At 45.8% G+C, this 142,624-nt stretch overlaps 4 protein-coding genes across 10 annotated transcripts in view; 2 read left to right on the forward strand and 2 right to left on the reverse strand.

Annotated features, from left to right (window-relative positions):
- Positions 1–5,047: 5,047 nt before the first annotated feature.
- On the forward strand, positions 5,048–111,105 carry EBF4 (EBF family member 4). The gene is given in 19 exon segments (XM_078148632.1): positions 5,048–5,282; positions 5,285–5,388; positions 6,293–6,411; positions 28,981–29,137; positions 29,386–29,449; positions 29,862–29,917; positions 34,048–34,121; positions 37,848–37,916; positions 90,799–90,880; positions 92,565–92,682; positions 92,985–93,118; positions 93,355–93,481; positions 95,378–95,466; positions 95,685–95,750; positions 96,154–96,331; positions 96,507–96,692; positions 106,630–106,827; positions 109,282–109,357; positions 109,732–111,105. Coding segments are annotated over 18 exon segments (2,127 nt in total). The 3' UTR covers positions 109,353–109,357; positions 109,732–111,105.
- A 609-nt stretch (positions 111,106–111,714) lies between these two features.
- On the reverse strand, positions 111,715–120,501 carry LOC110221068 (putative N-acetyltransferase camello). 7 transcript variants are annotated; one of them, XR_002328027.2, is made up of 5 exons: positions 120,414–120,501; positions 116,219–116,413; positions 114,054–115,986; positions 113,796–113,846; positions 111,715–113,106 (listed from the first exon to the last, which is right to left on the reverse strand). XR_002328027.2 is itself a non-coding variant. In XM_021005452.2 (3 exons), the coding sequence occupies exons 2-3, from the start codon at positions 116,259–116,261 to the stop codon at positions 115,244–115,246; spliced, it is 786 nt and encodes a 261-aa protein (XP_020861111.1). In that variant the 5' UTR covers positions 116,262–116,413; positions 120,414–120,501; the 3' UTR covers positions 111,715–115,243. The 7 variants fall into 7 exon arrangements, 1 of the variants encoding a protein (XP_020861111.1); XR_002328023.2 differs by having other exon boundaries at positions 111,715–114,996; positions 115,111–115,986; XR_002328025.2 differs by having other exon boundaries at positions 111,715–114,483; positions 114,791–115,986.
- A 10,178-nt stretch (positions 120,502–130,679) lies between these two features.
- Positions 130,680–141,328, reverse strand: CPXM1 (carboxypeptidase X, M14 family member 1). The gene is made up of 16 exons (XM_021005506.2): positions 141,258–141,328; positions 140,509–140,558; positions 139,707–139,850; positions 138,484–138,612; positions 138,151–138,260; positions 137,766–137,905; positions 137,242–137,332; positions 136,644–136,794; positions 136,364–136,452; positions 136,147–136,270; positions 133,687–133,883; positions 132,937–133,116; positions 132,482–132,779; positions 132,043–132,182; positions 131,730–131,832; positions 130,680–130,991 (listed from the first exon to the last, which is right to left on the reverse strand). The coding sequence occupies exons 1-16, from the start codon at positions 141,287–141,289 to the stop codon at positions 130,729–130,731; spliced, it is 2,241 nt and encodes a 746-aa protein (XP_020861165.1). The 5' UTR covers positions 141,290–141,328; the 3' UTR covers positions 130,680–130,728.
- LOC110221113 (uncharacterized) overlaps positions 139,844–142,624 on the forward strand; it is a 3,508-nt gene continuing 727 nt past the window's right edge. Inside the window, exons 1-3 of the mRNA XM_021005507.2 lie at positions 139,844–141,647; positions 141,916–142,077; positions 142,534–142,624. The exon at positions 142,534–142,624 is cut by the window's right edge and continues 727 nt beyond it. Of these exons, the coding sequence (XP_020861166.1) occupies positions 141,992–142,077; positions 142,534–142,624 (177 nt within the window). The 5' untranslated portion in view covers positions 139,844–141,647; positions 141,916–141,991. The remainder of the gene's footprint in view (positions 141,648–141,915; positions 142,078–142,533) is intronic.

Below are 142,624 nucleotides of genomic sequence, written 5' to 3' on the forward strand. Positions count from 1 at the left end.
TTGACTGATAGTAACTGGCTCCGGAATTCCTTTGGATATGAGAGATGTTGTGAATGAAGCACCAGTGGGAATTAGTGATTGACTGGAGATAGGGAATGAGGGAGAGGGAGGAGTCCCAGCTTGCACTCAGGTGACTGTGAGCATGATGGGGCTGCTGCTAGAGACAGCCAATAAGAAGGGACAGAGCCTACCTCTTTCTCTAAGGCTGGTATAAAAGGAAAAAAAAAGAATGAGGAATCATGTAAAAGCATTAGAGGAGCTTTGAGATACATGGTAGGGAAGGATAAGGAGCTCTTGGCTGTTGGCCTCAATTTTCTTAGTAAATTAGAAGGCAGAACTCCTCTACACGGAAGGATAGGATGGAAAATGGTGCAGCAGGCTTGAGGGGAGAAGAGTAACTTTGGAACCACTCTTTCAGAGGCTGTAATAGTCAGTTGGGGGGAAAAAAAGGATTACCAGACAGTATTTATGGCACAGTTGAGATTAGACAACATAAATTTGTAACGGATTCAGTCAACATGGTTGTGTGCCTTTCTCCAGCAGCATTCAGGGGCACTTGAGTAGGAAAAGAGAAGGTAGATAGTGAAGGTATTCCAGGGTTTTGCAAGGCCTGGGTTTTGAAAGGACAAGGGGGCTGTAGACTAAAGGGTGGAGGACAATGGATCAATCAACAATTAATCAAAAACATTTATTAAGTGCCTATAATGTGCTAGGCACTGGAGAGATGAAGAAAAAAATTTAACGGTCCCTACGTTTAAGGAGCCTTACCCCTTTGCAACTGTACAGTTGGAAAAACATCCATAGACAAACCCACTTGTGGTAGTATTCATGGAAATGGTTCGCCTTGCTCTTTTACTGATTGTTGATCCAATGGGTTTCCTGTTACAAATACCCCTTCTCTACTCTGGAAGTAGTGTGTGTGTGTGTGTGTGTGTGTGTGTGTGTGTGTGTGTGTGTGTGTGTGTGTGTGTGCTAGCTTTGAGCCCCCAGCTAGAGATGGTAGTCCTGGCAAAACATCTCAGTACTAGAAATGTTTTGGTTCTACAGCTTAGGCTTCTTTCAGCTCCTTTGTCTCCAGCTCCACTCACCTCCTCCATCCAACAGAGGCTGGGCTCCTCTTTGAGTCTGCGTCCTAGATACAGCGAAGTGACTGAGGCGTGGTCTATTATTCTTTACCCTATTTCTTTGTGATTTGTTCCTTTCTAAAATTCATACAACTACTTTGCACCCCATCAAAGTGTCACCTGGCCGTCTTTGGCAGCTAGTCTTTTGGCTCCTTTTCCATGAAAGACCTGTCTATGTTCTCGTAGCATGCATGTTATTTTTGTAGCTAGATGGTGCAGTGGATAGGGTGCTGGGCCTGGAGTCAGCTGTGTGACCCTGGCCAAATCACTTAAGCCTGTTTTCCTTGGTTTCCTCATCTGTAAAATAAGCTGGAGAAGGAAAAGGCAAACTCTGACAAGAAAACTCCAAATGTGGTCATGAAGAATTAGACGTGACTGAATGGCAACATGCTATCTTTGGATGGAATGTATAAATTCTAGAATTTGCTGCTCTGAGAGGTAGTATTTAGATTGAAAAATATAACTGAGTACAAGAAGACCTTAGATAAAATCATGCGTTATAATGAATTATTAAAGCAAACTGGAATGTTTGGGGCACATGGTCCATTAAAAGCAAACATCTTGAGTGCACCATTTTATAGGCAGCGTGGAAGGGACATTGGACTTGGAGTTTTAAGATCAGGTTCCGCCACTTATTAACTATGTCACCATGAACAAGTCATTGAGACTCAGGTCCCTCATCTGAGAAATACGTGAACTAACTACCTATACTAACTAATATGTACATTATGGAAAAGCACTTTCTCTTTGACCCAGCAATAGCACTTCTAGGGCTATATCCCAAAGAGATCATTCAAATGGGAAAAGGACCCACATGTGCAAAAATATTTATAGCAGCTCTTTTTGTGGTGGCAAATAATTGGAAATTGAGAGGATGCCCATCAATTGGGGAATGGCTGAGCAAGTTGTGGCATATGAATGTAATGGAATACTATTATGCTGTAAGAAATGATGAATAGGCAAACTTCAGAAAAACCTGGAAAGACTTGTATGGTCTGATGCTGAGTGAAGAGAGCAGAACCAGAAGTGCATTGTACACAGTAACAGCAACATTGTGCCATGACCAATATTGATAGACTTAACCCTTCTCAGCAATACAAGGATCTAAGACATCTCCAAAGGCCTCATGATGGAAAATGCTATCCACATCCAAAGAAAGAACTATGGAGTTTGAATGCAGAGGGAAGCATACTATTTGCTATTTTTTTTCTTCTGTTGTGTTTTGTTTCTTCTTTCTGGTGGCTCCTCCTATTGATTCTAATTCTTACAACATCACTAATGTGAAAATATGTTTAATAGGAATGTATATGTATGACCTATATCAGACTGTGCGCTGTCTTGGGGAGGGGGGTAGGGAGGGAAGGCGAGAAAAAACTCAAAAGCTTATAGAAGTAATTGTTGATAAATCAAAATAAATTAATTAAAAAAGAATTACAAAAAAAAAGAAAGAGCACTTTCTCAGATTTAAAGGACTATATAAATGGGAGTTATTAAAACTATTTGACAGGATGGTATTTCTGTTATTCTCATATTTCTAATCACTCTGGGTATGCAATTCTTTGAAGAAATAAAGACATGATTGAGAAGAGATAATTGGCAGTGGAACTGTGAACTGATCCAACCATTTTGGAGAGAAATCTAGAATTATGTTCAAAGAGTTATATAAAACGGTGTATATCCTTTGACCCAGAAATACCACTATTAGGTCTGTTTCCCAAGGTGATCAGGAAAAAAGGTAAAGAACTTATATATTCTAAAATATTTATAGCATCTGTCTTTGTGGTGACAAAGAACTGGAAGCTGAGGGGATGCTCAAGTTGTTGTATATGACTGTGATGGAAAACTACTATGCTGTAAGAAATGATGAGCAGGTTGATTTAGAAAAAACCTTGAAAGACTTGCATGAAATAAATGAAGAGTGAAATGAGCAAAATCAAGAGAACGTTGTATTGCAGTAACATGCTTTGTTCTAAGAACAATTTTGAATGACTAAGTTATTCTGAGTATTATAAATACTCAAATCAATTACAAAGGACCTTTGAAGGAAATTGCTGTGTGCCTCCAGAGAAAGAACTAATAAACAGAAGTATGTACAATATGGTTTTACATATGTCTACATCTATATTTGTGTCAAATGGTGGCCTTCTATAGTACAAAGTGGGAAGGGAGAGTGACAGTTCAGAGCTTAAAATGTAACAATAAATTAATTTAATTTAATTTAAAAAAAGAGATACTTGGCTCCTTGGTTGAATTTTGCATGTATTAGATAGGGCTTTGCCTAAATTCCACAGAACTGAGGTTCAGTTAATTGGGTGAGAGGTATGTGGCCGAACTCTTCCATTGGGTTAAAGAGCTATGTATAACTGATCTCCATCCCATTAGGTTGAGAGGGTTGTGTATGTAACTGGCCTTCATTCCGAAGGGTATGTGTGTATAAGTGAGCTCCTGAGGTGGGTATGACTAAGCTGGTTCATTGAGAGGTATGTGTCACTGAGCTTCCATCTCATTGAGTAAGAAGTGGGTGTGACTGAATTCTATTCCATTGGGTGAGAGAACTGTGTTTATACCTGAGCTCCATTCCATTGGGTGAGAGGGTGTGTGTGTGACTAAGTTCCATTCCTTTGTCCCAATGGTGTATGACTGAACTCGATTCCACTAGGCTCAACTGAAATGCATACCTTTGGGTTGAGAGGATTGTGTGTGACTGACTTCTGTCCCAAAGAGTGCCCGTATGTATGTATAACTGACCTCCATTCCATTGAGAATGAGATGGGCATGACTAATCCATCCCCTTGGGTGGAAAGATTGTGTATAACTGAGCTATCTTATTGGGAGGTGAGTGAGATTAAACTCCTTTTCATTGGGTGAGAGGTGGGTTGACTAAGCTCTATACCATTGGATGAATTGGGTGATGGTATAACTGAACTCCATTCTGACTGGGAGGGAAGAGGGTGGTAAATGAACTCCATTCTTACTGGTTGAAAGAGGGGTGTGTGTGACTGACCATTGCTATTGGACAAGAGTGGGGGGTGTGTGTTGTATGTATGTATGTATATGGAGGTGTGTGAGAATGAGCTCCATTCCATTGGGTAATAAGAAGGTTATGATTTAGCTCCATCTTACTGGGTGGGGACAGGGGGAAAATTACTGAGGTTGCTTTCCCTGGATTCACTGGGGGCAAAGTTTTGTCCATTTCCCAACCCATGGGTTCAGGCTGAACCTATTCCCAAGCTAATTTCTGCTTTCTTTAGGCCACCATGAGTTTATCTGCAGATCAGCCCTTCCTTTCATTCTTGCCCTTATGGTCCCCAACTAGGTGTTTTCTTCTGTTTTCAGTGGGACCCTTGTCTGATACTTGTCCTTTGTTCTTAAACACCCCCCTCCATTCATCCTCTGTCTAGTGTCTTCCTTCTCCGGTTCCAGTCCCTCTTCTTTTGCTTTGCTACCAGCTATGTGTCTCCTTTGCCCCCCTCCCATCCCCCAACTTTTCTCCTGCTGTAAAACTGGTTCCTTTCTACCCTCTTTCCCCCCATTCTGCGCGGTCCCTCTATTCGCCTTCTCCATCCCTCTATCCTTTCTCCCCTTTCCATCACTGGCTTATGCTCCCACCTCCCAGACTGTTCCCCAAGGGCCTGATCTCCTCTCCCGTGGCCAAAGGCAGCTGGTGGGCTGGCTCCTTCCCCAGGGCCCCCCCCACCCCGGCCTGGCCCGGGCTCTGGCCCAAGCCCCAGGCCCCAAGCCCCATCTCCCGCCCCTGGCCCTCCCGCTCCTCCCCCAATGATGTCACGTCCCCGGCCGCCCCTCGGCCCGGCCGCCCCGCCCCCGCCCCCCTCCCACCCCCCAGTCCCCTGGGCCCGACGCTCCCTCTCCCTCCCTCCTCCCTCCTCCCTCCCTGCTCCCCAGGGAGCGGCGGCGGCGGCGGGATGGCCCGGGCCCGCGGCCAGGCCCCCGGGAGCGGCGGGCGGCGGCCGCGGAGGGGGGTCGGCCCGGGGCCCGCGGGAGGCGCCGGGGCCGGGGCCGGGGCCGGGGCCCGGGGCGAGCCGGCCGGACTGCTGCTGCTGCTGCTCCAGGTGTTCCCGAGCGGGGTTGAGGGGCCCGGACGACGGGGCGGGCGGGGCCCGGGCAGCGGCGGCGGCATCGGCGGGCTTGACTCCCCCCCCCGCTCCCCCGGGACGCGCGGCTGCTGCTGCTCCTGCCGCCGCCGCCGCCGCCGCCGCCGCCGCCGCCGCCGAGCTCCGCTCCCGCTGCCTCCGCCTTCCGGATGGTAATCAGCGCTCCGCACTCGGCGCGCCAGGCAGCCCTGCGAGGCGGGCCGCTCTGTCCTCCCTTGCCCTGCCCTGCCCTGCCCTGCCCTGCTTTGCCCCCTTCTCCCCTCTGCCTTCTCCCCTCTGCCTCCCTAGCGCGCTGCTTCCTTCTCTCGCATCCCTCTCCTCCTCCCAAACCGCTGCAAACCTCCCTGCTGGGCTCCCCTTTCCGCACCTCAACTCAGCCAGCCCTACTTTGCATCACTCCTGAGAGCCCCACTTTGCGTCACCCGCGGATTTCCCACTTTGCTTCGAGTTTTCGGGGTTCCCCACTTTGTATCAGTTCGAGTGTCCCCACTTTGCCCCACGCCCAGAGCCCTCTTTGGCCGTTACATTCAGGGTCCCCTCTGCGCCCCAGCACTGAGATTGCTACTTTGCACCTCAGCGGCGTCTCTCCCCTATCCCTGACTCCTGTGCCTTCGCATCCTTGCCCTGTGAGGTCCTCTCTGCTGCTTCTCCCCCCCCTTCAGTTCCCCACTGCTTCCCCTGCTCCGGGCCCCCCTCGCGGCGAGTGGCCGCGGGGGAATCCCTCTGTCTCCCCGCCCCCCCAGTACAGGGGGAGGAGGCTGCGCTGCTGTTAGCGGGTCGGCTTTCTCCGAGGGAGCGGCCGGGAAAGCCAAGCTCTCGCTGAGCTGGGGCCAGTAGAGAAGCCGTCGCGAGTCGGGCGCGTCCCACTGCTGTCCCCTTGCCCGGCCCGGCCCGGCCCTGCCCTGCCCTGCCCCGGCCTGGCCTGGTCCAGCCTATACTCAGCTATACTGGGTGGGGGTGGGGACTATCCCCCAACTTCGTCGGAGCTCGGTGTGCGGGCCGTCGGGGCGCCAGGCAGAGCGGCGCCTGCAGCGCAGTCCCATGTTCTCTATGCAGGACTCCTTGCCCCGAGGAGGGCTCAGCCTGAAAGAGGAGCCGCTCCCTGCCGGCCTCGGCTCGGTGCGCTCCTGGATGCAGGGCACTGGAATCTTGGACGCCACCACCGCAGCGCAGAGGTGAGTCGTCCTGAATGACGGGAGTCTATCCCGGAGGGGCAGCGAAGAGCAGAGAGGAGGACTGGACTGGACCGTTACTGGGATGGGGAGGAACTTCCGAGTCCACAAGAACGCCACCAGAGCCTTGCTTTCCTCACCCTTCACTCTCCTATGTCCCCCTGTTCTCTCTTGCTCGTCTCCAACTCCTCTTCCTCCCTCTTTCCTTCTCTGCTGCCTTTCCGTCGCTTGTTTTCTTTCCCTGTAGCCCTGTTCCCCTAATTCTTTCTGCTCTTGAAGTTGTGCAGGAATCTGGCTGGGTCTGGGCACCAACCTAGATTAACCCTCCCGCCTGACGCTTGTGTTTGGGGCAGTAGCCTGGGGGTTGGACGTGAAAGGCAGGAAGAGAAGTCAGTTTTCCCTAGCCCGTGCCTTTCTGGTCCATGACCCCTTAGTTCCAGTAGTGATAATGGACAGGGTCCCAGAGGATTCCCGAATTAAGCTTCTGACAGTTCTTCCTTCACTCTCCGCTCTGCTCCTATGCTGTCCATCCTTATAGGGGTGGGGGGTTTGGAGGAGCCTGTTAGGACACACTACCTGTTCTTCCTTTGCCAGTTTCTGCCTTCTCTTTTGGAGCTCTTCTTCCCAATGGCCTTTCCAATGTTTCCCCGAGTTGGTTGGGGTGGGGAAGAGAGGTGTTGGTGCCGGGGCAGGGAGGATGGGAGGGTGTCAGGGAGCTGGAGCTGCTGGGCTCATAGCCAATGAGAACCCCTCCAGGAATGTTGATACCCATTTACCACCTGCTTAGGAGACTCAAGGATGGTAGACTCAAGGAGAGTGGGAAGGAAAGAAGGAAGGAAGGAAGGAAGGAAGGAAGGAAGGAAGGAAGGAAGGAAGGCAGGCAGGCAGACTTAGGGGAGATGGAGACTGAGGAACAGGAGGGAGGGGATGAAACTGGACAGATATCATTTTTCACATGGATGCTTTTTACAGCTGGAGAAAGGGCTTGGGATTTGCAGCAAGCAGCACAGGTTTTCAGGGCCTCTTCTGTGCTGTTTGTGCTGCCTGCACTTAGGAGAACTGCATCTGTGTAAGACTTAGCCCTGTGGCTCCTTGGCTCAACAGGGATGCACCTCCTCTTCATCACTCCCTATCCAAGCCTGATTCTAGCTTCTTGCTTGGGTCAACTGCTCTCCTCTCTGGTTGGGGGTTTTACCTGAGCTCTGGGGGCTAGAGAAGGGAAGCAAATGCTCTCTTGCAGTCAGTGAGTATGGAAGCTGGATGTTGTGCAGTGAAGTGCAGAGAGTGACTGGTAGGAAGAGGCATAGGGATACTGATAGGAACTGGTGGCAGGTTTGGATTTGAGGGTGGGGCAGTGGGTGGGGAATGGATGATGATTTGGGGCTAGATCCTTAATGCTCTTTGAAGACTGGTTGGAGCTTCCCTGCCTTTCCCTCCTGGCTTGGCTGGCTGGCTGTGCCCACTGTCACCCAGATCCATGGACATACTTGCATACAGGTATATCAGTTTTCCCCCACATGTGGGCCTCTACCCTCACATAGCATACATTCAGTTCTCTCCCTTTCTTCCCGGTTCATCCTGCCACAGTTACCCCCTTACACTCATATAGATTCATGGCCACTCAGCCTCACCGAAGTCACACCATCGTATACATGCATGCTAGGTGTCACATATACAAACAAGTGCATGCCTACTTGGTTTCACATTAAAGCTAACTCCCTGCTCCCTCCTTTTTGCTCTCCCCCCTCTCCACTCCCCCCCATTCATCCCAGGTTTAGGTATCCTAGAGAGCTGATGGGGAAGAGAGAGGATCTGCCTATGTGCATGGTATAGGTGGTGATAGGGAGAACCTATGAGCAAACTTGGACCCGTCTCTTCAGGACCAGAGAAGCTTTTTTTGTGAAAATGTGTGTCTGGTCATGTTTGTGATTCTCTCTTAGCAAGACTGCCTTTCATAGGCTGGTCTTGAAAGGATAAGGGAGACTTTTTCTTTTTCCTTGATGTTGTCCAGGGCTGGCAGGATGAGTTGGGTGAGGGAAGGGAGCACTTGGGGGGGGGAGGCGAGGGATGCTAACATTTGGATTTTTCATCTCTCCCCTTTCTATCCCACCCCCAAATACCCAAGACTCAATATCTATTTGGAGCCCTCAATACTGGGCCCAGCTGCCTGAGTTCCCTGATCCTAGCTAGCCAGCTGCCTCCCCCAGCATCTCCTGAGAAATCTATTCCCTCTTATGGAGTATTCTTCCCCTTCAACACCCTATCCCACCCACCCCCATTTCCCACATACAACTTTTTTGCTTATCCTAGGCACCTTTAGAGGATGGGGGAAAGGGAGGGGTGGGAATTCAGCTTAGCTGTGGGGTATTCAAGGATAGTTCACGTATTTCTGTTCTCATTACACACAGTTGTGGGTATCTGCTACCATGTCTCTCACATGCATGTCTGCATCTCCACTCAAATTGTATATATCTGTTGTTGAACTATAGGGATGAATGTGACCTAGGGCAATAGAGATAAAGAGATGGGAAGGAAGAGGAAGGGGTGGAATCCATCTTTTTGTGGGAACATTCCATTGGCAAAAGAAACCTGTGAAAGGGTTGGTAGGCTGATTTGGGGCATTGCCTCCAATCTGCTGAGGCTTGTCCTCCACGAGGTACACTGGACTTGGAGGAATTTAATGCATCATGGAAGAATGAGGCCATATGCTAGAGTGGAAAAAAATCTGAATCTGAACTCCAAAGCTGTGGCTTTACTAGCAGATTAACCTGGGGACAGTTAGGTTCTCTGAGACTTTGTTTCCTCTTTTGTAAAGTAAAAATAGCAATGTTTGCACTGCCTCCCCCCCATGGTTTTTGTGAGGATCAAATGAGAAAATGTGTTGTGGGCAGGTACTTTGCAAACTTTTACATGATACACAAATAGGAGTGTTTTATATATATATATATGTGTGTGTGTGTGTGTGTGTGTGTGTGTGTGTGTGTGTGTGTGTGTGTGTGTGTAAGTAGAGGCAGCTGCCTCCTAAGGAGGCTCTGTGAGGCTGGGCTGGCTGCCACATCCAAAGACCCTCCCAGCACATGGAGAAGGTTCAAGTCTTGCCCTTCCCCCTATGTTCTCATCACCTCTGGGATGCCCCACAGTATCTGTCCTCCTTCCCTAAGGGGATCAGAACCCAATCTTCTCCAGGTCATTGCCTCCTTCAAGTATCTCTTCTCCCTTAAAGACCTTACCCTTCCCGATGGCTCCTTCCTATTTGCTTACCAATATGCTCAGGTCTCTTTGAATTGAAAAAGAAATCCTCCCCTCAACCTGGCTACTCCCTCAAGTGAGATTGGCCTTGCTCACTCCTTTGTTTTACCACCACATTTCTGGAGAGAGCTGTCTCTCTTCCCTGCCTCCACTTTTTGACCACTCACTAACTGACGTTGACTTGGCCATTTACAGTCTGACTTTCTTCCCCATCACTCCAGAGACAGTTGAAAGGAGGAACAGAAATGTCGACTATAGTGCCCATAAGCTCTCGCCAGCATCCTGACCAGGGAAGAGAGGCCATCCTAATTTTGGGAAAAGGTCCTGTCAACTCATAGAGAATTTTGTAATTTTTTTGGTTCTGTTTTGTTCCCCCCTTCCATAAATTCTTTTTGGAAGTACTTCAGCTTTGTTACAGCTTCAAAAAAAAAAAGCTGTTTCTATCTTGGCCAAAATAGCTGGATAATTCAGAAGAACCCAGGCTCGGTAGTAGCAGCACTACCCTGGTAGAAATAGCTAATATTTATGTATTGCTTTAAGGTGTACAAAGAGGTGACATATGTTATCTCATCTGACCCTCACAACAACCCTGGGAGGTTGGTGCTACCCCATTTTACAGATGAAGAAACTGAGGGTGAGAAAGGTTAAGGGACTTTTCTCGGGTAAGTATCTCATGAAGGATTCAAACTCAGGTCTTCCTTACTCCAAATCCATTACTTTGACCACTGTGCCACCTGGCTGCCTCATTAACAGGGAAGGGATGGGAGAGCCATAGGTAGAAATAGATACTTCTCATGCTCCCAAATCCATATTCCCAGTCCTGACCTAAGCTACAGATTCATCTTTCTGACTGCCTCCTGTAAATTTCCACCAGAGTGGCCCCTTGACTCTTCATACTGAACACATCACTCCCCGAGGTCCCACATCTGCTTTTCTTCCTGGCCCATTTCTGTCCATGGCACCAACGTCCTCCCTATCACTCAGGCTCAAAACCTTTCTCTCTACATTCCCTGCTACCTGCCTCAGATAGGCCTTTGTGATCTTTCCTGGAGCTGTTCTCCTTGCTTCAGTCTCTCTCTACTCCAAACCATCGGCACATGGAACTAGAGGAATATTTCTTGACACTTAAGATCTGATAGACTCACTCATAACCTTCAATGGCTTGTCACTGCCTAAAAGATGGGTCCAAACGCTTCGCATTTAAAGACCTTCAAGATGTGGTCCCAGCCTGTCTTTCTTAACTGCTTCCCTTCACATCATGGTACAGCAGAAAGAATTACTGGCTCTGGTGTCAGAGAATCTGAGTTCAAACCTACCTTTGTTACCTGTGACCGGTGTAACTTTGATAGACCTCGGTTTCCTTGTATGTAAATCCAAATCTAAGATGTGATATTCTTATCCTACATTCCAACCGAACTGGACTATTGCCATTTCCCAGATAAATTGTACCCCTTCCTGTCCCCTCTGCCGAAAATATCCCTTCCATACTCAAAATTTCTCCCTTTTTTCAAGGCCAAATGTGATTTCTTTCAGGAAGTCTTCCTGGATTTCTCACCCCTACTAGAAGTGATCTCTTGTTCCTCTGAACTACCATAACCCTTTGCTTTTGTCTCGTGGTACCTCCCACATTCTGCCTGGGAATCTAGTTTTTTTTTTTCATTCCTTATTGTTATACCAAAAGCTCCAGGAGGGCATGAAACTATCAACTCTTTGAGCTGGAAGTGAGTTTAGGAGTTCACCCTCAGCTAAAGCATGGCGCCATGCTACATCCGCAACTGACAACTGCCAGTAAGTGGGATCTCCCTGCCTGACCCAAACAGCTCCTGTAATTAGACGTTCTTTCTTATGTCAAGCCAAATTTGCCTCTCTGGAACTTCTACCTATTGGTGGTTGTTCTGTGCTCTGGGGCCAAGCAGAGCAAACATGACAATAAAGACAATGATCACATGCCCAATTGTCCTCTGCTTCAGTCTAAAGCTTCCCACTTCCTTCAGTGCATCTCCACATCATCTTTGTTTCCCCAATGAGTACCAAGCATGAGACTTTGAGAGCAGCTGGCATTGCATGGAGTAACCGGATGAATTTTATTGGAAGAATTCAAAAAGGAAAAGGAATTCCTGCCAAAGGAATCCACTCATCTTGAAGGGATCCTTCCTACCATGGTTCTAATCGTGTGGTGACCTCAGTGTCCTGAGTCTGGAATGCTCTCCTACTGCCTGTCTTCTCCTGGGTCAAAGGAAAGAGAGCCATTTTGGACTTCCATCATTGTGTGTGGAACAGGGAATGGTGCCCTTCCCCGCACCCAAGCTGTTGACAGTCTTTAGATCTTAGTTACACAAATAGGGCTGCCCTACAGTCCAGCCCAGCCCAATGGCCCCAAACTTCTCCATGTGTTGGGTGGGTGCAGAAGAGGGGCATATTTGAGCCAGAGTGGAAGACTCTCAAAGGAGAACAGATGAGCTGGTTGGCAGGGGAGGAATAGTGTAAAGCAGTCTCTCTGTGAGTTTGGGAATAACAATGGAACTGTGAGAACCCCAGAGAGGGTGTGCCTTAGCTAGATGTGAGGCTAGAGTAGGGTTCTCAGTCTTGATATGCAGTAAGAGGGAGGTATAGACATAAGTCCCTAAGTGGTGACTCTGCTTTGGAAGCTAGGGCCACTTCTGGAGCATATTTGGGGGAAGGTTCTTTTCCTTCCCTCTCCTTCTTCCTCCCTACTTTCCCTATCCCACGTTCTGCCTCAGAGACTCACCCATCTTCCGTCCCCTCTCCCTAACTCAGGGAAGATCTCTCCCTCAATGAGATCATTGCACCTTGGATGACTGTGACTGGCACCCCGCTGACTCCCCTCCCCTCCCCCATGGACTTGTTATCTGCCCTCCTTCATCACTTTTTAGCCACCTCAACCTCCCAACACAAACGCACTCTGGCTACTAGAAGACCTGAGACCCTAGGAAGGAGTTTGCAAGACCATTTCAGAGTCCCAAGTCTGGAACCCTCTCCTTTGGCAAAGTCCCAGGCCTCTTTCCTTTTTGGTCAGAGGAAAGACAGCCACCGTGGACTTCCAAGATCACGTATGGGGCAGGGATGTGTGTACTAGGGGCTGGGAGGGGCACAGGGAGGCTACTTAGAGCTGAGAGTAGCTCAGGGAGCTGACTTTCCTGTAAGCAGCTTTGGTCCAGCCCCTCTGCTAGGAAACGCTCCCATTTACTTTAATAATTAATAGCAGTGCCTCAGTGAACCTCCCTTCCCTACCCCCTCCCCAGCCAAATGGGTGTTTCCACTGGCTTTTCCTCCCTCCCAGAGACAACTTACCTTTGTCCATCTCCCTCAGCCACCCTCTCTTTTCTCCTCCCAGCCCCTTCCCAGCAAACCACAACTCAGGATTTCCTCAGTCACTGGCCCTGGCCCTAAGTACCAAGGAATAGTGGGTGGGAACCCAGGAGTCCTGTTTAGGGGAAGCTCACAGCCCAACTCCAATGATTTCCATTGCTTCCTAATGAGAACAGGGGCTCCCAACCTTTTGCCTTCCTGCCACCCCCCAACACCTCCTGGTTTTGTTCTCTTCTCTTCAGATCTCACTCTCTGCCTCCTCCCTGTCTCTCCCTCCCCCACCCTTCTCTGCAATATCTTTCCCCTGAGTCTTGTTCTTCCCCTACATCTCTCTTCTTTCCCTCTGAGTGTTAATGGCCCCTTATTCTAATGAACTATGGATTTCCATAGTGAAACACCTCAGCCTCCTGACTTCCTATCACTGGCTTTGGTTCGGGGAATATGTGTGGGGTGGGGGAGGTGGGAAGCTTGGTCATTTTTCCTATGTTGTGGGGGGGGGGGAAGCTGATGCACTGGAGCTTGCTGGACCAAACCTGGAGGTCATTAAGAGTGAGTTAGTTAGTAGCAAAGCTGGAGTTTGGGCTGAAGGATCCTGGCTATCAGCCTAGGGGATGGAGGGGGAAGGAGCGTTGGATGGAGTTGGAGGAGAGAGATGAATACTTGTTGAATGACAAGGCATGGGATGAGGAAGGAGGATTTGGGAGTGTGAAGGAGGAAGGAATGGAGAGTGGTCTGTAGTGATGAGGATGCAAGGAAGAGGGTAGAGGAGGGGGAGATATTTGGAAGAAAGGAAGGGAAATGGGAAGAATTTAGGAAGAAGGATTTAGGATAGAAGATATGGAGGGGGAAATGAACGGGAAGATTTTAGGAGGAAACTCAAAGGGAAACAGGAGAGGTGGAGCAGGAGACATGAAAGGGAATGAAGAGAAGTCATAGGTGGCTTTTTAATCAACTCTGATAATCCCCAAGCCTGGGGCTAGTGACTCTGGACTCCTTGTTTTCCTCTCCAGTTCATACACGGGTTCCTCCACACCAGTGGCTATGCCTCAGTTGCTCCACAGATGATACTGAAGGCAGGGGAATTACATTAAGGCAGAATGAATGCCTCTCATGTTTCCCAGTGTGGGACATTGAGAAGCCTGGAGGCTGTGGCTTAGGAGAGAAATAGGTGAGAAAGGAGAACAGCAAAGAACCAGTGATAGGAGTTGGATAGGGGAGATAGAAATGGTAAGAGGAGGGAGAGAAACACAATGAGAGAGAGAGACAGAGACAAAGAGACAATGAGAGGGAGAGACAGAAGAGAGAGAGAGAGAGAGAGAGAGAGAGAGAGAGAGAGAGAGAGAGAGAGAGAGAGAGAGAGAGAGAGAAAGAGACAGGGATAGGGAGAGAGACAGAGACAGAAGCAGAGAGACAGAGACAGGAGACTGACAATGAGAGAGAAAAGATAGAGAGACAGAAACAAGAAGGCAGGGAAGAGCAGCTTTGAAGGGAACCTAAAGCCAAGTGTCTTGGTGTGTTTGTCTCTGGGGAAGGGGGGTGGGGAGTAGGATTAGGAGTAGGGAGCCAGAGTCTCGCCTGTTGGGAGAGGTGCTCTCTGGTGTGATTGCTCTAGAGAGGCTGTTAGAAGCGGGTTTTTTTTTTTGTTAAATTGCTGTTATTTATAATAACGGTTTAGTCAAGAATGTAAAGAGCTGTGGAGCCGCCTCCCAGGGAACGCTCAAAGACAAATACTGGCTCTATTTCGAGACAATTGTAGCAGGCGGATGCTGTGCAGCTATCCTCCCCTCCCTCTCTTTCTGCCCACCTCCTGGGCCTCAAGTGAGGGGGACCACTAGTCCACAGCTGGGGGGGGGGTGTAGGAGATGTGGATTGATTGCATGGTCTTTTTGTCACTGCCCCTGCTTGTAACTTCAACATTTGGACACGCTGTGGTGTCTTGGAGACAAGAAGGGAGGTCCATTTCTCTGTCTCCTCACTGTATCTCCCCTCCCCCATTCCCCAAAGGTGCTGCGAGTCAGGTACTTGTGGTCTCAGCTCTGGGGCTTAGCACTGGTGGAGAGGGTAATAGGCACACTGGCTTCCTGTATGTGTGACTGTCCTGGAGACAGTGGGGTACTGAGGGTGGAAGAGACAGACACACACAGAGCATTACATTTTCCCTTTCTCCTCCCCCCTGTCTCCGAGGTCTAGCAGGAGGTGATAAAGGGTCTGTAGCCATGCAGTTGCTACAGGGAAGGATCCAGAGGGGGTGAGGCCACCAGAATGAAGGGTCAGCCTCTGAACCCTGGGCAGAGTATATGGGATGAGCGTGCCAGAATAAATTAAGTCTCAAGACCAGACCTCTGGCTTGTAAGAAACACAATGGGAAAAGACTGAAGTGAGCCCTTTGTCCCCACCATACCTCCACATGGACCTACAGGACCTGGAGTTGTGCTTTATTGTTATGGAGAACTCCCAGATGAGGAAATTCCCTCCACCAATGCTAGTCAGAATTTTCTATGCAGTTCATATAGTCTTAAAGAGTTGCCTAGGGCAGAGGTGTCAAATAAGTAGCCAGAACCAGATTAAAATGTCATTGGGGAACATTTAACAAAATAAATAAAAATACGATAAAACAGAAATAGCATTAATATGTGGTTTTCTAAGTCAACATGTACCCACAGGGAGGCTTATATACAGTTTAGTGGTCCCTGGTTCTATCTGACACCCCTGGTCCAGACCACTGACTTGCTCAGGGTCACAGTTATACTTGCCCAGCCAAGGATTTGAACCCAGGTTTTTCTAGTTCCAAATGCTTCCTTGTTTCCCTTGCAGGAGCACCGGGCTACTTTCTCCTGACAGTAGGGTTCTGGTCATCTGCTAAACCTCCTGGTCTCTCCTAGTCTGTCATCCAAAATTCTTTCTAAACATATTTTGAATCTACAGGAACACCTGGACTTCTAGCAGTCTTGACCCTTGGAACATGAGACCCATGCACAGCAGGCACCTGGAGCTATCCTCTTTTTAAACCAGTCAATTTAATTTGCCCCCAGAATGATTCTCCCTAGGATGGTAGATTAGAATTTGAGGAGGGAGAGGGTGGAGGTGCTCCTTTAGGGGTCACTGAGAAATTACAGAGAAGCCTTGTAGAGGAGGTGGGAAATGCTGTGGATACTGACCTTAAGTCATCAAGACAGCTGGATAAAATGTTGGATTTAGAGGCAGGAAGACTTGAGTTCAAGTCCTACTCAGACAGTTATGACCCTGTGAACCAGCCACTTGAATCTCTCTCAGGAGCTTTCTGTTTCCTGATCTGCAAATGGGGATAATAATAGTATCTATCTCACAGGGTCATAATGAGGATTAAATGAGATAGTATTTGTAGCAAGGGAACAACTCCAAGAGGCAGCTAGGTGGCACAGTGAATAGGGCACTGGATCTGGAATCAGGAAGATCTGAGTTCAAAGCCTGACTCAAACACTTACTAGCTGTATGGCCCTAGGCAAGTCATTTAACCCCTGTCTCTCAGTTTCCTCATCTGTAAAATAGTAATGGTGCCACTAGCACCTACCTTCTAGGGCTGTTGTGAAGATTAAATGAGATAATGTTTGTAAAGTGTTTTATAAATGCTAGCTTTTATTATAATTATGATTATCAAGAGCAGCTGAAATTAATTTTCAGTAGGTTTTCCAAGAGGATGGGGCAGGGAGGGTATTGTATATTTTAGATTTTAATGAAAAGTAGTTAATTTTTTAAAAAATCATGTTATTTAAAGAGTCAAATTCAGTTATCTAGAAAATGGTTATTTATGGAAGACTTCATGCCCTGAGGAAATAAACCAGAGATGTGAGGTAGAATTTCTTTTCTCTCTTTTGCTTCTCTTGAGGTCATCAATTTCCTAAGTTTCCTAGGGGCTGCATGATGTAGGACCTCTTTTGATCTGTCCTCAGCCTCCTTCTCTTCAGCATGAAGGGGGCCTCCTCTATTCTAGCACTAGGACCATGACAGGGGCATCCATTCTGTATAGCCCCTTCAGTATGTGATCCTTCTCTCAGCATTCATCTGTCTAGACTGAAGGACCTCATCTTCTCAGTCCTCCCACAAACACTGGCTCTTTCTCCCCTGGGTTGTCTTAGTTGTTCTTCTCTGGGCCTTTTGAATCAAATTAACTTCAGCCCACACTTTAGAACCAACAGTGTGGCACTGTGGACAGAGAAGATGTATGACCTTCTCCGAAGGGGCTTCCAGTTAAATGGGATGTGTGTGTCTGTGTGTATGTTTGTGTCATATCTGTGAGTTTGTGTTTATCTCTGTGTGTGTGTGTGTGTGTGTGTGTGTGTTTCCACACAGACCCAGATAGTGGTAAGGATAACAACATATACAAACAATTAGGTCACAAGGGAAGATGTAATCATTGCAGAGGAGAGGTCTAGGCAAATGCTCTGAGAAATCTGAGGAGGGCAGCTTTACTTTCCCCTGTTGTTTCAGAGAAAGCTTTATGGAAGAGTTGATATTTGGGTTGGATCTTGAAGGAAAAGAAGGTCTTCAGTGGGGGATCTGAGGGGGAGAGGATGAAGAAACTGAGATCAAAATAGAATTTATTCTCTTTTCCCCAAAATCCTTCCTTCTTCCTAACTTCTCTATTACTGCCCAGGGCACCACCATTAAAACTCTGTGGCATCCTCAATCTCTCACTCTCTCTCACCCCTCATAGCCAATCTTTTGCTAAGTCTTGTTTCTACCTTCACAATATCTCTTGTATAGTTACCCTTTTCTTTCCTCCACTCTCATGGCTGGCTGCCATGCTGGTGCAGGTTCTTATCACCTCATGGCTAGATTATTTCAATAGCCCATGGGTGGGTCTCTCTGCCTCAAGCTTCTCTCCATTCCAATCCATCCTCCACTCAGCTGCCAAAGTGATTTTCCTAAAGCATAGGTTTATGTCACGTCCTACTTAATAATCTCCAATCGCTCCCTATTACCTCCAGGATCAAATATAAAATCTCAGTTTGGGATTTAAAGCCCTTCACACCCAGCCTCTTCTTGACTCTTCCAGACTTCCCATAGTTTACTCCACTTCACTTGCTCTGAGATCCAGCCACAATGGCTCCTCTACTAGGCTCCTCTATCTCTCAGTTCTGTGCTTTTTCACTGACTGTCATGCCCTGTGCTTGGAATGCTTTCACTTCTTACCTCCGTATCTCAGTTTTCCTGGCTTCCTTCAAGACTCAGCTAGCTCTCACTTTCTGCAGAAGGCTTCTTCCTTTACCCCCTGCTAGAGCCTTCCCCACCCCCACCCCCAGTATACCATCTTCCCTCCCATGTATACCATCTATCTCTCTCTCTATCTCTATCTCTGTCTCTGTGTCTATCTGTATCTCTATGTCTACTTCTACATTTATATATCTCTATCTCTATCTGTATCTATCTTGTATGCACACAATTGTTAACATGTTATCTCCCCTATTAGAATGTGAGCTCCCTGTGGGCAAGGATCATTTTTTTCTTTCCTTTGTATTCCTAGCATAGTACCTGGCACCTAGTAACCAGCTCATAAATGCTTGTTGATTGATTAGACTGGCCCAGAAAGATTACTTGGCCTGTTTAAGGACACATAGGTAGTCAATAGCAGAGCTAGGATTTGAGTGCCAGGTCTTCTAATACCAAGTTTGGTGCTCTTACAAATCTACTGCAATGCCTCTTGCATGAAATATGGGGCCTAGAATGCCAGGATCATCTAGCATTCCTACTTAATCTGGTAAACAGTGAAGAGCTTCTTCAGGTTTTTGTCTGAGCAGAGCATGAAGAGAAAGACTATTAGGTGGTAGGACAATAATGGATTGGGTGGGGCATGTGTGTGTTTGTGTGTGTGTGTGTGTGTGTGTGTGTGTGTGTGTGTGTGCATTCCCCCCCCCCAAAAAAAAAAGAGATCTGAGAAGGCCCTCCTTTCATTTCAGAGGTAGGGGATTATGCTGCATATCATGTCGGATTTTTTTTCAGTGTGTTAGTTTGCTGAACTGTTTTTTTTTGTCTTTTTTTTTAAGAGATAGGTCTTTGGAAGGGGTAAGAAGGGGCATTGGGAAATGAAGGTGATGTAGAAGCAAAAGCTCTCAATAAAAATGTTTGAAAGAATGGATGAGGGAATTGAAGGGAATATGGGAGAAAGACCAGTTAAGGTCTAGGTGAGAAGAGATGAGGGCCTAAGGCAGGTGAGGATGGCAGGACTGGCCCAGGGGATGGATTTAAGAAATATTGTAGAGGCCAAAGGGCTTGGTGACTGATTATCTGAGCCAGTAAGAGAGGCAGGAGCCAAAGGGGACTCAGGTTGTGGGGCTCAGTGATTGGGGTAGTGATAGTGTCAGTAGACTGGAGAAGGGAGTGGAAGGGGCAGATGGAGGGAGAAGAAGATGAGGAATTTTGTTTTGGAGTTAGTTGTTCAATCTGTAGCAGAGACGTTTGGTAGGTAGTTGTACATGAGGCCCAGGAGCTTAGGAGAGAGGATGGAGATAAACGTTGGGGAGTCATCCGTGTAGAAATGGCACTTGATGCGTGGGAGTGAACGGAAACATCAAGAGGGAATGTGGAGAGAGAGCAGAGAAGAAAGAGCTGAGTAGAGAACCATGGCGAACATGTCACCTTAGGATGCTGTGGAAAAGAAGCACTTCAAGAAATAAAGAGTCACTCGAAGATGAGAAACCATAAGAGGGGAGTGTCACAGAAAAGGCCATGGGGAGGGGAAGGGAGAGAAATGGGAAAAGGCCATTAGATTTAGTGATAGGAAGTTCATTAGGGACCTTTGAGAGAGCGGGTTCAGTAGGGTAGTAGGGAATCGAAGCCACATCAGAAACTCCAGAAGAGGCAGTTTGGTGTTGTGGATAGAGTTCTGGATCTGGAGTTGGGAAGACCTGGGTTCAATCTCAGGTCTGACATATATTAGCTGTGTGAAACCGGGCAGGTTAATTAACCTTGCAGCCTCAGTTTCTTCACCTATTAAATGGGGATGATAAGAGAACCTACCTCCCATGGTTGTTATATCAAATGAGATAATGCATGTAAACTTCTTTGCAAAACTTAGCTATATACATGTCAGCTATTGTTTTAATTTTTAATTAAAAAATAAAGACTGCAAATAGCACTTATCTCACAAGGATGCTGTGAAACTCAGAGGAAATAACCTATGTAAAGCTTTTTGCCAACTTAATTTTTTAAAGTATTTTTTTTTGCATTTTTTTCTTTTTGGATGAGGCAATTGGGGTTAAGTGACTTGCCCAGAGTCACACAGCTAGTGAGTGTTATGTGTCTGAGGTCAAATTTGAACTCAGGTCCTCCTGACTCCAAGGCTGGTGCTCTATCCACTGCATCACCTAGCTGCCCCCTTTTTTTTTTTTGCTAACTTTAAACGGCATATAAATGTTAGCTAATATTATCAATATTTATTGATACCTTTTTTTATGTCACCTTCACTTCTGAATATATCTTTACCCCTCATCCCTACCCAAAGAGTGATCTCTTATAACAAAAAATAAAAGAAAAAGAGAAAAAAGGAGTGCAGTGTAACTAAACTATACATTAACTAAGTCTGACAGTATATGCCATATTCCACACTCACAATATCCCACTTCTGTTGTAAAGAAGGGAGGGAAATGCATTTTCTCAACTCTTCTCTAGGGACAAGATTGGTCATTGTTATCGTATAATGTTCAGTTTCATTTTTTGTGCTATTTTCATTTCATTTGTTTTTCTACTTCCATTTCCTTTATTATCCCATTATATTTTCTAGGGACCTGAAGTACATGAAAGATTCTAGATATGAACTTTCTATGGCTTGCATAGGGAAAGAACGGTTTCTGTTTTTGTGTCAAAACCTTTTCCTAGCAAGGCCACACCCTTGGCCTCGTATTAATCAAAGAAGCACTTTGGGTCAATATTTTTAGGGAATAGTCTATGATACCACCAGTATCCCTTTCTGGAGTCATGATGGAGAGCTCAGAGTCCTTAGAGTAAAGACTTCACTGGAGTATTTCATTCTAAGTATATTGTCAAGAGGTGTATGGTATAAGGGAAACAGACAGACAGACAGACACACACACACACATATACACAGACAGAGAGACAGAGAGAGACAGAGACAGAGAGAAGAGAGAGAGAGATGAAAGGGAGAGAGAGAGAGAGAAAGAGAGAGGGAGGGAGAGAGAGAGCTGACCGTGGAGTTGGGAAGACCTCAGCCATAGGGTCACTGTGTGACCCTGGACAAGTCACTTAACCTCTTCATACTTCAGGAAACTCATTAAGAACATAAGTTTACAGAGCGGGGCTGACGTGCAATGATAGAGTGAATTTTCTAACCTGGTGACATTCCCCATCCAATTCCTGTCTTTTTTCCCCCATTCACTTCTTCATGTCACAGCTCATCTCTCCCTTTTTTGCCCACTTACTGAGACCACCAAGAAGGGTATAAAGTCCTCAGAAAACCTGGAGAGTGCTTGGTCCCTTTGTCCTCCAGACCATGATAAAGGTATTGGCTAAGCCCAGTCCTTGCTCTGGTCCCTGAGGATAACAACAATAATAAAAACAACTCTCTTTTTAGATTTCTTTAACCAGAGAAGTACCAAGCTTTCTATGACAAAACATTCACCCACCTCTTAAATACACACGCGTGCACACACAGGCACACACATACACATATACACACACACACACACACACGCACGCACGCACACACACACACCCCCCTATCGTGTACACTAACACCTACACATATTTCGCAGAATGGTGTGTATGTTTCTGTGATGTTTCCTTGTCTCCCTGTCTGTCTTCCACTCCCTGCATCCTTTCCCTTCTTTCTCATTATTTCTCCATGCCTCTCACCATCTCTTTCACATAAATGGTAAGATGTCTTGAAAGAAAAACCTTCCCTCTGTTTGCTGCGGTTTCCTCAGTCACATCTTTTGCCTTTCATTCTAGTGTGTGGTTGGGGAAGCTGGGTACAACAGCTGGGGTGCTAGAGACCTGTTTCTGCTTTGTGTCCTCAGTCAGGGCTCATTTAGTCATCCCTCTCCCACCCCACCTCATAACATTCTACTCCCTACTCCGTGGGTGTAGACCAGAGGGGGCAAGCTAAGCTGATTTACCCTGAGGGTGGGGTGGGACGGGACATGTTTTATCATCCCATGATTCTGCAGCCCTCCTCCCCTCCCCTTCCTGCGTCCTATGCTCAGACACATATGGACATGTGGCATCCCCTCTCCTTTCCTTCCTTCTCCATTCAAACTTCCACTTAAATTGTCTTCCTCTGACTTGAGCTCCTCATTCTTTTTCCTCTTATGGCTGTCTTCTTCCTCCCTCCCCACCTCCCTCCCTGGGGCCAGAGCTGGCTCTCTAGGGGGTCTTAGCAAGTTGTGTGGTCTGCCTGGGAGATGCTACTGAGTTCCTCTGGACGGGGTTAAAGCAGGAGGGGGTGGTGCATGTGTGGATTGAAGCCAAAGCCCGTTTGACCAGGATAATGAAAATGAAATCAGAGTTGGGAATCTTGGACAATTGGGAGGAGAGCAAAGATACACTGGATGTCTCAGGGTGCAAAGGTGAGGGAGGGGGAGAGGGATTTTGCCTTCAGACTCTTCTTGTCCATCATGCTCTTTGCTTCATTACTGGCTCGATGCTCAGGGGGGAAGGATGTGGAAGGAGTTGGAAGATAAGTACTTTTAGACTTCTGCTGGATTGGGATGAGGACATCTGTCATCCCCTCTACTCCCCTCCTCTATGTGCGCAAATCTGTGTTTGGACTCCTTGAGAATGGGCAGAGGAGAGAATTCATCTCCTCCTTCTCTCCCCTCAGACTTAGTTGTTCTCAGACCTGTGTAAGCTTTCCCTGTTATCCCAACTCCCTTTTCCTTCCTGGTCTATGGTGAAAGGAAGTCTCCCTAAGGTAAAGGAGGGGTAGGATTTTGCTTTGAGGGTCAGGCCCAGACTTCTTGGGCCTTGTTCCTGGTCCCTAGAGAAGGGACAAAATAAGACTGTCCAAGCTCCAATGTCCTCCCCACTCCTTAGGAGTGGACTCCAGACTCTATAGGCTGAAAGAGGCTGTAGAGCTCTTGGAGAAGACACTGTCCCTCCTGTGCCTCAGTTTCTCTGTATTCTCCCAATGGATTCTCAGTTCCTTACTCCAGCATGCTGGGTTTTATCTCTTGCTTGCTGGAAGCTGCTGGTGGTGGGTAGAAGAGTGATCTCATAGCTTCAGGGGAGGTAGGGGTGTCTCCAGAGACCAAGGCTGGGGAATTGTAGTTAGCAAAGGGATTTAGTGTTGTTCTCCAAGATGAACAGAAGCTGGGCTGGGTTGGCCTTAGGGGAGGGTAGCAGAGAGTGTATTATAGTTTAGTCAAACCTCATTAATTGGTTCTCCACTAATTCAGCATTAGATAGAACTTGCCCCGGCTGAGCTGCTGAAGAAGTTTCTACCTGAGATGTCTAGGAGGCAAGAGTTTATAGGTGAAAACTAGATAGATGAAAGTTCTGAGGGTCTAAACAAGTTATGTTTTATGACTGGTGGTCAGCCCAGGGGCTCCTTTGTTATCCTCTGGAAAGGTGAGGAGGGCCCCCAGTGCATTAGGTGAATCCTCTGGGGAGGATGTATCAGGGCATAGGGGAAGAAGTCACAGAAATAGAGACAGCTGGATAGGCTGCTGCAGGTATGGATAAAGGAAAGGGGGGAGTGCTCCCAAGCACCTAGCGGTGCGGCTGCACTTGAGGACCTAGAGGGCCACATGTGGCCTGGAGGCTGCTGGTTCCCCACTCCTGATAGGAAATACCTGAGCTGTCCAAGGCAAGGGAAGAACCCAGCTTAAGATCTTTTCTGATATGTGCAAATAGACACGCCCTTGGTACCTTTCCTAATTCTCTGGAGTCTCCCATGAAAACTTCTTTCTTCTGCCTTGGTTCTTAATGCTCTTGCTATGGTGGGCAGTGTGTGTGTGTGTGTGTGTGTGTGTGTGTGTGTGTGTGTGTGTGTGTGTGTGAGGGCAGGGACTTTCTCCTCTGCCCTGCCCCTTCTACCCCCAGGTTGCCTTGACTATCTTCACAAATGTCATCTGAGACTGGGAGCGGAAAAGTTGAAAGAGCTTTGAGAGACAAAAGTGGAGGTGTAGAATCTGGACCCCTGAGAGTAGATAAAAGTATTGAATCAGGGAAACCTGAATTTGAACTTTTCCTCAGACACCAACTGTATGAGGGACCCTGGGCAAGCAAGTACCTTAACCCTCTGGGTCTCAGTTTCCTCATCTGTTAAATGGGGATAATAATAGCACCTACCATACAGTCTTCTCATGAAGATCAAATGAGATGATATATGTTTAAATGCTATGTATATGCCATTATTATTAATAATATGCACTAATATTAATAATAAATAACTTCCTGGGTAGCTGTGAGGTGAAAACTAAGCTGGAGGTCTCTCTGCTTCCCATTTTGCCCCTTCTAAGAGTTAGAAGCCTTAGGACTCCCTCTGGGGACTTTCCTGGGACTGGGCTTCAGGCTAGAGACAGGGGTAGAAGGGGTATGTATGTGTGGGGTATGGAGCTGGAAGCTTTTAGCCTGGGCCTCCTTAGCATATTTATAAATAGTATTCAGAGTTAATAAAGAAGCCGTTATGACTTTAGGCAGCATCTCCCTCACCCACCCCTCCTTACACCAGGCCCCAAGAATGGGGCCAGCCTGGCTATAGAGGGAGGCAGGAAAAGGTTGAAGGTGGAAGAGAAGGCAGCAGACAGATAAACCCAGGCCTTTGGGGCAGAGTGGGAAGAAATGGAGACTCAACAGTTCATAAAGGCCATAGGAAGGGCAGGGGTGTGAGGCCTAGGGCAATGACCACAGAGAACGGGAGAGGAAGGTTGGGTTCAAAGGTCATCTCATCCCAACCTCACCTTTGCAAAATCCTCAACAAGTAGTGATCTCAAGGGAGATGGAGCCCACCACCTTCCAAGGCTTTCTGTCCTCCCTCGGGGTAGTTCTAATTGCTTAGGAAGCTTTTCTTATTACCAAGCCCCTCCCCCAAACTGCCTCTTCCACTGTTACCAAAGGGTAATTCCTAGTTCTGCCTTCTGGGGCCAGGCAGAATAACTTTAATCCCACTACCTTCAATTACTTGCAGACCACAATGTCTGCTAAGTCTTCTTCTTCCAAGGCAACAATGTGCCTGCTAAGTCTTCTCCTTTCTAGGCTAAACGTCCTTCAGCTGGATACACCAAGTAGGAAGCAGGAAACCTGTTTCCATCCTCATTGGCCCCTCAACCCCTCAAACACTGGTCTGGCCAGGTTTGTCATCCCTTATAGCTCTGTTGACATGGTTCTTGAAGCCGTCTGCCATCTTGGTTTCCCCTCTTTGGATGCACTTCATCTTATCCATCACGGCCCAAGTTCTGGACCCAGGCTTCTTCAAGAGAGTCAGGTGCAGTGGAAAGAACTGGAGGCTTAAGATCAGAAAAACTGGTTGTACAAAACTCAATACTGTAGTGTACTATAGATCGGGTGGAAAGAAGTTAGGACTGATTGTGTAACTACCTCGTCTGAGCCTGTTATCTTCATCTTTAAAATTGAGGATAATGATATCTATAATGCCTACCTAATGAAAATCCAAAGAGATAGAGTATGTGAAGTGCTTTGCAAACCTTGAAGAACAGTAAGAGCTGACATATAATAATAATTTATTTATTTATCATTACTAATTTAATATTACTATTAACATAATCTAATAAAATAAAAACTGGCTAGCATTTATATAGCACTTTAATGTTTGCAAAGCGCCTTACAAATATTATCTCATTTAATCCTCACAACCCTGGAAGATACCTTCCAGTGCTTTTATTACCCTCATTTTACAAATGAGGAAACTGAGGTAGAAGCCAAGTAATTTGCCCAGGTTCACATAGCTGCTAAGTGAAGCAGTATTTGAAATCGGGTTTTCCTGGCTCCAGGTCTCATATTCTCTCTACTGGGCTGCCCGGATGCCTGTACCCCATGGACTCTTTTGTCTGTTATTTTGTACTCCTTTTTTCCATGTAAAAGACCTAGAAAGCTTCCAGCATGGTGGGCAGATCCTCTATAGGGTGTTCCTTCATTCTTTTTTTTTTTTTAAAGGCCATTGGGGGTAAGTAACTCGCCCAGGATCACACAGCTAGTAAGTGTCAAGTGTTTGGTCTGAGGCCGGATTTGAACTCAGGTCCCCCCGACTTCAGGGCTGGTGCTCTATCCACTGCACCACCTAGCTGCCCCTTTCTTCATTCTTTTAAAAGGCATCATGCTAGGTGTTGGTATACAAAAACAAAAATGGAAACGTCATAGAAGAACATGGACAAGAGGGTGAGGATGATCCATAGGGGTATGTGGGGTACCATCAGATAATAGAAATATTAAAAAAAAATTACAATGCTGGTTCATATTGACTTTGCATTGTTATAAAACCTCAGTTCATATGAACTGTAGCCTACCATGCCCTCTCCTTTTGAACCCCAAGGTATGACATCATGTTTATCCCTACTGATGCTATCTAGGTCTTCTTCTGAGTTATTGATTTAAAAAACAACAACAATATTGGGGGCAGCTAGGTGGCACAGTGGATAGAGAACTGGCCCTGGAGTTAGGAGGACCCAAATTCAAATCAAGCCTCAGATACTTACTAGCTATGTGCCACTGGGCAAGTCACTTAACCCCAATTGCCTCCCTTTCCCGAAAATAAATAAAAACCTTTAAAAAATCCATTCAATAACATAGGGTCAAAGAGAAATCTCACTGGAGATGGCCCTCCAAGTTGATATCCACTCTTTCACGGCTACTCTTTGGGCTGGGTCATTCAGTCACTTCTGAATCCCATCTATCTTATCTTTTCCACAAGGGTAGTAGGAGTGCCTAGATGGAGCTAGAAGGCACTAAAGAATGAGCAGGAATGGCGCTGAGTTTCTATTTAGCACTCTCTCCTTCCCTATAATGCTTCCCTCAGACATACAGAGGTGGGGCCTCTGGCTGCTGTCTGGCTTTCCCCACTATTCAGGGACTGTTTTTAATGAGAACAGAAGGAAACCTGGCATCTTTGCCACAGCTGGGATATTCCCCTTAGCTCAAGAGTGGACATCTTCCCTAGCTACCTACTTCAGGGGCCTTAAAATTTTTTTTCTCCCACCTCATGCAGCAATGGCTGCATTGGATTCCTTCCTCTGCAAAGGGCCACAGGAATCTGGGGGAAGTAGGGAGGGTCCTGGTTGGGGGAGCGCCTTTCTCAATGGGGTGAGGATTCCTCATGATTGCATTTATATAATGCTTTAGTTTGCTAAGTGTTTAACGTAAGTTCTCATTTAATCTACCAACCTTGTGAAGAAGGTGCTATTATTATCCTCATTTTACAGATGAGGAAACTGAGACTGAGAAAGGGGTAAGTGCTCGGGATCACACAGTTAGGAAGTGTCTGAGACAGAGTTTAAGCCTAGCTGTCTCAGGTTCCAGTTATGGGGGAGTTGGGGAGGGAGAGGCCGTGAGAATTGGAACAGTATACCCAGAATTGATCCTTTCATTTATCTCTTTCCTTTCTCATCCCTGTGGTCACAGTCTGATGGCTTCAGAGAGCCCCATCCCCCACCCCTGCCCCAACCCTCCCCCTTTCTCCAGTGGGCCAAGTGCTAGAAAACATTCATTCTCTACATGTAGGCTAAGATGGTGTTCCCCCTCCACCTCAGCCTCCTCTTCTTCCTTCTGGCAAAGTTGGGCTCAAAGTCTGGCTAGCAGTCTACTAAGGTGTTCATAAGCCTTGGCTTCTAGAGAGTGGGAGGGGTCTGCACCCCTCTCTGTCCCTCCAATCTGTGGCCTACCCCAGGAAGTAGGGGCTATCTTGTGCTCCTCTCCTGGCCCCACTCGGCTGCCTTCACTGTGCACCCTGCACTAACTTCCTTCCCAATGCCTCAACATCTCTCTCTGACCCTCTGGAATCTGAGCACTAAACTAGGCATGGTGAGAGCTGATGAAACCTTGGTTTGCCTCGTCCAAGGATCACTGAAGGCCACTCCATCTCCAGGGATGCAGTAGCATCAGTCTGTTCTCAGGCTTTTCCATCTTGACCCTGACAGCCCCTCAGAGCTTTTTGCCTGTGTCTGTCCTCTCTGAACTGGCCCAGAAAACATACATGTACTCTAGTCACATAGGCCCTAATGCCTCCTTTGGGCAAAAGCTGTGTTCCTGAAAAGTTATCTGTAAAGCAGTTTGTGGTAAATCCAGCTGCCCAGGGAGCTGTTAGGGGAAAGCCTGCTGGGATGGGAACTGCTTAGTAATGTGAATGAATGATCACGAAGACATTTAGAGAAGCTGGGCTGAAGCCTAGCGCCTTGGATGGCTGAGCCATCATGTATCACTGAGGGGAACTTTGTGGGGCAAAGGACTTGTCCATGCTCTGTGATCAGAGGCTCCCCTAAATGACCCTCACCTCTTAGAACAGAGATCCTTGCACCTAGCCAGCATTTAATAAAATGTCTGTTGAATGAATAAATTAATGAATGAATGGGAAGGGGGTTGGGAGGAGGAAGAAGAGAGGGGAGGTAGTGGAGCTGACCCAGAATAACTACCCTTCCCAATTTCTGACTCCCCACATCCTTCCCCAAGGCCATGTAGCAGAGTGGCTATCGAGAGCCGTGGGAGTCAGGAACACCTAGGATCAAGTCAAGATTCTGGCACATGCTGGCTGTGTGACCCTGGGCCAGTCTTAACCTCTCAGTGTCCTAAGCAACCAAGACTGTACGTTGCAAATTAGGTGCCAATCTGTATTGGTAGGGGGACTTTCATCACCAGGATTTCTGTGAAATCACTGGTCAGGGAGAAAACAAAACAACCCTCTGTTCATTTAGATTCAGTTTTTCTTAAAGTCTTCAGACCTAGTTTACAGCAGGGACTGCTGGATCGTGGCCTGCCTACCCCATCTCTCTCCCCATAGAAAGTATTGGGAGCCCAGGCTAATATCTCCTCCCCTTCCCCCTGTCCCCACAGTGGTGTGGGCCTGGCTCGGGCTCACTTTGAGAAGCAGCCACCTTCCAATCTTCGCAAATCCAACTTCTTCCACTTCGTGTTGGCCATGTATGACCGACAGGGACAGCCGGTGGAGATCGAGCGCACAGCCTTCATCGACTTTGTGGAAAAAGAGCGGGTAAGGGGAGTTGGCAGTTAGCTTGGCTCTGTGTATGAACTTCATTCTTTGGAAAACTTTTAGAGCCAGCCTGGAGAGGGGAGAGTATGATGCATAGCCAGAGGTGGCAGCCAGGAGGGAAAGGGTGATTGTCCTTGGGTCTGTGGGAGCAAGTTTCTTCCCCTCACCCCAGGTTACAGCTGAGGTGGCTGAATGTTGGGGGAATTCTCCCTGGCCCCCATCCTCAGCACTTTCTCCTGTCTCTCTAGGAACACAGTGGAGAGAAAACCAATAATGGCATCCATTACCGGCTGCAACTGCTCTACAGCAATGGTGAGTTGTCCTGGTCCTAGGCTTCCCGTCCTAGCCCAGTCTTCACTGCCTTGCCCAGTTCATCCTGCTTTGCTGCCCACCCTCCTGCTCTGCTTCCATCCTTCATGCCCTCCTCAGTAACAATCTGCCCTGCTCCAGATAAGTCTTCCCTGCTTTCCCATCTCATCATAGATTGGCCTGCCCGAGCCCATTCTGCTCTGTCCTAGCCTGTCCTGTCTTGTCCACTTGTTCCTTGTCCTTCCCAAGGGAGAAATTTTCGGGCTGGCTATGAATGTCATGTGCATATATAGCCTCAGGACTTCTTTAGTTCCAGGTCCTAGGAGGGAGGTAAAGAACCCTAAGACTTCAAAGAATCCCCTTTCCTTGGCCATCGCAGTCAGACCTGATTCTTCCCCCTCCTTTTTGTTCCCAGGGATCCGCACTGAACAAGACCTGTACGTTCGACTCATCGATTCCATGTCTAAGCAGGTGAGCTGGAGGGAGGAGAAGCCCATTCTGTTCTCCAAGTCTCCTGCTTTTGTTTGGGGGCCTCTTTGGAGCGGGCTTGTGTGGTCACAAGCCAACCGAGGTCATTCTGACCCCAGCTGAGCTGGTTCCATTTATCCCTACTTTTGCCTTTCTGCAGTTTGCCCAGCTCTCCATCTCTCACCCCAGAACTCCCACTTTATTGAGTGTTTACTATGACCCCCGGTACTGTCCAAGGTGCTGAGAAGCTACAACCCACAGATGAGGCTGGATCTCGGCCCTCCAGCAGGATATAATCTACCTGGGGAGACCAGATGTGCATAGAAATAATTAGAGAACAATTTAAGACTTCACACAATTAAGCCCTAAACATTGTAGTACTGGCAATAAGCGCTAATGATTGTTTAGAGGAGTTGGATAGGGTTGGGGGAAGGTTGGCTAGTAGAAGTAGGAAGACAGTGGGCTCAAAATCATAGGGGCACGAGATTTAGAGCTAGAAGCAGCCTTAGAGATCAATTTGTGCAATCCCCCTCATTTTACAGAGGAAGAAACCAAGGCCCATAGAAATCGTTACCTGCTCAGGGTAGCTGGTATTTGAACTCAGGCCTCTGAATCCAAGAGTAGTACTTTTCCAAAACATTTTGTTGTAATGCATTATCAGCATAGTAGAAACCAGAGAGAGGCAGCTAGGTGACACAGTGGATAGAACTCCAGCCTTGGAGTCGGGAAGACCTGAGTTCAAATCTGGCCTCAGACACTTGACACTTACTAACTGTGTGACCCTGGGCAAGTCACTTAGCCCCAATTGCCTCACCAAAAAGCAAAACAAATACAAAAAAATAGTAGAAACCAACAAATGCAAAAGTCCAAATACACAGATTAGAATAAAAATGATTATAATGAGATTGCAAAAAATTGTATTTACAGTTTTTAAAAAATGTGAATATCAATTTTAATAAGCTAGTAACTAAATAGTCCTGTTTGTGTCCGTGTTCCCTTCTGATTTTTTGTCCTTCTGTGTGTTTTTCTGGGTTTCATTAATGTGGATATGGTTATTTGCCCAGTTGTACTCAGTGTGTGTATTGTTGTCTAAGTGCTCTCTGTGTTATATTGTGCTCAGGAGACTAGGGTTCTGGTCTGAGCTCTGCCACTGACCAGCTGGGTGACCTTGGGCTGGGACTTACTGGGGGAATTCTCCTTCTGGGCCTGCCCATTGCCTCATTCATTTACTTCCATTACAAAAGAGACTGTCTGGATTAATATTTGGCTGTGTGCAAAGCCCAGGATGGTTGCGGGTGGGATAGGAATAGTGATAATGAGAGGCCTGGTGGGAATTTTTGAGGCCTTTACCCCTTTTTCCCTTTCCCCTTTCCTTCAAGGTTGTTTCCTAGTATCAGGTAGGATGAGAGGTTGAAAGGAGATAAAAGTGAGGAGGAGATATGAGATCCTTTTATCAGCTGACAATCCATGATTGCCTACTATGAGTGGAGCACTGGGCTAGGTCCTGTGGGGGGGAGGGGGAATTCAGAGACGAACAAGACACTGCTTTAGAATTTTATAGCCCAGTTGAGGAGACAGTTACATAAAAGATAATAAAATAAGGCAGGATCGGCAAAGTTCCCCATGAAGAGCTTAAGGGATCTCTGGTAGTCTGGAACAGTTGGAGAAGGTTTAGAGATGGGGTTGGATGGGGTGATGCTAAATTTGGACTTTAAATGAAGGCAGGATTTAGCTATGTGGAGTGGTGGTTTTGTGGGGAAAGGAGCAGACCACTTTGATTTGAATTTAGGGATCTCTGTAAGGGAGTAGTGGAAGACAAGAATGAAAAGTCGAATACTGTCCCATTGTGGAGGGCCTTGAATGCCAGGATCCAGAATTTGGCCTTGATCCTATAAGCCAGTGGGCTAATACTTTTTTTGTGAAGAGGAGCTTTCCTTTCCCAGAAACCTCTTGATACCAGGTATGGTGTAATGGGTGCAAGTAGCCAAGGCCCTGAGTGGGTGGGGTGGTTAGAAGTGGAAGAAAGGTGAGCCAGGTGCACCCCCGATTTCTGCTGGGAAATCCAGGAAGCCACAACTTGTAGGCTGACTGTGGAAAGCTTCCCAGCCTCCTAGAGGGGGATTTCCCTGGTGAAACAATGAGGAGCCACTGAAGACATGTGATCAGAGTTCTGCCTAAGAAAGTTGAATCAGGAAAGAGAAAAACTAGAGGCAGGGAGATAATAGCTGAGGCAGAGGGAGAGTCATGGGGGTGTGGCATCGGTGGAAATGAAAAGGGAGAGGTATGAGACTCAGCCATTGATTGGCTTTCAGTGATGGGAACCAAAGATGCTTGGGGGCAACTGAGTCAGAGTGTGTAAGAGAATGATGGCAGCATCCTCTGAAAGAGGGAAGTTAGAGATGGGACTAACTTGGAGTAAAGATGATTACTTGGATTTTAGCAGTATTAATAATAGGCACGCAATAGACGTGCCCACATTAAGCCAGTGTTCAGATGACCTTCTTGCTGTAAATGGGGCTACTTAGGGGACCATCTAGGTAGCAGGGAGAATGGCTGGGCTGGCAGAGGGAAAAGGCAAGTGAGTGGAGGGATGACTGGTCAAAGCTGAGAACAGGATTCATATCTGGGTTGGGGGTTTATAGACCTGTCTCTCTTCACTTCAATTCATGGGGCAACCCAAGGAGAAGGCTCTTTACTCCCCTACTTTTTGGTTTTATGAGGAAACCTGTGATAGGCTGTGTGGTATAGTAGATGGAGTGCTGGCCTCGAAACCAGAAAGCCCTGGGTTTCAGCCCTAGCCTCCAACACATACTGTCTGTGTGACCCCTGGCAAGTCGCTTAACCTCGCTCCTCTCTGGGCAGCTCTTTAAAGCTATACATTTCAGAGAAGGTACTGACTTTCACTGGTAGGTGTTTCCCCACCCAGGAGTTCCTTATGCCAAAAAAAAAAAATCACAAGTCTGGATCATATCCCAGACATTTTTCATCTTTTTGTGTGTCATGGATCCCTTTGGCAATGTGGTGAAGCCAAAAGACTCCTCAGCACCATATTTTTTCAGCATAAAATAAAATGCATAGGATTACAAAGGAAACCAATTATATTGAAATACAGTTATCAGAACATTAAAAAAACAACCAAGTTCATAAACCCCAAAGTATACCCATCCCTGTGGTGAAAGCCAGGGTGGACTTTGGATGTACCTTGACTTTTCAGTCCTTGCTACAGCTTTTCTAAAGGAGCCGGTGGACAATCAAAGAAGAAACTTCCCAACAGAAGGGAAGCAGAGAGGGGTGACCCACTGTAGCTTCTTTTTCACACTTATGCCCCCAAAGAATTCCCCCTTTCACCCTGATTCTTCACTAGCTTTAGGTAGCTCTGGAGGTTTGCTACCCCCGTCTCTGTCCAGAGCCCTGGTTTTGTCCCGTAGCTCAAAGCAGCTACCATCAAGGCATCTTCCCAGATATCCTCCCTCCTGGGACAGTCACCACAGGTCAGAGGGTTAGGAGAAGTGAATTCTAATAATAAATAATAATAATTATATGTACACATACACATATATGTATATATGTATGTGTGCATGTACATACACACACACATATATGCAGATAATAGTTTGGACCTATAATTTTATTGGTATAGGGAACTCCTAACACCATTTACCAGTTCAGATCTGTTACTGTTATGAAATTTATGGTTTCAGAATTTGCCTGGGGCAATTCTGAGTTTAGGGGTCACACAGCCAGTATGTGTCAGAGGTGAGACTTGTACTCAGTTCTTCCTGACTCCAAAGCAGGCTCTTTAGGCAAGATTCCATGCCAATAACTCACTTTTCTCTTGTGCTTTAAAGTATACAAAGCCCCTTCCTCACAACAATCCTTCATGGCAGTAGTGCTAGTGACATCTTTATTTTACATATTAGAAAACTGAGGTTTAGAGAGTTTCAGTGCCTTGCCCAACTGTTACCCAGCTAGTCAGAACTGGGATTTGAACTCAGGTCTCCTGATTCCAAATCCAGAGCTCTTTCCACTACCTGGTGAGAGGTGGAAGTGTGGGTCCTTTGTGGCTTGCTCTTCCTTTTCCCTCTTCTCCCTCCCCTTCTGTCCAACTGGTCTGTTGCCCCCTGTCCCTTCAGGCCATCATCTACGAGGGGCAGGACAAGAACCCGGAGATGTGCCGTGTCCTTCTCACCCATGAGATCATGTGCAGGTGAGTGTACTGAAGGGTCAAGACAACTGGGTGGGGAGGGGTCAGGGAAGACCTCACCCGAATTGGGGTGACCTTCCTTCAGATGCCCATGTTGCTGGCCCATGGAGCAGTGTAGGCTGGAACCCTGCAAGGCTGGAACGAAATGATGGGGTGGGTAGGGGTAGTGTCCACACCGGCTCTTCAGGCCTCAAACCCTTCTCCTCTACCTCTGGGCCGGTTACTTAAGCTGTCCCTGGCCCTATGGCAGGGCTAAGGGGGAGGGGGGGCGGAGGAAGAATGGGGAGGAGGGGAGGGCCTCCGGGGCACTAGCTGAGCTGGCGGGTCCCAGAGGCCCCATTAGCCAGGGCTGTTTGTGCCGCTCGAGCCGTGTTTGCGCACAGGAGAGTCATCCTGTCACCGCTAATTGAGCTGCAGGAACTTTTACTAATGAGCTGGGGCCCGAGGGAAGGGGACTCCAGAGATGGGGGGGGTGGGGGAAAAGGGGAGGCAAGGAACAAGGCTGTGGGGAGTGGCGCCTAAGGACTGGGAGGGAAGTGGAGAGGCAGGTGGTCAGGTGTGGTCAGGTGTGGTCTGGCCTGGACAGAGCAATAACCCTTTCTAGCCTAGACCTAGGTAGGGGTAGGGGTAGAGGGTAGGGCTTCTTTTCTTCCTATCTCTGCTTCTCAAAGACCTAGCTACCCCAGCTCTGTCCATAGCTGTATGGTGAGAATTCAGGCTTTCAGAGCGGGAAGGGACCTCAGAGGTCCAGTAGCTGCACCCTCTTCCAGGGCAGGCATCACCTCAGCAACCTCTCCGACAGGTCGCCTTCTAGCCTTTAGTGTAAACACTTCCATTGGCGGAAAGCTCATTGCTTCATAAGGCAGCTGGCCCAATTGTTGGACAGCTCCAATTGTTAGAGGGTTCTTTGTTGTCCTGAGCCAAAAATCTGTTTTCCTGGAACTTCCCCACTCGTATTGTTCCAAGTTCTGTGCTCTAGTTTCAGCCACATAGAATAGGTCTATTCCCGGAGGTCTCTGCTTAAACCAAACCCAACATATTGAAATCTGTTTTTACATACAAGTTCAATTATGGGGTATTCTTCATGTTAAATAAGAATTCACAATAATATCCCTTAAAAAAAAAAAGGCATGCTCCCCCAGGACATGGGAAAGAGAATTGCATTTAGAAACATTTGATTTACACCAAATGAGTGAATAAACATCTCAAAAATACATTTATTGTGCAAATTGAGGCAACCCATAGATGGGATTGGACAGGATCCTTCCAGGCATGGATGGATGCAGAGTGGTCTCCCTATCCTTGCAATGTTTTCTCTCCCCTCCTCTCTCAGGGCTGGGGAGGGAAAGGGCAAAGAGAAACAAACGTTTGACTCTTCCCCAAGACCGGCTCTGTGCATACCAAGTAAAAAGGAAGTGTATGTCTGGGCAGTGGTAGAAAGATAGAGAGCCTTCTCTCACCTCCAGGAAAGAAGGAGCTGGGCATGGTGGCAGTGGGAGGTGAGAGGGCCCTTGTCTTTCTTGGGTCTCTTGAGATTCGAGGTTAGATGGTTTCTTTCCAGAGCACCAAGGATCCACCTTTTCCTATGAGCCTGTCTGCCGGCTGGGAGGGGGCCCTGTTTATGTGTGTTCCTGGCCTGATAGACAATATAGCTTTTGACAGAGCTCCAGAATGTACTTTTTGATCTTTAAACTGGAGTCAGTGGGAAACTATATACGTATTTATTTTACCCACAGTTTCCTAGAATTCTTTTAAAATTCCATTTTATTTTCAACATTTACTTCTTCTCACCCCCCACTAAGAAAGCAAGAAAAACAAAGCCCCAGTTATAGTTTCATATAATTCTAAAATCCCAAAGTTGGAAAGGATGCTCAACCCATACACGGGCAGGAATTTAGATGGAGAACACTCTTTCATAAATACGAAGAGACCAGTGGTGACTCCTGGCCTTTTTGTTCCCCATTTCTTCTCTCTTCCTCCTATCCCAGTTGTAGCTTTTCTGAACATCTGTGGGGATCAACTTTCTGTATCCCTACCCATTCCTCCAGCTTTGAGGAGGAATGAAGGACAGGCATCCTACCCTGAGGGAAATCCATTCCCTCTCCTTCCTTGCCTCAATTCTTTTTACCTTTCTCACTTTCTTTTAGAAACGGGACTAGGGTGGGGAGATCAGGGTTTTGTCCAAGGCACCAAGTTTAGAGGGCAATAAAGTTAGAGGTCCCCAATGGCATTTGCAGTCCCTTAGGACTGTGGGAACAACAACAGATCTTAGCACATATTTAGGAATAATAATTAGTTAAAATCAGAAGCTGCCGATTGGTAGACAGGGGCAAGTGCCTCCTTTTGATGTCATGGGGTCAGTGTGTCCCCACACACAGGGTGGCTTCCTCCACTCCTCTCCCCACTTCCCTGGCCTCCAGGAGGGCCTGTTTCATACTCCTTCCCTCAAGCACAGTTTGTGGTACTTTTCTTGGGTAAAAACAATTTCCATAGTGATAGTTTTCTTCCTCTTTCTTCCCCTATGCCCCTGATATCCGTTCTTGCCTTTTCCTTTGCCTCATTTTCCTTCTCTCCCCCATCCCACTGTCTTTCCTGACTTCTGTGTCCTCTTTCTCATTCTCCCCCCCATTTTACTCTCCTTACTTCTCAGGAGGGCGATAATTTCAAGAGACAACAGGTGACCCAGTGGCGAGAGCACTAGCCATGGAGTTAGGAAAGCATGAATTCAGTCCTGCCACAAACACTTACTAGCTGTGTGACCCTGGACAAGTCACTTAACCACTATCTGCCTCAGTTTTCTCAGTTACCTCAGAATGGGAATAACAGTGACACCTACTCCTGGGGTTGTTGTGAGGATCAAATAAGATAATATTTGCAAAGCACTTTACAAATCTTAAAGTGCTGTATAAATGTTAACTGTTATTATTATTAACTTCCTAACAGTAAGTCTTAAGTCCTAATTAGACTTACATAACAGTGAAATAGAGGGATGGTAGGTGGTGCAGTGGATAGAGCTCCAGGCCTGAAGTCAGGAGAACATCTTCAAATCTGGCCTCAGACACTAGCTGTGTGACCCTGGGCAAGTCACTTCACCCGGTTTGCCTCAGTTTCCTCATCTGTAAAATGAGCTGGAGAAGAAAATGGCAAACCACTCCAGTGTCTCTGCCAAGAAAACCCCAAATGGGGTCAGGAAGAGTCAGGCATGACTTAAATGACCGAACGACAACAATCCTAGAATGGGCTCCCTTGGTAAGTAACTAGCTGATTGGAGGTCTTGAAATGGAAGTTGAATGACCATTGGAGAGGGTGTTATAGGGAAAGTTCCTGGATTTAGAGTTGGAAGGGTCTCTAAAGGTCACCTAGTACAAATGCCATCACTTCACAAATGGTAAAAATGAGATTTAAATGACTTGTCTAAGGTAACACAGGTAAGTAAGTGGCAGAGGTGAGTGGAGATTGAACTAGAGGCCATAGGATCATAGATTTAGAGATTAAAAGGACTTAGAGGCATTTGACTTTCAACCCTTTCATTTTACAGATGAGGAAACTGAGGCACAGAGAGGTTAAGTGACTTGTTTAGGGTCACACAGTTTGTCCATGACTGACATGGGATCTGAACCCACATCCTCTTGATTTCATGTCAAGTGCCTTTTCTCTTACACCATGATGCCTCGCAAAGTTCACTCCTGGCATTCCTGACTCTACAACTCTGTCCTTCTCTCCTGACAGCCGCTGCTGTGATAAGAAGAGTTGTGGCAACCGGAACGAGACGCCATCTGACCCCGTCATTATAGACAGGTAGAGAGAGAGAGAAGGTCCTGGGAAGAATGTGTGCGTGTGTTTGTGTGTGTGTACATGTATGTGTTTGTGTGTTTGAGAGTATATGCATGTGTGGCCAGGTATAGGTGTTGGAGTGTGTGCTTGTGTGTTATTTGTGCCTGTGTATGCATATGTAGGGAGATAAGTGTCTTGGTTTTGGGCTCCAGTGAGAGGAGGGAGTCTGTTTTATTGTGAGTGGTTTTTTGGTGGGGGGAAATTGCATTTGGGGAGTAAAGAAAGACACTGTTATGGGAGAAGAAGCTATGTAATGGGAAAGGAGGAAGACATGTCCTGGGGAAAAGAAATGTGTGATAGAATTGAGGGAAGGGGAGATCGGTGTGCTATGGAACCAGGGGAAGGGGCTGCTCTCAGAGTTTATAGGGATCTAGCCAACACATAACCCAGAGGCAGAATGATAATGGGACATCAAAAATTAGTCACTGCAAGAGACTGAGTAATGTCTAACACATGTGCCCCCTACTGTGAGGAATTGCAGAATAGCAAATTTTTCTAGGCTGAGTTTGCTTTATAAGGGATCACTTACATGGAAGCCTATGTTTAGCTGTGAACTCCAGTAAGTGCTGTTGGTAGAGCCTAGCGGTTGGTGAAGGAAGGTATCCTAGATATTGGGAAGGCCTCAACTAGTAAATGGGGGAGCTTGTCCCAGGCAAGGGAAACTGCCTAGTCAGGGCTCCAAAATTGGGATGAATTGGAGGAGGTCTGCTTTGATGGAGCCGAAAATTTGAATTTAGTATTGAGGCAGAATAAGGCTAAGTACAAATGGAGGGTCCAAGGCATTTACCCAGAGAGCTGTGGGGTAATGGAGAAAAAAAAAACTAGACCAGGAATGAGAAGACCTGGTGCTGGTTTACAATCCCACTTACTATCTGTGTGACCTCCTTCAAGCTTCTGGAAGCCTCAGTTTCCCCATATGTAAAATGGAGATCACATCTGCCTGCCTAACCTACCTCACAGGGCATTTGTGAAAATCAACAATTTCAGGGTGTAAATGAAAAAGTAATAAAATGGTTCAGTGACTTAAGATTGTCTGTTCACAATTTAAGGAAAGAATTAAATGTGTGGGCAGCTGATGTAACTTGGTTCATTTAGTCGCCCTAATGTTTTTATTATTACTATTTTATTATTAGGTGCTTGGTGCTATTGGAAATAAAAGTTTAGAAAGGACACATTAAAGTCCCTGCCCTCCTCGGACTTATGGTGTAAGATAACATAAACATAGATAACTGTACAAAATAATATATGGTAATTGCATCGGAGATGTGCCAAAGGAAAAAAAGCAAACAAACCCAGTGCTGTGTGAGTTCTGAGAATGAAGGTTATTACAGACCCCTGGGATTGTGGAAGGTTTTATGAATGAATGGATGAGTGAAGAAAGAATGAAGGGAAAAAATTTATTCAGTGCTTACTATGTGCTAAGTGATTATTATTATTATTATTGTGCTAAGTGATGGGGGGAAAACAAGCAAACTTTGTCCCTGCCTTTGAGGACTTCACATTATAATAGGGGAAGACAGCACAAAGAGAGGATCTAGATTGGGAAAGTGAGAGTTCCAGTGGAAGGAAGAGGAAGCCAGAGTTCAGAGATGGACAGGAAGTGGAATAGGGGGTTTGAGACCCAGTAACGTAAGGTTGACCTCACCAATCAGAACCTGAAGTCATATGTTTTGCAGGGGTTTGAAATCTAATTGATGGCATATTGTCTGCCTTCTTAATGGGTGGCAGAGGGATTGGAGAGAAGGTGAGAATTTGCAACTCAAAAAATTTTTGAAATAATGTTAAAAATAAATAATAAACAAACAAACAAAGAGAACCTAAAGTCTTAGGGGCAAAAGTCAAAGTTCCAGTGAGGGGTGGGGAGGAGAGAAGGAAGCTGGAATATAGGCAGCACGGCTTGGAGATGCCTAGGAAATGGCATGGCAGGCTTTGGACTGGGCAAGATAAAGCTCACTAATCAGAGCTCAGAGGTCTTTATGGAAGAGGTGGCATTTGAGGTAGCCTTTAAAGAATGGGTAAGAATTCATTGAGCAAATAGATGGGGAGATGTGGTAGCTAAACTGCTTTTTTAAAAAATTTATTTTTATTTTATTTTAATTTTTTAAATTTTATTAATTTATTTTGATTTATCAACAATCACTTCCATATGCTTTTGAGTTGAAAATTTTTCTCCCCTTTCCTCCCCCTTCCCAAGACGGCGCACAGTCTGATATATAGGATTTACATTTACATACCCATTAAATATATTTTCACATTAGTGAAGTTGTAAGTAAAAATTAAAACCAATAGAAGGAACCATCAGAAAGTGAAACAAAACTCAACAGAAGGTAAAAATAAGTGATAGTGGTTCGACTTCCATAGTTCCTTCTTTGGATATGGACAGCATTTTCCATCCCGAGGCCTCTGGAGATTGTCTTAGATCCTTGTAATGCTGAGAAGGGTTCAGTTTAACAATATTAGTCATCACATAACGAGGCTGTTAGTGTGTACAAAGTCCTCTTGGTTCTGCTCACTTCACTCAGCATCAGACCATATAAGTCTTTCCAGGTTTTTCTGAAGTCAGCCTGTTCATCATTTCTTATAGCACAATAGTATTCCATTACATTCATGTACCACAACTTGCTCAGCCATTCCCCAATGGATGGGCATCCTCTCAATTTCTAATTCTTTGCCACCACAAAAAGAGCTGCTATGAATAAAAATTACTTTTGGGGGGGGCAATTGGGGTTAAGTGACTTGCCCAGGGTCACACAGCTAGTAAGTGTCAAGTATTTGGTCTGAGGCCAGATTTGGACTCAGGTCCTCCTGACTTCAGGGCCAGTGCTCTATCCACTGCGCCCCCTAGCTGCCCCGTAGCTAAACTCCTGTAGGTGATTTTTGAAGAATCCTGGGGAATGTGAAAAAGGTACCATAGAACTATGGAAAGGCAGGTGGCATTCTAATTATCAAAAGAGAGAGGGTGAAGTCTGCAAACTATAGGCTGATGAGCTTGACTTCAATTCTTAGCAAAATGCTAGAACATTATTAAAGGGATAGTGTCTAAGCATTTACAAAGGAAAGCAGTGATCACAAAGGGCCAGTGTGTCTTCATGGCTTCAGCAAGAACAGGTCATGCTGACCAATCTTGATCCTAGAGGATAGATGATGAAACAGACTTTCCCTCCTCTCAGAAGAGTGTGGGTGTAAAATGTCACATATGCTGTGATATATAGGAGCTATGGTTTGTTTTTCTTACCAGGAGGGTTTGGGGAAAGGGTGGGGGAAGCAGCATTGACTTGGCATGAAAAACACAAGGCAACATTAAAACCTTTCAAAATGCCAGATTAATCTAATTTCCTTTTTATTTTTTTTTGGCAAGGTTACTAGATTAGGGAATAAAAGACCCTCATATGTTTATAGCTTTAAAGTTTGCACATTCCTTTACATACACAATCTCATTTGAGTCTCACAACAACACTATGAGATAGGTATTCTAGGAATGATTACAATGGCCATTTTATCACTTAACCTCTCTCAGCCTCAGTTTCCTCATCTGTAGAATGAGGATAATGATAGCACTTATATCCCTCCAGCGTTGTTGTAAGGATCAATTGAAATAACATGTGTGAAATACTTTGCCAGCCTTAAAGTGCTGGCAAACCTAAGTGCTAACTATCATTATTGTTGTTATTTTCACCTTCATTAAGAGAGGCGTAGTTTCCAGAATGAGGTATCTTGTTCACTTATGGCCATTATATTCTAGGAAGGACATTGATGAGCTGAGGAATTTCCATAAAAGGGTGATTAGGTTGGTGAGGGGACTTGAAACCACACCCAGGATCAGCTGAAGGAATTGAGGGTACCTAGCTTGGAGAAGAGGTGACTTGGGGGGATGGGAGAGCAGGCATGTGGAAGAAAGGTTCTTCTGCTTGCTCCAGAAGGCAAAGAGAGGAGTAATGAGTGGAAGAGGGATAGAGGCAGATTTCAGCTCAGTAGAGGAAGAAGCTTCCTGACAGTCAGGGTGGAAGAGGCTGCACAAGAAGTGGAGGGATTCCTCCTCTTAGAGGTCTCCTCATGGAGGCTGGATTAGCACTTACAGGGCTTTTGCACACTGGCATTCTTGTTCAGCTATGAATTAGATAGACCCAGGGGTGGTCTTTGAGGTTCATCTCTTCCAGCTCTGAAGGAAGGAAGGAACAAATATTTATTAATTAAGCACCTACTATGTACCAGGCTTTACAAATGTGCTTTACAAATATTATCTCATTGGATCCTCCCAACAACTCTTGGAGGTAGGTGCTGTTATTATCTCCATTTTACAGTTGAGGAGTTACATGACTTGCTCTGGGTTATACCACTAATAAGTGTCTGAGGTTGGATTTTATCCTGACCCCGGGCCCAGCTCTATCCAGCCTAGCATCACCCTAACAGCCTCTGAGAGTCTGTGAAATGAGATGAGGGTTGTGAAAGCGTGCGAAAACGAATAGGCATGGTGAATATCAAAATCATTATATACAATATCCGTAATTATAAGGAACTGACATAATAACCGACACTGAGTCGGAAGAGACTTCAGTCTAACTCGTGTCTGAATAGGAGTCCTTTTGCAGCCCGTCTCTCCAGCCCTCCTGACATCAGGACCAGCCATGCCACTTTTGGATTGCTCAGACTGTTAGGGTTTTTCCTCACTTTAGAGCTAAAATCTGCTTCTTTACAACTTAATCACCTCTTGCTTCATCTAGTTCTGTCCTCTGAGGTCCAGCAGAGCAAGCCTTCCTCTTTCACACAGGAGCCCCTTGGGTGCTTGAAGACGGTTGTCATAGCCATCTCACCCCTTTCCTCCAGATCTTTTCTTCTCTAGGGTAATTCACAGCTCAGAAGGCTGTGGATCTAGAGCTGGAAGGGGCCTTAGGCTTCATCTTTTCCAGAAGACCCCCAAAGGAAATAACAGAAAAGGAAATCAGGTTTATCTGGCATGAACTGTTCTTGCTGAAGCTGTCCTGGCTCTTGGGGGTTCGTTTCTCCTTTTCAAATGTTCCCGAATTAGGCCTTTAATAGTAGGTTCTAGATTTTTTTTAGATAGTTGGGGTTAAGTGACTTGCCCAGGGTCACACAACTAGTAAGTGTCTGAATCTGGATTTGAACTCAGGTCCTTACTCTATCTACTGCACCACCTAGCTGCCTGGTAGATTCTAGAATTTTTCTGGAATCAAAACCAGCACATCAGCTTATAGTTTGAAAATAAACCTCTTTCTCTTTTGTTGGGAAGCAAGTCAATATTTTCCATTCTTCAATCATTAAGCATCTTTCTTGTTCTCCAGTATTTTTCAAAGATTATTGATAGCGGCTCCACAGTCATATCTGTCACCCTTCTCAGTGTGTTGGAAAATAGTTCACTTGGGCCTGGTGATTTGAACTATCTGGGGCCAGTTAGATTCTCTCTTATAATCTTCTTGCTCATCTTGGTCTTCAGTATCCTAGCTTGGTTGTGGTTTTTTTTGTTTGTTTGTTTGTTTGTTTTCAGTGAGGCAATTGGGGTTAAGTGACTTGCCCAGAGTCACACAGCTAGTAAGTGTTATGTGTCTGAGGCCAGATTTGAACTCAGGTCCTCCTGACTCCAGGGCCCATGCTCTATCCACTGCCTCACCTAGCTGCCCCTTCAATATCCCATCAACTATTTTTATTCTATCCTTCCCAGGCTAATGATCATTCTTTTAGATAGCAACATAAAGAATTGAGTAGTTCTGCCTTCTCTCCATGGTCTGCTGGCATTAACCTGTCTACCCTGAATAGCACACCTGACCCTTCTTTGATCTTTTACCCTCAGATCCCTCTAATCCATCCTCCACATGGCTGCCAAAGTGATTTTCCTTAAAGCATACTTCTGACCATGTCACTCTCTTCATTTTCTGTCTGGCATGTAAAGTCCTTTACCACCCGGCTCCAACCCATCTTTCTAGCCTTATTGTATATTACTCCTCTTCATACACTCCACAATACAGCTAAACTGGCCTTGCAGTTTCTTACATATCAGTCTATCTCCCATCTATTTGCTTTTGCACAGGCTGCCTGCCCCTTCCCCCCCTTCAAGCCCATGTCCTACTCAGATTGCCCTCCCTCCTCATCTTTGCCTCTTAGATTCCCTAGTTTTCTTTAAATGTCTGTTTGTGACACTTTCTACATGAAGTCTTCTGGGATCCTGAGGTTACTAGCATCTCCCACCCCCCCCACCCCTCCGTTCCCCCCATTACTTTGTATATGTTTTGTATAAATTAGAGGCCACTAGGTGGTGTTACACTGGATAGAGTGCTGGACCTGTAGTCAGGAAGACCTGAGTTCAAATGCAGCCTCAGACCGTTTACTAGCTGTTTAACCTTGGACAAGTAACTTAACCTCCTTTTACATCAGTTTACTCACCTGTAAAATGCAGATAATAATAGCACCTATCTCACAGGGTTTTTGTGAGGATCAAATGAGATAAAATTTATCAAATGCTTTGTGTGTACCTTGCACATAGTAGGTGTTTAATAAATGCTTGTTCCTTTCTTCCTGTATATACTTGTATGTGGGTGCTTTGTCTCCCCAATGTCATTAACTCCTTGAGGATGTGATCTTCTTCTCACGTTTGTCTTTGTAACCCAGATGCTCAGCATATAGTAGGTGCTCAGTAAATCAATCATTGATTGCACTTACCCATGAAACCACTAAGATTTAAAGTCGGTTTTGTCTTTCTTAGAATTCATTGGCAGCTTTAGCTCTTGTTGAGTTTTAGCATTCCTGATTTTATTCTTACATGACTTTGCCACTGTTTTGTATTCATCTTCCATTACTTGCTCTTGATTCCATTTTCTACAACAAAAAATATGATTTGGTCAATGAATTCCCTCTGTATAAAATCCCCCTTGGTCTACTTAGGCAGATCAGCCTTTTCCTCACTGAAATTTCATGCTTCCATTGTCAGACTTCCATTTCTGAGGGCTGCCTATCTCTTCTGGACTGACTCCTCTTGAATATTAGCCCATGAAATCCTATCCTTTCTCTGAACTCTTTGAAATGCTGTCACCGAAAATAGAGGTTATCACCCCCTCCTCCTGGATACTTTCTTCTTGACTACTTATGACCCTCTTCTCTCCTGGTTCTCTTTCTGTCTGTCTGACTGTTCCCTCTCAGACTTCTCTGCAGGATTATCATCCGTGTTTCTTGAACCCTATGTATGGGTGCGCCTCAGGTTTTTGTCATGGAGTCTCATTTCTATCACCACTTTCTCTCTTGGTGGCCTTATCACTTTTCAGGGCTTAAATTGGCCTGTACTGATATGCAGGTGATTCCCAGATATACATATGCAGCCATCATCTGTCTCCTGAACTCTGGTTCCATATCACCAACTGCCTTTTGGAACCCACTTCAAACTCAACGTATCTGAAATGGAACTCATTATCTGTTCCCACTAAACTCACCCTTCTCTCAAACTTCCCTCCAGGCAGGCAACTTCAAAATTTCAGAGCCTTCCTGGATTCTTCCTTCTCCTTCATCCCTCATGTCTACATCCCTCATGTCAAGTCATGTTAATAAGCATCTGTTAAGCACCTACTGTGTACCAGGCACTGTGGTAAGCACTGGAAGTAGGCAAAAATAATCCCTGATCTCAAGGAGCTCACAGCCTAATGACAGAGACTGCTGTGTGCAAAAACAACAGGAAAAACTGGAGATAATCTCAGAGAGAAGGCTCTGGCATTAAGAGGGATCAGGAAAGACTTCTTGCAGAAGGTAATGGCACAGTGGTTAGAATGCCAGCTTTGGAGTCAGGAGGACTGGAGTTCAAATCTGGTCTAGATACTTAACAGCTATGCAACCCTGTTTGCCTCAGTTTCCTTATTTGTAAAATGAACTGGAGAAGGAATTGGCAAACCACTCCAGTATCTTTGCTGAGGAAACCCAAAATGGGGTCATGGAGAGCCAGTCACCACTGAGGTAGGAAGGGACCAGGTTACGGAAAGCTTTTAAAACCAGAGAATTTTATATTTGATCTGGGGGTAATAGGGAGCCACTGGAGTGGTTTGATTATTGAACATGATCAGACTCGTACTTTAGGAAGATCAGTTTATCAGCTGACTGAAAAATGGGAAGGAGTGGGAAGAGACTTAGGGCAGAAAGACCAATAGGAGGGACATTGCAATAGAGCAGGCATGAGTTGTTGGTACTCTGCCTACTTTGTACTTGCTTATCTGTGCCCATGTTTCCCTCTAACAGAATAGTAGAGGTAATATCTAGGGCAGGGACTCTTTGCATTTTGTCTTCATATTCCTTATGTTAAACACATTTTTAAAAAATAAGACCTGTGATTTCACTGATAGGGGGAATTTTAAGTATGGAAACTTCTTCCACCAATGCAAGCATATGCATTCATCTGAGAGAGCTACCTGGTGGCAATAAGAGTTTCAATTGACTTGCCCAGGGTCATATAGCCAATCCATGGCAGAGGCAGCATTTGAACTAAGATCTTGATGATTCTGAGACCAGCTCTCTATCCATTACAACATGCTCCTCTTGCCTAAAACATAGATGCCCAATAGATGCTTGCTGTATTGAATTGGATCAGATTCTTTTCAGCTTCCCCTTCCTTTTAAAAAACAAATCCCAAATTCTAAGATGGAGAATTCAATTCAGCCCAAATTTCTCAGCATTCCTGCTTCAGCAGCCAGTTCCTTCTTAATAGTAAAAATCAGATCCAAGTTTACTCATCCTCATTTTACTTTCTCCATTTTTTGAAGAATGAAGATTTCCTCAGGGAAGGTCAAGAATTTATTAGCTGCTCTGCTTTCAGCAGTGGGAAAGGAAGGAAGGAAGGAAGGAAGGAAGGAAGGAAGGAAGGAAGGAAGGAAGGAAGGAAGGAAGGAAGGAAGGAAGGAAGGACAGACAAAAGAGAGAAAGGGGAAGAAAAAGGAAGGAAGGAAGAAAGAAGGATAGAAAGGAAAGAAAGAAGGAAAGAGCAAGAGAGAGAGTGGGAGAAGCTCCAGCAAGTGTCTAGAAAGGAGATTTCCCCCACATGCTGTATCATGCCTCTGTGTCAGGTTTTGTTCAGTTTCTGATCTCATCCATTTTGTGAGTGGGATATTTCCCCCCAATACTGCTTCCAGTCCCCCTCCATTCATCCTTACCCAAATGTTCTCTATCTTGCTTCCTCCCTCTGGTTTTTAGAGTTCTTCATATGAGAATATGTCCTTAATCTCCAGAGCTGTGCCATCTTTCCTTCCATCTAATCTGCTCTTTTTGAATAAGATATAAGCTTCCCTAGTCATATTCCAGTCGTGTCATCCCATCAAGTCTCATATCTGTGAAGTTAAATTTACAGAAGACTTGGGTTGAACTCTTGCCCCTGACCCTTACTTTCTGTATGACTTTGGGTGAGTCACTCTCCCAAGGCCTCAGTGGGCTGGACTTGATGGTCTCCGAGGTTCCTTCCAGGTCTAGATCTATGATCCCTTTGTTTACAATCCTTTTGGCGGCAAATATGGTATAGTGGATAGAGGGGCAGCTCTGGGTTCAAATCTTACCTCTAACATATACTAGCTGTGTGATTATGAGCAAAGTCATTTAACTACTCAGTGACCCAGGCAACTCTTTAAGATGGTAAGTTGCTTTTTGGCATTGGTGGAAGGAGTTTCCATACTGGAAATTCTATTTACTAATGAACTTTCAGATTTGGACCCATCATCCATACCCATTCCCCTTACTCTGTAAAGCCTTGAATTTCATTTTGTGTGTGTGTGTGTGTGTGTGTGTGTGTGTTGTGTGTGTGTGTGTGGCGTTTGGGGTTAAGTGACTTGCCCAGAGTCACACAGCTAGTGAGTGTCATGTGTCTGAGGCTGGATTTGAACTCAGGTCCTCCTGACTCCAGAGCTGGTGCTCTATCCACTGCCCCACCTGGCTGCGCCTCTTGGGTTTCATTGTTGGGTCTCTTATTGAATACTTACTTCCTACTTACTCTCTATTATTGGGAATGGTGGATTCCCATGGACATTTTTTTCCCTCTCTATTGATTTTCATTTAGAGTCACATAGATGAGATATCCAAGGCAAACACACACACACACACACACACACACACACACACACACACACACACTCTTTTTTTTTTTACTGGCCCTTGTTAGATATAATTGATCCTTGGTCAAGAACTCACTCTCCATATTTTAAGCTATGGTCTAGAAATCCATAGCATGTCTTCAGGTACCATCTTTTTTTTTTTTTTAGTGAAGCAATTGGGGTTAAGTGACTTGCCCAGGGTCATACAGCTGGTTAAGTGTCAAGTGTTTGGTCTGAGGCTGGATTTGAACTCAGGTCCTCCTGACTTCAGGGCCGGTGCTCTATCTACTGCACCACCTAGCTGCCCCTCAGGTATCATGTTCTTAACTTGCTGTACCTGTCCCAAACCCATTTTTCTTTTCTGCAGCCTGTACTTTTTATTGGCAGCAGTGATGAGAACATTACCTTGAGTTTCTTCCCCAGGATATCATGGCTCCATCATTTGTTTCCATATGGTTCACCAGAAGTAGATGGTGGTTGTCAGGCTTGACATCACATCTTGGACATGAGCCCCAGGAGGATGGTACCATGGTACTTCCTTGTTGTTCTTGTCAAGTTGACATACGGACATATGACTTCTCAGTGTGGATCCAACAACTATCCTTACTCATCCTTTTTTCTGACCAGTTCTGGATGGATTCTCTCCTTGTGGAACCATTTAAGTGATGCATTGGATAGAATTCTGGTCATGGAGTCAGGGAGACATGAGTTCAAATCCTGCTTCAGACAGTTAATAGTTGTGTGTCCCTGGGCAATTCACCTGACCTCTTTGTGGTTCAGTTTCTTCATCTGTAAAACAAGGGGAGGTTGGACTCTATGGCCTCCAAGGCCCCTTTCATTGTTCAGTCATTTCTTAGTCATATCTGACTCTTCATGACCCCATTTGGAGTTTTATTGGTTGAGATACTGAAGTGGCTTGCCATTTCCTTCTCCATCCCATTTTACAGATGAGGAAACTGAGGCAAACAGGGTTAAGTGACTTGCCCAGGGTCACATAGCTAGCAAGTGTCTGAGGCCAGATTTGAACTCAGATCTTCTTGACTCCAGACCCAAGGCTTTATCCACTGAGCCACCTAGCTGCCTCAGAAGGCACCTTTCAGCTCTAAATAAGTCTCTGATTTTAGTTATTCCTAGGAACACAGAAAATTTTCTCCTCAGTGGGTCCAACTCTACATTCAATGAGAATAGCCTCAGTCATACCTGTTACATAGTTCCAAAGGTTCAGGTTCAATGGTCTTCCTCCTTCCTTTCATTTTTTCACATTCTTTCTACGCCTCCCCCCTCCCCCTCTGCAATTCTCCCCACCCCCACCCTGGTACCTGACACATTTTGGGGTTCCCCTCTTTGTTTTCTTTTGAAGTACTTTCTTCATTCTTTAAAGGGGCACATTCTGTCGGTTAATCCTGAATTTGCTCCCCCCAACCCTTTGGCCTCCTCTAACGGGCCCAGCAGCCTGCATTGTTATGCACAGGTGGTGTCTACTTAGCACTGGCAGGCACTCAGCAGCGCATGCTCTGTGGGTCCCCGGACAGTTCCTCTTGCCTTTAGGACTGCCGCATCTACTGATGCTCTCATTTACTAGCTCTTGTGGCTAACTATTGCAGCAAACTGCCTGATTATTGTGTTGAGAGCTCCTGTCAGACGTTTTATCTCTAGTGTGTTTTCCCATCTTTTTCCAGGGACCTTTTCTGTCCTTTTAATTTACTATCTAAAGCAGTGATGTCAAAATGCAAATAGAAATTGAGGCCGTAAATCTATGCCTGAGGGTCCCTGCAGCCTGCATATTGACTTATTCTAAAATTTTGATGCTATCAATGTTTTATTGTTTTTTTTCTTTATTTTGGTAAATGTTTCCCAATTACATTTTAATCTGGCGCAGACCTCCTGTGTGTTTGATATCTCTGATGTTAAGCATTGAATCTCACATAAAGTTCAGGTTTGAGTTAACCAAGGAATAGGGAATCACTACAGACATTGGACTAAGGGATAAAACTATGGAAATATTGTTGGAAGAGAGCGTTCCAACAATTGTCTTGGGGTGGCCTTAGGAGGATGCTGAAGGGTGACAGGCAGATTAGCTCCAGAATTGTGTAACAAGATACCTGAGCTATAGCATCAGAGAAATACTCTTAGAATCATAGAATTTAGAGTTGAAGTATTCTTTGTTATTATCTAGGTCTATCACTTTCTCAATGGAGAAATCTTTACTTTTGGTATTCCTAAAGGATGGGCATTTAGCTTCTTCCTGAAAACCTCTAGTAGTGAGGAGTTAACCCCTGCCCAAGGCAGGCCATTTCATTTTGGGACAGCTCCAATGTCTAGGACGTTCTCTCTTCTATTAAGCCAGCCAGCTTGGTTTTGCCCTTGAGCAACAGAGAATGCCTGCTCTCTTTCCTTTGTGAGTCTTTCATATATTAGAAGATAGCTCTCCAGTCTTCCCTTTTCTCCCCCAGGCTAAATACACTCATTTTCCCTTGACTGTTCCTTTTATCACACGGTTTCCATGCTGATCACCTCTGGATGCCCTCCAACTTGTCAATACCCGTCTTACAAGGTGATACCCAGAAGCAAACTCGGATTTGAACTGCTGTTTGCCAGCACAATAGACAGGGGGACTTTTACCTCCTGTGATCTGGAAATGCTGCTTTCACTAATGCAGCTTGATAGGGATGCTAACTTCTTATGTAGCACTTGACTACAATCGGGAACCAAATGTGGTTTCTGCTTCTCACATCTGCCCCCTTCTTGCCACCCAGAGAGCTGCCCCATCCTACCCTGGTACAGACTCTCCTCACCTCTCACTGGGACTATTGCAATAGCTTTCTTATTGGTTTCCTTGCCTCAAGTCTCCCTAATTCCTAATCCATCCTTTGCAAAGCTTCCAAAGTGATTTTCCTTAAGTATAAGTCTTGGCCAGGTCACTCATCTACTCAATAAACCCAGTGGCTCCCTATTGCCTGTTGGATCAAATGTAAACTTCTGGCATTTAAAACCCTTTGCAACCGACCTCCAACCTTCCTTTTCATCTTCATTGTACACTATTCTCCTTTATCACTTATGGTTTAGCCAAACTGGACTCCTTGAAGGTTCCATTTCTACTTTCTGTTCATTTGCCCTGGATATTCCCAATGTCTAGAATACTCTGCCTCCTGACCTGGAACACTTAGAATTTCTAGTTTCCTTCAAGGTACAATGTAAGTGGACCATTGAAATGAATGCTGATTCCATCAGCAACTAGGGCCTTCACCTCCACATTGCCTTCCGTCTATTTTATTTATTTCTAGATGCACACAGCTTGTCTTCCCTGGCTATACTGTGAACTCCTTGAGGGTAGAGATCGTCTTTATATCCCTACCCAGAACTGAGCATAATGCCTGGCACACATATATTGATTCAGCTCTTTTGAGCAACCACTTTTGGCCAACAAAAACTCCTAGATTTGTTTTTAACATGAAAGGTTTTACTTTTTTTATTTTCATTTTTTCAGATGATGGGGTTAAATGACTTGCCCAGGGTCACACAGCTAGTAACTGTTATGTGTCTGAGGCCAGATTTGAACTCAGGTCCTCTTGACTTCAGGGCCAGTGCTCTATCCACTGCTTCACCTAGCTACCCTTTAAAGTGATTTTTTTAAAGCATAATTTTGTTTTTTCTTGTTTTTTTTTTTTGTTTCGTTGGGTTTTTTTTGGTGAGGCAATTGGGGTTAAGTGACTTGCCCAAGGTCACACAGCTAGTAAGTGTCAAGTGTTTGGTCTGAGGTCAGATTTGAACTCAGGTGCTCCTGACTTCAGGGCCAGTGCTCTATCCACTGTGCCACCTAGCTGCCCTAACATGAAAGGTTTTAAAGTCGCATCTCTCCATCCTATATTTACGCAGTAAATTTTTGGACGTAAATGCACAGGCTTCACTTTTATCTGTGCTGAAATGAGGCTTGTTGATTTACACTCAGTTCATCAGTCAATGTAATTTTGGGTTTTTGTTTAATCATCTGTCAATCAATAATTATTTATTGACACAAAAAGCACAGTGTTGGGTGATATCAGGGATTATGTGATATATAAGACAATAGGCCCTGATCTCAAGAAGCATACGATTGGGGAAAAAACCCTAGCATTTATATAGTGATATAAGTTTTGCAATGTGTTATTTCAAATGATCTTCATGACAATCCTGTAGGGGCAGGTACTATTATTATCTTGATTTTATAGATAAGAAAATGAGGCAGGCAGAGGTTAAGTGACTTGCTCAGGGTCATACAGCTAGTAAGTGCCTAAAACCAGATTTGAACGCAGGTCTACCCAATTCCAGATCCAATGCTCTATCCACTATACCACTTATTTACAAATAATTGTAAGATTTGTAAGAATTGTAAGATATGGCATAAATACAAGGCACTATAAGACTCAAGAACAAAAAAAAGATAAGGGCAATACAAGAATTAAATCACTCTTCAATATAATAATATAAGTCATCTCCCAAGGTAGTCCACAATTGATGGCCATAGGAGTTGTTTAAACTTAAGAGGTTTAAAAAAGGTAGAAAAGTATCACTCTGGGCTGGGAATGCTTCACAGAGTAGGGTGGGAGGAATTAAAATTTGGCCTTGAAAGGTGCATAGGATGTCTAAAAAGAGGGTGAAGGGAATAGAGTGAGCAAATAATAAGGAAGAACATGTGTGTTAGGGAGAAGTGAAAAGCCTGGCCAAGATCTAGTAGGAAGATGCATGTTGAGAGCCTAAATCCAATGAGGGTTGAGACTGAATAACTAGAAGAGGACCAGCAAGAACCAGGAGGCAAGGCCTTTCTCCTGGAAAGATTGGTAGGATAATTCTGCTAAGATTCTGCAAACCGAGCCAGCACATAAATTTGTGGCAGCTTCAGTGAAGAGATGGGCACAAGGGGAGAATGGCAAAAGGCATATAGGAAGATATGGTTCAGGTTTAAAAACAAAAGAGGTCTAAGGCTTGCAGACAGCACAGAAGCCTCACTTTCTTCCAAAAGAGAAGTAGAGTGGATAGAGCCCCGGCCCTGAAGTCAGGAGGACCTGAGTTCAAATCCGGCCTCAGACCAAACACTTGACACTTACTAGCTGTGTGACCCTGGGCAAGTCACTTAACCCCAATTGCCTAAAAGAAAAAGAGAGAGAGAGAGAGAGAGGTGGAAGGCCCTGGACACAGGAAGCACCAAACAACATCACAAAAAGTGAGAGTGACCCTATCTCACAAGGTAGGAAAGAATTAATTACTAATATGAGAGATGTAACAGAGTCTGCTGGGAATGTGCAGGCAAACCGTCAACTAATTACAACAAAGATCAAAATCAATATCAAATTAGGAGAAATAACAGCTAATATTTACATAGCACTTGCTATGTGCCAGGCACTGTGCTAAATGCTTTACGATGATCTCATTTGATCCTCATGATAACCCTGGGAGGTAGGTGCTATTATTGTCCCCATTTTACAGATGAGAAAACTGAAGCAAACAGAGGTTAATTGACTTGCCTAGGGTCACACAGAAAGGATACAGGTGAGACTAGACACTGCACACTTTTTTGTTTTAAACTTTCATCCATATCTTTTGTTTTCAAAACACCTTTATCTCCCAATATATCCCCCTCCTCTCTCTCTCTGTGTCTCTCTGTCTCTCTCCCCCCCCCCCGCCCCCGAGCCATCCCTTGTAACACAGACTATGAAAGAAAGGGGAGGGAAGGGATAGTTCACCATTACTGACCAATACACAAAACTAGTTCTGACAGTATGTGCTCTGTTCCACCTCCCTAGTCACCCTACCTCTGCAAAGAAGGGAGGGAGGTGCATCCTTATATCTCTTCTTCATTGCCATGCTTGGTATTCTTTCCATCTATATTGTTGTACTCATTGTGTATATTGTTTTCCTGGTTCTGCCTACTTCAATTTATACATCAGTTCCTGTAAGTCTTCTAATGCTTCCCTGTATTCTTCATACTCCATAAATTCTTAAAACAGTGATATTCTCATGTCTTACAATTTGTTTAGCCATTTCCCAATCTACAGTCATCTACTTTGTTTCCAGTTCTTTGCTACTACAAAAAGTGCTGCTATAAATATTTTGGCATATATTGGACCTTTCTTTCTATTTTTCACTTCCTTGGGTGAATATAGCTAATTATAAAAGCTTCAATCTAACCTATCCAAATGAGTTATTGATGTCAAAACATGGGAAATGGAAAAAGACAAAAATGCTGACCTTGATTATCACCATTTCCTATAGAAATTTAACTGACTTAAACCGTTACTACAACAAGGAGGCCAAAGGGCCCTAAAGAGCACCTTAGCCAGAAATCACTTTATCTCCTTGCTAAATCAAGAGATATGGCAGCCAAGGGGAGCCCTGGTCCAGAATACAAGCTCATGTGTGAAATACTACAGAAGAGGATAGTGGAAAATTATGAGGATTACTGACTCATAAAACAGTGAAAAGTAGTAGAGGTAAAAATAGCCCAACTAAGTTGTATCATCCCAAGAGTGTACATATATTAAACTGGCAGTGGAAAAACAAATAAATAGAAAATGGAACTGTCAGTTTCTATAACAATCTGTTTTCATCATCAAGAATTATGGAACCACCGTATTTTGACTCTTAAAACTTTGGTCTCTGATGTGTTTACAGTAGCACAGTAGCAGTAGAATAATGTTTTTTTTAAAAAATTATTTATTTATTTTAAGTTTTCAACATTCACTTCCATAAACTTTTGAGTTTTCAATTTTCTCTTCTTCCTCTCCTCTCCCCTCCCCAAGATGATGTGCAATTCTTATACATTCATATTAAGCATATTGTCACATTAGTCATGATGTAAAGAAGAATTAGAACTAATAGGAGGAACCACGAGAAAGAAGAACAAAACAAAATGACAAAAGAAAAAAAGAGCAAATAGTATGCTTCCATCTGCATTCAGACTCCACAGTTCTTTCTCTGGATGTGGATAGCATTTTCCATCGTGAGTCTTTTAGAGTTGTCTTAGATCCTTGCATTGCTGAAAAGAGCTAAGTCTATCAAAGTTAGTCATCATACAATGTGGCTGTTACTGAGTACAATGTTTTTCTGGTTCTTCTCACTTCACTCCACATCAGTTCATATAAGTCTTTCCAAGTTTTTCTGAAGTCTGCCTGCTCATCATTTCTTATAGCACAATAATATTCCATTATATTCATATAACACAAGTTGTTCAGCCATTCCCCAACTGATGGGCATCCCCTCAATTTCCAATTCTTTGCCACCACAAAAAGAGTTGCTACAGATAAATAATGTTTAAGAAGACAAAATTTGGAAGAGTGAACAGATCAGGCCAAGTCACAGAGGAAAAATATGCTGAGGCAACAGGATTTTGAAAGCATTAAGATAATGTTGTATAAGATATCTTAGAGAGGAGAAGATACCAAAAGAATGGAAAAATCATGGACAATATTAATACCTTCAGTGTAATTGAGAAGACATCCAATGTGTTTACCCACGTGCCTACTTTTTATCATCTTTACTAAATTTTTGGAAAAATGATCTATACACATACTGAAAGTGGTCTTGAGAAAAATATGAGGAGTAAAGAGGCAGGGTTTTGCAAATGACTTTGTATAGCAAATCACAATTTTTGCAGTTACAGAATTGTTTGAAAGATGCAGAAAATACAAGATCCTGATATTTTTTAATTAAAAAAGGCATTTGGTTCCATTGAACAAAACCCAAAGTCTTTCCCACTGTTATAGAGGATGCCCTGTGCAGGGTTCTGTTGGAAAGAGATCATATAGGTGAGGTTTTCCAGATATTCCTGTTCATGGATCACTTTGTGCTGATTGTATCAAACCTCATTGCAGGGCCTCCTCAATGAAATTCATGATTATTCAGGAGAGCAATCTAACAACCCAAATAGGAAAAACCAAATGGATGAAAAATGCCTGTTGTTCAGACAATGATGTCCAATCCATTGATTTGGTACATTTGTACATATATCTTTTGACAGATACTGCAGATGGACATTGAGCTCAGCCAAGAGTTGAACAGGCAGAGAAAGGGGTGAACTGCATTTGGGAAATGGCTAAATACCTTCAATAATATCAGACTGTTTCCAAAAAGAAAAAAACAAAATTGGGGCAGCTAGGTGGTGTAGTGGATAAAGCACTAGCCCTGGAGTCAGGAGGACCTGAGTTCAAATCCTGTCTCAGACCAGACACTTGACATTGACACTTAACTAGCTGTGTGACCCTGGGCAAGTCATTTAACCCCATTGCCTAGCCTCCCCCCCACAAAAAAAAAGATCAGAGACCTGAAAACTGAGTCCTGAAGAATGGCTACTGTTAGAGGGAAGGAGAAAGAATAAATATCAAAGGAAACAGAAGGAGTGGTCAGGAAGGGAAGAGAAAAGGCAATATGGCACAATGCCATAGGAGCTAAAAGGAGAGAAAAAAGGTGTGGTCAACAATGCCAAAGGCTGAAGTGGGCAAGGAAGATGAAGGATGAGAAAAGGCCAGCACATCTGGCTATGAGGAGGTCACTGGCCGTGGGGAGAATAGTTTTGGTTTAGTTGCAGGGACAGAAGCTAGTTGGGTTTTTTTTTGATGAGGCAATTGGGATTAAGTGACTTATCCAGGATCACACAGCTAGTAAGTGTCGAGTGTTTGGTCTGATACCAGATTTGAACTCAGGTCCTCCTGACTCCAGGGCCAGTGCTCTACCGCTGCGCCACTTAGCTGCCCCCTAGAAGCTATATTTTAAAGGATTAAGGAGAAGCAGGTAGTAAAATGTAGAGGTAGCAGATATTGACTCTTTTGTTCAGAAAATTTGGCAATGAAAGGGATGAGAAAAATAGAATAGTGGTTAGAGCAGGGTTAATTGTAGGTATCTCAGAGCTAAGGTAGATCTAGTTTCCACATCAGCAATTGCCTGTTGGACATCTTCGACTGGATATCCCATCGGTAGTACAAACTTAACCCACCCGAAATGGAACCCATCACCCATAATGAAAAAATACCCTTCCTCCAGTTTCTTTTTGTTAAGGGCACTGCCATCCTTCCCACCACCCAGATTTGAAATCCTTAATTTCTCCCTTGTCATTGCCCCGCCATTTCCAATCAGCTTCCGAAGCTTGTCCATTCTACATCCACACCATATCTTTTATCAATCCCTTTCTCCACTCAGATGGCCACCACCTTGTTTTACACCATTTTCAAAGTGCCCTTCTCTGTTCTATCACTGAGACCGTTGCAATAGTTTTTAATTGGAATCCTAGCTCTAGTTTCTCCCTTCTGCAATCCATCCTCCATGCAGTTGACAAAACGATGGGCTTTTATACAGTTAGCTAGATGGTTCTTAGACAAGAGACATTCTAGCATCATTGGGTTCGTCCTCAAAGCCTCTCCAGTTTGACAGGATCTGCCAAGGCAGAAACAAGAAAGAGCGAATCCCTCTTCTCTCGAGATTCCCCTTGGAGAACCTCCCTTTACTGCCTGATGTTTGAAAAAGAATATGAATTCTGTTCAAGTGACTGGAAGCAAAGTTCAGATGACAAGAGAAGCTATATTGTCCCATCTTCCAAGTGACATAGTGTCATAGAGACCTGGCCCAGCCTCTGTCTCTGCAAATGCTACAACTCTGACTTTTCAGCAACCACAGCTACTGAAGACCATGAAAAGAAGTTCTTGTCACCAGAATCCTTGACATTGCCCAATGTCATCCAAGAAATGGATGTGGTTTTATTGATGGAAATAACATCAAAGAAGATAGTATCTGCCTCGTAATTGTACCCTAAAGACTAATGGGCCTTTTTATCTGACTTAGAGCTAAAATCTATGTGTTGACTCTCTCTATTAGAAGATGAGCTTGGGGCAGCTAGGTGGCCCAATGGATAGAGCACCAGCCCTGAAGTCAGGAGGACCTGAGTTCAAATTCGGCCTCAGACCAAATACTTGATACTTACTAGCTGTATGACCCTGGGCAAGTCATTTAACCCCAATTGCCTTAAAAAAAAAAAAAGAAGATGAGTTTGTTTAGAGTAAGGCCTGCCTTGATTTTCTATTTGTATCCCCAGTGCCTGGCACAGTTCTCCTGCATAGTACAGAGTAAACACTTAAATGTTTTATCATTCATTCATCCATTCACTCATGTAAAATAATAAGTGCTGAATAAATTTTTAAAAACTTGAGTAGCTCAAGTCTATATTGACAGAAAAGCAGCCCACCTAACCTAGCCAAGTTTATCTCCTATAAGTCCACACCACAAACTCTCTGTTTCGTTTATCTCACTGTCCCCAACCCACAGTGATGATACACGTATTGGTGAACTTATTACGAAGACTGCTTGTCTAGTTGTCTGTCATGGTTTGGTCTGTTTGTGTTTTTCATCCACTTTAGGTATCCAGTATAGCTTGTTGGATGGAACTTTCTTGCATTATTAGATCACTGAGAAAGATTTGTAACATTAAGGGATTCTGTGATGTTAGTATGTTATCATCCGTGAATAAGAATTTTTGAAGAAGGTTACTGTCAGTAGGGAATCAGAAAGTCCTATTCTAATATCCCATTGTGGAATAAAGATGACTCTGAGTATTTTTTTAAGGTTATGGTGTCAGAACAACAGCGCTGGCAGATCTGGCCAAATTAAAGGGACTTTGAGGGTGAACCCAAGCAATGCTAGGTTGTCTCATATGAAAACCACCTTAGCTAAATATGGAGCTCATCACCAGAAACTGGGAGCCCCCTAACAAATCAAGCTCTCTAAAAGTTGAATGGATGGTCTTCCACTTGTGGTCATCAAGCAGAGGCAAGATGACCCTTTGTAGGATAGGTGTTGGTTAGGAGCTGGACCTCTTAGTTCCCCTTCAGTCACCTTTGGAGATTCTCTAATTCTGATCCTATAAATCTGGCTGGGGTGGGTTTGGAGGTGGTGGTGGGGTGGTTGTGATAGAGTGGAGGTTAGAGTATGTTCCTGGAGAGAGCTCTGTAACTGTGTGGCAGGCCCCTCTCCTTAGCATTGTCCAGCTTCTGGTCCTGTAAAGGAAAGGGAAGAATAGAAGGGGATGGTCAGGATAATGAAACAAAAAGGGTTGGAGAAGAAGAAAGGGTTTTGCTGTTGGAGTTAGACCTTTCTTCTCCTCCAAGTCAGGGCCATATTTTTCATTTGGCACTGTGCCCACAATCTATGAAAAACATTTTGACCATAAAAAATTCGTGTAATTAGAAACTATTACAAAGACCTCTACCTGAGTCAAGTTAACAACATTTGTTAAGCTCCTACTTCTGTTTGACTAAGGGGATATGACTTTTGCCAAGATAAGCATGACGAAGATTGGGTATGATGGGGACTAAAGAGAAAGACTCACTTGGGTGATCAGAGAGGCTTTAGAGGGGAGGCAGCCTCTGAGCTGGGCCTTGAAGGAAGAAAAGGATTAAGTGACTTGCCCAGGGTCACACAGCTAGTAAGTGTCAAGTGTTTGGTCTGAGGCCAGATTTGAACTCAGGTCCTCCTGACTTCAGGGCCCATGCTCTATCCACTGTGCCACCTAGCTGCCCCCAAAAGGATTCTAAACAGCAGAGATGTGTTGTCTCTCCCAATTAATGTGAGCCCCTGGAGATCAGGGACTGTCTCCCATTTTCTGTTTCTATCCCCAGAACTTAGTGTATTGCTTGGCACACAAACAGCACTTAAAAATGCTTTTCATTCATTCATTCATTCATTCATTCATTCATTCATTCATTCATTCATTCATTCCATGGATTGAACAAGGCCTACACAAATGGACAGAGATGAGAAGACAGCAGATCAAGTTCAGAAAACACTGAAAGGGAATAATGAAAAATAAGGCTGAGGGGCAGCTAGGTGGCACAGTGGATAGAGTACTGGCCCTGGAGTCAGGAGGATCTGTGTTCAAATCTGGCCTCAGACACATGATGCTTAGTAGCTGTGTGACTCTGGGCAAGTCGCTTAACCCCAATTGCCTCACCAAAAGAAAAGAAAAAAAAAATAAGGCTGGAAAGATAGAATGGAGCCAGACCGTAAAGGATCCTAAAAGGCAATAGGGAGCCAATGGAGGTTCCTGAGCAGGAGAGTGTCATGGTCAAAACTGTGCAATTGGAAAGATTATTTTGGCAGCTGTGTGAAGGAGTGTTTGGAGAAGGGAAAGATTGAAGGCAGGGAGACTAGATAGTAAGGTCTTAACAATAGTTTGATGCAAGAGGTGATAGGGCTTGAACTAGGGTAGGATGATGGTTTTGTGAATACTTAGGGTCAGGGAACTCAACTTAGGATCCGTTTGGTATAGGGAACTCCCAGGTGAGGAAACTCCCTCCACCAATGCAGGTTGGCATCTTCTTCTTTAACTCATGGTCTTAGCTGTCTATGGTACTGAGAGGTTAATTATTGCCGAATGTCACACATTCAGTATGTGTCAGATGCAGGACCAAAACCCAGGTCTTCTTGGCTTTGAAGCTGGATTTCTTAGCATTACACCATGCTGCCTCTTATGAGTAGATAGGAAGTGATTAATTTGAGAGAGAGATTTTTTTATTGAATTTTATTTTGTTTTCGAGTCTGCATTTTCTCCCTCCCAGATCCATCCTCCCAACATTGAGAAAGTAAGAAAAACAAAACCCATTATAAGTATGTATAGTCCAGCAAAATAAAATCCCCACATTGGTCATGTCCAAAAAAATATGCCTCAATCTGCAGAGAGATACATTGTTGTGGAAGAAATGGCAGGATTTGGCATCTGATTGGATATGAGGGATAAGAGAGCTAGAAGGGCCTAAGATGACCCTGGTTCCAAGCCAGAGTAATTGGGACAATGGTTGTTCCCTCCATAAAAATAGGGAAATTTGGAGGACTGGCAAATTGAAGGGAAAAAATACTGAGGTTCATTTTGGATACATTGCATTTGAGGTGCTAGCAGGACATCCAAGTAGAAGGGTCTAGAAGACCACCAGAGGGGAAAGCCTGGAATTCTGGGGCGAAGGTAGGGCTGAATGTCAATTGGAAAACATTTGAATGAAGGTAATAATTGAGAGCAGATGAGATTACTAAAAGGATAAGCTTTGGGAACAGGAAGATCTGAGTTCAAGTGCTGCTTCTAAAGAAGGGGTTCAGAGTCAGAGGTTTTAGGTTCAAATATGAGCCCAGGTGTATTATTATCTGTATGACCTTGGACACTGGATGATAGTTCAAGGGGATAGCAGGATCAAGGAACAGGTTTTGGTTTATGGTTTTTTTTTCTTTTTTTGAGGCAATTAGGGTTAAGTGACTTACCCAGGGTCAGTAAATGTCTGAGGCCAGATTTGAACTTGGGCCTTCCTGACTCCAGTGTGACTTTGCAAATCTTAAAATGTTAGAAAAGCATTAGTTCTGATAACTATAAGGATGCTCACCACAGATGGCTTCAACTTTCCCAGTAGAGTAGGAGGCAAGGTCCTCTGCTTAAAGTCATTGGGGTGTGGAGGTAGCAGTGGGGACTGGAGGAAAGAAAAGAAGTTTGGAACTACCACTGTGGGGAGTGTGATAAGAAGTGGTAAGTGTATATATATGCACACACATAGATATGTATGTATGTGCAAATACATATATGCACACATATGTGTATATTTATAGTTACATTGTACACATGGATACATATATGCATACACACATATACCCACACATATTCACATATATCTGAAGTGTTTTGCTGAAGATCCTGTGAGTGGTAAGTGTTGGAGTCAGGATTTTGAACCAAGGTCCTCAGACTCCAGAGACTGTTTTTTCCACCGTGCCACAAAGATTCAAGGTTTGTTGTGCAGTAGTGAGGGCCCAGTTGAGTTTAGGGAACATGAATCTGTAATGGACCCAGTTGGCAGTTTCGTGACTTCCTTTAGCAGTGTTCAGCAGAATAGAAGCCCAGAAGGCAGATGGCAGAAGTAACCTGGGTCTGAGGATTAGCAGGACACAAACCAGTGGACCTGGGTTCAAGTGATTAAAGGAATAAAGTCAGTATCTTGTAGAACTGATCAGCTGTAGAGTAAATGCTATGAAGGGAGGATAGGGAGGTGAGAACAGGTGTGATGGACTTGGAGACTAGAGAAGGAAGAAGGGATCAGAGGTCTCAGAAAGAATGATGAGCAGTATTAGGAGGAATGAGGCTATGGCATGGGTAGGAGGACTCCTCCTGGTCTAGGATTTTGGCTTGGGTTTGGAGGAATTTTTTATTTTTTATTATTTTTTTTTATTTTTTTTTTAGGCAATTGGGGTCAAGTGACTTGCCCAGGGTCACACAGCTAGTAAGTGTCAGGTGTTTGGTCTGAGGTCAGATTTGAACTCAGGGCCTCCTGATTTCAGAGCCGGTGCTCTATCCACTGTGCTACCTAGCTGCCCTTGGAGGAATTTTTTAGAGAGGAAAGGATTGGGAGAGGGTGGCAAGAAGGAGCAGCCAGCACTGAATAAGGTAACGAGGGATGTAATTCTTCAAGAAGAAGCCAGGCTGGAGTTCCAGCTCCATTCTCTTCCCTTGACCCATCACTGTACTACACATCAGCTTTTACAGTGTCCCAGCCAAAGCTTCTTGAGGCTTATGTTGTGGGGAGAATGAAGATAATTTTGACATAGGCTTCCCTCCTCTTGCCCTCAACCAATAAGTATTTCTCGATTGCCTGGTAAAGCTGTGACATGGGCTTTGCCTCAGGGTGCTGACATTTGGAGGGCAGGGGAAAGGGTAGGGGCAGGAATGAGTTTCTTCCTTATGGGGAAGGACTTACAGCCCTCCACCCACCTGTACTTCTTGGCTTTCCCCTATTCCCTTGCCCATCATTCCCAGGGTTCCATCACTGTGACATTGCTTTGCCAAGACCTGTCTCTTTCCTGCCCCTTCCATCTCAATCTTCTTCTTCTTCTTCTTCTTTGCTTTTTTTTGGGGTCAATCTTCTGAGAGGTGCAGGCTGGACAGTCTGAGGGACGGGCCTCTCCTTCACCTAGTGCAGCTGCTTCCAGGTTGATATTGCCTTCTGCACTGTTGCTATGTCTCACCTTCTGCTGCCTCCCAAATAAACACCGCACTTTTGGCTCCAAGTGAGAGAATTATTAGTTATAGCTTTGTTGCCTAGAGGGTGCTTGGGCTAGCCCATCTTCCTTCATCCTCCAGAAGGCCATTTGTCTAGCTCGCTGCCCTTCCTGCCAGTCTCTTTACCCTTCACTTTTTTCTCTCTCCATCAACCACTTCCCATTCTCTCTGCTCTTCAACCTTCCTTCCATCTGTCCCTTCCCCTGGGTGAGCTCTGTCCCTGTCCTTGTTCCTGAAACCCTCCTCTTCCCTGCCCCCCATCTCTGGGCTTCCCAAGGAATCCAGACAAGCTCAGGTATTCAGGGAAGACAGGTAATGGTGGCCAGCTATCATGGGGACTGGCCCCTCTAAGCCTTGCTACTGCCCTGGGATTGAAAGAAAGGTGAGTCGTCCCAGCAGGGCTGGGAGTCCTGGATTCTGGGGTCCCTTGGCCCCAGCCCCCAGCCCCCAGCCAGCAGTCTTCCCCTCCCTCACTCCCCCCTGTCGGCCCTGTGCCTGGCCCTGAAGTTTGGAGGGCCTGGTAAGTGCCCTATCAACATGTTAATCAAATTACTTAGGAGCTAAAATTGACGCTGTTCATTAATTATACAAGATTATGCTAATTGCACATGCAAATGTATGCGCTTGGAACAGAAGGTGTTCAGCGCGTGGCGGGCCATTAGCATAGTGGATGGGGCGCGGGCACATTGGCATGCTAATGTATGCATCCGCGCTATTTATAACCCCGCACCCATCTGCGCTGCCGCCACTGCTGCTGTGAGGGGAAGGAGGCCGAGGGCCCCCCTCCCACCTTTCTCTGCCCCTGCTTGGCACATGGCTGCCACTCAGGACAGGGCAGGGGTCCCCAAACCCGTGATACCTTCGCAGGTTCAGTAGGGGTAGTAACCCCCAACATCAGGGTCGGGTCTTAATTCTCTCTCCTGAAGCCGCTGGCTCTCCAGCAAACAAGGTGAAGCTTTTGGGGGCAGGGGAGGATATTGGCCTACGTTCAGATATCTTTCCCTTAGTATCAGGGTATGGGAAACTCTGGGGTGAAACATGTCCTAATGGCTCAGAGGGAAGAAACCAAGGTTTCCCCTTCCCGGTGGGCTTTACGTCAGCCACAGGCATGCTACTATACTTACAATGCCACCTTCCTACTAAATCCTTTTCTCTTCCTCCTTGGCCTGTTCATCAAGAGAAGAAAAGTGAGACAATTAGGGGGCAAAGTTTGGAAGATTCTAAAGTGAAATTGATAGTAAATTGTTTTTATGATGCTGTACTCTTAACTTCAGTTGTGGGTGTCTGAGTAGTTTAGGACTTCTTAGCACTAATATTTGACATTTTAATTGGTTGATGAACCAATATTCACAGTTCTTTAAATGCTCTTTATCCACAAAGTATTCAAAGGTTTGCTTCCTTAAGGGTCAGCTGGGGGAAATAGCCACTTTAATGGAGAGAAATGCATCCTGTAGGCCAGGAGATCTCCCTGTCTTCTCACTGCTTACTTTGCGTATGCCCAGCACTTCAACTTTTGCGAATATTTGTTAAGTAAGTAAGTATAAGTAACTAATATACTGTGTGCTTTGTGCTGAGCCCTGGTGGGATTAGAGAAAAGGAAGGGAGAAAGAAATAAACCAGGGTTTCTATCCTCGTGGACTCTGTCCTACTGTCTTGTAGGAAGATACAACATATATACAGCATACTAAAAAATGATACATTCAAAGTACACAAGAGATACAAGAGGAAAGGCATGATTTCAACAGGTAGATCCAGAAAAGGCAATCATGGTGTAAGGACCCCATGGAGGGGCAGTTCACCATTTAAATATGCCTCCACAGTGAATCCTTTTTATAAAAGATCCTTTTTCCTTGCAAATAGATACCTCACTACCACTACCACAACTGCTGCTTGGTTTATTTTTTTTAATCAGGTTTTCTTAAAGCAAGACATACTTGCAGTCTTTTATTTATGCCAAAGTGTGTATGTTGGGGTTTTCCTGTTAGCTTCGTAAGAGAACAGGGTCACAAGGGAGCTGACCCCTCTTCCGCATTCCGGGAGCAAGACTCGCTACCCATAAGCCACCATTCCTCTAGTTTATTCCCCTTCATGGTACATACTCACCTACTTCCTCTCTCTCTTCACATTCTTGTCTGCCCTCCATTCTGCAATCTCCCACAGTTTCTCTTCCTGATCCCTATCCTCCTGTGGGAGTTCCTCCCCCTCCGGGGTCCCTTCATTTTGGGTGTCCTGTTGAGGAAGGCTGGGGTGGGCAGGGGAGGGTTTTACAGATGAGAAAACCACTCTGGCCAATAAGTTGGGGAATGAGGCAATTTCTGAAGAGAGAGAGGAACAGAGATAGAGCAGATGCAGATAGATTCCTGGGTCTCTCTGAATGGAGTAGATGAGAAAGTGAGGATGTGGCCTTCCTTGAATCTATGACTTCCTTTTTTTCTCTTTCAATATACTTCTTATCACAGCCAGACTTCTGACCTTCATTTTGTTCTCTTCCCTGCTGTTCCAGGGGGCAGGTAGGTGGCACAGGGCATAGAGTGCCGCGTCTGAAGTCAGGAAGACTTATCTTCCTGGGCTCAAATCCTGCCTCAGACACGGTGTGGGCCTGAGCAAGTCACTTAACCCCATTTGCCTCAATTCCTTATCTATAAAATGAGCTGGAGAAGGAAATGGCAAACCATTCCAGTATCTTTGTTAAGAAAACCCCAAATGGGGTCATGAAGAGTCTATATATCATTCTGTTGACTCATACTAAACTTTGTAATCTATTAAAGCCCCCTTTTCGGAATTGCTGCTTAGCCACGCTTCCTCCATCTTGTATTTGTGAAGATGATTTTTCTGAATCCGAATGTGAGACATAACATTTATCTCTATTAAATTTCATCTTATTGGATTGGGCCCAATGTTCTAGTCTGTCAATATCATTTTGGACCTTGATTATTTTATTCAATACACTCTCCTTCATAGCTTTGGGCCATCTGAAAAATTGATAGTCATGTCTTCTCTGTCCTTATCCAATAATTGATAAAAATATCAAATAACACAGCACTAAGCATAGGCCTTTGGGACATTGAACTTTTAATGATGATCTTTTGGGTAGGGTCATTCAACCAGTTCTGAATCAATTGTGCTATCATCTAGTTAACATCTGTCCATCCTTTCTTCAAGAATAACATGGGATCCTTTGTAAAATGAGTTTTTGAAATCTATCAATTTGCAAGTATTTATTAAGTGTCTACTATGTGCCAGGAATTGTACTGGGGATACAAACAGTAAATTACTAAATAATGCCTGCTTCAAGGAGCTTACACAAACTATTTCTACAGGATTCCCCTAACCAACTGTCTAAAAAGGACATAAAATTAATGTGGAAGGCTCCATCATGTATAAGCCATGACTTTCCTGACCATTCCTTTGATAATGTGTTCTAGAAGTTTAACAGGAATGTAATAAGACAAATAACGAGCATTTATATAATGCTTTAAGGTTTACAAAGTGCTTTATCTGTGTTATCTCATTTTGTTATTTATATTGGTCTATCTCTGAGCTCTTGGCTTGTGCTTCTGGCTCTATCCCATTCCCAGGTTGTCTCTGGGTCCCTTTCTTTGTCCCATCCATATCTTTTTCAAGGTCCCTAATTGCCTTATTTTCTTTCCTTGTCCCTAGGCATCAACATTCCAGAGACTCTGAACAGCCTCAATTGTCTACTGTATACACTCTCCAGAAGTGTTGCAGTGATGGTTTTTGCAGCATCCCCTTCTCCTTCCTCTCTTTTCTCTTCATTTTCTCTTATTCATTCTCTGGCCCTCTGACAGCCTTTCCCCCTCCATGCCCTTTCTTGCCTACCTTTTCTTCTTCAGTCTCTCCCACAGTTTCTCTTCCCCATCACCCTTCCTAGGAAGCTCCACCCCTTCTAGGGCTCTAGATCCAGGCTCTTCTCCTGTTGGGGAAGGCCAGGTGGGGGTGGTTAGGCTTATAGCTCTTTTCTACAAGTTGGGGAGGGGTGATAAGGCAATTTGTGAAGTGGGGGAAGGAAAGAAATTTTATTGAGTGCCTGCTATATGTCAGGCACTGTGCTATGTACTTTATAAATATTATCACTTTTGATTCTTACAACATGGTATTATTACATCCTCATTTTATAGTTGAGAAACTGAGGCAGAGGTTAAGTGACTTGCCCAGGGTCACACAGGTAGTAAGTGTCAAGTATCTGAGGCTGGATTTGAACTCAGGTCCTCCTGACTTCAAGGCCAGTGCTCTATCCACTGCACCACCTAGCTTTCATTATATTTATTATTAAACATGTTTTTGTCCCCTCTATGTCTTTGTTCAGGCTATCCCTCATACCTGGAGTGCTCTTCCTCCTCACCTCTTAGCCTCCTTTAAGGTTCAGCTCCTTTAAGTAGCCTTTCCTGATTTTCCCAGTCAGTATGCCTCTCTACTCAAATTGCTGTGTATTTTCAAATATATAAAGATATAGTCTGTATTCTGTGACCACGCAGTATCCCCATATAGAACATAGACTGCTTGAGGGCAGGGCTGTATCCCTTTTGTCTTTGTATCTTCAGTGCTTTGCCTGCTGTCCGGCTCTTAGCAGGCAGTTAAAAAAAGCCTTATCTATTTTCCCTGGAATTGGCCACAGAAGGTGAGAATCTTTCTGGGAAATTGGTGACAGCAGCTTCCCTTCCCTGCATAGTGTTAGGAACAGCTAAAACTTCTGTGATATCAGTTTGATGAGTGGGAGAGAGAGAGGATGACCCCCTTCTTAATTCAGGGAATCTTTAAAGACCAGCCCATGTGCTTCACTGTGTTTTGAGAATGTATTTGGGGGTTGTTGATCTCACAAAATCCAGTTAGAAGGGACCTTTGAGGTCCTCTAAGCAAGAATCTCTAATGTTGTTCAGTTGTTTTTCAGTCACGTCTGACTCTTCGTGATGCCTTTTGGGGTTTTCTTGGCAAAGATACTGGAGTGGTTTGCCATTTCCTTCTCCAAATCCTCTCAGTATTATCCCACTATCCAGTACTGTCTTAGTGTTTTCTAGGGATAGTGAACACTGTACTCAACAAAGCAGCTGATTCTACTTTGGGACTAATCTAGTTGTGAGGAAGTTTATCTGTTTATTGAGCCTGAATGCATCTATATTATTTGCAATGTCCCTCTAGAGCCTAGACTTAGGCTCTAGAGTTAAGGAGGCAACATTTGTCTTTGTAAAACATTTAACATTTTGGTTTTTTTCAGTTAACAAGAATTTTTTTTTCTCTCTCTCACTCCCCCTACCCCCACTAGAAAAAAAATAAAGATAAAAGCCTTGTAACAAATAAGCATAGGTGAACAAAACAAATTCCCACATTGGCCATGCCCAGCAAAGAAATGGCTTGTTAGAATCTACCTTGAGTGCCCCACCACTCTCTCAGGAGTTGGGCATCTTTAGTCTCGATCATTGCATTGATCAGAGTTCTTAAGTCTTTCAAAATTGTTTTCAACATTGTTCTGATTCTGATCATTTCAAATCTCCTTTCCATGTGATGGCCCTCCAAATCCAAAATGTCTTTGTCCAATTTTGAACTATTAAAGCTGTATTTGCAGACAGCTGTCATGGCCCCCTGAAATCCATTCAAGCTGTCCTCCGTCCTGGTATGCCCTGAACTAGGATGGTGGCAGTATGACTAAAGAGAAGGGAACAGGTGGAAGAGATGTCATAGTGGGAGAATTTTCAGGACTTGCCAAGTGGGTGGATTCCAGTGTGGACTTTGTGTTCCTAACATAGTAACTTTTGTGGGTTTTTTTGGTTGCTGTTCTACACTGTTGTCACATATTGAGCTTCCAGTCCACTGAAACCCCTAGATCTTTTTCAACAGGGACTGTTGTGTAGCCTTGGCTATGCAACAGATTTGTACTTTGGGCAGCTCATTTTTTCATCCCAAGCATAATACTTTACATTTACATCTCTTACATTCACCTCTTTAGTTTTAGTCTGTTGTGCTAGCTTATCAGGATCTTTGGGGATTCTGTCATTTGACATATTAACTCTCCCTTCTAGTTTTCTGTCATCCACAAATTTGATAAACATGCCATCTATGCCTTTATCCGAGTCACTGACATCAGTGTTAAGTGTCACGGGGCCAAAGACGGGACCCTGAGGTGCGCCATTAGAGATACTTCCTTCTAGGACCACATGAACCCATCAGTCAGGACTCTTTAGTGCTTTGCTTCCTTCAGCTGGTTTTTTTTTTAAATATAAATTTATTTATTTTTAGTTTTCAACATTCCCTTCCACAAGTTTTTGAGTTCCAAATTTTCACCCCATCTCCCCCCCCACCCCAAGATGGCATGCATTCTGAATATCCCTTCCCCTACTCTGTCCTCTCTTCTATCTCTCTCCCCTTCTCTTATCCCTTCCCCTTCTATTTTCCTGTAGTGCAGGATAGACTTCTGTACCCCATTTCCTATATTTATTTCCCAGTAGCATGTGAAAAAAATTTTTTTAAACATATGTTTTTAAAACTTTAGGTTTCAAATTTTCTCTCTTCCTCCCTCCCCATCCACCCTCATTGAAAAGGCAAGCAACTCAATATAAGTTGTACATGTGCAGTTATGCAAAACACATCCATAGTAGACATGTTGTGAAAAACTAACTCTATTTCCCTTAATCCTATCCTGCCCTCCCATTTATTCTATTCTTTCTTTTGATCCTGTCTCTCCTCAGAAGTATTTACTTCTGATTAACCCCTTTCCCAATGTGCCCTCCTCTCTATCATCCTTCAGCTGGTTTTCTGGCGACTTTTCTATGATGATTCAACCTGTGTCTCCATCTTAGCCACAAGTATATCGTGAAAGGCTTTGTAGCAGCAACTGAGATACACTGTATGTTTGTGTATGTATATGTATACACACACACATATAGCTAACAAGCATTTATATTCTGGGTTATTTATTGACTAGGTTACTAGAATGGATTGGTAGATCAGAGGACTACATGTATATACATATAATACACACTTACCCACAGACACACATGTATGCATGTGTATATGCCTATATATACATGCATACATACACACATATACATATACTATTTGTTGTTCAGTCATTTCAGTCACATCCAACTGTTCATGACCCCGTTTGGGGTTTTCCTGGCAAGGATACTGGAGTGGTTTGCCATTTCCTTCTTCAGGTCATTTGATAGGTGAGGAGACTGTGGCAAATAGGTTTAAATGACTTGCCCGGGGTCACACAGCTAGTGTCTGAAGACAGATTTGAACATCTATCCACTGAGCCGCCTAGCTACATATACTACTATAGTAGTATAATATATATGCACAATATGTATGTGTATGTATATACCTATATTATACTACTATATATACTATATACTACCATAGCATTATAATATATGTATGTGTATGTATACACACGTACTTATATATAAATATATATGCATATATACAAACACATGCGTATATATAATACACACATACATATATATGTGTGTATATATGTGTGTGTGTATATATATATACACACACATACATACACAGAAACATATGTGTGTGTGTCCTCTAGTCTACCAACTTATTCTAGTAACCTCGTTTAAAAAAAAAGGAAATGAAGTTAGTCTGCCTTATTGTCATTCTTGATAGACCTATGCCCCCTCTTAGGGATCATTATTTCCCTCTCTAAGTGTTCAAAAACTACGTCTTTAACAATATGTTCTTGAATTTTTCCAGGAATTGAAGATATTACTGGCCTAAAGTTTGCAGACATTCTTTTCTGTATTTTTGAAAAACAGGAAAATTTCCCCTTCTCCAGGTTAATGATACTCTCCCCATTCTATGTAAGCTTTCTTTTTTTTCCTTCTTTTTTCCTTCCTTCCTTCCTTCCTTCCTTCCTTCCTTCCTTCCTTCCTTCCTTCCTTCCTTCCTTCCTCCTTCCCTTCCCCCCCTTCTCTCTCTCTCTCTCTCTCTCTCTCTCTCTCTCTCTCTCTCTCTCTCTCTCTCTCTCTCTCTCTCTCTCTCTCTCTCTCTCCCCCCCCTCCTCTTTACAGTCTTTCGAAGATCATTGACAGTGGATCAGAAGTCACACCACCAGACCATAGGATCATAGATCATTGGGTCAATGAGACTTGGAAGGAACCTTAAAGGTCATCTGATTCAACTCTCTCATTTTGATGATTTTGCTGACTCCGAGATAAGTTAAATGACTTTCCCAAGGTGACACAGGTAATTAGTAACAGAGGCAGCATTTGAACTCAAGACCTGTGACTCCCAAGCTTAGCACTCTTTCAGTACTCTGAGATATTGTTTCTCTGAACCTGGTAACGTGAACACATTGAGAGCAACTAGGTACTCCTCATTTACCCTGGTTTTTAATTCTTAGTTCTATCTATTCTGGCCTGAATGAAATGGTTCTTGGTAAAGAAAAATGAAATAATAGAAATCTTTGCTTTGTGTGTGTCTGGCCCTGTGTTTAGCTATGTTAGGGGAGATAGAAGGAAGACCTTGGCCCTTCTTCTGGAGACCTTATAGTCTGGGGGAGGTAGAGAAGGAGCAAACCCAGGGCCTACCTTTAGGCACTTTTAGACTAGAGGGAGACAAGACAAGTATACATAACCTCACAAATCAACTAAGGCTATGACCAAATGCCAGAGTGTAGAACTTCATAAGGGGCAAAAAACACAGACAAGGATGGTGTGAGGCTTCACGGAGAAGGTTGGACTTAAGCCAGGTATTTGGCATAGTGCTGAACACATAGTAGGTTCTTAATACTAATTGTGTTGATATGTGCTCTGTGTGTTGGCATGATGGTTGGTGTGATGGTAGATACGTTATGTGGATTTATGGGGAAAATATACATTATGTGTAATCAAGGGTATGTCCTCTCTGGGGGGCATGTTCATTGTACCTCAAAGCAGAGGCAACTCCAGATCTATTCCCAAGTGACCTTCTCAGATTTTTTTCACTGTAACTTGACCACCCCCACAAGTAACAGCCCCAAGACCTTCTCAGGGTTCACTTCCTCCAGTCACTCACTGGAAGCTTTTACGATAGCCACGCTGAGAAAAACTGAAGGACCAGAACTAGGGTGGTGGCAATTAGGAGAGAAGATTGCATGTAACAAATATGGAGAGATTTGGCAACTGATTAGATGTGGGTGACAGAGGAGAGGGAGGAGTGAAAAATGACTCCAAGGTTATAAGCCTGGATGGCATCGAGGGTGATGGTGCCATCGATAAAAAGAGAAGTGGGGGAGAGGAGGAGGTTTGGGGGCTACATGCTGAGTTAAATGTTACCCTCAGTGGATGAGGTGCCTGTGGAGAGGCATTGGCCATTAGACAGTGTAAACATCCATTTCTTTTTTGTCCTCCTATCGTCAGTGTCTAGCACTGTCTGGCATATACTAGGGGCATAATAAACATTTATTGATTGATTGGAAATATAGGACTAGTTTGGGGAGAGGTTAGTGGGGGTGGAATTATAGATTTGGGAGCCATCTGCAGAGAAGTGATAATTAAAGTCATGGGATTAGATGAAATCATCCAGGGAGAAAGGGGATAGTGAGAAGAGAAGGCCAAGGAAGGAACCTTAGGATATACCCAAGATTAAGTAGTAAAAGGAGGATAAGGACTCAATAAAGGACCCAGAAAAAAGGATGAAAAGAGAAAAAAACCCATCCCATTTCATGAAAAGGAGTCATTACTGACGTTCTGCCCCACTAGCATCAGCATAACTCAGTCCCTCATTGCAACCTCCCTGGGTTATTGCAACGGCCTCTTGATAGGCCTTCTTGTTTCTGCTGTCTCCTCTTTTCAATCCATTCTTTGCTGTGTCTAGTTGTTTTTCAGTCATGTGTGACTTTCTGTGACCACATTTGGGGTTTTCTCTGCAGAGATACTGGAGTGGTTTGCCATTTCCTTCTCCAGCTCATTTTACAGATAAGTAAACTGAAACAAACAGGGTTAAGTAACTTGCCCAGGGTCACACAGCTAGGAAGTGTTGAGGCCAAATTTGAACTCATGAAGATGAGTCTTCCTGACTCCAGGCCCGGAACTCTATCCATTTCACCACATAGCTGCCCAATCTACTGTTTACTTGAGTGCTTAATTAATTATCTTCTGACGTAGATTGGACAGGTCACTCCTCTGCTCAAAACTCTTCAGTGTCTCCCTTTTGCCTATTGAATCAAGTCCCAGTTTCTTTGCCTGGCATTCCAAGGCCCTCTACAATCTAGCACCACTCTACTTTTTCAGCATCATCTATACTCTGCTTCCTGTGTTCTTGACTCTAGCCAAACTCATCTACTCATTGTCCTTTATACACACCCAGTGCTTTCCTACTTATGTGCCTTTTCTTTTTAAAAAAAAAATTATTTATGTTTAACACTCTTTAAAAATTTTTTGAGTTCCAAATTCTCTCCTTCCTCTACTTATTGATAAGGCAAACAATATGATATCTATTATACATGTGAAGTCATGCAAAACATATATTACAATGTTGAAAAATAAGGAAAGTTAAAAATTAGACTTTAGTCTGCACTCAGTTCATCAGTTTTTTCTCTAGAGGTGGAGAGCATTTTTTTTTAATCATGAGTCCTTCAGAATTGTCTTGGATCATTGTCTTGGTCAGAATAGCTGTCTCTCACTGTTGATCATCATTACAATATTGCTGTTACTATGCATGATAATGTCCTAGTTCTATTCCCTTCGCTATGCATCAATTTATATAGATCTTCCTGAGTTTTTCTGAAACCATCCTGCTTGTCATTTCTCATAGCACAACAGTATTCCATCACAATCATATACCACAGCTTGTCCATCCATTCCCCAATTGATGAGCACCTCCTCAGTTTCCAATTCTTTGCCACCACAAAAAAGGGCTGCTATAAAATACTTTCATATGTATAGGTCCTTTTCCTTTTTCTTTGATTTCTTTGGGGATGCAGATCTGGTGATGGTATTGCTGGATCAAAGGGTCTGCACAGTTTTGTAGCCCTCTGGGCGTAGTTCCAAATTGCTCTCTAGAGTGATTAAACTAGTTCACAACTCCACCAATAGTGCAGTAGTGTCCCTATTTTTCCACGTCCCTTCCAACATTTCGCATTTTCCTTTCTGTCATGTTAGCCAATCTGACAGATGTGAGGGGTACCTCAGAGTTGTTTTAATGTGCATTTCTCTAATTAATAGTGATTTAGAGCACTTTTTTCATATAACTATAGATAACTTGATTTCTTCTGAAAACTACCTGTTCATATTCCCTGACCATTTATCAACTGGGGAGTGACTCTTATTTTATAAGTTTGACTCAGTTCCCTATACATTTGAGAAATTTAGCCTTTATTAGAGAAATTTGCTATAAAAATTATTTCCCAGTTTCCTATTTTTCCTTCTAATTTTGACTGCATTTGTTTTGTTTATGCGACCCCTATTTTAATTTCATGTAATCAAAATTATCCATTTTATTTCCTGCAGTGCTCTTTATTCCTTGTTTGGTCATGATTTTGTGCCTTTTCTCATATTATTCTCTCTCACTTGAAATGCCCTCTCCTCGGCCATTTGAGATTCCAACTATTCTTGAAAACCCAGTTCAGATACCTGCTTCCTGGAACTTTCAACTCACCCCCCCCCCAGTCAGAAGTGATCTAGAGGTGTCACTTTGGGCAAGAACCTCTGTTTACCTCAGTTTCCTCAGCTGTAAGATAGGGATGATAATAGCACTTACCTCCAGGGTTGTTGTGAGGAAATGAGATAATAATTATAAAGCACTTAGCATAGTGCCTAGCATATAATAGGCAGTATATAAATGGTAGCTATTTATTATTGTTATTATTATTATTATTCCTCTAATTTAGTGTAGCACCTTGTACTTCCACCCATGTTCTTATTATAATCTGTGCTTAGAGTTATTGCATAGCAATTTCTAATGGCATTTATATAAAGCTTTAAGCTTTACAAATATAATCTCATTTGATTCTCACAACCACCCTGGGAAGTAGGTGCTATTATTGTCCCCATTTTATAGATGAGGATACTGAGGCAGACAAAGATTATGTAATTTACCCAAAAAAAGGAAGTGAGGTTAGTCTGTTATGACTTGTCTTTGATGAAGCCATTTGAGCTTTTTGTGACCAGCATTTCTCCCCTAGAGCATCACGTTCTCTTTAATAACACATCCTACACATTTTCTAGATGTTAAAGTCAATTTCACTGGTCTCTAGTTTGCAGATAGTATTCTTTTAACTTTTTATTTAAAATTGGGACATTTGCCATTCTCCAGGGCACCTCTCATATTTTTCATGATCTTTCAAAGATCACAGACATCTTCCAATTCTTTCAGCACAATTCATCTGGGTCTGATGATTTGAACTCATTAAGGACTAAGGTGTACTATTTAGTATCTCTCTACTTATCTTGTGGAGAAGTTCCCTATTAGCCACATTTGTCCTCTCTTTTCAATCCAAGGATTATTTTCCTTGACAGAAAATAGAAGAATAAGAATGGAGCAGGATCACCATTCTATCCACTTGGAGCAATGGTCCTCTATCTCTTTTTTATCTTCCTCTTTTACCCAATATAACTTCAAAACGAAGCCACCAAACCTCGTTGTGGTCTTTAGTTTTCCTCCCCAACCTTAGCTCATTTTGAACTTTAGCACTCCTGAGGCTATAATTACAAATGATGCCATGCTTTTGTATTCCTTGTTTCAATCTATTGGGTTTGTTTCTAAAAATCGAAGTTGGGCCACAAGTTTCTTTTGCATCCATGTCAGTATGTTTTGGCAATTCCCCCATTTTCCACCCCATTGGTATTGTTTTATGTCTTCAGAATTTAATTCCTGAGAGTTTTCTATCTCTTCTGGTTTGACTTTCCTGTACAGTTTTGGTCCATGGGATCCCATCTATCCTTTCTCTGATCCTTTTGAAATTTGCTTTCCTCAAATCTAGGAAAGTAGATGTCAAACTATACCCGCTTTTGTCTTCGTCTCTTTCACAAATTCCCCCTACTTCCCAAAGTTTCTATGATTTCTAGATTTCTAAACCCTTTCTAGAAACCAGTTCTTTCTTTTTGTTGACAATTAGATCCAGAAGAGAACTTTCTCTACCTTTTGAAGAATGAAATTATTATTAACTTAAGTTAAAAAAAACCCAAACAAACCAAAAAGGCAAGTCAAGCAGTTATTAGCTGTTCTACTTTTGATAGTCAGCTTCAATATCTGTCTGAATAACTGAAGTCCCCCCCATCACTACTATATTGTACTCATGTAACCCCTCTTGGGGGACATATTTCCCCAAACTCTATTTCCTCTTTCTGTCTAGGTGGTCTGTAGTACACTCTGATGACAGTAATGCTTCTATTGATGACTCCATTGACCTTCTCTCCATCATGCTTTCCCCCTCTGCTTCCTGCATTTCCTCACATGAGTATGTCTTAGCATACAGTACCACTCCAACTCATCCCCATCCCTTTTTCCTATCCTGTTTGTGACCCACCAAGTCTTTGTGATATTAATGAGGTCAAATCTGCCTTCTTGAATTAGGATTTCTAGTTCCCCTTGCTTGTTATATCCATACTTTGTGAATTTGCATAGCTATATGGTATTATAAGTTTTACTGTTGACATTTTCTTTGATTTGTCTCTTGTGATTTGTGGGCATTTCTACTTCTTCCTGTATTGTAGCTACTCTCTATGATATCTAGCTTGGTGGATATAGAGAGACAATTTTCTTCTTCCTTCCTTTGTAATTTACAGCTCTTTTCATTAGATTTGTAAGATTCCAGGCAAACACATTCTTATCAGCCTTAGTCAAGTGCCCTCCATCCCTAGCCAAAACCTTGTCCTTCCTGTAGTTTAAGCCTTTGTCCAGAAATGTAATTCCCATTGTCAGACAGACCCCGTTTTGAACTAGCTGTTCACTTACTGAGTTTCTCTCTTCCAAAACACTTGCTGTCCCTCACAGTGACGAAAACACCACCTGTGCCCCTGAGGTTCAGTTTCTTGTTTGAAACTTCATAGTCTTAGGAATATTTATTGTTCAAAACACATCTGGAAATCTTTTTTGAATTGTCTTTAGACTCTATGGCTCTTTCTATTGAATATCTTTCTAAATCTTCTCTTTTTTTTCTAGCCTAAACATTCCCAATTCTTCAGTTTTTCCTCAATATGATATGGTTTCCAGCCCCTTCACCATTTTGGTTATTCTCTTCTGGATGTGTGCTAGAGGTTATCAGTATTCCACTTTAAATGTGACATAAGATGGACACTTGGAAAGAGGGGCTAAAAAGGTGTCATGCTTTCTGCACTAAAATTGGTCAACTCAAATGTAAATTGTTTCTAAGCAAATTTGGTTGGTCATATTGACATTCAGTGTTAGGCTTTTAATACAACATTTAACGAAAAAAAACCTAAGAGACAGACATATGGAGAGGCAGTATGGATCTTGAAGCCAGGAAGACCTGAGTTCAAGTCCCATCCCTGACATCATATGGCTATGTGACCTGGGCAACTTAACCTCTCAGTGCCCCAGGAGATTCTCTGACTATAAATTGAAGAGGAGGTGCCAACCTGAATTGGTAGAAGGAATTTGTATATCAGTGAAATCACAGGTCCAAGTCCTTCTCCATGCCCCAAACTTCAGATGTGGTCTGACCAGGACAGAGGACAGTAAATCTATTTACCTTCTTTTTTCTGGACACTTGCCTTGTGTCAATGCAGATTTGGAGAAGCCGTTTTGTGCTATATTGGCTCATCTTAGGTGGGCAGTCTGCTAAAATCCCAGGTCAGTTTCACATAAACTAATCACATCCCCTTACCTCCCCCAGTCTGCATTTGTATAGTTGGGGTTTTTTTTAAGCCAAATGCCAGATTTTATATTTATCCTTATGAAATGTAATCATCTTCATTTCATTCCACCATCCCAGCCCGTCTAGCTCTTTCTTATCCTGATTTTGCTAGTCATTGTCTCCCTAGCCCCTCCCCCGCCCCCAGCTTCAAGTCTTCCTCTAATGGGGAGAAGCATGGATTAAGCTGTTGAAGAGAACAAGGGTAGGATGAAACGTGCGGCATTCCACCAATGGCCTCTCTCTGGGGCTGGAAACGGGTTGACATTTATCCATTAGCCAGTCCTCTACTGTTAACTGCCATCAACTTACATATTGCCATCTTGTCCTCATAACTGTCATGAGTAACATTGTCAGATACCCTCCTCATTCGGCAGACGTTGCTTATGTACCCACTATGTGTAAAGCTGTGGGCTAAAATTCAGATTTATTATCTTTGTATCATGCTCCTTCACCCTTTGAGGGGTTTGAGTTTTCTCAACAACCCAAGGTCATTTCAAGCTGAGGCTATTGAATAAGTTGGGCGATCAATCTGGATGATAATTGTTATGGGTAAGAATAAAATAAAGCCACCCAGGAATGACTCTAAAACCAGTCAAGTATAACTAACTCTAATATAGCAAGATTGGCATTCCCAGGGCAGCTAGATGGCACAGTGGATAGAGCACTGGCCCTGGAGTGAGGAGTACCTGAGTTCAAATCCAGCCTCAGACATTACGCTTATTACCTGTGTGACTCTGGGCAAGTCACTTAACCCCAGTTGCCTCGAGCTTCCCCCCTCCAAACAAAAAAAAAGATTGGCATTCTCGTGTGGCTTGTAGATGATTTTTGCAAGTAGTTCCCAGCAAGGCATTCCAAGCTTGATTTGAGTCATGGTAGCATTAGTGGGCAGCCAGGTGGTGCAGTGGGTAGAACCCTAGGCTCAGAGTGAAGAACACCTGAGTTCAAACCTGTCCTCAGACAACTTACTAGTAACCCTGGGCAAGTCACTTAACCCTGTTTGCCTCAGTTTCCTCATCTATCAAAAGAACTAGAGAAGAAAACAGCAAACCACTCCAGTATTTTTGCTAGGAAAACCCCAAATGGGATCATGAAGAGTCAGACATGACTGAAACAACTGAACAACAACAAAGCATTATTGGAATCCACATATAGCCTTCAAAGGGACTACTTTGCTCATTATATATGTACTGTTGTTTTTGCTCAACCTCATTACTTTAGAGTCATACCTCATCCACTGTATGCAGAGAGATTGCATTGTGTGTATACACTTCGTATCTGTAGAAGGGTATGGACACACTGTGGAGTTGTGAATACTCATCTATACAGTGTAAGAAGTATATACACTCTGTAGAGAGTACTTGTAAATTTTACAAGTGGGACATATATATTATATATATATATATATATATATATATGTGGATGTATATACAACACACTCATACATATGCACACTTTGTATACATATATGCATGAAGACTAATAAATAATAAGAAAGATAAACACACAGTGTCAGGCTAGGGATATGCACTCTTTGTGACTGTATATGTATATTATATGTACATACACACATGTGTACATATACATCTTGTATGTTCTTAATTATTTGCATGATACTTCCTCCTTTAGAATGTGAGTTCCTTGAGGGTAGGGACCATGGTTTTTTTTTTTGCCATTCTTTGTATTCCTGGAGTTCAGCTTAATAAATTCTTGGTGAGGATGTTGCTATTGGTGTAAAGATATTCGCTGTCTGGGTGGAGAGTATACTGTGTGCTGGGGTGGTATACCCTATGTCTGGAACATAATACACTGGGAAAGGATGTTAGACGTCATTTGGTCCTCATTTTAATAATAAGGAAAGTAAAGCCCAGAGATGTTAAGTGACTTGCCCAAAGTTACACAGAGAGAAAGCAGCTGAGCTGGGATTTGAACTCAGATCTTCTGGCTCCAAGTCCATTACTCTTTCATGAATTTATTTAATCAATATTGGTTACGTGTGTACTTTGTATACTTCAAAAGACCCAGTTATGCTTTCCTCTTCTCCTGGCCCTTCTGGTAGTTGGACTCCTCCTTGTGCCAATTCCATGTCTAGGAATCTTGGTGGTAGTCAGATAGTGCAGTGGATAGAATGCTAGGCCTGCAGTCAGGAAGACCTGAGTTCAAATCCGGCCTCAGACACTTGCTAGGTAAATGACCTTGAGCAAATAGCATCACTTCTCTCAGCTTCAGTTTCCTTAGCTGTAAAATGGGTATAACAATAGCACCTACCTCCCAGGGTTGTTGTGAGATTCAAATGAGATAATATTTGTAAAATGCTTAGTATATTGTCTGGCATATAGTAGGTACTTAATAAATGCTTGTTTCCTTTCTTCCTTTTCCACATGACAGCCTTTCAAATACTTGAATACAGCTTGATCCCCACTTAACTTTCTTCAACTTGTCTTCAAATGACATAATCTCTCATCCTTTTATCATCATGGTCCCTTTTCTCTTGAGAGGCTCTGTCTTGTCAATATCCTTCCTAGAACTAAACATAGTAGTCCAGAAGTTGTCTGGCTTCTGCAGATTCCATCAATGCTATTACTGCCTATTTCTTGCCTATCCATTTTGTTCTCTGCGATGCCACATCGTTGACTCAGTTTGCCCTTGCAGTCTACTAAAATCTCCTGATGCTTGGCATACCAACTGTCCTCTAGCCATCGCCCCTCCATCCTGAATTTGGGAAGTTGATTTTTTGAACTCAGGTGTAGGACTTTACTTGAGCTGTACTCAGATTCATCCTATCGCATTCAGTGTTCTAGCCTAGGAAGATTTTTTTGGATCCTGGTGATGTCATCCAATGGGTCCGTGTATTCCTCCTTGCTTCATGATATCTGTAAATTTTATCAGCATACCACCTGTGCCTTCGTCTGAGGTAGTGACAAAAATTTTGATCAGCATAGGGTCAGAGGTAATGGACGTTTGGGGTCAGGTCTGGATCTTGGAATCAGGAAGACCTTAATTCAAGGCTGATTCTGGCATAAACTCACTCTGTGACCCTGAGCAAATCTCTAATCTCCCGGCTGCCTAGGCAAGTCTCCAAGACCATAATTGTAGAGTAGGTGCATTGGTAGACAGAGTTTCTTCTTCCCTATACCAATTTTTTTTTAAAGGGATAGGGTCAAAGACTAGTCTTGGGTACATTTCACTAGAAGCCTCCTGCCAAATTGATATCTACCATTCATGACTCTACCTGGGATCGCATTATTCACCTAGCTTCAGATTATCTAGCCTGTATCTCTGTATCTGGCCCACAAGCATTAGGTGAGGCATTCTGCTAAATCCTTTGCTGAAATGTAGGCTTATTTCGTCTATAGTATTTTCTTGATCTTCCAGTCTTATTGCTCAGTCAGAAAAGGAAATGAGATTAATCTTTAATGACTTGATTTTGATAAAGGCTCTTTACAAACTTTCAGAGCTGGAAATAACCTTAGAGATAATTAAGGACAACCCACACCTGAACAGGTATCTCTTCTAGAACATATAGAACCAATGCTTACCCAGCTTCTACCCAAAAACCTCTAGTAATGGCCAGCTCATTACCTGACAAAACAGCCTATTTCACTTGGGGTGGCTCTAATTGTTGTCCTTATGTTTAGTTGGCATCTGCCTCTTTGCAGCTTCTACTTACTGTCCCCATCGTTATAGACTGATGTCACAAACCAAAAGAATGTAAGCCTCTTGAGGTTAGGGTATTTTTTTTCAGTGTTGTCCTTACATCCTTAGCACTTAGCACAGTGTTTAAAGTAGCAGACACTTAATAAATGATTGGTTGAATCTAGTTGAATGAAGGAACAGAAATAGTTCTTTTCACCAGCTCTGCCTGTAGCCCAAAACAATACATTTTCAGAGCAGCCCTAACTTCTCTGTGGCCTAGGAGGTGACAGTGCTTCCCTTTCTAAGGATTCACAAATTATTCCCCTCCCCTTCTGATTTTGCTGGTGAGTGGCCTATGGTTTAAAGACTCCATGTCTTTTCCTTTTGTGGGGGAAATTTGTGACATTTGCTCATTTCCAGCCTTGGGACAGTTCCCCCGTTCTCCAGTCTTCTTCAAAGACCCCTGGCAGCAGGTTGGCAATCACATCAACCAAGTGTTTGTCCAGACCTGACACCCTGAACTTATTCAAAGTAACTAGGTGCTATCTTATCCTTTCTTCACTTGTTTTGGGCTTCGATATCCTAGTAATCAGCTTTGTTCAGTCCTCCCCAATGTGAAGATCATTCTCTTTGGGAGAGAAAATAGAAGCAAAAATAGTCAAGTAAGGGGACCACTAGGTGGTGCAGTAGATAGAGCACTGACCCTAGAATCAGGAGGACCTGAGTTCAAATCTGGCCTCAGACACTTGACACTTACTAGCCGTGTGACCCTGGGCAAGTCATTAACTTAAGTCACCCCAGTAAGTCATTAAGTCACTCCATTGCCTAGCCAAAAAAAAAAAAAAAAAGAAACCAAAAATAGTCAAGTAATCTTGCTTTCTCCTGAATGTCTGTTGCCATTGTCTCTTCTACTCCAAGCTTTGGTATCCAAGTATGTAGACCCCCTTAGGTCTTCCTCTTGATCTTAGAATAGTTGGTCAGTCAATAAACATTTATCAAGCATCTACTATGTTGCAGGCACTGTGCTGAGTACTGGGGATACAAATACAAAAAGAGACGGTTTCTGCCCTCAAAGAACTTAGAATCTAATGGGGGGAGGGGAGACAACACAGAAAAGGAAGCTGAAAATTGAGGGACTGACGGCCAGGGAAGGTACCTGACACAGGGATATGGTGGCAAAGTCAAAGGAGTCTCAAAAACTTGCAGCCAGGTGAGAAACGAGATCTTTTGAGCTGAGTTCTCTCCTTAGATGGAGGGTTAGCGTCCATGGCCCCACCTTCCAATCAGAGAGTCCCAAGGCTGATAGGCTCTTGCAGGATGATGAGGTTTCCCAATAATGACCTTCCTGGGACATGATAGAAAAGTCCGAGCAGACCCAAAGCCATGCAGCCGGGTGAGAAATGAGGAGGATCTCAGCATAGCTGCAGGAACCTTGTTGTCATCTTAGCATTCATCACCAGTCTTGGGTCATGCTGAGTTTTACAGTTCCTGATGCTATTCTTATAAGATCATGCTATTCTTGCATACATGACTTTTAAAAATCTCAATTGGCAGATGAGTTCCTTGTGCATTCATGCTGGACTCAGAGAGCCTCCCTTTGTCCTTTTTTTTTGTAATCCGAATCTTTTGTGGTTGTGTCATTAGAATTTCATTCCACCATTATTGGTTCCTTCTTCCTCTGTAAAGTTTTAGGCCTATTCTATCTTTCTTTAAAATTTACTCTTCCCAAAGTGAGATTTACTCTGGGGCCTCGTCACTCTAGAATATCCTACTATCTACCCCTGCAACCCGCTCACATTGGAATATCTTTTGCAATTTCCACCCCCTTCTCCCATTGGTGAGTTCCTTCTGGAGCTTCTGTTTTGTGAAAGGGCCCAGGCTGATCTGCCTTTATTCTTCTGGCCCTATTCTTGAATTCCTGGATTTCAAACTCATGCCTCCAAACCTTCACTCTTTCAATTTCCTTTTATATGTTGCCTTCCCCACTGAAATGGACTTTCTTCTTGCTTTTTTTTGTATCCCCAGTACTTAGCACAATGCCTGGCACATAGTTAGGTACTTAATGAATGCTGTTTTCCCCCCTTCTTTCCAAAAGACTGTTCCTTACTTTCATCTCCTTCACTAACATTAATTCTAAGGTTCCTAGAATTTCCTTTTTAGCATCTAGTTCTTCTTTCTCATCGGTCACAGTTGGGTCAGAATAGCAGTTCCCATTTTCTGTTTCCTTCACCATTTGAAAAATGAAGTTATAGTCAAAATAAGTCAAGAATTTATCTACTCCTAGGTTTTTGGAAGTAGAGAGAGTTCTAGCAGATGTTTGGATAGCTCAATCTACCCCTCACTTTCATCACTGATGTATCATACTTCTTTGCCAGATTTTAGATGTGTTTCCTGAACTCCTTATCTATTTCCTCCTTCTGACCAGGAGGTCTCTACCATACTTACACAAGGCTACCATTTATTTTTCTCCTTTCATTCCTTCACCCAAATGCTCCCAACCACACTTCCTCCTCATACTTTCTTGATTTCCTCACAAGTATATCTTCTTGATATTCAATGCTACTCCACTGCTCCTTTTTTAAAAATCTATTTTGTCCTTTTTGAATATGGGATAGCATTTCATCTCTTTGGTCTAATCATGAGTCCCAGCATACCAAGTTGATAAAGTCAAAATTTCCTACTAGCTTTAGGATGTCTAGTTCACTTCCATTTCACTTTTCTAGGTTGAAAGTCCCTTCTTGCTTGTCTGATTCCCTCAGAATGAGGGAATGGTATTTTCTGCCCCAGAATACCCCTACCCAAAACCCATAATGGAATCAGACTTACAGATTTGCTGAGAGTAAGCCAGGAATTACAGTTATTTAATATGTGATGTATTATATAATGAGTTGGTTCTGATGTGCTCAGGTTGGCCAACATTCTCATGTAAACTTGGGACCTACCCTTCCATGAATATATCATTGTGAAGCCTGGGCACCTATTTAGAGCACATAGAGTACTCTGGTAGTAAGACATACATTAAGGAACACATGTGGCCAAGGCAATTTATGCCTCAGGCCCTTCAGGGCTCTAATGCATTTTCTCTTATTTTTATTTCCTCATGCTACTCCTTCATGGGCACAGACAACATCTCTATTGGTCATGTTGCTCAGCTGGGCCTCCTGGGCTCCCAAGTACTGTTCCTCTTGGCAGATCAGCTCCTTATTTTCCAGGCCAATTGTCCCTTGAATCCATAATTGGTTCTCTTCTCTGCATTGGAGTCTTATTCTTCGGGGCTCCCTCCGTTGACAGTCTCCAGAGCTGGCAAGCTAGCTTTTTAAAGGGCACTTGAGTGGGCAATATTTGACTAGCCAATGGAAGGCTTTCCTCCAATTCCATCAGGTAAAACTTCACACTTCATCAAGGTATAACCAAGAGTAGATACTTCATTTAACCCATTAACACCTGCTTTTCTCTTACCTGCCCCTTCTGGATTTCATCCACTGGGCTAGGGAAGTCCATTGATCATCCCTTGTCACAGCTAACTTTTCTCCTCCTACATTTATACGTGGGGAGCCACTGGAGGTTTTTAAGTAGGGAAATGGCATGCTCTTGTATATTAGGGTGATGAATCTGGCAGAAGGAGATTCAGAGACACCAGCTAAGAGGCTATTTGCTTAAGGGTCTGGGTTGTGGTGGTGCCAAAGGAAGTAGAAAGGAGAGACCAGATTCAAGAAAGAGTACCGAACTAGAGTTGATAGGGCTTATGGGCTCATAGAGAGGCTGTGGCATCCAACCCTTTAATTTTACAGATGAAGGAACTGAAGCCCAATGGCTAAGTAACTTATCAAGATCAGACAGGCGATGAGCGTCAGAGTTGGTATTTGAACCCAGGTCCTCTGTTTCTATATCCTATTCCATTTCCACTGTGCTGTCCTACTTCTCTTGGCAATGGATTGGATGGGGGTTGGTAGTGGTGAGGAATAGTGCCATTAACAGGAAAAAGGGAAGTCAGAAGGAAGAGTGAGTGTGTGTTTGGGGAAATTAACGTACTCAGCTTGTCACTGATTGAATTTGAGGTCTTAATAGGCAATTTAGAAGGAGACTTTGTTTTCATGAGCTCCAAACCTGCATCTCAAAATGCCTAGATGCCTCTACCTGGATGCTCTGCCAACACCTCAAACTCGTGATGCTTAGAACCTGCTCATCTTCCTGGTTTCTCTTCCTCTGTGAGAGGTACCCAGAGATACCCATACTCAAAACCTTGGAGTTACCTTTGACTCCTCCCTCTCCCTTGCCTCTTAGCAAGCCTTGTTCACTCTACCTTTGCAACAGCTCCTGTTTCCAATCCCTCTTCTCCACTCCTATCACAACTGGCCCAGGACAGATCCCATTACTACCTTCTAGAGCCATCACAATAGCCTCCTCAAAGCTCTCACTCATGGCTGCTCTCCCCTCTCCCAGCCATTCTTCACCTTCTGCCAGGTTAATATTCCTCATACACAGATCTGATCGTGTCTCTTCCCAACTCAAAACTCTTCATTGGCATCATATTACTTGCTGAGGATCTGTGAAATCTTTATCCTCACATTTAAGGCCCTTTAAAATCTGGTGTTCTGCCATCTTTCCAGCTTTATATCACATTCTTCTCCCCGTACTCTGATCCTCTGCTACATACACAAGAGCGTTTATCCTATGACTATAATCCAAAAAATCAAAGTGACTTTGGGATCATTTAGTCCGCCCCCTCCCTTGTTTCACAGAGAAGGAAACTGAGATCTAGAGAGGTGAAATGATGTCTCCCATTTTCCAACCTCTATGTGTTTGCTCATAATTATCCCTGTGCCTGGAATGCCATCCCTACTGTCTCTCCTTGTTGAATTCCTGCTACTCCTTTAGGTCCTTGCCCAAAGGCTATATCCTTCCTGAAGCCATCCTGTCCCTTGCCCCCAAGCTGTAATATCTTTCTCCCCTAATCCCTGACATAGCATTTGGTGCATACTGCGTATGCTCTTATTGTGCGACATTTTACTCTTATTGTGTAACATTTTGTGGTTGTATCATATCCCTGTAATAGATAGCGCTCAGGAAACTATGGGCCATATCTTCCTCAATCATTGTATTTCTCTCAGCCCCTAACATATTGCTCTCTATATAGTAGTTACACAATAATTGAAGGTGTCCAATAGCCAGTTGAAACAAAGGGCTAGAAACATAGGCCTGGAGCCTGGGAGAGATGTTGGGACTAGTGATATTTTGGGAGTCATTCATATGGAGGTACCAGTTGAAGCTGTGGGAATGGATGAGATCACCAAGAGAGATGTTCTATTTAGGAATATTGTGTATTGTATATGGAGCTGTGTTCAATGTAGGGATATTTCTTTGTCCTAGAAGAGTGAACAAAAAACTGGTCTCAGAACCAAGAAGACCTGAATTCAAATGTTCCTGCTGATACTTAGTGGATGTGTGACACTGGGCAAGTCACAATCTCTTGGGGTTTTAAGCATCTCAGTCTAAGACTATGGGTTGCCAAGAAAATTCCAACCTGCATTGGGAGTTCTTCACCAGGAGTTACTTATCCTAATAAAATCACAGATCCACTTCCAATCCCCTGTATACTATAGGGTTGATATACAGTAGGTGGAGAAGCATACGCTGGTGCCTCACCATTCCTGGTGATTAGACACCTACCTACTTACTATGTGTGGGCCCAGTGCTTGGCCCTGGGTCTTCTGTCACTGAAGGTTTTGAAGTTTTGTTGGGAAGGCAGGACATGGATATAATGAATGAATAATAATAAATACAAGGTGGCAGATGTAAGGTGTCCAATGAGTGACAAAGATTAGAAATGTTTCAAGAGTATAGTGGATAGAACCATCTTTCCCCTCCTTTTACCCCCATTGAAACTGAACCTTAATGGAAGGGTAGGACTAAGGCAGGTACAGGGGACAATGTGAGCAAATATGTGGAAGTAAGAATGTGCATGTCACATTTGTGGCAGAATAATTTGGCCAGATGCAGGAGTAGGGGAGTAATGGGAAATAAGGCTAGAGAAGTAGGAAGGTAGGTAGAGGACAAAAATTGTCAAGGGCCTTTGAAGATAAGTCAAGGAACTTAAGAACTTATTAGGTAGACCTTGAAGGTCTTTGAATGAGTAATTACTTGAGACTGGAAAGGGGCCCCCATTTGGAAGACTATTCCAGTAGACTAGATTCATCCTGATGAAAGCACTAACTAGGGTTATGGCAGGGGGAATAGAAAGGAGTGGATTTAAGAAATTTTTCAGAGACTAAACCACCAGAGCTTGGTGACTGGCTACATGAGGGGTGGGGGGAGATGAAGAGGGAAGAGCCAAAGATGCCTCATTCATTCACTCATTCATTCAACAAACATTTAGTGTGTCCATCAGAGTGGATACAGTCCTCTGAGGAGAGAGAGCTCACTATCTGGGTAGGATCAGGGGACAAGGGGGCATTTGAATAAGGCATTAAGTAAGGAAGAGATTTCAATAGACAGAGATGTGGAGGAGGGAGGCATCTGTTCTAGACATGGGAGAAGACATAAACAAAAGCACTGAAGTGGGAGAGAGAAAAATGGAACAGAAACATAACCAACTGATTCTGTGCCTGAGCCAAAAACATGAAATTGTGGGCTCTCACCCCATCCTAATGGCTTAGTGTGCTTGGGAGAGTAGATGCATATTTTTCACATTTTCTGCATCCCTCAGCTTTGTGCACCCAAGGCATGTACCTCAGTGGCCTTGCTCTTGTTATGGCTCTGGGATGGAGAGTAGGATAGAGAGTAGTCCAGGTTGGCTGAAATGTAGAACCTGGGAAGCGGAGTAGCGGAAGGTAAGGTTGGAAAGGTAGGTTTGAACCAGATTGTGGAAGACCTTTAATTCAACAGGAGCATATCCTTTATCTAGCCAGCAATGGGGAACCATAGAAAATGTTTGAATAAAAGAGTGGCATGATCAGAGTTCTGTATTAGAAAGATTCTTCAGGAAGCAGTATGGCAAATGGATGAGGATGGGTGAATAAAAGAAGGAAAACCAGTTAGGAAGGGATTAGAGTAGTCTAAGTGAGAAGAGTAATAACCAAGATTTTGAGCTTCAGTCAGGGGTTCTTAAAAAAAAAAGGGTCATGGACCCCTTCGTCAGTCTGTTGAAATTTATCAACCCCTTCTCAGAATAATGTTTTTAAATACATAAGATAAAATACATAGAATTACAAAGGAAACGAATTATATTGAAATATAGTTATGAAAATACAAACAAAAGTTCACAGACCCCAAAGTGGGTGACCGGGAGAACAGGTGTACCATTGACAAACAAAGGGTAGAGGAGCTGATTTTGGAAAAAAGAAGAGGAACATGGTTTTAGACTGCTTGACTTTCAGGTAGCACCAGGGCGTCCAGCAGAAATACACATCAGGCTGTTGGAGAAAGGTCAGGGCTGAAGATGTAGATTTCCAAGCTGCATATGTAGATGAAGCCATGGGAGTCAATAAGGTCCCTGAAGAAGAGTGTCTTAAAAGAGCTACAGAAGATTTAGGGCTAAGCTTCTTAATATATTTATAATTAAGGGATGGAATAAGGAAGTAGATACATTAAAAAGGTAGGAGGCTTAGAGCTGGACAGGACCTAAAAGACCATCTAATCTGAGCTTCTTAACCTTTTCTGTCATGGGCCCCTTTGGCAGTCGGGCGAAGCCTATGGACCCTTGCTCAAATTTATCTTCCTAAATGCATAAAATAAAATACACAGAATTGCAATGGAGCAAAATGTAATGAAATAAAGATAGAATATTTTCCCAGTCTAAGTTCATGGACCCCTTGAAATCTATTGATGGATCCCTTGGGAATCAGTGGACCCCAGGTATTAATCTCCTGATCTGGTCTAACCGCCTTATTTTATGGAGAGCCAGGAGAGTCAGGGGAGACTGTACCAAGAGCTGAGGGAGAAGGAGAGTGTGGCCAGTGGTGCAGGACATTGCTGAGAGGCCAAGGAGGATGAGGACTGACAAAGGTCTTTGGATTTGGCCATCAGCCATTGGTGAGCTTGGAGTGAGCATTTGAGCAATATGTTGGGGATGGAGGGAGAGGTGGCTATACCTTCTCATTCTCAGAAGAGTATGCTTTGTGTGCTGAGGGTTATATGTTATGTTAAGGGATGCATTCTGCCCTGGGAGAGGAGATGCACCATCTGGTAAAAACTGTACCGAATGCTAGGGGGATGTGTCTTCTTTGGGTGAGATATAGACTGTATAGACAGTGGTGAAAGCTGTAAACACTAGATGGAGGGTACATGCTGTGGGAGTGGATTTAAGCTGTGAAGATGGCTATAAAACCACAAGGACCTTTCTAATTAATTTCCTTACACTCTGCAGCCCCGCTTTTCCTCGAGCCCCTGCCTCTGCCATCCAGGAACACTGTCCTTCTTTCTGTTCCTCTGTCTCTCCACTCCAAGCATAGTCACTGGCTGTCCCCCCATACCTGGAGTATTCTTCTTCCTTGCTTCTACCTCTTGGCTTCCCTGACTTTCTTCAGGTCCCATCTTCTAAAAGATTTTCCTGATCCCCTTTAATTCTAATGCCTTTCTTCTGTTGATTATATCCAATTTATCCCATCTATATTTTGTACCTGGTTGTTTACATGCTGTCTCTCATTAGACTCTGAGTTTCTTGAGGGCAGGAACCGTTTTTATGTCTCTGTGCACTCAGCACTTAGCCCAGTTCCTGGCACATAGTAGGCACTTAAATACATGTTTAATGACCAGCTGTAGGAGGCAGAGAGAGGTATATGCTCTGTGTGGGGATGTGAGCCCTGGGGATTATGTAATGTAGGGTGTGTACTGTAGGAAAATACAGGCTGTGGTGGGAGAGTGTACTTTGTGCTGGGTGATACCCATTGGGTTATACTGCAGGGGATGTATGCTATGTGGGGATGTGAACACGGAAGGGGGCGTATGCCAGTTATGCTCTGGGTGGGGGGGGGTGGATATTGTATGATGTGTGCTGTGTGGAGCTGTATGCTCTATGTGTGTATGTATGCATCCTGTGTGGGTGGAAGATGCTATGTGTGTATCCTAGGGTGTGTGTGTGTGTGTGTGTGTGTGTGTGTGTGTGTACAAACTGTGTATGAGAATGTGTCCACTGCACCTAGAGGGAGGTCTCACTTCCTGGGGCACATCCCTTTCTGGGAGAGGTGGATCTGTGAACACTGTTCTCTTTTCCCTCTGATCCCTCAAAGCCCATCACCCTGCCCCAGCCCTAAGCCAACCACCTCCTCCTTGTTTCAGGTTTTTCCTCAAGTTTTTCCTTAAATGCAACCAGAACTGCCTGAAGAATGCGGGCAATCCTAGAGACATGAGGCGCTTCCAGGTACCCAACCACTCCGTTCCTGACCCAGCATTTCTTCTTTCCTCCCCCATCACCACCCATGACACCTGATGCAGTGAAGGATGGGGGTTGGGGTAGAGGACTGAAGAGAACAGTGGGAAGGGACCAGAGCAAAGGTGGTTCTGAGGCTGGGGGGGAGGGGGACGGCTTGGGTTCTTGGGAACCCAGAATTTTAAAGTGATCCCAATGCTGGACCCTGTAGGCTCCCAGCCTCCCTGTGCCCTGGGACTGAGCAGCCCAGGCCCTCTAGACACCCTCGCTGCCCCTCTTCCCCCCTGTTCATAGCTTTACATTTCCTAATAGGATTTAGTGATGGAGGCTCCCTCTCATTCCCTAAGCCCTTCCTCCTCTTCCCCAGGACCTCAGAGGTCTGGGAACCTGCCTCTGTCTACCCTGGATTAAGACCTGAATGGACAGGGACTCCCCCACCACCAGGAAAGGGGCCCCTGGGTGGGGTCCTCTCAGCCATTTCTCCAGGTCTCCCCCCCCACTCCCAAGATTCCTAGCCCTGAGGGAGCTCGTGGCCTGTGGAGGTGGAGGGGGGGTGCGAGTGGGGGGTGGAGCAGCTCCTTCTCCCCTGGCTGCTGAGGCCTCATTAGGGCCCCACTTAAGGAGATGATAATTGTGACATTTTTACATGATTAACGACCCAGCTAATTTACATAGCGTGAGGCAGAGAGCAGCTGCCCGGTACCACCCTCCCCCCCAACTCCCACCCCCCAGGGCGCTGAAGAGTTTGGGAGGGGAGCCCAGTTAGTGCCCCCCCCTTTACCTTCCCAAAGGGTGGGGCCTGCCCACAATCCCAGATCCAAAGGGCTCCAGGCCAGCCCTGGTGAAGAGGCTGAGCCCTGAGGCAAAAGTGGGGGGGGTGTAGTGAGAGACCTGACAAGCTAAAGAGGGAGACCAGGGGGCCTAGGTCTTATTTCTCCCTCCTCATTCCTACCTTCCTTTCCTTGGAGCGGGAGCAGGGCTCCTTCTTCCTTCCCCCCTCCCCTGCCTTCTGGGCCCTGATCCCTGTTTGTGGGCCCAGGACCCCTCCCTCAGAATCTCACTTCAGATACCACCTGAGGAGCCCGAGGGAAGTGAAGAGTCACTCTCTGAAGCTGTTGCCCCTGCCCGCTGCACAGAGGACCAGCATACCATTTTTAAAACAGAAGTCCTCTTTCCCAATGACCTGGACTGTTTGAGGTCGTCCAAGACTCAACCACAGCAAAGTCTCTGTTTCTATGGAGAGGGAAGGGAGGAGGAGGATCCCAGCCTTGGGTTCAGGGTTGGCTGCGGGGGGGCAGGGAGCATGAGCGTCCTCACATCCTCTCCTGTTTCCCTTTCATCCTGGTTGGTCACTTTGCCCACAGGACTGAAGGACTGAAGCCTGGGAATATTCCAAACCTAGGGGAGAGAGAGGCGGGAACGGGGTCTCCCTGCCCTCAGACAACACTTGTATTCATGGAGATAACCGGGGTTCAAAGAAGCCAGCTAGAAGGCTGGAGGGCATACGTTGGCATACATTTGGGGTCTGCTTCTCAGCTGGCCTCTTAGCTTGTCATCCTAAGCTCAGTGATCCTGCCCTCTGGGAGTCCCCACTTCCTGCCCAGGCCCTATTCCCATGCCCACAAATGTGGCCTCCCTCCTCCAGCCCTGGCCTGGCCCTGTGTCCCCTATGCAGGTGGTGGTCTCCACGACCGTGAGTGTGGATGGGCACGTGCTTGCTGTGTCTGACAACATGTTTGTTCACAACAACTCCAAGCACGGCCGCCGTGCCCGCCGCCTTGACCCTTCAGAAGGTCAGGATTCTGCCATTTGGCACCCTTCCCTCGGCCAACCATGCCCCCTTCTCCCCTCCCAGGAAAAGCCCGATCCTCCGCTCTTCCAGACCCACTCATCCTTCTTTCTATCACTAGGCCCTGTTTCACCACCTACACTTAGCACCTTCAACCCAACTCCAGGCCCAGTCCTGTCCCCCAGGTGCAACCATCTAGCATACCTTTCCCCTCCCTCCATCCCCCCAGATCATTCCAGCTGGGAGCAGCCTTGCTCTCCCCTTTGCTCATGTTCCCATCCTGACCCCGGTTCCCCTGACCCACAGCAGCCACCCCCTGCATCAAGGCCATCAGCCCCAGCGAGGGCTGGACCACAGGGGGAGCCACTGTCATCGTCATCGGAGACAACTTCTTCGATGGTCTCCAGGTCGTCTTTGGAACCATGCTGGTGTGGAGTGAGGTGTGGGGCTGTGGACAGGAGGTCTGGGGCGAGACAGGACAGGTTGGGACTGAGGGTGGCCACCTGTGTGGCAGTGGGGCAGTCAACAAGACTGATGCTGATTTCGATAAAGACTGAGGGGCACTGGGCCTCGAAACCAGAGTGGGCTCCAGTTTGGGATGGGGCTCCTTGCCTGTCTTTTTCTTCCAGCTCCTCCTCTTCCTCATAGCTAAAGCTGACACCCTCTCTTCTCACAGCTGATCACACCCCACGCCATCCGGGTGCAGACTCCACCGAGGCACATCCCTGGGGTGGTCGAGGTGACCCTGTCCTACAAGTCCAAGCAGTTCTGCAAAGGGGCCCCTGGCCGCTTCGTCTACACGGGTAATGGACTGGGCTGCTTTTACCCTTGCTAAGTGAGGCAGGTGGCATGCCCCCTCTCCCTGGTAAAGCAGGGTGGGTCAGAGGGGAAGGAGTTGCGTGCCGTAGAGAGCCTGCAGTGACCACTCTGAACAATTACAGTTTCAGTCTCATACAACAGTCTGTGATCTTCTCCAAGGAATTCACCCCTTCTGTGTTTTCAGCTGGTCTTGGTGTTACTCATAGCTCTTCAGTTCTCCTGCCCTCCCCCTCCTCAAAAAAAAGCCTTTATTCACTTCCATCCAACAAGAAAGAGTTGTCTCTCCATTTTGAAAGGTTCCTCTGTCTACCATGCTTTGGGCCCATCCTAAGTTCATCTTTCTACTGCAGAATTCCTTAGTCTCTAAGCAAGAGTGAGTTTCATCTCCCTAGTTTTGAGAAAGTCAACATTAAACCATGGTATCCCGACTCCCATGCAGTGCCTAGGCCAGTGCTTGTCCCTGTCCACAGTTGCATTTCTTGAACTGGAGGTCTCTCTTCGTCACCCTCAATGTTCATTTTCACCCTCACTATTCAATCAATGAACAAGCTTTTATTTAATGCTTCCTGTCAGTCAGAAACTGAGCTTAAACAGCTGAGGATTCAAAGAAAAGCAAAAAGCACACAAATCAATCTCCGCCCTTGAGAAACTTACATTCTAATGAGAAAGACACCATGGAAATCAGAAGGTACACACAAGGTATATGCAGAGTAGAAGGAAACCTTAGAGTTCACTTCATCAAAGGAAGAGCTCAGGCTCTTGGCCAAGTCCAGCAGCCTCTATCTTGACCTGTCCTTATCTCTCTCAGTTACCTTTGACAATATTTAGTATCCTCACCTTCAACTTCTGGCACCATAGTTTCTTCATTCTCATTCCTTCTTGCTCTTTTCTCTCCAGTTTCTCACTGTCAGCTTCTCATTCTTAGTGGAAAAATACTGAATTTGGAGTCAGAGGATATGGGTTCAAAGCCATCTCTGCTGCTTACTACCTGTGTGAGGGGTAGGACTGTTAGCCCCAAAGGTCCCTTCCACTCTAGATCAATCATTCTATGAGCCCCCATCTCTGGGCTTATTATTCCCAATCTGCCTCTCCAGAAATCAAGTCAACAGATATTTATTAAGTGCCTTCTGTGTGCATGGGCACTCTGCTGGGTGCTGGAGGAGCAACAAAGTTTATATAAGACACAGTGCCTGCCCGCAAGGAGCCCACAGTCAAATATGGGGATAAGACATCAATAGAGATAGCTATAATATATAACAATCTAGGATGAGTCTATTAAAGAGGCAACCCAAGTTACAATACAAATATTGTACAAAGTTATAATATAAATATTGTTCATAGTTACAATACAAAAATTGTCTTTAAAGAAACTCTTAAGCCTTAGTTGGTGCCAAAAGCTCATCTCAGTTATAGTGTAAATGACAATTTAGTTATGGCCCCTCCAAAAAAGAAAAAGAAACTGTCCCTGCTCTCTCCCTTTTCTCTCACAGTGTGAACCAGGTTACTCCCTGCTGTACTGGAAAGGGAACTAGGGTGGGCAGGGACCCATTCTGCTCAGCTTCTACTGCTTCCTGATGGATTCAGGGTTGGGTAAAAGAGGCATTTTTGGAAAAACATGACCAATCCCTTCAATCCCACTTGGTGGGGATGTCCTGGGACACTTGGCAGGAAGGGAGCACAACACTGATTTCTGAAGCGTGAATACTCTGTACATGTATGAATACACACACTCTGAATATATTCTCCATGTACTGAGCTGCCCCGAGAGTGCTTCATTCAGGAATCTGCACTTCAAGACTGGGAGGAGGGAGGGGACATCTCTCCCTGTCCCTTTAGGGATACTTCTCCCCCACACTGTTCTCCCCCCCACCTCCCCCAAGCTCTCAATGAGCCAACCATCGACTACGGCTTCCAGAGGCTGCAGAAGGTGATACCACGACATCCTGGAGACCCTGAGCGGCTTCCTAAGGTAAAGGATAAGAAGGGCCAGATCAGAAGCAACCTTTAGGGCCTGCAAAGGGGGCAGGGGACAGAGTGGGGCTGGATGGGGGTTGTGTTTGGTACTGGACATAAAAGGAGAAAGAGGGGCCAAGGGCTAGGGAGTGAAGGAGGTGGGGATTCTTCTCTTTGCCCCATGGGATTGTACCTCCCTTGGGCTGATCCTCCCTCCCCCCATCCCATCCCTAGGAAGTGCTATTGAAAAGGGCAGCTGACCTGGTGGAGGCTCTGTATGGGATGCCACATAGTAACCAGGTATTAACCCCACCTAAGGTTTCTAGCTACCTTTCCTTTTCCTCAAGAACCTTCCAACTCCCACGTCCCCCATTGCCCCATTCCCTTCCTTCCCTAGGCTTTCTGACACAGTGGCAAGAGGGCCGGGTTCAAATCCCAGCTCTTCTACTTGCTACCTTGTGACCTTGGGCAGGTGACTTTATGTCCCTGGGCCTCAGTTTCCTCATCTGTAAAATGAGAGGATGAGTCTAGCTGACCTCTAAGGTCCTCTGCAGCTCCCAATTTATCATTTATGTTCCTATTTATCCCTCTCCCAACTTGCTGGTTCCTTGTGTGTCCCTTTCCTCTCCTTCCCTCTTGTCATCCCTCCCAAGGGCTGGTGGGGGTCTAGGGTTGGGGGCCAGCCCTGCCCTTGCCTCCCTAGGATCTCATCATAAAGCGGGCAGCAGACATTGCAGAAGCACTCTACAGTGTCCCACGCACCCCCTCCCAACTTGGCTCCCTGGCCCCAGGCCATCCCCACACAGCCATGATGGGCATCAACTCCTTTGGGAGCCAGCTGGCGGTCAACATTGGAGATTCCACACAAGGGGCTGAACAAGGTGGGTCTGCCCTACCCCATGCTGTTCCCTACACTGCTTACTCTTGCGTCACTGTGTTTCCTTTCCCTCTCTTATCCCCCCCCATCTCCTATACATCCCTCCTCTGCCCATCAATGCCCTGGGTGTGTTCCAAGTCCTCCAGTGGACCCCACCCCGACCTGTTTTCCTTGGCCAGGTTACTCCCGGAATACCAGCAGTGTGTCTCCTCGGGGCTACGTGCCTAGCTCCACCCCCCAGCAGAGCAGCTATAGCAGCATCACATCCAGCATCAACAGCTACGGGGCCACTGGTATGGCTGGCCTTGGGGTACCCAGCTCCCCCAGCTTCCTCAACGGCTCCACTGCAAATTCACCCTATGCTAGTGAGTTGCTATGGTGGGCAGGACTTGGGCATGGGAGGGTGGGTGCTACCAAGGTCTTAGTAAGCACTGCTCCCAGACATCTGCAAAACAAGGGAGTTGAATTCAGTGACCTCCAAGGTTTCCCCTGGCTTGCTATGACTCTCTGCTATGGTGCTGTGTTGGGTGGGATACTTTATCAAGCCAGGGATGAGGAACTGAAGTCCTGGAAGCAATAGAAGGCTAGTTGTTGGGATAAAAGACCCCATCAGTCCACCTTCCTTTCGATGTCACTGGGTAGGGTCTGCCCATCTACTGATAAGTATGTGTATGGGTGATGGGTAGAGGAAGTCAAAGCCTCCAAGAGATTCCCTGGTTCCAAGACCTCTGGAATTTAATGAGTGGAGCTAGTGGGAGCTTCTTCCACACCCTGTTCTCCCAAGTGACCCCCAGGCACAAAGCCCATCTTGGCAGAGAGGAATAGGGCAGGGCCCAGGGTCCCTTGATAGGACTGAAAATGGTCCTTCTTCATCTTCCTAGAATTTCCCCCACCCAGCTCTTCCCAGTGACCCTGTTATTTCCTAAACTATTCCTCCAGTCTACATCAAGGACATATACATATGCACATATACATATATATATATATATATATATATATATATACGCATATACATATATATATATATATATATATATACATATGCACATATACATATATATATATACACACACACATACATACATACAATATACATATATACATACATACCTATATACATATACATACACATATGTATGTGCATATAATATATCCATTTCCCCTTATCTTATGTACATATATATATATGTATGTATGTATATGTGCAATTCCCCCAGTGCCCATCCTAGGAACTCAGAGAAAGGCCACTTTCCACGTCAGAGATGAGTAGTTCAGGATTCAGAAGTATATTCGTTGTCAGCTGCCTCATCACTGAAAACTACTGCCCTGAGCTTGATTGGCAGGAGAAAATAACAGCTTCTGGGCATCTCTGAGCACCAGGGAAGGAGTCGCAGGAGTCACTGCTCCAGGCAGGGCGGCTCTATAACTACACCATCTCCTCTCACGCCCTGCCAGCTATTCTTCCTCTCCAACCTCCCATACCCCCAAGATTCTGTCTTCTGTCCCCTCTGGAGGACTGCAGGTGATCATGTATTACGTATTTCTAGTTCTTTCTGACACAGCACCAAAGATTCCCTCCTCAAAAGCCAATCTCATGCCCCATTCTGGTCCCTAAGGCTCAAACTTTGTCCTCTTCCTCTTTCTCCTGTTTGCCTGTGGCTGCCTCTTTCTTTTTTTCCTTTCTGATCCTTCCCTTCCCCCAGGCCTGCAGGACCTTTCTTCATGTCTTAGTGGCTTTCCTCTTGTCTTGCTGTCTGATCTTTTTCATTAAGGCCCAGAGTTTCCCGGCTCTGTCATCCTGCACACAGCGCCACTGGCCCCTATGTATAGACCATCAGCAGACTTTCCCTCCCTCCCTCCCTCTGTCCCTCCCTCTTTTCCTCATTCTCTTATTTCTCCCCCCCTCCCTCCCTCTTCCCATTCCTCTTCCCCCCTCCCTCTGGTTTTCCCTCTCCTCCTCTCTCTGCTATATTTGTGGGATTCAGCCACCCCTGTTCTCTGCAGCGCACGCCATGTTATGCCTGTTTGTGGATGATGCTTGGATGTCAGGTAATTTTGCATGACCCATTTGCCATCATTAGTGTCCTCCTGCCTTCAGTTCACATTTGCGCTTCTTACTAGAAAGCCTCAGGCCCCCTCTGCCTCTGAGGGCCTCTGGCTTCACTTTCCACCTGCTGGTTCTTGGTAAAGCCCTTCCCACATCTCCATGGACCTGTTCCCAGGCTTTTCACAGTGGCAGGAAAGATGGAAAACTCCCTTTCCGTTTATTTCCACTCTCTGGCTGAGGTCAGAACCACAAGAGGGGAAACATTTTCATTGTGGGCATTCCCAAGCCTCATCTTTCTAACACCCGCACATCTGGGAACTGGTTTAGCCCTGTTTGCTCTGGTACGCACAGGGCCGGAAAACCGCATGGGCTCAGTAAGTGACTGCCCAGAAGGATGATGGCTTAGCATTTCTCCAGCATTTTAAGGTTTATAAAGTACTATCCTCAAAACATGCATTCCCATGAGGTTCTATTATTACCATTTTATGGTGGAAAAAACTAAGGCTCAGAAGTGAACATATTTGCTCAGATTCCTATAACTAGTGAGTGTGGGAGCTGGAATTTGAACACTGGCCTCCTGTCTGCCACTCCAGCCCTCTTATCACAACCCTGAAAAATGGCTCCTCCCATCACTGTCAGGAAGTTCTTCCTGATATCTAGCCTAAATCCATCCTGCTCCGGTTTGAGCTCCTTTCAAGTGACTGAGTGGCTTCTCCTTAGACATGCTGGGGACTCCCATGGATCTAGCTCTGTTACTCTGTCCTGTGCAGAGAGCACCTACCTCTCATCAAATCTTTGTTTTCAGTTCAGCTTTGGCTAACATCCTAAGATCCCCCAGCCTAGACTCCTAGGGGAGCCCCGCTGCCATGTTGCCAAGCCAGGACTTCCTCTCAGAGGGGCATTACTAGGACCAGCTCTGCTAGTGCAGGAGAGATACCCTTGGACCTAAACCCTCCAGGTGTCTGGGATTGATTTCTCAAACTCACCCTCAACAAGTCCCTAATATCACAGGAGAAATGGTCTTCTTGCATGACAGGGAGCCAGATGGCTTCGCTCAGTTTTCACTGGAGACAAGCAACCATGAAACTTCCCATCTGGCTGGCATCCCGATCACTGATATTTAGATCTTACCGTCCCCCTCACCCCCACTCGCCATTAGGCTCCTCATCCATTCATCTTTCTATTGCCTAGCTAGTGTTGCCATCTTGGTCCCCAGCTCATCTTTGCCCTTGGCCCCTCTCTTGACTGGCTGCTTCTCCTAGTGGCCGTGCTGGTACCAAATAGAACTTGGTCTGGCCCCTTGGCCTCAGCCTGTTAATGAAACCTGTACCACTCTTCCTGGAGCTGCTGAGTAGTCACCAGCTTTCTTTCTTTTGCTGAAGACGTGGCCCAAATTTTGCCCTCCAGACCTGGTTTTGACCCTAGTAACTGAAATCAGCAGGTGCCTGTCAGGTTAGGCCCTGGAGGCTGTGGGAAGCTATAGGCCCTTGCAGCTCTTACTCCAGACTTAAAACTCCAGACTTCCTTCTTGGTTCTTACCTCAGCTGCTAAAATTGCCATGGAAAATGACACATCCCCAGGAGATCGGCCAAAAAGAAATGTGATGATGGACATTGGGCCTGGTTTCCCAGCTGGGTCTTTCAGGGTCTCAGTGTTTGGAGGGCTTTTGGGTGCGTATTGTTTCCAAGAGTAGACAGAGCTGGGGAACATTTGTTAGCAGGTGAAAATTGCTGAATTTGGTTGGGTTCGTAAAAACATTTATGAAGCACCTACTGAATACTAAGCACTATACTAGTCACTGGCAATAGAAAGAAAAAAGTGACAGTCTCTGCCGCGAAAGAGCTTACATTCTACCAGTTAATAGTATATATCTATAGAGCCTATGTCTGTGAGAAGGCAGTTTTAGCTCCATAATAAGGAGAAATTTTGTAACAATTAGCTGTTTTGAATGGAATGAGCTGCTTGGATAATGAGTTCCCTGTTACAGAAGGCATTGAATTAGAAGCTGGATAACCACTTGCCGAGGACAGAGATACCCGTTCAGGTACAGGTTGAATGAGGTGACCTCTGGGGTCCCTTTCAACTATGAGATTCTATGATTCTATAAAAACTGTCCAAAGCTCCAACTCCTTCTCACTTCCATTTCCCTTTTCTACTCTCCCTAACCAAGGCCCCTTGATTTCAGATCAGGCTGTATCAATGTCAGGACCTTCCAAACCATCTCTAGCTGATTCTGCTCAGATGCGAGATGGGTATCCTAGGCTTCTCCTCCTCCTCAGTGCCAAAGCTACCCCTGGCCTGGATCCTGTAACCCTGACCTGGTCTGTTCTCCCTAGCTCTGACTCCTAGTCTCTTCTACCAACACTGAGCCCTAACCTGTACTCTAAACTTTGACCCCCATTTTCTACCCTGCTTTGCATATAGCTGATTGCCAAGGGTCTGGGGTGAGTAATATTTTCTACTGGGCGGATGAGACCCAGAAAGGGAGGGCAAGGGATAGGCATGGATGGAAATGGATGGAGCCCAGGGGAGTGGGAGACCATGAAGGCATGCAAGGTGGACAGTGGAGAGAATCTGATGGAGGATCAGCCTTGGATATAGGCCTCAGAGCATTTCCCATTGAATCTGGTTGGGAAAAGAACAGCCATGGGGAGATTTGGGCAGCATTACCCATACCCTCATGACCAGGAACTGCAGAAGATGGTTCTGAAGAAGGGGAAGAGTTGGGAGAAAGACCCCAATCCTTCAGGTCCCACCAAGTCCAAGGGTGAAAAAGCTCACTCTGACCCCAGCTCTTCTTCACTCTGTACTGCCCCCCCCGCAGCCTTAGTGGCTCAGCACCAACCAAGCTGATTCAAGCCTCTGTTTGACTATAATCAATCATACCCCATTGTTAACCACACAGTTTAATCTAATGGATTGAGCCCCTACTATGTGCAAAGCCCTAAATGGTGAGAAAAAAAAAACCAATCACGTTAGAGTCCAGGTGCTTGGCTCTCTGGACAGTGCTTACCGGGCCTGAACACAAATCCCAATTTGTGCCATCTTGGCAGATAGCCTTGCACACACTCTCCTCCTCCCTTGTGGTCATTTTCAGTGATTTCATCCAACCCTATAAAAGTGATATTTGAGAAGGATTATCCTGGCATCTGTATAGAGGACTGACTAGAGCTGGAATAGGCAGGAGGCAGTAAAATCAATTAGGAAGTTATTGATTTGCAGGGGTCCAGCATGAAGTAATGGGGCCTAGACAAGGCTGGAGACAAAGGGAATGGAAAGGAAGGGATGGAGATGTGAAACATTGGAGGAAGAATCAGTAGGACTTGGTGACTGACTGGATATAGAAGGTGATGCAGCTGGGAGAATGAAAAAGTTCACTGAGAGCTCCTGGCCTGTGAAAGATGGCGAGGTCATTGCCAGAAATGAGACCAGGAGGCTGAGGACCCATTCTGCAAAGGAAAGAGGTTGATGCTTTGGGCCTGCTGAATATCTGGTAATAACAGAGAAATCTTATTGGACAACTGGATAGAAGAGAATCTAAGCCCACTGCCATTTTAACCACTGATCACAAACCTGATCTCTCAACCCAGCCCTAACCTGAATTTCACCTAATACTGAGGGTGGTTTCACCTTCATCTGACTCTGAGGTAAGAAGGGGGAAGGGGAACTAACATTTATTTTGGAGCTGATTATGACCAAGGAGGAGGAACTTGTTGGTGAAGTGGGAACCACTGTAGTTTTTGGAGAGAGTGACCACATTGTGTTTGTTTGTGATAATTAAGGAAAAGAGCATTGTTCTTGGGCGGATATAACCATAGGCTTTAGAAGGGTATATTATAGTGTTCATAGGGAGGAATAGGGAACATCTCAAGTCCTGAGATTCTGAAAAGGAAGTTGGCTCAAGAGGATTAGGAGGGCTTGGTGAACAAAATCCTGACCGTACAAACTCCAGTAATTCCAATGAGGGGAAAAAGTGAGAGAGAGCTATCTGAATACATCACTGTGACTGCACAGGGTGGTCATTCAATGGATTCAGATTTTAAAAGGTCCTGAAGCGAACAGAGCACTGCGCTTGGAGTCAGGAAGACCTATGTTCAAACACAGTCTGGCCTTGGTCAAATCATTTAGCCTTTCTGTGCCTTGGTTTCCTCATCTTTAGAAACAGGAGCCTGCATGTTAAGGTCTCTTCCATCTATGAGCTTCTGATAAAATGGAATTGAGCCTGCACAGCCAAAGACAAAGACAACAGAGTCATGGTCTTATGAGAATAGTTCCAAGGAAATCCAAAGGCTGGAATAAGTGGAGATTTGGGGGAGCAAAAATGCTATGGACAACATGTTTTAAAGCAACTTTGGATGAACACTGAAGACATAGCCCTACTGAAGGGATAAAGACAGAGGACAGCAAAGAGAAGACAGAATTATTCCACTCCTATTTTACTTCCGCCTTCCCTGGCAAGGAGAATGATTTTCAGAATGTAAAGGAAAGGAAAAAGTAATTCAAAGAGAAATGAAATCCAGATAATCGAGGAAATAGTAAAGTCATACCTCTCTGCCCTCAACTAGTTCAGTTCACCAGGATGAATTATAATAATGGCTGACATATATAATGGTTTCAGGTTTGTAAGGCACTTTATGTAATCTCTTTGATGATCGAGGCAAACATATGCTGTGATGTTGGTAAATGTTTAACAACCAGCCCTCTTGGGGGGAAATGGGCTTCTGCACACTTTTGAGTTGAATCTGTATTATTAATATTCTCTGCCGTTGTTTTCCTTTTGTTGTTGTTTTTCAATCATGTCTCTTTGTGACCTCATTTGGGGTTTTCCTGGCAGAGATACTGGAGGGGTTTGCCATTTCCTTCTCCAGCTCATTTTACAGATGAGAAAACTGAGGCAAACAGGGTGAAGTGACTTGCCCAGGATCACACAGCTAGTAAGTGTCTGAGGCCAGATTTGAACTTAGGAAGATGAGTCTTCCTGACTCCAGGCCCAGCGCTCTATCCACTGTGCCACCTAGCTGCCTGAGATGCTGTCAGTTCGGCAATATTTGAAAGATCACAAACTGAAGTGCCAGAGAGCTGGAGAAGGGCAAAAGTAGTCTGATATTTTTTTAAAAGGGGGAAAGTTGAGTCCTATAAACCATGAGCTGGTGACCTAGCAGTTGATTCTTAGTAAAAATTTGTACTAGAATATCATATTATCTTCGTTGAATAATGCGCGAATTATTCATGAAAAGGGCAGCTCTGATATGACAAGTCAGCCTGCATTTGTTAAGAAGAAATCCTGGCCAACTAAAGTCATTATCTTCTTTGACTAGAGTGGTGATTTGGAGATGCCGTAGATAACAGTTTACCTGGATTTCAGTATTTAACAGTCTCTGAACATCACCTTGTGGACAAGGTTAGAGAAATGTAAAATTGTTCAGATTCATAACTGGCTGAATCCAGAGTTCAGATAAACGAATTGATGTCAACCTGGAGGGAAGTCATTAGCGGTATACCCCAGGACTCTTCCTTTCTGTTTTAAATTTTCATCAGTGACTTAGAGGAAGGCATGGGCAAACTGTTCTTTCAAGTTTTCAGATAGCTTGCAGCTGGAAGAGATAGTTACCACATCGGGTAACTTAATTAGGATGCAGAAAGGGTTGGGTAATGGGCTGAATGCAAGAAAATGAAATTTAACTGGGATAAATGTAAAATCTTGTACTTAGGGTTCGCAAAATCACCTGTCCAAATACAGCGTTCAATTCACCAATTATTTATCAAGTGCCTATTATATACAAGGAGCAGTGCTATAAACTAGTCCCTGCCCTAGAGGAATATATATTCTTCTGGGGGAAAGGGATGGAATATGCCAGGGGTCCACATGTGGCCTTAAGGCTGCAGGTTCCCGACCCATGTATTTAGATAAGAAAGAAGGTGGTAATTTGATACCTCAGAGATCACCAACAATCGGAGACAGGGAAGGCTTCAAAGAAAAGGTGACGTCTCTTCTTGAAGAAGAAGGGGGAAGGAGTATCTTCTAGCTACAGGAGACGGTCTATGTTGAACACACAGAGGCAGAAAATGGAATATCAAACATTTGGGGAACAGCTATTATTCCAGTTTGGCTAGAACATTAAGAGGAGTACAATGAGATGAGGTTGGAAAGGTAAGTTGGAATGTAACTTAATGCTGAAGGGGTTGTATTTTATCATAGAGGCAGGAGGGAGCTATTATTTTTTTTTTAGCAGAGGATGGGCATGAATGAAGGAAACAGCATTTATTAAGTAAGCAATGGGGATACAAATCCAAAAGTGGAGACAGTCCTGCTGTCCGAGAGCTTACATTCTAAGGAGAGGGGAACAACTGTTAGAAAGGAGTGGCAGCCAGGGAGCTATGTTTTAGCTTGGAGAGTTACGGTGCAGTGAGTGGACCATAATGGTGTAAATTGACAAGTAACACCACTGGTTTTAATTATGATTCCAGAACTGGAAAGAGGTGGTGATGGTGGTGAAACTGGCTCTAAGACAGGGTGACAGGTGAAGCACAGCTGGAGCCATTAGGATATAGAGGTCCTCTCCAGTCAGGATGTGATCAGATCTATGCCTCAGGAAGATTATTCTGGTGGTTGTGTGGAGGGTGGATTGGAGAGGAGACTGGAAGCAGGGAGACCTATTAGATTATTCCAATAGTCCCAGGTTAGATTGGACGAGGGCCTGAAAGATGGTGGCCATGTGAGCAGATAGTGAGGAATGAGTCAAGTGTGATTCCAAGGTTACAAAACTGGGTGACTGAGAAGGATGCAAAAAACAGAGAAGTTTGGAGGATGGGAGGGGTGTGTGTGTGATGAGCTCTGTTTGCATGGGTTGAGCTGGAGTTGCAGGCAGACCTGCCAGGTGGAGACGTCTACAGCACAGTTGGCTGAAGGGGGAAAGCATGGGTAAACATCAGTTCAAGTGAAAAAGCCCCAGGAACTTGAGTGCGTCAGCAATGGGATGCTGCAGCCAGTGAAGCAGATATGACTGCTTAGAGAGGAAGAGAGTCCAGGATGGCAGAGGCAACAGGCTGGCCACTGAAATCTGCAGGGCGCAGACCCAGGGGCTTCTGGGACACTGTGCCCAGTGCTGGGTATGTTGCCTTTGGAGGAGGACATTGAAAAAGCAGAGCCCGTGTAGAGAAACCACCAAGATGGTGAGCCACGTCTGAAGATCAGTGAAGGAGCCAGCAGCATTCAGCTTTGGAGGAAACTGGAGCGCTGCCTTCAGATGTCTGAAGGCTCTTCCTAGGGGAAAGGCCCTGGACCTGTTCTGTTTAGCTCTAGAGAGGCAGAGCTAGGAACAGTGGGGGAGAGGTCATCTAGGGGGGAAGAGTTCTGTGAAATAGGAGGGAAAGTGGCCTAAAAATTAGTTGTTCAGAGAGTGGTGACTAGTTGTCAAGTACATGCTTATGTCAGGGCTGGCCGAGGTGACTTCTGAGGGCTCTTGGAACCCTAAGCTTTCATGATTCTTCCCTGACTCGTGACTCTGCCATTCCTAACCTCTGATATATAAGCTGCTCAGAATCCTGTCAGTGCCTCAACCCAACAACGACCCTGTCTAGTGCCACCTTCTGATCATTCCTTCACCTCAAGCTTCTCTCTTTTTTAAAGCCAATGGTTCACAGCGGCCAGATCCCTGATCCTGATTCCAACCCTGCGCTCATCCTGAGCCCGACCTTGTTTCAGATCAGGCTCTAGGAAGGCATCCTGTTTGTGCTTGGCCCCCTTCCTGGGAAGACTTTAGGCTGCCCTAGACCTCACCAGCCTGGACCAGTCTTGTGTCCCTCTAGACGCAGGCCTATCCATGCTCCCAGTCCTTCAGCACGGTGAGGTTCTTGCAGCCTCCTCCATGCCTATCTGCTATTGTCAAGAAATGAGGGCTAAATCACTAATCCCACCATGTGTCCCTCAGTTACTAGAGAAGTGTAGCTGCTGAGATTATCAGCTGGGCCTAAGGAGACTCATCAGATCAGGCCTAGGAAATCAGGGCTCTTCCAGATTTTGCCAAGCTCTAGAAAGTGCACTTCATTTTCTTGACTCTGCTCAAGAGTGTTCAGCCTCCCCCTGTCTCAGCCTAGAACTGAACCCAGAGTGGTGTAGACCCTGGGGTTCCTCAGGGTGGGGGGGTGGCCGCAGCAGCAGGTGCCCGGCAGGCTGCCACCCTGGACGCTCTCTATAGTGCTGTTTCCCTGTTGTGTCTCCTGCGCCACTCCTGCTCCCCACCCCCACCCCGGAGTCATGCCCTCCAGCCCTCCGCTGGCTGCAGCTTCCTCCATCTCCCTCCCGGCTGCTGCCCCCACCACCAGCGTCTTCTCCTTCTCGCCGGTCAACATGATCTCTGCCGTCAAGCAGAAGAGCGCCTTCGCCCCCGTGGTGCGCCCGCCTGGTTCCCCGCCCCCTGCCTGCGCCAGCACCAATGGCAGTGCCCTGCAAGGTGAGTCAGCTACTATTCCACCGAAAAAGGTGTCCGTGGTGGAGAAAGAGCTGAACTAGCTGAGGGTGTTGATTGGCAGTTCTCAAGTGAAGGCTTTGGCAGTGACCAGCTCACATGGGTGGGTTCACTGTTCTCCTAGCCCTGGCATGATCAGTGGTATGAAAATGTGGGTGCCAGCTGGCCTCTACTAAAGTTGACAGGGACCAGGTTCCTACCTCCCCTCGCCTTGTCTCTAGGTAACATGTCTTGTACCACCAGTAGGTAGGGGTAGAAGGGAGAAGTAAAAGTACCTATAAATGATAGTTGAGTGAAAGATTGTTGACCCACTGGTTGGCCTTCTAAACAGCAGGTCATTATTGACTCTTGCAGCTTCTCAGAGTTGACAGGCATTTCAATTCTGGGTGGCCATCCTGAAGGCCAGCTCCCAGGTCCTAGGGGGAAGGAGGTGCTCTGCTCAGGCTGTCAATGGCCAGGGTTGAGAGCAGCCCAGAAAACAGAGCCCTGAGTCCTAGCCAGAGAAGACCTTGGATCTACTCCTGTTAGATGAAGACCTGGAAAGGGCAACCCTAGCTGTAATGACATGTGAGTGACCATCTTGGATGAACTGGAGCATCAACAGGACAAACTCTACTACCCAGGTTAGGCAAACACCTGCTAAAGAATGGTGGCCTGCAGTCTGGGTGTGAGAGAGTGTCGTCAGTTCCCGTGATCCTTCTCATGTGGATAGCCCTTTATGCTTTTCAAAGCGCTTTCCGAGAAGTTAGTTCAGTTTGAGCCTCACAGAAGCCCTGGGTGATGGGTCAGCTCCAGTCCTCTCTCCAAGCAGCAGCAGGGGTGGGGCAATGGAAAGGGACTTGGAGACAGAAGCATTGGGTTTGTATCTCGGCTCTGGCACTGACTGGATTCGAGTTTTCTCATTTCATTTATTCTCAGTTGGACTAAACATTGGGAGTAAGACCTACCTCACAGGGTTGTTGTGAGGAAAGCGCTTTGTAAACCCTAAGGCATTATAGAGATGTGGGTGATTACTAATATAAAGTGATGGGCTGTGAAGACAAGGGAGGAAAACAGATGTGATTCAGCGTCTGGATTCCACCCACAATCTTGAAACATCTGGTGCTTGGGTCACTGTGGGGGAGCGGGGCTCACAGCTGATTAGAAGGGGAGACCTTGATGTCTGGTGTCAGCCTGGGACTGGGCACAGAGGGTCCCCCCAGGGCCCAGTCCTGCAGCCACAGCCATTTGGTTCATGTTCACAACAATGGGACCCAGGCGAAGGATCAGAGAATCTGTTCATCAGATCCACAGATAACACTGAGCTGAGGAGGCAGGGGCAAAAATAATTCAATTCAGCAAACACGTAGGAATGTTTGCATAAGGCTCTACAATAAACTGTGAAGAGGTTTCCCAGTGCCCTGAGAATGTCAGGGAGAAGATGGGTCGGAATTGGGATGAGGGTTACAGAGTTAAGAGTGGACAAGGGCAGAAAGGCCTGAGGTTGAACTTGGGGGGGGGGTTGTCAGAGATGTCCCACAGCAGTGGAGCAGGAATGACCCCAGTAGGGCTGTAGGAACAGGAGGAAAAAAACAAGGTTAGGTAGCCTTCCTTGGCCTCAACCACAGTCTTTTTAAGACCCTGTGTCTGCTATCTTCACATGCGGGATGTGAAGAGACTGCAGAGGCTAGGAGAGAGGAACAGAAATGTTAAATACTTCAGAGAGCAGGACCTGGAGAACAGGATGGGTCTCAGTATTTCTGACTGTTCACTGCATCTCAGGGTAAATGAGAAGAGAGGTTTTGTTAGACACAAGGAATAACTCTCCTTGTGTAAGGATGATAAGGAGAGGGTGCAGCACGTGTGGGGCTGAGGTCTGGGTGCTAGGTGCCTAGCTCTTAGGGGGCTCTAAGATGGCTTGGTCTGCTCCGCTGCTTCCCCCTGCTGATGTAAGATCACCTTCACCAGACCCCCTCAAGCCCAATTTGCCTGGTTCCCAGCCTGGGAAAGCTGCGGGTTTCTTGATGCCCACAGCCTGAGTGAGCCAGGCCTCTCCATGCCAGGGGTGGGGAAGACCAGAGAAACCCCTACAGTGGACTTGTGCTTGAACCCGGGGGCCTCGATAGTGAGGCCAGGTAGCCTGTGGGAAAAACACCTCCAGGGCTCATGGGAGGTCTCCCTGACCAGTGCCTGTGCCCCTGGGGTAATGCACCAGTCCAACCTCGGTTGGTTTCCTTCCTGGTGAAGGCAGGGCAGTGAACTCTGGGAGAGGGAGGGTCGGAACAGTGATGGAAGTGGGAGGGCCAGCTTTTAGCTGCTGCTCCCTCTGGCCACTCATCTTGCCCTTCTCCATCTCTCCTTCCTGCCTTTCCTTTTCCTTCCCTCCTGGATCCCTGCTGTGACTCCCTGCTTTTCTCCTCTGTCCTCCACTTGCCCCCTCCATCCTCCTTCTGGACACAGACCCAGCTTTTGAGGACTCGGACAAGTTCCATTCCCCCCCTGGGGCCCTGCAGGGACTGGCCTACTCCTAAGCACAGTATGTGTCCTGCAGCCCAGCCTGGAGGGCCCCACTCTCTGTCTCCGTCTCTGTTGCTGTCCTTGTCTCTGTTTTCTCCTCCGCCCTTGGAGCCTGGCACTGTCTTCCAGGGATTGTTGGTTGTGAGGCGCCCCCCCCCATAAGGTTGAGGACTGGCTGGGGTGGGGGCAGGGGCTCAGGTTCTCTCGTGCTGTCCCCCAGTGTCCTGGCCATTCAGCCAGCCTAGTGTCCTGCCTGTCCCCTCCCCTCTCCCTCAGGTGGGACTGAGCCAAGAACACGAAGTGGATGAGATGCGAGGGGAGGGGAGGAGGGGGGAGGAGTGGAGCTATAGGAGGACCCCTTGCTTTCTTGGACTTTTCTCTCCCTCTCCCTAGCCATGTCTGGACTCCTCATCCCCCCCATGTGAGGCCCACACAAAGAGAACAACCCAGCTATTGGAGATAGACCCTGGGGACAGGCAGGCCGGTGGACTGGGATGACCTGGAAGAGGATTTCCTGCTGGCCACGGGAGAGACTCCACCTTCTGTGCTTTGGGACTCTGGGCCCTATCCCTCCACAGCCCTTTTCTCTTCTCCCCTCCACTCTCAGGACTGGCCACGGGAGGCTTCTTTCTTCACAGCACCATTTTAACTTGGGTGTGTGTATGTATGTATGTATGTATGTATATGGGTGTGTATGGGTGTGTGTACATATGTACATATGTATGTGTGTGCGTGTGGTTCTAGGGGGGACTGATCCCCCCAAACTTTTCCCATTATAAGCTTGGGGTGGGAGGGGTTCCCGGGGAAGGTTTGGGGGGGCAGGGGTTCGGGTGAAGGGTCCTGCCCTCTAGAATGCTCAGGGAAGACGATCTGGTGTCTATGGAGCACTGCCTCCCACTCCCTGGGAGGATTCACCACCCTGCCCTTGCCTGATGCCTCCAACATGTCTGGCCTGGACAGCTTTTCCTGGGGAGGGAGTCCTGCTTGCCCAGTTCTGGTTGGGAGGTAAAGACTTGGGGGAGGGATTGAGCCAAGAGCCACAGGAGATAGGGGTAGGTACTGGGGAAGACATGACATGCCAGGGAAAGGTGGGGTCGGGGAGGTGGTTGGGTGAAGATCCCAGTTCCCCCACAGGGTGTGGCCTTGAGGCAGGAACAGGAGCATTATTGTAGGACCAATCTGTGTGACTCCATTTCCCAGGCCTGTAGCCCAACAAGCATCCTCCTTCTGGCTTGCTTCTCAAGGCCAACCCTACTTCACGCACAATGCTGGCTTCCTGGCTTCCCCAATCAGGGACAAAGCCAGGGTTCCAGATCCTTCCTCCTGAGTTCTGGGAAAGGCCACCAGCAACTCTAGATCTGTTCCTTTAGGCCCATGGAACAAGCTCCTAGGAGCTGTGGAGTGACCCACCCGATTCTGAAACTCTCTTACCAATGCCCTTTTCCTACCTCCCTGTGCCACCCTCATCCTTGAGGCTCCCAAAGTACATCCCCTTGTAGCAGGCTAAGCCTCCAGCCTGGGCCTGCCTTCCTTGCCTTCCTCCCCTTCCCTGCCTCCCTGGGGGTTGCTCTCATTGTCTCTGTGTCTCCTGTTGTCTCTTCTCTGGGTGGCCCTTCCTTCTCCCCAGCCCACCAGCTCCCCTCATCTCCCAAGGGCCTGTGCTGCCCTCCCCCATTCCCTGGCTGGCAGTCCAGAGTCTGGCTTTGGTCATTTGGTCTGGGAGGGGGTTTGGGAGAAATGAAACAATAAATGGAGATACTGATGCCCCTTCTGCCTCCAGTTCATGCCTTCCATAGGTCATAGTCCCCCAGAGATAGAAACATCTGGACTTGGTCCCTGTTTCTTTTGTCAGCCATTTCCTGACCCTTCCCCACAGCTCTGATAAAGCCAGGCAGCTTTGGTTTGGGGATGGAAGGTCTCATTTCCCTCAGGGTTCTTGGGTGTTTTGTTTGCTGGGTTTTTGTTGTGTTTTTTTTTTTAATATCTGTGCATCACTGCCAACTTATGGGTGGTCTGAGATCCACTTGAATCCCCAGATTTTTCTTTGCTGCCATTTTTTCCTCCTGGCTCAGACTGGGTTCTATGCTTCTAAAAAAAGTGCTCAGCGAGGCAGGGAGGCCAGGGCAGCAGATGAAGGCTTGGGAAGATGAAGGCCATTTGTAATCCTGGGAGAGGCCTGCAGGGCCCTAGCAGAGTCCTCAGCCCCTTCAAGGCTGGGAGGTTTGGGCAAAGGCCTCAGAGGCTGCTGTTGTTATCCCCTTCTTCCTTCTCCTTACTCCACACCCAATCACCTGTGCAAGTGGGTGACAGGATATGGTTCAGGACTCCCAACAGCAAGGTGAAAGGCAAATAAATGGTTGGTTAAATACAGGGAACTCTGTTTTTAAATTGAACTTTAATAATTAGTATATTTTATACAGCACTTTCAGGTTTACAAAGCATTTTACATAGATTATCCCATCGGATTCTCATAACAACCCTGGAACATAGGTGCTATTATTATATTCATTTTAGAAACAAGAAAACTGAATGAGGCAGACCAGTTAAATGACTCACCCAGGGTCACACAGCTAGTAAATGGCTGAGGCAGGATTTGAACACAGATCTTCCTGACTCCAAATCCAGCACGGTATTCACAAGGCCACCTGCCAGCATGTCCCCAAGGGGCAAAAGTACAGGGTATCCCAAAATCCTTCGTGCAGGTTTAAACTAGTTTAGTTCTCTACCCAAGCTGAGTCGGGAAAAGGGAAACATGAAAGAGGGTCCTTGGCACTACCCAGAGAGACCAAAGAGGGAAGGAAAGGGAACGAACACACAATGTTGCCAATGGCCCCCAATTCCTACACGTGGCCTCAATCACACCGAAGGCATGAAACAGAAATGGCGGCCATATTCTTCCGCTGTCTCTGTGGCTCTGGGAGGGGCGCTCTGCACAGTTTGGAGCATAAGGCCCATTATGCAAAGCCAACAGTTTGGGGAAACAAATCCTACAGTTTGGGAGCTGCTAAGGAAGGTGAGAGCCAGAGAAGGTCTGCCATCTGTGCCAGGAGAGACCTAGAGAGAGTCAGAGACTCTGAGATACAAAGAGAAACAGGGAGAGGAGGAAGGGGCCCAAACTCTGACAGACAGGGCTGATGGCCAGGAAGGATCTGAACCCCAACCTGGCCTGGTCCCCAGAACTGCTAACTGCCCTTAGGCAGGACCTGCTGGATAAAGTGGCTAGCCATGCCACTAGAGAGGGAGGGACAGCAGAGCAGATGAATGTACTCCTGCTGGAGGAGATGGGGCAGAAAGAAGGAAAGTCTCTGGCTAAGAGGAGGAAGGAGCCTAGGCCCAGGGTCTCGGGCTTCACAACCAGCTTCTCAGGGCTTTTTTGAATCAATTGGATCTTTGCCCTCAGCTCCAGGGCTTTCATCTTCTGCCCCTTCCTTGATTTCCCTATTGGCTGAGCCCTCCTTTAGGCCCCGAGCTCCCTGCCCCTCCTGGTCCCTGGGCTTGCCTGGCTAGGAAACCCTTCCTGTGTGGTTTGATCTATAGATACCGCTGTCTTCCTGGAGCCCAAGCAAAGTCTCAGCCAACTTTCCATTCCCCCTCCCTCATCGCCACATACTCCAGTCCACAAACGAAAATTTTCTAGGGTTTATTCACAAGGAAAAAGAAAATTACAGATTCAGGAATCATGCAGTAGGAAAAGGTTCCACACTGAACAGCCTTTCCTAGAGGTCCCAGAAGGGTCGCTCTTTAGTGGTCCAAGTTTGGTAAGTCTTCCTATCAAAACACACACGCCAAATTTCAGTTTAGGGCCCTCTCCTCAGGTCCTAAGGGCCTGCCAGGTGGGCTTATGAGTCTCACTTTCTACACTACCTCCTATGACTATCACCACCACTACCATCGCACAAACAAGGACATAAACTGGAGTAAAGAGAGGCAGGCCTACTTCACAGACTCTCCCTCCCGTCTGTACTCCCATGTCCCTTTGCCTGACCTGGCTCCCTGACATTTTCCCAGGGGCCCAGAACCAGCTGGATTCAATGTGCACCCCATCCAGAGCCACTAGAGCCTTGGCCCACAACAGACATGGGTCAGGGACAAGCTCTGGAACTCACAGGCCTGCAGGAACTCCAGCCCCCTTCCCAGGCCTGTAAAGGGACCCAATGGCTAGCTCCACAGAGATGGAAAAGGCTTCCCATGGAGGGAGAGATGGACAAGACGAGACTCTCTGGCTGGCTATTTCTGACTGGGTCAAAGAGCTCAGCCCATCAGGCCAAATCTGGCCAATGCCTGCAGCTTTTTGGGAGATGAGGTGAGTTACCCATTCTCTCTTGCCTGAGGTAGGAAGGGGAGCAGGTGACCTCTGGAGCCTGCAAGGCTAGGAAGAAGCCCTGGGCCACAGCTTAGGAGCTGCTCAGTCTGGGGTGGGGAATTTGCTTACCTATGATTTACATCTAATGACTTACCCTCCTGTTAGTCCTGAGTCTATTCTCTAAGAAATCAATCATAGGAAATGCCTAGTTTGTCAGGAGGAGACAGCCACAGGAGAGAAAAGGGAAAAAAGGATGGCGATATTAGAATGAGGCACCAGGAGATGGCAGCAGCCCAAGATAATACAGGACACACTAACAAGCAGAACGTCTGTCCGTTCTCTGGTACTCTGTCTGCACCCCAGCACCCAGCACGGCTGCTGGCACGTGACAAATACTTGCTAATTGACTTACAAAGCACTTTGCTCAAGGCGTGCCAAGTTATTAGACCGGGTAGGTCTAATAAGACCTCATTCTGACAGAGGCCCTGAGCAGTAAGCCGTCTTGTGAAATGTCCCGATCTTCAACCCAACAAGAATCTGAGATGCCTCCCGTGGGCAGCGTCCACAGCTCCCTCGCCATTGGTAGGATCGACTCCAAATTTCATGCTCTTTCCACCACAGCGGGTCCCCTTGGGAAGCCCAGGGAGCCAGGCAGCCTTCGGGTTGGAGTGGGTCAGAGCCCACAGATCAGAAAAGTTTAGCTGGGAAAGGTAGAAGCCCTGAGCAACGGTCCTCAGGATAACCCTACAGGAGGACCCCTGGGAGAAGGTTCCACTCAGGGAGCAGCCTCGATGGAAAGATGGGGTGGGGCGATGAGGTGGGCACAAGCAGATCCAATATCTCTAAGAGAAGGGAGGTACCAGATGCCCACTGTCATCTCTAACAATCCTCTGAAAAGTCTCCTACAGACAGAAACAGAGCTGAACAGGGTGGGGAATAGTTTTATTTTCTTAGGCCCTGTCCACACCCCAATCCAACAGGTATTTATTCAATGTCTATGTGCTAGGTACAGGATCAGCCTCCCTAGCCTCAGAATCTGAGACTCAGGAAAAGGCTGAGGGGCAAGCCATCCGCCCCCTTCGTGAGCAGGAATTCTGTCCCATCTCCCACCCCCTTAACTCCTCTGACAAGTGATCATTCAGCCTTTACCTGAAGCCCCTCAGCAATGGTGAATCCATTCTCTCCCCGCGCAGCCCATCCCATCTGACCATTGGGTTCTTTCAACCAAACCTCGTATGGCCTGATGACCATCCCAGTTGCCCTGCAGATAGCTGGAACTCCTTTGTGTCCTCTTTCAGATGCCAGATGGAGCAGAATGCCCCCTCCAGCTCCCTATGGTTTCTCAGCTCAGGGCCCTGAAAGTTATTCCCAGGAAACGTATCTGATCCTGATCCTCACCCATCACCACCTCTAACCCCCCCAATCATCCTCCCACCTCACAGCTCCAGCACCTGCCATCACAGGCTCACCAACTGTGTCTCCAGGCTGCTGAGCTGCCATAAGGCGCCCCCCCCCCCATCGCCAGGAGCCTCAGCACAGAGGCATCTCTGGGCTGGCAGATGGGGGGTGGGAGGCTCAGTCCCCTAGCTGACAAGTAGAAGTTTACTCCTCATCCCTTGGGCTGCGCTCTTCTGTGTTGTTGCCAGTCAGGGCATAGTGGTAGCGAGTGACAGGGAGGTCGGCCAGGAATCCACTAAGTGTAGGCTGCAGGCATGCAGGGCCTGGATGGAAGCCAAGGCTGGAGAAGAGCCGCCGGGCAGGACTATGGAGCATATGTGTGTCCAGCACCACGACCCGGCAGCCAGGGTAGCCACGGGCAAAGGCCAGCACAGCCTGGCACAGGGCCCTGCCCACCCCATGACCCCGATGCTCTTGGCCCACAGCCAGAGACCTCAGCTCCAACTCCCCATCTCCACTTTTCCCAAACCCTGACAAACCCACCATGCCCACTACGCTGCCATCTGTGTCCTCAGCCACCCAGAATCGAAAGTCTGTGGCCCCTGGAGCCCCCAGACCAAGGCTCATGTCTTGGTGGGCATAGAGAGCCCAAACGTGGGCCAACGCAGGGCGGCCGACAGCCAGGAGCAGTGCCAGGACCAGCAAGGGAAGCAACAGGGAGTGGGAGGAGGCTGCCAGGAGTGCAAAGCCACATCCTAGTAGCAGCAGGAACCATGGCCGCCACAGCATCCGGGCTCCAAGGGCTGAACCCAGCTCTGCCGCCACCACCGCTAAGAGCTCCCTAAGGGCAGCCTCATCTCCTGAGGCCATTGGTCGTACTTGCACATGAAGACTCCTATCACCATCAGCAAGGTCTGTGGCCCTGGCCTCCATCCCTCCGTCCAAGCCTGCAGAGGTGAGAGGGACCAGAAGAGGGCTAGGTCATGCTATATCTGGAGGTGCTCAGGGTTCACCATTCCCCAAAATCAGGGCACTGGGTTCGAGTCCCAGCTTCCTAACTCACCCAAATGCTCCTCCCATTTCAGACTGGCAAAAGGAAGCTAAGGGGCCTGCTGCAGGGCAAACACATTGTAGGGCTCAGAAGGCTTTATGTCTCCAACGAGATTGGTAAACTTTTACCTGTTCTTGTTTCCTTGAATAAAATATCCCCTTTTTCTCTCATTCGTGGGAGTGCGGAGGAGTGTGCTAAGTCAAGGCCAAGATGAGGATGGCTGAGGCTGGAGTACCCTCTGAAATCAAGCAGTCCTGATGACGTGAAGAAGATGACTGTAATGACTTCCAGGCCAGTGGGCAGGTCCTCCCTCCAGGCAAAGACTAGAGTTAGATAAGATGAGTCAGGAAATCAGGTGGGCCCAATCTGGCCTGGCCAGTGCCTGCTATCTCCCCTTTGGCCTCCCCACAACCTCTCATCTGGGCGACTGTAATAGATCTTCCCAATTCCAATCATCTTCCACAAAGCTGCCGAAATCAGCTTTCCCCCTGCTAAACCTTCAGGAGCTCCCTCCTGCCTCTCCTCAGCCTGGCACTTGTTAACCCTCCCCGAGTTAGTTCAGAACTCTTCTTCCTGCCTTATTTCAGGACTGCATTGTCTGGTCATACACACGGTTCTCTAAACCCAACACTCCATCTGCTTTTATCAGGATCCAGATCGTCCTTCTGAGCTCGGCTGAGGTGCCCCCCTCCCTCCACGGAGCATTCCTTGATTTTCTCCATGACCTCCCCCCATACACACTGTTGGTGCTTTCTCTCCCTACAGATAACCTTCTGTGTCTTTATTTGTAAACAGGAGGACAAGGATGGTTCCATTTGGGTTTTGTATCCCCCATTAATAATAGTCCCTCAATAAACAGTTGTTGAATGAAGTGGGGATTTACTTCTGACTCAACATTCCCTTTTCTCTCATGAATAATACTGATAGAAAAGCAGAGACTTGGTATTTACATATATTATGAGGCAGGATAAAGATTCCAGCCTTGAGGTGAGAAGGCTGGGTTCGAATCTGAACTCTGCCACTTCCTATCTGTGTGATCCTGAGTAAGTCACAACCTCCACAGGCTTGTTTCCTCCTATGCAAAAGGAGAGGGTCGGCCCAGACGACCCTGACATTTCCTCCAATACCACATCTATCAGCTTATGACCTGGTCTGAATAAGCGTGGGGAAAGGGAGAGTGAGCCCAGAGAGAGTAGGGCAGCCCTCCCCTGGGAGCCCTGAGGCTATCTCCTCAAGGAGCTGGGCCCACCAATTAGTCATCACCTTCAATCTCTCCCCAGATACCGCTTCCTTCCCTTCTGCCTAGAAATACATTCAGGTCTCCCGAATCCTAAAAACAAGCTAAAACAAGCCCTTCCTTTGATTATCAGCCAGAGACCATGCTAAGCACTGGGCATGTTGAGGTCTTCAAAAACAGTCCCTTCCCTCAAGCAGCTCACATGCTAATTTATAAAACATAAATCAGACCACACAAGAGAAAGACAGAGTATATGGAAGGAACCCTCAGAGGGGATGGCCCTAGTCGCTGGGGACACCCAGAAAGGCGTCCCTGGAGGAGGAGGCATTGTAAAGGAAGCCAGAGATTCTCAAAGTCAGAGATGGATAAAGGCAGCATTCCAGGGATGGGGAACAGTCAGTACAAAGCCCCAGAGGAAATGAAGGGTCATATGTGAAAAGGAGCAAGGAGGCCAGTCTAGTACACTGAAGAAGACTGGAAAGGGAGGAAGGAAGGGTTGGGAAGAGCTTGAAATGCTGAACGAAGGACTTCTGACTGGATCCTGGAGGTAAAAGGGACCCACTGGAGTTTAATGAGTGGGGATCGTGGAGAGGAGGGGTCACATGTGTGATGTAAGAAAATCACTTTGGTAGCTCAGTGGAAAATGGATTGGAGTGGGGAGAGATTTGGGGCACAGAAACCAATTAAAAGCTATTGCAATAGGTTAGACTGGTTTCAAGGGTGAAACAGGGCCACTACACCATCCATAAGGATCCCTGCAGGCTGCAGATTGCCTTAATTTTAAGTAATGTTACCTATTTTATTGCCTGTGTATTTATTTTGTTAAATATGTCCTGATTGTATTGTAATCTGGTTTGGGTGGTACCTGGGAGGGTTGTCCACATGTCTGACAGCTCTGGTCTAGGCCAGTGCTGAGGGCCTGAGCTGGGGGGCAGCTGTGTGTGAAGAAAGGGAAACATCTCCCAGAGGTGTGGTAGAGAAAGAAATGCCAAGATCTGGCAAATGACTGGCTATGTAGGTTGAAGGAGAGAGAAGACCTGAGCATGATAACCAAGCTTACAAATGTGGGTGCCTGGAAGGATGGTGATCCCCATGACAGGAGTGAGAAGTTCTGTTTTGGGTCTGTTGAGTTTGAGACGTCTACTGGACAGCCACTTTGAAATGTCCACCAGGCAGTTAGTGATGCTGGACTGAAGCTCAGGAGAGAGATTTGGGCCAGACAGGTGGATCTGGGAATCATCTACTTAAGTGACCTGATCACCAAGTGAGAAAGTTGAGAGAAAAGTGATGAGGGCCCCAGACAGAGCTTAAAAGCAGGCAGAGGAGAACGTAGTCAAAGGTCAAATGCTGTACTGGTCCTCTCTTTTACTGATAAAGTCCTAGAAAGTCACCTATGCTTGATACCAACACTTTTTACTCACTTTGTCACCAACCACTCATGTGCTCCTTATTTGGCTCAGAGTGAATGTAAATAACAATTGTTTCCATTTTGGCCAGAAACCTTGATGGTCTTCCCCTCCAGATGGATTTTTTTTTTGGTGGGGGGAGACTAGGTAAGAGGCCATTTTTTGCCTCATTTCTTAATCACTGAATCGGAGTTGCCTCAGTCAAACTGAGCCCTGGGAAAGACTTAGCTTAAAAAGGCTAAAGCCTCCCACTGCATCGAGGGCCATCTCCAATTGTCCCGATCTATACCTAGACACCCTACCCAGATGGATTCCAAAGGAGAAAGTAAGGCCCTCCCTCACTTAAATCCAATTCACTTGCAAGTCATGACATCACCTTCCTGAAGTCATGGTCCTCTTCAAGAAAGAAAGACAAATGAGTTTCAACTCTAAGGTTTCAAAATCGCCAGCGAGCTCTTAATCTACAAATTTAACGACCACTTCCCTGTCCTCATTCTCTTAGATATTTCTGCATCATATGACTTTGAAAACTGGTCCTCTTAGACCTAGATTGTCCTATCCTTTGGCTTCTGGGGAACCTCCCTCTTCCATCAATCTTTATTTGGCTCTTTGGCAGAATCATCTTTAAACCTGAGTATGCCCCAAGGTTCAGTCTTCAGCCTTAGAGATCACTCACCTTGTTCAACCCTTTCATTTTACAAATGGAGAAACTGGGGCTCAGAGAAGTCAAACAAATGACCTGCTGGAGGTGAGCCTCGGTCTGAAACCCAATCCAGTTCTTACACTTGATTCAGTAAACTCTTTCTACTGGGAAATGTTGCCTCTTTGATCCCTATGCTCTCCTTTGGTGATCTCAATCACTCCCCTCCAGCAGCTTCCATAATAACCTCTAGTCCTGTTAGTCTAAAATCTGACCACGTATCCAATTCTCACCTCTCCCCTAACTTGAATCTCCAACTTTGTGGGGGGAAAGCTCCATCTGGGATGTCCTGTTGACATCGTTGGATTCAAGACAAACTCAATTTATCTACAACTGAACTCATCTTCTCCCCACAGCCCACCCTTCCTGCCAAGTTTCCTGTGGTATGACAGTCATGGCATGACTACATGACTTTGGAACTGGATGAATGGCTGGACCCAAAGAGCTGTCACTAATGGTTCCATGGCACCTCGGAAGGTCTCCAGGAGCGCCCCAAAGCCTTCTCATTGCACTTGGAGAAAAGGAGATGACCTCTTGGTCACAAAGGGGATTCTCCTTCAGTTTCCCCTAAAACTGAACTCATCTTCCCGTAATTCTATCTGATGGCACCATCAGACTCCCAAGCACCCAACGGTCTCCTCCCTGCATCTCTGCCGGGCCCTTCCCCTCCTCCCCAGCGCCTCCTTCCAGGGCCAGTTCCCCCAGAGGACCGTGCCCCCGGCCTCCTCCTGGCATGGCACGGACGGCTGGACGGGCCGAGAAGAGGACGAGGGAGCTACAGCAGCTCCTGGAGCAGGTTCTCCCTCCGGAGCCCACCTCCCTTCGCGCATCCGCGGGGGGCTGAGGCTCAGGCCCGGGGCGCGCGCTTACAGATCCAAGTGGGGGGGGGGTGAGGAGAGGTCCCTCCCTTCTCCACCCGGGGCCCAGCTCTTCCGGACCCTCCACTGCGAGAGCCCCGCCCGACATGCCCCCAGGCTCACCTGCCTCCAGCTCCAGGCCTCGGGCTCCAGTGGCCGCTCCTTCCGGGACCACCGGGCGGGGCCCACGTAATCCACAGCCGCCGGCGCCGGAGACCGCTGATTGGATATCCCCGAGGGAGGCCCGCCTCCTCCGCGGCCAATGGGGAGAGCAATAGAAAGGGGTGGGATCGCATGCTTCCGGCTGTCCTGGGACCCCGACTTGGGTGAGGTTTAAAAGCCTGCTTTCTGTAAGGGCTCGGCGTCTGCTCCCTGCATCCCGGGACTAAGCATCCCCTAAGTGTCCAGGCCAGGTCACACCCCTCCTAGATGTGCGCTTAACGTGGGGCACAGCGTCCAGTCGTTCAGTTGTGAATGCCTCTTCGTGACTCCTGGACCATAGCACTGTCCATAGGGTTTTCTTGGTAAAGATACTGAAGTGTTTTCAGCGGATTAAGACAAACAGGGTTAAGTGACTTGCCCAGGGTCACACAGCTAGTAAGCCTCTGTGGCAGGATTTGAACTCAAGTCTTTCTGACTCTCAGCCCTGACTCTATCCACTAAGCCACCCAGCTGCCAGGGGACAGTAGGCCCTTAATAAATGCATCAACATCATCAACAGTATTGTTTGTTGTTTGGTTGTATCCAACTCTTTGGATCCAATTTGGGGTTTTCTTGACAAAGATACAGAAGTGGTTTGCTATTTCCTTCTCCAGCTCATTTTACAGATGAGGAAACTGAGGCAAACAGGGTTAAATGACTTGCCCAGGTCACACAGTACGCGTCTGTGGTAGGACTTGAACTCAGGTCTCCCTGACTTCAGGCTCTATCTATCTGGCCGCCACCTAGCTGCCCCCAAATAATAATAATAGCTAACATCTATATAGTGCTATGTGCCAGGCAGTGGGCAAAGTGCTCTACAATTATTATCTCATTTGATCAGTGCCTGGTCTTGCTCTCCTAGGCATCCTATTCTTCCCTTCTCTCCCTCCCCCCTTTCCTGCCTCCTTTTGTGTGTTGTCTTCCCCTTCAGATTGTAAGCTCCTTGAGGACAGGGATTGTCTTTCTATTAATTGTATCCCCATCCCTTAGCACAGCACCAGAAACATAGTAGGTGCTTAATAAATGTTTATTGGATTGGATAGGATCCTCACAATAATCCTGGTAGGTGGGCACTATTATTGTCCCCATTTTACAGAGGAGGAAACCAACTGACCGATTGACCCTTGGGTCATCTAGCCACCTACCACAAACATTTACATACATACATCTAGGGACAGGGAGCTCACTACCTGTGGAGATAACTCCTTACCTGCATTGCTGGAGGTTCCATTGCTGGGCACCTCAGAGGGTTATTGCTCGTCTTAGAGTGTCACAAACTTCACAGGATCCGAGGGCTGAAAGACCTCAGAAGCCGTCCAATCCAACCATTACTTCAACACTAATCCCTTCTATAACAGAACTCTGGGAAACTCACCACCTCCCAAAGAAACCCATTTCACGTTCCTTCTCTCTAATAAGCTTTCTCTCACATCAAACCTACATCTTCCTCTCTTCAATATCCACTCATCAGCCCCAGTTCTGTCTTCTGAGACCAAGCAGAATAAAATTAACTTCTTTTCCATGAGATAACCCGTGGAATACTTGTTACTGAAGAGATATGCTCTCCTCCAATTTAAACATCCCCTGTTCCTTCCAGATATTTGCTCATATGACACAGGAATCTTGGAGACGATCTACACCACCCCCTTTCATTTTACAGAGGAGGAAACTGAGGTCCAGAAAGGTTAGGTGATATGTCTAGTGTCTAATGCCACAGAAGTAGTAATTGGCAGAGACAGGATTTGAACCCAGGTTCTCTGATTCCAAATCCGAGGCTCTTTGTACTATAAGAACATCAACTTCGCTGCCCTCCTCTGGATAGTCTCATTTATCCATGTCTTTCTCAAAAACGCCCTAGAACTGAACACAACATTATGGACCAGGGTGGAATGGGGCGGGGGGGGGGGATCTTCTCCTTACTCAACTCTGTATCTCTCTTTCTGCAACCTAAGACTGAATAAGCTTTTTTTCTGCTATCATGTCATTCTATCCTGCTGACTCATAGGGAGTTTGTAACCCATTAAAACCCCCAAATATTTTTCAGATGAGTGATTATCTAGCCATGTTTCCCCCCATCTTGTACTTGTAAAGGTCATCTTTTTTTTCAGTCTTGCATATAAGACTTTGCATTTATCCCTACTAAATTTCATCTTAGATTCAGCCCAGTGTTATAACTTGTTAAGTTTTTGTTCTATTCTGTTTTGTTTTTAGATCGTGACTATTATCCAGAAAGTCAGCTATCTCTCTTAGCTTTGTTATCTCAAAATTTAGTAAACATACCATCTATTCGGGTATCAAGGTCCGTGAAAAAATGTCAGAGGGCACAAGGTCAAGTACAGATAAATCCCTGAGGCTCTCCATGAGGGACTTTCTAAGATGTTGCTATGCAACTCTAACTGGTGCTGAAGTACTACTGTTTCATTTGGGGAGGGTGGAGCTGAAGGAAGCTGATTATGGAAGTTGCCACAGAGAGAGAAACACTCTGAGACAGAAAATCCTGCCTGAGGTTAGAGGGAATGGAATTTGTGCATTAGCACATCAGCCTAGGGTTCTCTTTTTCTCCCATTGTCCTTGAGGGATTTCCTGGTTCCCATGCTGGTGATGGGGAGCAAAGAGCTGGTCAGGATTCCTGCTCACTGAGTGTTACTGTTGTTCAGTCATGTCCAACTCTTTGTAACCCCATTTGGGGTTTTCTTGGCAGAGATACTGGAGTGGTTTGTCATGTTCTTTTCCAGATCAGTTTACAGATAAGGAAACTGAGGCAGGCAGCATTAAGTGACTTGCCCAGGGTCACGCAGCTAGTGTCTGAGGCCAGATTTGAACTCGTGAAGAGGAATCTTCCTGACTCCAGACTGGGCTCTCTTTCCATTGCACCACCTAGCTGCTCTGTAACAGCTAACTTGAGGGATCAGGACTGAGAGGCTGAAGCAGCCTAAGACTGTCTGCCAGTGACTTGGACTGTAGGAAGGGACATAACCAGCCCTATGGGGCCATGCTGAGACCCTGGAGCATACGTAGTAATCGAAGTATAAGTACTTAAGTGTGTCAGCTATTTTAAACCTTGGTGGTTTGGTGAGCCAAAAGCAGGGAGACATTTTTTTTCTGTCTTTCATTATCTTTTTTTATACTCCATGACCTGAATCTGGAGTCCTAGATGTACATACTTTTTCCTCATTCCACAAGCTGCGGGTGAATAAGATTCAGGAATCTCATGCCTGAAAATATAGGAACAGGAGTAGAAAGAATTTAGGGAATGGCTAGGAGTGGAAGGCTCCACATAGGAGCACAACATCTTTCCTTTTATTTTTTCCTACATTTGATAAACGATGTGGTCACAATATGTTCAATACCTATTTCTCTGTGAATGTGAGGGTTCTTTCAAATAGAAAGAGAAGGTTCTAGGGACATCACATTGATGTCAAATATGTATGATTACTGTTGCCCTAGGAAGCAGCACCAAAAGCGTGGAGATTAGAGTAGGAGATGGCTTAGGGAGCAGAGTGCAAGATACCCCAGTTCTGGGGAGCAACCAATCAGGACCCAGGGGGAAATGATGAGTCTAGACTACTTAGCCAAAGTAAGCAGCTTCCCCAAGCCTCATTGGCTGGTGTGAAGGCTGGAAGATGGATTGACCTCCTGATATCCGACCAATGAGACATAGGTCCCTCCTATTTTGTGAGGTTTTCCTACAGCTTAAAAGCTTAATGGAGGCAAATGAGTCAATGTATGATTAAATTTTTCATACATTGTATGCAGATGTCTTTCATTTCAAACTCTAGACCAAGTGGAACAAAACCAGAGCCAAGACACTAGGAGATGGAGATCCTGAAAAAGCTCTTAGGTATTGGTGTTCAATCAACTGTCTTTCATCCTACTGAGCTCATGTGTGTATATATGGGGTGCATTTGTATTGGGGGGAAACTTCCTATACCTAGTCACTCTAGCTACCAATCTACATGTGAGGCCATCTCCTCTCCACTCTTATTAAAGAGCTGGTTAGTGAACATCCCAGAAATGAATCAGTGATCACAGGGATCCAGTATGGCTTCACCAAGAAGTCATGTAGACTAACCTTATTTTCTTTTTTAACAGGGTTACTTAACTGATAGATCAGTGTTACGCTGCAAATATAATTCACCTAGATTTTAGCAAAGCATTTCATAAAATTTCTAATGATATTCTTTCTTTTTTTTTTTAATATGAGGCAATTGGGGTTAAGTGGCTTGCCCAAAGTCACACAGCTAGTGAGTGTTATGTGTCTGAGGCCGGATTTGAACTAAGGTCCTCCTGACTCCAGGGCTGGCACTCTATCCACTGTGCCACTTAGCTGCCCCTCTAATGATATTCTTACAAATAAGATGAAGAGGGGCAGCTAGGTGGCGCAGTGGATAGAGCACCAGTCCTGAAGTCAGGAGGACCTGAGTTCAAATTCCGGCCTCAGACCAAAACACTTGACACTTACTAGCTGTGTGACCTTGGGCAAGTCACTCAACCCCAATTGCCTAAAACAAAAAACAAAAAAAATATGATGAAGAGATGTGGACTATATGGGCTGCCCCAAAGAGTTGTCATTATCAGTTCAATGCCATCTTGGAAGGAGATCTCCAGTGGAAGGTCCCAAATCATCTTCTCATTGCACTTTTAGCAAACCAGATGACCTGTTAGGTAGGTTGTAAAGGGGATTCTTGTTTGAGTTTAAGTTGGACTAGATGACCACTGAGTCTCCTTCTAATTCTGAAATTCTGTAATTCTATGAAATGTTCTTGATGAAGTCATATTGGTTTTTTGTGATCACTGCTTCCTTGTCTAAGTACTCACCAACCATCCCTTTCATAATCTATGCTAGAATTTTCCCATCAAAGTCAAGCTCATTGTCCTATAGTTTGCAGACTCTATTCTTTTCCCTTTTAAATATGTATATATGTGTGTATATATGTGCATCTATATATATGTATATGTATATATATATATATACATATACATATATATATATTCCTTTTATCCGTTGTACAGAACTTCACTAATTCTCCATAACATTTCAAAAATTACTTTTTAGGATCACATCTGCTAATTCCTTCTGTACCCCAGGCTGTATAGGAAGGCAGTGTAAAGAGTACTGGCTCTGTAAGAAGACTTGTTCAAATCCTACCTCTAACACTATCCTTGTGACCTTGGGCAAGTCAATTTGATTTTCCTTGGCCTTTGTTTTTTCTATAAAACGAAGGAGTTAGAACAGATGGCCTCTAAGATCCTTTCCAGCTCTAAATCTGCGATTGACAAAGATAAATCATCTGGACCAGTGACTTAAGCTCAAACAGTATTCTTTTACCATATCCCTACTTAGACTGGGCATCAATGAAATATTAACCATTTTTATAGTCCAAAGATCGTTCTTCTTGGCAGAGAAAACAACAAAATAAGAGTAAATCTGTTTTGTCTTCAATCTCTTATCTGTTCTTACCATCCTATTTACCCCAAGCAGCAGCCCTAGCTCTTCTTTGATTCCCATCTTTCCCCCAATATATCTAAAAATCCCTTTTTCCCCTCATCTTTACTCTTCATCCTCATCCTTATCTTATATTGAGCTTTAGCACTCCTGATACTATCTTACCCTCACATGTCATAACTTTCTACTCACCTGCTATTACCTGCTCTTGATTCCACCTTCTGTCTGTCTTTTTTAACCTAAATTAAATGATATTATCCCAGTACATCTGCAACTGTATCTTTTGACAGCTCCCACTTTTCTTCTTCATCAGAGAAGATATCAGTGAAGCAGTTTGTGTAGTGGGAGAAAGGTTGGTTTGGGAGACAGATGAGGCTTGAGTTCAAATCTCACCTTTGATCATTTGAGTTATGTTGCTATGGATTTCAGTTTAATCATATGTTAAAAGGGGGATAATAATTTCCTAGTGCTATCTGGTAGGGTTCTTGCAAAGATCAAATGAGGTGAAGTGAGCAAATCACTTTGCAAAACTTAAAGTAGCATATGTCAGTTATTGTTATTGGAACCACTTCTCTTTGTGTCTTCTAAATTTCATTCCCGAGAGCCAAATTCTCATGCTGAGAATTCTGTTTTTTCTTTTTTTAAATTAATTTTGATTTATCAACAATCACTTCCATATGCTTTTGAGTTTAAAATTTTTCTCCCCCTTCCTCCCCACTACCCTCCCCAAGATGGCGCACTATCTGATATAGGCTATACATATACATTCCTATTAAACATATTTTCACATTAGTGATGTTGTAAGTAAGAATTAGAACCAATAGGAGGAACCACCAGAAAGAGGAAACAAAACACAACAGAAGAAAAAAATAGAAAATAGTATGCTTCAATCTGCATTCAAACTCCATAGTTCTTTCTTTGGATGTGGATAGCATTTTCCATCACGAGGCCTTTGGAGATGTCTTAGATCCTTGTATTGCTGGGAAGGGTTAAGTTTATCAATATCAGTCATTGTATAACATGGTTGTTATTGTGTACAATGTTCTCCTGGTCCTGATCACTTCACTCACATGCTGAGAATTCTTGAATTGATTTTCCTTGTAAAATTTTAATCCATGGGATCCTTCTTATCCTTTCTCTGAACCCTTTGAAATCTGTTCTCCCAGAATCAAAGGTTCATGTCAGACTACACTTGAATTTCCACTCCTCTATCACAAATTCTAAGATGGAGAAATTACTTCCCCACAAGGTTGCCATCATCTTTACCTCTGCAACCAATATTAGTGAGAATCAGATCCAAAATAGAAGTTACTCTTCTTTACACCACAATATTTTAAAAGATGAAGTAATCCACAAGTGAAATTAAGAAATTACTAGTTTTTCTGTTTTGGGCAGAGAAAGAGACAGAGAGGGAGACACAAACAAAGGAGAGACATAGACATAGAAAATGAGAGTACCATCAAGGCAAATCAAGAGTTTATCAGCTGCTCTTCTTTTAAGAGTGGAGAGAGAAAAGAAGAAGAAGAAGAAGAAGAAGAAGAAGAAGAAGAAGAAGAAGAAGAAGAAGAAGAAGAAGAAGAAGAAGAGAAAAGGAGGAAGAGGAAGAGAGGAGAGAGGGAAAGGGAAGGGAGGGAAATAGAGAAGACTGAAAAGAGAGACAGATAATAGGCAGATAGATGAGAAAGAGAAAGCAGAGAGAGAGAGAGACAGAGACAGAGAGAGAAGAAAGAGAGAAAAGAGAGAGAAGAGACACATGAGAGAGAAATGAGAGAGAGAGAGAGAGAGAGAGAGAGAGAGAGAGAGAGAGAGAGAGAGAGAGAGAGTGCTGAAATTTCCCATCAGTACTAACTACATCATGCTTCTGTGCTAGGCTTGTGATCTGTTTGCTGAAAGCCTCATCTATTTCTTCTTACTATCATTTCTGTACAATATACACACTAGGACGGGAAGCAGCAAACCATAAAGTCTATCTGTTCAATAGTACAAAACCTGAGGAACTGAGGCTTTGTGGAAGGACAATCTATAATTATGCTTTCCTTGAGATATTTGTAAAATGCTCAGTACCAATTCTGGCATGTAGTAGATACCTAGTAAATGTCTTTTCCCTTCCTTGATACTGTAAGTCAAGTGAACTAGAAGGGTCCCCAATGACAGTGGAACCAAGAGAAGAAAAGGGTTTTTCTCAATTTTTTATGGGCTCTGATACGAAGCCTTTTTGTTTGCTGTCAGATTAAATAAAGTTTTAATGTCTTGTTAATCCCAGTGGTGAGAGCCGAGCTGGTTCCCCCCTTTTTTCTTTTGTGGACACCTAGACATGAGCCAAATGGAGAAATCCTAGGTAGGGGCACGAGTCCTGAAGCCTGGTTACTGAGAAATCCTCAGAGTTGAATATGGACTATGTGAGTCCAGAGCTGTAGTAACTAGTCACAGGTTACATGTGCGCATTGTTCTTTTTCAAATGTATATATATATAACACATACATATATAAAAGGAAAAAAAAACAAATTAAAGTGTTACTGAATTTAAGTCACCTTTTTATCATCATGCATTTTCTCAGTCAGCAGATACTAATAATACAACTACTATCAGGTAGGTAGGGCCAAAACATTTTTGATGTTAAAAAGGGGATGTTTTCATATATAATAGGTTCTAGACCACAGATTTGGGCAGTTTAGGGACACCTAGTGTGGCAGCGAGGAATTTCCTTTAATCCACAGGTCTAATGACTTTCCCCTGATGTGTTATTTCTGAGCCTATTTGTTCTTTCCTCTCATAAATAAACGCTAGAAAGCATAGTCGTATTGCCTGGTCTGCTGACCGGGGAGAAAAAACAGGCCTGGGAAACCACCATAGGGCATCCAGTGATAGAAGCAGTGACAGAAGGGCTAACGTAATTAGAGATCACGGGTAGAAGGTCTGAGCTGGGGATAGGGATGGGATGAGTTGAAGGGGTTCTGGTCCTTAGGTTGGGATCTAGGGATTAAGAAGATTTAGAGTAGTGAAAGATGAAAGCACTAGGGCTGGGAGACAAGAATGTCCTGGACTAGCCTGAGTCTTTGTTCCTGCGATTAGGGGCTTGACAGCTTACTCCTTCACAGCTCATAGTCTACTAGGGATCGAGAACACAGAAAGGATTGAACCTGATCTGTGCACATCTGTAAGAAATGCTGACAAAGTGTGAGGAGTTGAAGAAATTTCATAAAAGGCAAAATCACTTCATAATTGGAGGTGATCAGGAAGACTTGGTAGAAGATGTGGTAACAGGGGCAGCTAGGTGGCACAGTGGATGGAGTGCCAGCCCTGGAGTCAGGAGTACCTGAGTTCAAATCTTGCCTCAGACACATGACACTTACTAGCTGTGTAACTCTGGGCAAGTCACTTAACCCCAATTGCCTCGACCAAAAAAAAAAAAAGATATGGCAACTGAGGTGGACTTTAAAGAATAAATAAGACTTCCCAGACAAAGACAGTGAGGGAGAGCATTGTGGGATAGGTACAGTTTGAGCAAAGGTAGGAAGGCTGGAAAGTATGAGGTGTAGTGGTATCTCAGAATATACAATCGCACTGCTTAGTTATGGTCCAGCTTAAGAAGTGTTGTTTCCTTAAGAAGTGTAGCTTAATCCCTAGGTCAGTTTGGTTCTTTCTCAGACCCCTAATTGTTGACAAAAGTAAAAGTCTTTCAACATCTTGAAAAGACTGCATCAATGCAATGACCAACTGTAATTCCAGAGAACTGGTTCTCCCCACCTCTTGATAGAGTGGAGATGACTTTAAGATGTAGAATGAAACGTGTATTTCTGGACATGGCCAAACAAACAGAAAATTGTTTTGCTTAACTATGCTATTTGTTACAAGGGTTTTGTTTTTCTTCTAAATGGGGTCAGGAGGGCAGGAAAGAACAGAGAGAATGCAAATGCTTGTTAATCGAAAAATAGAAGTAAACAAAAGTAAGGTCTTTGGGGACTGATTTTCCAGAAACAACCCCTGAGGGTAAGGCTAAAACAAGAATAATCCAGTTTGGCAGGTCCAAAGAGTATTGAACAACATATGAATGATAATAATGTGGGTTAAGCCTGAAAAAGTTGATTGGAACCATACAAAGGAGGCAACATAGCATCTCCTGCCTTTCCTGCCTTGTGAGGCTGAATTTCAATCCTTCCTCTGACACTTAGAGCTGTGTGACCTTAGGCAAGAAATTACTTAACCTCTCAGCCTCAATTTCCTCATCAGTAAAATGGAGGGATAATAATAGCTCTTACTCACCGGGTTGTGGAGAGGATCAAAAGATTTATCTTTAACATATGTGATAGCCTTTGTAAACCTTAAATATAAATGCTAACTTTGACTATTATTTAGGAGGCAAAGGGAGCCATTGAAAGATTTTAGAGCGGAGGAATAAAGTAACCAGATCTGTGCAGAAAGATGAACAGGATGCATAAGAAGGGTGAAGGGTCCTAGGGCATTGTCTGAGCCAAATCACTAAGCTTGGACCCCATCCCTACTGCATTGGCAGGAGTATCATAGTTTTCTGTGTCTGTATCTTAGCTTCCTACTAAGCTCTGAGCTCTATGAGGAATGTGTCTCATCTACAAATGTTCCCCTAGCCCTGCCCACAACAGGTGCTTAACAAATCTTAAATGAATAAAAATGAATGAATGAGTGAATGAATGAATGAATGAATGAATGAATAAGGTTGACAAGACTAGTTGGGAAGGCTCAAGCCATAGACACTGACACGTGGTGGTGACATGAAGGCTTTAATTCAGGTCCTGCCTGTGACAGCCCCCAGGTCAGCGTCCTGCGCCTCTTGCCCGCACCCTACGGCCCCGCAGGCGGTCCAGCCGCCGCCTTAGGTCAGGAGGCACCTTGGCACCTGCCGCCAGGAGTTCTCGCAGCCGCTGCTTGGGCGTCTTGCTGAGACGGAAGTGGCAAGGAGTGGGACCCTCCTCAAAAGAGACTCGACAGGGCTTAGTGGCTGAGTGGTATCCCTCCGCGCTAGCTGTCACCATGTAATCACCGGGAGTTAGCATTCGCCAGTAGTCCCCGCCTGGGGCTGGGAAGAGGGACACAGGCATATAAGATTCTAAAGCTGAAAGAGAGTTAATGACTGCTAGAACTGACCCTCTCTCCCCTCTCAGATAACTGTGACATCCCCTCTCAGACACCCAGAATCCTGCCCTCCTGAGTCTTGCAGGGCTCCCCCAAACCTAGGACCCAAGTCCCTCTCTTACTTCTCCAAGCTCCCCTAGAGATCTCACTGAGCTGGCCCTACCTTCCCTTGCCACATTCTAAAAGACTCAAATTTGGAACTTCCTCTAGTGAAGAGTAACTCTCACACTATTCTGGGACCTGCCCAATAACTAGTCAATGTCCTTCTTTCCAGACTTTGGGATCTTAGCCCCTCCTCAATGTTGGAACACTCCAGCCTTAGCCACTCTTAGCGCCCCCTACCTCCAGCCAAAGCCTAGTGACTCCTTCAAACCCAAAGCTTGAGCCACATTCTAGAATTCCTTAGTCATTCCTCAGGGTCTCCCTCTGCCCCCACACCAGTCAGTCTCTCACATCTTTCCAATTCCAGCTGCCCTCCCCCATCCCACAGTATTTTACTCCAAACTGAAGTTCTCCCAACCCTCCCTGGTCCCCTTTATTGCCTGGAAACCTCCAATTCAGATAATCACCTTCCTCAACCCTCAGGGCCTCCCCTAACTCCCCAAGGATGGGAGATCCTCTTTGCCTACATTGGATTGGGGTGAGAAGGAGGCTCTTAGTCTGCCCACCCGTTTTGATGTACCTGTGGTGATATCATGGTTGATGCCATCCACTGAGATGACAGCATCTGGGATGCCTTGCTCTGTGTCTTTATCTAACACAAGTCCTGAAATACCCATTCGCACCTAGGGTAGACACAGACACAAAAAGGGGCTTGGGTCCCACTACTCCTGCCCCTCTACCCCCTAAATTTTTCTAGTCTTCAATGGGGGGGGGAAAGAGAGGTCACGGCTGCCCAAGAGCCCAAGCCCCTCTGTGGTGGGTAGGGATCAGAGATGGTGATTGGGTGGGACCAATCCCTGCTTACAAGCAGGGGTCAGAAATTAGAGTGAAACCTGCTCCAGGTAGGTGATGAGGGCATCTTTGTTGTTCTCCCACTCCTGGGGCAGCTCACTCTCGTGTGGGAACTTGTCACAGGAAAGCTCCACTGTAACCTCGAAGCAGTTTGTGTGGAGGTAGCTGAAGTCATTCATACCTAAGGGTAAGGGTGATGTTACTCTAGGGGCGTCATACTCTAGAGATCCATGTGGTTAGAGATAGGACACAGATACACCAACCAGTTACGTGGGGGAGGGGGCTTCACAGGGCAAACCCTAGTACACTTTAGGGAGCACAGTTACATGGAAAAAGCTGTTGTGGAGTGCAGTTGGAGGCTTAAAGGATTCTGGGGTACAGGCACAAGGTTACGGAACCCTGGAAAGGAGAGGCCACAGGCCAGAGGCTTGCATATTCCTGGGGATACAAGGTATCTGGATAGGGATGGGGCTCACGCACTCCCAGCGACTGAGTGCCATTGGGCGCCATTGATGATGTGGCCGTGGTGTGAGAAATCCTCGCTGTGGCAGGGTCTGCGGCCTGGTTCGTGCATGGCTCGGCTGGTCCCTGCATAGACAGTGCTGAGCCAGCGGAATACAGGGTCATCAGGTGTGGGAGTGAGCTCACGGGCTTCCCAGGGGGTGCGAGTCATGTCAAAGGGATAGGACACCACCAACTCTCCACCATGTAAGTTGGCACTTAGCACAAATGGAATCCTCTGCATCCAGTCAATCACAGCCCGAGTCTCTGGGGCCACCTAGGGATGGAGGGCAGAACAAGGTGAGAGGCACTTCCCAGGAGCCTTGAGGTGGCTGCTGGACTGTTTCCGGGTTGTTACTAAGCATCTTTAGGTGGTCATTGTGGGGGGTCCCTGCTTATTACTGAGTTGTTTCAGTGGAGTGGCTGTCACTCACTGTGGCATTGGGCATTGTGTAGTAAGCTGGCAGTGGCAGGTGGTGGTTGGGGAAGGTATGGGGTACCAATCCATCATCCTCAGCTTCCCATAAGGGTGTGTTGAGGTCAGCAAAGTTGTGGTTCAGGTCAATGAACTGGCGGGTCCATCGTCCCTCTGCCCACCCAACCAGCTCTGAGCCCTGTGGGATAAAAGAGAACTCAGAATCAGAACACTCAAAAGGCACAGGTGACCTTGGAGACTCACGAACCAGGGCTGAAAGCTGATGCTCTGTGCTGAAACATGACAGTCAAGCCACAAATGTGGCCACTGGCGGTCACATAGGATAATCAGAATCTGGGATAATCAGGAGTTGGGGGTAAGCCTCTGGTAGTTGGGTTATCCTGTAGTTTATTTTTATCTATTTATTTTTTTTGGTGAGGCAATTGGGGTTAAGTGACTTGCCCAGGGTCACACAGCTAGTAAATATCATGTCATTTAGATGGCTCACAGAGAATAATAGGGCTCAGGGTTCTAGGGGACCAGGAGTGAGACACTGACCCGCCTGCCGGTAATTTCATAGTCATCAGGGCTTATGGAAGGGTGCTGGAGTCTAGAAGTTGGGGCTCAGGGATTACATATGGCCTTAGGGCAACTTGAAGATACTAGAGCACTTGAAGGTGAGCCTGATTTCAGAGACAGAGTCACACCTAAGGATCAATTGTCTTGTAGTCATCAGGGCACAGGGAAGCCTGGGGTTAGGAGGTCTTACCCGTTGGTAAGCTATTTCATAGCCATCAGGGTTCATAGAGGGCAGCAGGTGGATACGTGTCTCAGTGAGGAGCCGAGTCACCCGAGGGTTCCCACGGAGGAATTCAAGGCACAAATATTGCATGAGCAGCAAAAGCAGTTCCCTGCCAAGTGCCTCATTCCCATGCATTCCAGCTACGTACCGCACCTCTGGTTCTCCTAGAGAAGGTACAGTCCATGAAGAGACCCCCTAGGCTCTCAGAGGAGGGATGTGAAGTCATAGCCCCTACATCTCAGTTCATACTTACCTCAGGTGACCCTCAGGGAGAGATAGGACACAGAGCCCTCCCATTCACCTCAGACACCTCTGGGAACCTGACATGAGCTCACAGCCTCCCATTCACCTCTGATTTCCCTTGGGAGAACACAGATTCACCTGCCCCCTTTCACTCTTTCATCTCTGCTATCATCTGTTGTCTCCATCAGACTGCTTTGTATACACATATCCCATGCCCCTCTACCATTCCCTCAATCCCTTCCATATCTCTCCTCCCCATTCCCCATCCCTTCTCCCTTTGACCTTAATTTCATAACCACTGGAGCTTTGGGGACTCTGGCTTTTTTGATCTTTATCTTAGTATTCTCTTAGTGCTGACTCACTAGCATCTCTATTATCTGTCTCATAGTTCTTGTGCAATCCAAACTTAAGGGTGGGATTGTAGAAAGGGCCCTTGTCTCGAAGTCATATGATCAAAGAATCTGAATTGAGAGGGACTTAAGAGCTCATCTAGTTGCCTAGGGTTCTGGAACTTGTTTTTGAAAAACAAAATAGATAGATAGATAGACAGAGAGATAGATAATTGTATGGCAGCATAATTGATTTCCTTTGTAATTTATATTGTGTATATTATTTTATGCATTTAAAAAGATTATTCTGAGAAGGGGTGCATAGGCTTTACCAGACTGCCAAAGGGGACCATGACACAAAAAAAGATTGAGAACCCCTGATCTAGCCAGCCTTCTCATTTTAGGGAAGAAGCTGAGACTGAGAGAGAGAACTGAATTACTTAAAGTCACATGGGTATTAGCAGAACTAGGCTTCAGATCTGGAGATCTTTACACCCCTACTTCAGGTGTTTGAATCCTGCCTCAGTTACTTTCCTCTCTCAGGTCTCAATTTCCTCCTCTGTAAAATAGGTACTAATCCACACTCTGCCTATCTTCCTGGGCTTTAGAAGGACTGTACCAAATACAAAGTGCAGACTGGTCACCTTCCTAGAAGAGCAGGTTCAATGACTGGGGCAAAGCATACCTACTTTCAGGTTATCAGGGAAGAAGAGCCCAGAAAAGGTGTTTTTGTTGTTATTGTTTCTGGTGAGGCAATTGGAGTTAAGTGACTTGCTCAGGGTCACACAGCTAGTGAGTGTTATGTGAGTGAGGGTGCACTTGAACTCAGGTCCTCCTGACTCCAGGGCCAGTACTCTATCTACTGCACCACCTAGCCATCCCGAAAAGGTGTTTTAATAAGGGAGAAGAAATAATGACTAGAAAACCGACCTCACATTGTTGTGAAGCGCAAATGAGTTAATTAATACATGTAAGGTGCTTTGCAAAGCTTAAAGCCCTAGGTAAATGCCAGTTATTTTTGTTCACCTTTTTTTGAAAGGGAAATTAAACTGCTATATCATGGCCAGAGACACATAACATAATTAGATTTCAAAGGCCCGGATGCTGTTGTTGTGGACAAAATGGACTAACGTGGGCTGGTAGAATTTGGTGAATGGTAAATAATTGAAGCGAAGTGTAATCATTCATGGATTGTTGGAGGGAGGTCTCTAGTAGAGTGCCACAAGGATCTGTGCTGGGGCCCGTCCTGTGTAAGCTTTTTATCAATGACTTGGATGAAGATATAAATGGCATGATTTTCAGATTTGTAGACAACATGCAAGTCATGATTTCAAAAGAACTAGAAAGACTAGAATGATAGGCCAGATCTGACATGATTAAATTTAATAGGTACCAGTGGGAAGTTCTATACTCAGGTTCAAACAGTTAATTTCAGAAGCATAGGAGAAATGTTTGTATGAAAAAGATCTTGGTATTTTAGTAGATTACAAGCCTGAAATAAACAAGCAGAATGATATGGAAGGCAAAAAAAAAGCCTACAGACTTGGGGGATGGGGTTGGGGGGCAAAGGTATGACAGCTAGGAGTAGAGGGATGGAACTAGAAACAGTGGAGCAAGGTCACAGAGGTGTTTAGACTTGATGTAAGGAAAGATTAGTGCTCTCCAAAAGCATAATAGTTGGTTACAAGATGTAGGAAAGCAGGCAAACCTCCTCGCTGGAGGTTTGCATTCTAAAGCTGGTTGACATGTTTAGATGTTCAAATGTCCTCTGACGTCCCTTTCAGCTCTGCTATTCTGTAAAGCTCCCTCTAGAAGGTCAATGTGGGGATTATTGCCCTGGGCCCTGTGTCCTTACCTAGCTCATGTTCACCAGGCTGGTCAGACATTTCCATCACATAGAGCTTCAGGCCCTGGTGACTTTTCCCAATGCTGTAGACACGAGTGATATTGGGGCACTGCTCATTCACCTCCTTCATTAGCTGTGGGGGTGGTGGAGTAGAGGAAATAAGCATAGGTAAAGGAGGAATCTGGGAAGGGGAGAGGGAGGATCAGGGTTCAGGGGAGTCTCTGACCTTTCTCATAGCCTTGTAGTTGTGATGTTGGAAGTCCAGGGGGTCTGAGGATCCAAGCTGAGGCTCCCGAGGGAAGAGCCCGTTGGGGTCTGGGTAAGCAGGGGAGACCTTGTCACTAATATCCTACCCGGTTTTTCTCCAGTGTTAATCCCAGTGATCTCCAGGACTTATTCTCCTGGCCCTCTAGCTCCCAGAAACCACTTTCCCCTTCCTCTATTTCCCCAACCACTGGCTCCTGGACCTTCCATCCTGCTTCATGTCCTCTTCCTGGGTCTCTCACCTGGGAGCAGACAGGCTAGCACCTCAAGGCGGAGGCAGGCTGCACCCCCATCTAGCCAGGTCTGGGGTAGTACCCTTATGTATCGGGCCACCTGGGGCTGAGAGAACACCGCCAGCACAGGTGTGTCAGGGTCTGAATTGCCAGGGAACACCTGAGGAGGAGAGGAGTCACAATCCAACCCAGGGAACTCCCACTTCAGAGACCGATGGGACCAGAACAACACCCTGCCCAACCCAAAGAGCCTAGGACTTCAGTAGTGGTCTCTGAATCGAGCTGTTTCTGCCTTTCCATCTCCCTGTCTTCCCTTGGGTTTTCAGAGCTGTCTGTATTTCACCATCCTCCTGTGCCTCTCTATCTTACTATCTCCTGTCTGTCTCTGTATCTGCACCTCCTCATCTCTCTCTGTCTTTCTAACTCTCTCTCTCCATGTCTTTCTTCCCTGTGTCTCAGCAGGCTCAGAGCAGGATCTGGTGCACATGAAGGACAGATCTATTCTAAAATGAGAGGGTTGGAAGCCAGAGGCCTGAGCTCTGGGATGCTGCCCACAGCCTATCCTCCCATGTCCTTCCCACGCTCACCCCCTCCTGCTCCCATTCACCTCATCCAGTCCACTGCTTCGGTTCTTCGTCCCCCACCAGGTAAGAGTGTCATTGCTGAATTGGACCTTGTAGGAAGTGACCCAGTCATACCTTTGGTAGGGGAGAGGAGAAGAAATCCTGAGGGTGAGCCTCTCTTTCTCCCTCTCATACCCAGTTTCTGATCTCAGTATCCTATGATGCTGTGCCCCAGCTAGGGGCATTCCTCGAATGTCTTCCTCTAGAGATCATTGAATATGGTTTCCACATTTTACAGATGGGGAAAATGAGCGAGCCCCAAAGAGAGGCAAAGTCACACATCTGGGACAGAGACAGGAGAAGGATCAAAGTGTCTTGGTTCCCGGATCCAAGCTTTTTTGCCAGTTGTAGATCCTAACCTTGAGATCCAGGACCCCATAAGTCCTTCTAAAGTCACTGCCTTGGGCAAAGGTTCCAATATAAATGCTCTGACTTGAGTCCTGCCTACCCAGCAGCCCCCCACCTACAATTCATCATGGCCCAACTTGGCCTGTCCTGTCCTTCAAACCTCCAGATGGAGTTCCTGCCCTGGGTTATGACACCGGTGAACTGGGCTGTCCGACCAGCATCCACTTGTAGCCAAGGTCGATCATCTTCTGTCTCTGGGCACCAAGCCCCATCAAAGAGATCCCCATCCTCTAAGCCTGACTGTGGGACAGACATCAAGAGAAAGACAAGGTATTAGGGGAGGGGGCAAGAGACTGTAGGAGAGAGTTTTCTTTTTGTGGGGAGGGTGTCTGAAAGGGCATTCTCCATAATTTTTTTTTTTACTAAGAGATTCTCTCTGTCTTTGCAGAAAGGTTTATATAAGGGCCTCTCTTGGGTAGATTGCAATCTATTGGGGGAGGTGTTTCTGATGTAGAGATAGAGGTTGGGGAGGAGGAGTTTCTGACCTGGATGTTGAGCCTTCCACGATGGGCTCCCAGGCCATATGACTGGCTACTGGAAGCCTGGAGCTGTTCATCAGAGACTCGAAGAGATTCCAGCCCCAGGGGTGGGCAGCCTGTATAGGGGCAACAAATGAGGGGGGAACACAGGAAGATGGGCTCCATAATGCATATATTTCTGTCTGTCTTGGCATAAGTCCTTCCTTATGTTTGGATGTTATAGGGTTCCTGTATCAACCTGTGTATCCAAACACGTCTATACGGTCATGTATGTGTCAGTGTATCTGTGTTTGGATGTTTCCCTGTCCCTTGACTGAATGTCCCTCAATTGAGAGCTACCTGGCTCTGGATCCTGAGTGATCTCTTTGTTTACTGGGCTAGGGTGGGTTGGACTCAGCTTCTTCCTCTTCTTCACAATAACTTTTTTCTTCTTGACAACTCGGAGCTTGACTCGAAGCACTGGCTTTGCTGAGGGAAGAAGGGCAGGAAGGTTGGAAGAAATCCAAGCAGGGCAAAAGCTGAACTAGATCCCTGGAGACAGACATTCTTCATTCGTGATCTTGGTAGGAAGGTGGAGGGGCGGGGGAAGGGACGATGTTACTCCCCCAATACATAATTTCAATTCAATTCACTAAACATTTATTGTTTCTGCCTCAATTACTTTTCTCTAGTTGTTTTTATTCCTTCCTCCCCCTCACCCACTCCTTTTCTGTCTCTTATCTCTACCCTATCCTTCTTTCCCCCTTTTTTCTCTACCTCCCTTGTCTCTGTTGTTTCCACAGTTTCTCTCTGTCTCTCTCTGTGTGTCTCTGTGTCTGTGGGTGCCTCTCTCTCTTCCTCCCCCAACCCCGCCTGTTTTTCACTCTCTATTTTTCATTGTTTCTCTCCTTATCTCTTCCTCTCTATCTCCTAAGCTTCCTTTTCTTCCCTTTCTCTGTTTCTCTCACTCTCTCCATGTTTAGATTTCCACATGAATTTCATATTTCTCTCCCTTTATCTCTTTCTCTCCCCCTCCGTGTCTCCATTTATTTCCTTTTTGCCTTCTTTTCGGAGCCTTAAATCTCCTCTCCTGCTTAAGAGACTGCATTTCTCACCAGCCTTAGGTCTCTACTCTTTTCAGAGCTTTCCTAAGTCTGAGATCCCGGGAGGGACAGGCCAGCCAGGTCCAGATGGAATCTCCAATGCCCAGAAATTGGGAGTGTGAATAAGCAAGTATGTGAGAGAGAGAGAGAGAGAGAGAGAGAGAGAGAGAGAGAGAGAGAGAGAGAGAGAGAGAGAGAGAGAGAGAGAGTGTGTGTGTGTGTTTAAGAGTTGGGGGAGGGAGTGTGGAAGGTTTTGAGTGAGTGTAGGGGGAAGGGGCTGAGAAGTATGTGACTCGGAACGAGGAGGGGAGTGGAGAGGGAATGGGCTGAACCACTGAAGACTTGATATCTATGAAGGTTTCTGGAAGTACCAACTGCGCTCAGACTCAGACTTAGACAATTCAGTTCAATTCAAAAAAGATTTATGGAACCGACCCGACCCTGAAAAAGACGATCTGAGAAGAGGGACGGGAGTCTCACCTTTCTCCTTCTTCGCCTCCTCTTTGGACCCCCCAGGCCTCGGGGTGTAGGCATGAGGAGCTCGGAAAGCCGGGGTCCCCGGTCTTGGGGTTCGAGGAACCGGAGCCGTCTGGGTTGCGGGTCGTGAGGTGGAGGTAGCAGGAGCTGGGGAAGTTGAGGACCAAGGGATTCTAGGGGTCAGGGACTCAGGGCTCCGGAGACCAGGAGTAAAGATATTGGGGATAGAGGGAGTTGCGGGCTGAGAGGTTCGGGAGACCTGGGATTTCGGTGGTTTGGATCGTGGGGCAGAGGTGGTAGGGTCCGGGGAAATTGCGGGCCTGGGGGGTTAGGGGGACCTGAGACTCCGAGGTCCGGCGGCGGGAAGTTGGGCTGGCAGAGGCTGGAATTGCCCCCAGACCGGGGCTGAGGCGAGAGGTCTGTGCCAGGACGGTCAGGGTAAGCAAGAGCCCCTGCATGGCCAGGGCATGGAGGGGATAGGCAAAGGGATGGTTTGAGGGGCGGGGGTGGGGAGAGAAGTTGTGTGGTGTTTGTCCGTCAGTCAGTCCGTCGGTCTGAGTCTCCCTCCTGGTCTTGGCTCCTTCCACCGCCCTGCCCCTCTCCCCCTTATCCCTCGCCTCCGCCCCTTCCTCCCGTTCTCCCCTTCCCTCTAAGTTGTCCCAACCCAGAAAGTGAGGGGAGGTTGTTGCTGACCCACTTCAAACTCAGGTCCCTCCCCCGACCAGCGCCCCTGCGAAACGGAGTCCAAAGCCGGGAAACTGAGGCCCAGAACTTGGGGCTATTCCTCGTGTATTCCTCTAGCTACCTTCCTCTACCCAGTACAGCAGGAACCTCTGGGCAGTGAAATCCAGGAGGCTGCGAGTTAGGGAAGGGCGGGGGAAGATAAGAGGAGGAGAGTAGCAGCTCCACGTGCCGAGCTGCTGTCTACAACTTCCCACTCCCCCTTCCTCAGGCTGTCCAGTACCCCCACCCCCACCCCTTTTATATCCGGAGGAGCTGGAAGGGATGCATAGCCAAGGAATCTCCGTTTCCATCTCCACCTCCCCCCCGGGAGGCTCTAGCAGGGGGCGTGACTGTGGGAGGAGTGTGCCCCAGTGGGGCTACGAAGAGGGGGATCTGAGGGATGGGGGAGGGAACTTTGCTTGGGGAAAGACCCTAGGAGCTAAGAAGAATTGTAGGAGAGGCCAAGCTGCGGATCCAGATTTGCTGGCGCATAGCCCGATAGCACCCTCCACCATTTCTGAGGGAATGTTGAGGAGGAAGAAAACTGAGGCTGAGAGGGAAGTGCGGGAGGTGAAGAAGGGAGAGTTCCATCTTTGTTCAAAGTCAGGATCGAGGACTGAAGGCGAACACTGGCATCGGAGCTCCCCAGTCCACTTTCCTTCTCTCCGCCCCCACCATCTGCCACGTTCCCCGTTATGTAACTACAGCTGAGGCTGCAGATGCAGATGGGAGGGGACCGGGCAGATGTGGGAGGGGGCGGGGCAGATGTGGGGACTGGGTGGTCGGCCGTCTAACTCCAGAAGATCTAAATCCCTCCGCTTTAAAGTCTACCTGAGCCCAAAGGAACTGTCTGTTTCAGTCATTCTCTTCTGTCTTTTCCATCCCCTCGGATCCGGGGCGGGTTCCCATCCAATTTCATAGACATTTATCAAGTAGCTATTACGCTAGCGGCTCCGGATACACTCACGAAAACGGAGCAGTATCTACCCTCAAGGAACTTATATTCTATAGTGATTGGGGTGGGTGTCGGGGGGGGGCTACCCCCTAGTATCCTTAAACTCAGTCTCCTACATCAGACCTGGGACTGTGTCTCCCCACCCAGTTCCGGCCCTTGGGATGCCCCGCCATCCCCACCCAATGGGTCATAATAGGGCCAGGGTCACCTCCCAGGATCTGGGACTGGACTGGAGAAGAGGGGCCCGGGCAACTCCAACAGCAGGGGTGAGACCTTGGCCCCTGGAGCGGGGTTGGTTGAGGCTGAGCTCGAGCTCCTGGCGGGCGGAGGCGGCCAGTGTGGAAGCCTCTGGGAAGTGGGGGACAAGGCTGAAGATGGAGAGGCTGAGCTAAAGCCGGGAGGAGGAATTGAAATGGGAGAAAAAGGACTATGACTAGGAGCGGAGAGGAGACTTAGTTTGGGGTACAGAAGAGAGGAGGGGTGGAGCTGATCTTGGAGGGATGGTGCTTTACGGATCTCCTCTCCACCCTCCAGCCCCTAGCCCCCAGCTCCTCTGTTCCATCTGGGGCTGGCTGAGTCCCGGGCCCGGCGGGGTCATCAACTACAGGGAATGAACTGCAAGAATGAGTCAGACTGGGACAAATCGCTGGGGTCCAGCAACACTGATAACTCCCAGGCTTCTCTGCTCCGGATTCTGTGAGTGACGGAAGCCGGTGGCCCGATGCTCTTCCAGAAGCTCCCGCCCCTACCACCCCACTCTCCCAGGAGCCCACTTGCTTTTCTATACCCCCTACCTTGCTCTCTACACTTCCCCTGCCCCTCAGCTCGCCCACTCATAGTCCGTTAGGCTCCCATGGCCTCAGCTCAGGAGCCCCCGCTAGGTTTGCGCCCGGAATCTGGGGACAGAGGAGTAGTTTTAGGAGGGGTCTGGTGTGTGTGTGTGTGTGTGTGTGTGTGTGTGTGTGTGTGTGTGTGTGTGTGTGTGTGTGTGTGTGTGTCGGGGGGAAGTAGCTCTGGGAGGGGAGAACTTTGGGGAGGGATTTGGAAGTGGGATTTGAGAAAAGAAGCCTCCCCCTGTCCCCGCTGCTGCCGTCTATCCCGTCCACAACCCACTGCCCCACTCTCCGTGCCTCTCGTCCTATGTCCCCCCAGGTTCCTGGACGTGCAGAATGTGCTATGCCCCCGGTGCCGCAACAGGAGGAGGAATGCTCGGTGCCAGAGATCGATCGAGGAGTGTACGGAC

The sequence above is a fragment of the Phascolarctos cinereus genome, unplaced genomic scaffold, assembly GCF_003287225.1.
Source record: "Phascolarctos cinereus isolate Bilbo 61053 unplaced genomic scaffold, phaCin_HiC Scaffold_9;HRSCAF=440, whole genome shotgun sequence".
In the NCBI taxonomy this organism is placed as follows: Eukaryota; Metazoa; Chordata; class Mammalia; order Diprotodontia; family Phascolarctidae; genus Phascolarctos; species Phascolarctos cinereus.

Bases quoted from the DNA above. Each gene is read 5' to 3' on its own strand.
- LOC110221068 (XM_021005452.2), bottom strand. From the start codon at position 116,261: ATGAGAGAAAAAGGGGATATTTTATTCAAGGAAACAAGAACAG. The intron at 115,987-116,218 runs GTAAAAGTTTAC...TCACCTCTGCAG, and splicing joins ATTCAAGGAAACAAGAACAG to GCTTGGACGGAGGGATGGAG.
- CPXM1 (XM_021005506.2), bottom strand. From the start codon at position 141,289: ATGACTGAAACAGACAGTTCCTTTGGGCTCAG. The intron at 140,559-141,257 runs GTAGACTTTAAA...CCTAACTCGCAG, and splicing joins GACAGTTCCTTTGGGCTCAG to CCTCCTGGATTTCACTGCCC. The intron at 136,453-136,643 runs GTGAGAGACCCA...CTGCTTACCCAG, and splicing joins GCTAGCCTGTCTGCTCCCAG to ACCCCAACGGGCTCTTCCCT.